The sequence below is a fragment of the Oreochromis aureus genome, linkage group 16, assembly GCF_013358895.1.
Source record: "Oreochromis aureus strain Israel breed Guangdong linkage group 16, ZZ_aureus, whole genome shotgun sequence".
Lineage (NCBI taxonomy): Eukaryota > Metazoa > Chordata > Actinopteri > Cichliformes > Cichlidae > Oreochromis > Oreochromis aureus.
In genome coordinates this window covers 19,930,814-20,071,423 of record NC_052957.1, presented here as the reverse complement: position 1 = coordinate 20,071,423, position 140,610 = coordinate 19,930,814, and the positions used below count along the sequence as shown (strand labels likewise).

The 140,610-nt window shown below is 38.3% G+C and overlaps 11 protein-coding genes across 16 annotated transcripts in view; 6 read left to right on the top strand and 5 right to left on the bottom strand.

Moving 5' to 3' along the window:
• The first annotated feature begins 2,977 nt into the window (after positions 1-2,977).
• LOC120433652 (integumentary mucin A.1-like) lies at positions 2,978-5,299 on the top strand. The gene is made up of 2 exons (XM_039600304.1): positions 2,978-3,793; positions 5,170-5,299. The coding sequence occupies exons 1-2, from the start codon at positions 3,109-3,111 to the stop codon at positions 5,295-5,297; spliced, it is 813 nt and encodes a 270-aa protein (XP_039456238.1). The 5' UTR covers positions 2,978-3,108; the 3' UTR covers positions 5,298-5,299.
• Positions 5,300-21,529: 16,230 nt separating this feature from the next.
• On the bottom strand, positions 21,530-55,122 carry LOC116316146 (cholecystokinin receptor). Of its 2 annotated transcripts, none has more exons than XM_039599733.1 (5): positions 55,082-55,122; positions 35,681-35,932; positions 32,191-32,452; positions 27,836-27,963; positions 21,530-25,261 (listed from the first exon to the last, which is right to left on the bottom strand). In XM_039599733.1, exons 2-5 carry the CDS (start codon positions 35,829-35,831, stop codon positions 24,723-24,725), a joined length of 1,080 nt encoding a protein of 359 aa, XP_039455667.1. In that variant the 5' UTR covers positions 35,832-35,932; positions 55,082-55,122; the 3' UTR covers positions 21,530-24,722. The 2 variants fall into 2 exon arrangements, with proteins under 2 accessions (XP_039455667.1, XP_031590512.1); XM_031734652.2 differs by lacking the exon at positions 55,082-55,122 and adding an exon at positions 47,430-47,902.
• A 782-nt stretch (positions 55,123-55,904) lies between these two features.
• Positions 55,905-60,881, top strand: pdzk1 (PDZ domain containing 1). Its single transcript, XM_031734474.2, has 8 exons — positions 55,905-55,998; positions 56,917-57,126; positions 57,242-57,455; positions 58,236-58,568; positions 58,653-58,849; positions 58,930-59,154; positions 59,238-59,567; positions 60,309-60,881. The coding sequence occupies exons 2-8, from the start codon at positions 56,920-56,922 to the stop codon at positions 60,360-60,362; spliced, it is 1,560 nt and encodes a 519-aa protein (XP_031590334.1). The 5' UTR covers positions 55,905-55,998; positions 56,917-56,919; the 3' UTR covers positions 60,363-60,881.
• A 1,659-nt stretch (positions 60,882-62,540) lies between these two features.
• On the bottom strand, positions 62,541-69,403 carry si:ch73-390b10.2 (Golgi pH regulator). Its single transcript, XM_031734633.2, has 14 exons — positions 69,168-69,403; positions 67,774-67,833; positions 67,553-67,656; positions 67,363-67,469; positions 67,169-67,270; positions 66,854-66,974; positions 65,745-65,825; positions 65,539-65,648; positions 65,263-65,351; positions 64,123-64,215; positions 63,883-63,978; positions 63,471-63,560; positions 63,314-63,379; positions 62,541-62,992 (listed from the first exon to the last, which is right to left on the bottom strand). The coding sequence occupies exons 1-14, from the start codon at positions 69,207-69,209 to the stop codon at positions 62,786-62,788; spliced, it is 1,368 nt and encodes a 455-aa protein (XP_031590493.1). The 5' UTR covers positions 69,210-69,403; the 3' UTR covers positions 62,541-62,785.
• A 944-nt stretch (positions 69,404-70,347) lies between these two features.
• On the top strand, positions 70,348-83,220 carry zgc:113337 (uncharacterized protein LOC503741 homolog). Its single transcript, XM_031734444.2, has 7 exons — positions 70,348-70,520; positions 71,069-71,140; positions 71,236-71,559; positions 72,589-72,918; positions 76,801-77,085; positions 78,953-79,054; positions 81,603-83,220. The coding sequence occupies exons 2-7, from the start codon at positions 71,077-71,079 to the stop codon at positions 81,608-81,610; spliced, it is 1,113 nt and encodes a 370-aa protein (XP_031590304.1). The 5' UTR covers positions 70,348-70,520; positions 71,069-71,076; the 3' UTR covers positions 81,611-83,220.
• A 14,151-nt stretch (positions 83,221-97,371) lies between these two features.
• Positions 97,372-102,267, bottom strand: si:ch211-214p13.8 (B- and T-lymphocyte attenuator). The gene is made up of 6 exons (XM_039599697.1): positions 102,129-102,267; positions 100,343-100,684; positions 100,201-100,248; positions 99,984-100,112; positions 99,858-99,889; positions 97,372-99,373 (listed from the first exon to the last, which is right to left on the bottom strand). Exons 1-6 carry the CDS (start codon positions 102,208-102,210, stop codon positions 98,897-98,899), a joined length of 1,110 nt encoding a protein of 369 aa, XP_039455631.1. The 5' UTR covers positions 102,211-102,267; the 3' UTR covers positions 97,372-98,896.
• A 4,145-nt stretch (positions 102,268-106,412) lies between these two features.
• On the top strand, positions 106,413-109,308 carry si:ch211-214p13.7. The gene is made up of 4 exons (XM_039600492.1): positions 106,413-106,521; positions 107,218-107,234; positions 107,364-107,401; positions 107,690-109,308. Exons 1-4 carry the CDS (start codon positions 106,502-106,504, stop codon positions 107,888-107,890), a joined length of 276 nt encoding a protein of 91 aa, XP_039456426.1. The 5' UTR covers positions 106,413-106,501; the 3' UTR covers positions 107,891-109,308.
• A 1,057-nt stretch (positions 109,309-110,365) lies between these two features.
• On the bottom strand, positions 110,366-115,094 carry si:ch211-214p13.9 (cell surface glycoprotein CD200 receptor 1-A). 2 transcript variants are annotated; one of them, XM_031734446.2, is made up of 7 exons: positions 114,764-115,093; positions 113,672-113,719; positions 112,717-113,025; positions 111,484-111,750; positions 111,310-111,397; positions 111,171-111,213; positions 110,366-111,047 (listed from the first exon to the last, which is right to left on the bottom strand). In XM_031734446.2, the coding sequence occupies exons 1-7, from the start codon at positions 114,828-114,830 to the stop codon at positions 110,979-110,981; spliced, it is 891 nt and encodes a 296-aa protein (XP_031590306.1). In that variant the 5' UTR covers positions 114,831-115,093; the 3' UTR covers positions 110,366-110,978. The 2 variants fall into 2 exon arrangements, with proteins under 2 accessions (XP_031590306.1, XP_031590307.1); XM_031734447.2 differs by lacking the exon at positions 113,672-113,719 and having other exon boundaries at positions 114,764-115,094.
• A 3,378-nt stretch (positions 115,095-118,472) lies between these two features.
• Positions 118,473-127,616, top strand: cfap91 (cilia and flagella associated protein 91). Of its 2 annotated transcripts, none has more exons than XM_031734657.2 (17): positions 118,473-118,642; positions 118,744-118,820; positions 119,052-119,200; positions 119,384-119,464; positions 119,603-119,659; positions 119,747-119,916; positions 123,549-123,726; positions 123,958-124,115; positions 124,216-124,377; positions 124,491-124,624; positions 125,097-125,210; positions 125,292-125,363; positions 125,455-125,601; positions 125,684-125,905; positions 126,131-126,279; positions 126,360-126,454; positions 126,625-127,616. In XM_031734657.2, exons 1-17 carry the CDS (start codon positions 118,555-118,557, stop codon positions 126,828-126,830), a joined length of 2,259 nt encoding a protein of 752 aa, XP_031590517.1. In that variant the 5' UTR covers positions 118,473-118,554; the 3' UTR covers positions 126,831-127,616. The 2 variants fall into 2 exon arrangements, with proteins under 2 accessions (XP_031590517.1, XP_031590518.1); XM_031734658.2 differs by having other exon boundaries at positions 126,363-126,454; positions 126,625-127,615.
• Positions 127,617-127,797: 181 nt separating this feature from the next.
• Positions 127,798-137,407, top strand: nr1i2 (nuclear receptor subfamily 1, group I, member 2). Its single transcript, XM_031734669.2, has 9 exons — positions 127,798-128,142; positions 128,964-129,193; positions 132,323-132,453; positions 132,669-132,838; positions 132,922-133,238; positions 133,316-133,461; positions 136,299-136,415; positions 136,611-136,716; positions 136,806-137,407. The coding sequence occupies exons 2-9, from the start codon at positions 129,012-129,014 to the stop codon at positions 136,960-136,962; spliced, it is 1,326 nt and encodes a 441-aa protein (XP_031590529.1). The 5' UTR covers positions 127,798-128,142; positions 128,964-129,011; the 3' UTR covers positions 136,963-137,407.
• Positions 137,408-138,587: 1,180 nt separating this feature from the next.
• The window catches only part of gsk3ba (glycogen synthase kinase 3 beta, genome duplicate a), a 34,217-nt gene continuing 32,194 nt past the window's right edge, over positions 138,588-140,610 (bottom strand). For all 3 annotated transcript variants that reach the window (XM_039600038.1, XM_031734563.2, XM_031734564.2), the window contains exon 11: positions 138,588-140,610. This exon is cut by the window's right edge. The gene's annotated coding sequence lies outside the window, so the exon portion shown is untranslated.

Here is a 140,610-nt window from a genome sequence, read left to right as displayed (position 1 = left end):
CTTTTCAAAATTTTGCAAGTTAGTTTTGGCCAACCTTTCGTAGGCCTACTTGACTCGACATTGTCAAATTTTTCCAAAATCTCTGGTCACGTGGGTTTTCCTCATCAATTATGCAAATTAGCTCACGTTGTGCGCACGAACCGAAAAACAGAGTGGCTCTGAACTAACTAGAAGATTACTTTACAATTTGTTTTCGAAAATAACAAACACCACAAGAGAATGGAACCAGACGAGTACAAGATTTTGGTTGCATATAAACTGAAAAGGCGAGTATCCAGCGCTTTTCACGAAGAAAGAGAAGTTTCTTCTCCGAAGAAAAGCTGCTATTTACGACATTGAAGGTAATAACAGCAACTTCGTAGCGTTTATAAATGTCATCAATACATATATATTAACACATATACAAAGGCATAATGTGTAGTCTTAATTTGCACTAACCGATTTAATTAGCTTGACCTTTCTTTGACCTAGTTAACCCCGGTTAATAGGCACATGGGCGTTTATTAAAGTAAAAGTTTTAAGGTTTGCTATTAAGAAGACAGCGTTAACTAAGAACTGTTTTTGTCCTTTTATAGCTTAACTACAATATATTACGTCGTAATTACTTTTGGAGTGGTATGTGCCACACCCTTTTACGCAGGTGTACCCACTGTTATGTCTTTATGTCTTTAAATTACATATGTGGAAAATTACGGACAGCAGGAAATTTGGAATTAAACTACTTTGAATTGATATTTGTACAAAAGATAACTCCATGATATCTGAAGGCCATTAGTTATAATGACTTTACACATCCATCACTTTGTTTAGTATCACTAATACAGTCTTGTGAGTGGCATAATCTTTTTGGCTTCTGAAGTAGTCATACTGTCATAACTATAGAGAACCAGTCCAATAGTCACCCCAAATTATATCACATACATAATTGATTCATTACATTGAAGATGTATTGTCATGACTTTTACCACATATAGACCTGTCATGGTTTAAACAGCTATAATAAACTTTTCTATTTTCTTGTTTATGTTTAGGGGAGCAGCTGTTTTACTGGCGCTACAAAGGCACAGACAAAACCATAAAGACAACGGTAGTCTGTGGGGCTGATGAGGCAAACACAATTTTTCAGATTTTCATGCCAGTCCTACTGGGGCCCATTATGAGCAAACAAAAACAAGAGAAGCCATTTCAAAGCGGTTCTACTGGCCAGGGATGTCAGTGGACATCAATAATTGGGTGGGTACTCCAAAACAAACTCTATGTAATTCGACTACAGCTAATTTATTTTAAGAGGAACACAGCAATGTTTCTGTATCTCTCATAATAAGTTATGTAAACCTTGATCATCAACTCTTGTGTTTCTTATTGAATTGCTTTTATTTTTGATTAGGTTTCCCAATGTGCACTTTGCCAGGCAAGTGCTGCAACAATTAAAAACCAGCGGAATACATTCCGATAAAGGTTAGTCATCGACCACAGCAAATAATCACATTTAATCACACAATGTTTTCATTGCTTAGAAACCTACTGATTATATACTTGAAAAATTATAACAGTAGACTAGCATTCTGTGTAATTTCAGTATTATTAACTTAACTATGATTTTGTTTTTAAGGTCTCTCAGCCATTTGAACTGGTTGGGATGGACCTTATTGGAAAACTTACTGAAACCAACAATGGACATCAATACATATGTGTTTTTATTGATTATTTTACAAAATGGCCACAAGCATACCCTTTAAAGTCAAAATCAGCCGGGGAAGTGACAAACTGTCTCATAAAATTTGTCCACCAGTTCGAAGCCCCAAAAGGATTCTTACTGACCAAGGCAAAGAATTTGTCAATTCTGTAAGTACTTTAGTCTTTGGCAAAAATATGTGAACTCATATTTGAATAATTTTTGAAAATGGTTAATTTTCTGGTCTTTATAAATCTGTTTTGAGATATTAGTATGACAGCTGTTTATTTAAATTCTTATTGTAATGTGCTTATAGTCAGTGTATATAACTTTCTTTTGCAGCTCAACAAAAGGGTTTATGGATTGTTAAAAATTAAAAGAAGCCTCTGCTCCCCTATCACCCACAAACAAATGGGCTGGTGGAGAAAATGAATGGCACCATCCAGAGGTAAATTCTTGGAGTACATGTTATACATTTATGGGGTTCCCTTCAACCAAAACATGAATGCATGACATTAAACTATTAAAAATGTAAATGATCTTTCATATGAATGTCTTCTATGTGCTTTCATTGTCAGAGCCCTGTGTAAAGTCGTTGGCGACCAACCAGAAATGTGGGATGAGTATCTGGATGCTGTAATGTTTGGACTCAGAACTAAAAACAAGTGACCACCAAATACTCACCTTATTACCTAATGTTTGGCAGAGAGGCTCGCTATCCTTCCGAAATCCCAGAAGAGTTCATGGTATGTCTTTCTGTCTGTGACAAACTACACGGAAATCCCACACAACGAAACTTTTTTAGTTTTTGAGGCACAGGCAGATCAGTTTCAATGGATGCTATGTCACCGCCATAAAAGCACTACACCACTGAATATTTTTATGGATTGTTCAAACCCTCAATAACAGTTTTCTTCATGTCCAATCAATCCCAAGATACACTGAAGCTTTGCCAGAAATACATTGTGTCTTAAAACCTTACCAAAGACACTTAATGTAAATTTTCACTGTATTTCTCAGTTCTTTTATGTATTATCTGTGTATCTTACACAAATTATAGTAATGATAGACATGTCTTTTGATTCAAAGGTTGATGAGAGTGTGGAAGACATTGTGGGGCAGGAGGAGCTGTCGGGAAGACATTCAAAAGCATCAAAAGCTGTTGGAACTGGTGAAGGACAATGTGGTCAAAGCTCAGGAAAAACAAAGGGCAAAATAAAAATGATGACGAGAGATGTCGTCTTCAAAGTTGGTGACAAAGTTTTAAGAGCTAACATAAGAAGTCAGCAGAGGAAAGGGGAAAACTTGAAGCAAACTTTTTAGGCCCTTACATTATTACAGCAATCCAAGGTAAAAGTGCAGATCTTCAGGATTCCAATGGGACAATCATTCCAAAAGTAAATATTGACCAACTAAAGTTAAGCAAAGACAGCATGCCAAGAGTGCCACACCGGGGTTCAAAGAAAACAGCAGCCACATTACCAACAGCACAACCAGGTCCAGCAGCACCACAAGCTGCAGCAGCACCAGCATCTGCTCTAGCTTCACAGGCTACAGCAGCACCAGTGGCGGTAGCACCACCACCACCTCCTCCTAGAGCTACACAGCCTACAGCACCAATGGCATCACTTACATCACTATCGGTTCAAACACAACATCCATCTCCAGTTCCACAAGGTATAGCAATAACGGTATCAGATCCAGAGTCAGGAGCAACAGCACAGAAAGAGAACGAACCAGCCACAAGTGCTACAGCACCAGAATATGCTACAGCTGTACAAACCGAATCCCAAACAGCAGCAGACCCAGCCTCAAAGACCATAACAGCAGACCAGGCCTCACAAACCACAACAGCAGACCCAGCCTCACAAACCACAACAGCAGACCAGGCCTCACAAACCACAACGGCAGCAGACCCATCCTCACAGACCACAGCTCCAAATGCTACAACCACACAAGCCTCAGCTCCACAGATTACAGCCCAGCAATCTACAGCACAAACCATGGAAGCAACAGTTCCACTTGTGACACCAGCCCCAGCAACAGCCACACAAGCTAGCCCTGCACCACCTCCAGCATCACCCTCTCAGAGATACACTGAACCTGTTGCAGAGAAATGTAAATAAATATAATATTTTTTTATTTTTTAAAAAAGGACTTTTGTTCCTATGACAGTGTTTGTTTCAGTACTCTGTAGATCATGGCATAGCAAATTTTACACCTTTAAAAGATTTTTTAGGTATATTTCCTAACAGAATATTTAAATTTAACAATATGTTAATGCTTTAAAAAAAAAAAACCTTCATGGGGCAAAACATTATAGAAAACTTGTAAAAGGATGTAAGCCACATGTGTAAAATTACACAAATGAAAAGTGAGTCCTTCAAAACTGTGAATCTTTCTTTTGTTGTTGTGGAACCCAGAATGTTAATGATTGATATTGTACATCTGATGTACACTAAGAGTGAAAAGTTTGGACACACCTTCATTTTAATGTTGCTTCTTAATTTCCTTGTCTATTTTGTAGATTCATTGTTGATTAGAACTCGAGGCATCAAAACTATGAATGGACACATATGGAGCACTAACCCTAACACAAATGATGTAGTAAACCAAAAAAATATGAAAGAACCAAAAATATTTTTTATATCTTAGATTCTTCAAATTAGCCACCCTTTGCTTTGATCACTGCTTTGCACACTCTAGGCCTTCTGTCAGTGAGCTTCATGGGGTAGTCACATAAGATGATTGTCACTGCATGAAAAGCATGAACACACAGAAAAACACTGAATGGGAAGGTGTGTCCCTAATTTTGACTAGTAGTGTATGTTCTTCATTTTCTTCTTTTCTGAAATTGCTGTCATATATGCTGTTAGTGACATAGAATGCCCACTACAAGCAGTATATTAATGTTGTGATGATGACTGCCTGCCAGCAATAGTTCGAAGATCAAATACTCTTTAAGAAGCTGCTTTTAACAGCCCAGAAATTGACACTCTATTTTAAAGACAATAAAACTAGTTTTGGAGGAGAAAAATAACATTTTTCCAGAAATGGTTATGTAATAGTAAAGGCCACAGGTGCAAGCCTTGAGCCTGAGTATTTTAAAACATATTCATGTAGCTTCAACTAAACATAATTTTAAAAATTGTTGTAATAGGTGTTTCTGCTGGAAAAAAAAAAAAATTTGATAGGGGCAAGAGCATTTCTATTGCTATGTATTTAAATTCCTTTTCTTTTATTAATATGAATTTATTTAAATTTCTTTAGAGGACATTGTAAGTGTAACTTTACCCCCAAATAAAAGCAAATTTAAGTGCTCTTTTTTTCTACAAAATACAATGTTAAACCATGTGCCCATTTTATCAGCGTCTTAAAAGTATTTACCCTGAAACACGCCTTTTGTCAGAAAACTACATAAGAAATTATGCATTTTAAATTTTGATTTACATTTAGTCCTGATGACTTGTCTCTTTTTCTCATTACTTTTGTAGATATAATGGATGCCTGGGCTGGAAAGAGTCCTCACGTTCTACTCTCCAAAATTGGTGCTTACAAATTATTCTACTGGGATATCCAACAAATTGGTCCGGACATGGAGTTGGAAAGTGAGGTACAGTGATCTTTACTGACAACAATGCAACTATCAGTGTTTTATTGCTTGACAACAGTTAAAAAATGTTTACATTTTGTATTCATGATCTATTAATGCATATCTTGCGATCATGGTGAGACAATGCAATCGCCATAATTCAGCCAAAGCAGCATTCATTGATTCATTTTCAATGACTGCCATTTGGAAGAGAAAAGCTCCAAGACTCAAGGTAGGTATCTCTAGAAAGAATCTTGTGTGTATTGTTTAAGTACCTCTGATCATATCCACATCCAGATTTAGATTGGATAACAGCTTATGGAGAAAGAACGAATTGAGACTGGGGTTAGTAGATGTGGATAGTTTATTAGACTTGCCAGTTCTCTTTTGTTCTCTGCTTGTCTGGTTTCCTCCTTTTTGTACACACTCCAATCAATGCTTGATTTGAGATTTGCAAACATTTGGGCTAATATCTCTTTTGAAATCATCAACACTGCTTCATCTCTTTAATAGGTACCTTTTTATTCTCAAGTGATTCATACGTCACTGTTAAAGAGGCTTAATAAAGCATTACACATTATTTTGCAGATGGCACAATGATCGCATTGAAAATGAGTGAAAATGAACTCCATGTCCAAAGAAAATCCTTAGAAAGAGCTTTATTAGTCTTGGAGGAAGTAATGTGCAAAACCACTTATAAAAATATAAGATAGTCCAGCTTCTTGCACAGTTTAAAGAAATGAGGATGAATCATGGCTGTCACAGAGTACTTTATAAGTGGATGATATATAATATATCATAAATTGCTTTAATAAAAAGGACTCTAAACAACATGTTATTGCATTTCTTTTTTATGTCTGAAGTTAATATTTTTATTCTTTTGTTTCAATTTAAGATCAAACCCATGGAGCATGAAGTGATTCTGGGAATTGTAAATGAACATCATCACTGGACATTAGTGGTAAACAAAATAATTGCATTTACAATATTCATCAAATCAGTTTTATAAGAAAAATGCATGGCATGCAGATAATCTTAAGTCTTGAATTATTACATGTAATTCTCCACATAATTTTACTGTAGGTCATTTACCCACAAGAAAAGAAGTCGCTGTATCTTGATCCACTCGGAGAAACTAAACAAGGTATCCAAAATTGTTTGGAATCAACAAGGTAAGGATAACTGCTCAAATTTATTTCGACCCTTTATTAAACTCTTTGTTGCTTTTGTTATTTTTGTGTTTATTATGACAATTACAAGTATGATGTCAATCAAAAATAAATGGTACTCAGAATTAAAAAACTAGCAGCAACAGGTTTAAATTTTGTGTTCGTCTTCTGATATTGTGGTGTTATGGGTTAATTTTGCCTTTAAAGAGAAGTCTCCCCATGTTTCAATGTTTATTTGAGGACCTGATGTCTGTATGAGATGATGTTTTACATTAGAAAATATAGCAGGGGATATTAATGTTTAGTAGTTGCATAAAGTGTTGCGGAGGTTTAGCACTAAAACATCAGACAAATGTCTAAAATAATTCCACATAGGTTATACATGTGTGAATTTCATCTTTGCTTCTCCTCCACATCTCTTCAAAGTGTACTGTGTAAGTGATTGATTTCTATATCATGGGAGGAAACAGGAAAATAAAAGCACAAGTAATTGTCCACGAAAATGCGTTGTAGACTTTTAAAAAGTAATGATTTTAACAAAACAGTGTGGTCAGTGTTCTTAACTTGATGTTCAACAGACACTTAAGCTCTCCATACTGTTCATCTTTTTGTGTCACCAAAATTTTAAAACATGTTATTTGTTTTATTGTACTTGTCTTTCAGGGCATTCATGCGAAAAAAAGGATGCAACGTCTCAAGATGGACTTGTGACACAGTCAAACACCAAAACAATTGGGACGCTACCTCATGTGGAGTCTTTGCATTGAAAATCTGAGTCTTAACCGTAATACATACATATATACAACAATATTGGAAATGTTGTGTTGTAATAAATGTTAATGACAGGAAAAGGAATATAAGATAATTACACAAAAAAGAAAGAAATTGATTCACAGCAAACAAATTTCTATAAAATAACATTTACGATATTAGCCTATTTAGTCATCTTAGAATCTCTTTTCAGTTTGCTGAAAAGATCTTGCAAAAGAGTCAATAGACTTTCCGTCTACAAAAAGGCCATAAACACACACAGGCTGCAAATTGCCACCACTCTCCTCCTAGAGACAGGTAACTCATTTTCCACAATTCAGTGTTCTGAAATCATGAATATTTTCATCATGATAGCTGTAGAAACAAACCATATAGTTGTTTGAATGAAGTAATAAGTGCAGTAGGTAGTATACTCTGTGCTATTTTTCACTTTTTAAAACAGATGACTTGACAAACATCTGTCTTTTCTGCGGTGAAGAAGAGCATGAAACTGACAACAAATGGGTAATGTCATCATGAAAGACTGCTAAATGTTATGATCAATTCCGTAAATGAAATTTTAACATTGGGATTTATAATTATTTATTTTTTTTACAGATTCAGTGTGAGATGTGTTTGCGGTGGTTCCACCAGCTCTGCGTGAAAAGCCCACCACCAGAAGACGTGTTTATTTGTTTCGCTTGTACATAGTTGACACTAAAGGTGCACAGCTAGTGTTCTTATGGCACACATTGTTGAGAACACACATATCGACATATATATATATGTAGATGTTAAATTAAGAAGTCTAAAAAAAAGAAAATGGTCTCCAAAGTTACTGTAGTTATTAGTTATACTGTGATTTATTTTGCAAATAAACTCTTTTCGTGATAGCAACGCCAATGTGCATTATTGATGGGGGGGGGGCACACATTTTGGCAGCCGATGCCACACAGCCTGATAAATTTTGTATCCCTCCATAACTTTTGCTTTGAAGGAGAAATCCTCTCCAAAGTTACTGTACTTATTGGTTATACTGTGACTTATTTTGCAAATAAACCCTTTGTGATAGCAAAGCCAATATGGATTACAGATAGGGGGGGCACACATTTTGGCAGCCGAGGCCACACAGCCTGATAAATTTTGTATCCCTCCATAACTTTTGCTGTGAAGAAGAAATCGTCTCCAAAGTTACTGTACTTATTGGTTATACTGTGACTTATTTTGCAAATATACCCTTTGTGATAGCAAAGCCAATATGGATTAAAGATAGGGGGGGCACACATTTTGGCAGCCGAGGCCACACAGCCTGATAAATTTTGTACCCCTCCATAACTTTTGCTGTGAAGAAGAAATCCTCTCCAAAGTTACTGTACTTATTGGTTATACTGTGACTTATTTTGCAAATATACCCTTTGTGATAGCAAAGCCAATATGGATTAAAGATAGGGGGGCACACATTTTGGCAGCCGAGGCCACACAGCCTGATAAATTTTGTATCCCTCTATAACTTTTGCTGTGAAGAAGAAATCCTCTCCAAAGTTACTGTACTTATTGGTTATACTGTGACTTATTTTGCAAATAAACCCTTTGTGATAGCAAAGCCAATATGGATTACAGATAGGGGGGCACACATTTTGGCAGCCGAGGCCACACAGCCTGATAAATTTTGTATCCCTCCATAACTTTTGCTGTGAAGAAGAAATCGTCTCCAAAGTTACTGTACTTATTGGTTATACTGTGACTTATTTTGCAAATATACCCTTTGTGATAGCAAAGCCAATATGGATTAAAGATAGGGGGCACACATTTTGGCAGCCGAGGCCACACAGCCTGATAAATTTTGTACCCCTCCATAACTTTTGCTGTGAAGAAGAAATCCTCTCCAAAGTTACTGTACTTATTGGTTATACTGTGACTTATTTTGCAAATATACCCTTTGTGATAGCAAAGCCAATATGGATTAAAGATAGGGGGCACACATTTTGGCAGCCGAGGCCACACAGCCTGATAAATTTTGTATCCCTCCATAACTTTTGCTGTGAAGAAGAAATCGTCTCCAAAGTTACTGTACTTATTGGTTATACTGTGACTTATTTTGCAAATAAACCCTTTGTGATAGCAAAGCCAATATGGATTACAGATAGGGGGGGCACACATTTTGGCAGCCGATGCCACACAGCCTGATAAATTTTGTACCCCTCCATAACTTTTGCTGTGAAGAAGAAATCCTCTCCAAAGTTACTGTACTTATTGGTTATACTGTGACTTATTTTGCAAATATACCCTTTGTGATAGCAAAGCCAATATGGATTAAAGATAGGGGGGGGCACACATTTTGGCAGCCGATGCCACACAGCCTGATAAATTTTGTATCCCTCTATAACTTTTGCTGTGAAGAAGAAATCCTCTCCAAAGTTACTGTACTTATTGGTTATACTGTGACTTATTTTGCAAATAAACCCTTTGTGATAGCAAAGCCAATATGGATTACAGATAGGGGGGGCACACATTTTGGCAGCCGAGGCCACACAGCCTGATAAATTTTGTACCCCTCCATAACTTTTGCTGTGAAGAAGAAATCCTCTCCAAAGTTACTGTACTTATTGGTTATACTGTGACTTATTTTGCAAATATACCCTTTGTGATAGCAAAGCCAATATGGATTAAAGATAGGGGGGGCACACATTTTGGCAGCCGATGCCACACAGCCTGATAAATTTTGTACCCCTCCATAACTTTTGCTGTGAAGAAACCCTCTCCAACGTTACTGTAGTTATTGGTTATACTGTGATTGATTTCGCAAATAAACTCCTTCGTGATAGCTTCGCTACAAAATGTAAACCGAGTGTAAATTCACCGGAGAGCGACGTGTTTCCATGATCGCGTCTGGTTTTACAGTATTATAGTATCAAAGTATTTTTCTAGACAAAGTATTCCCAGCAGGTTATTTCAGTGTACAGTTTAATGTAAATTGTCTTCCACACGGCACATTACAATGTCACGAAACTAATATTAAATTAATCGAGCCTGCCGTTTTCCAGCTTTTACTCTTTATTGCGTCGACTGCAGATCAGTGACAAGTAGCGTACAGAACGGAGCTGGGCAAGTGGCTCCTCCTACTTTGCGCGCTCTCGTGGATGGGGAAACAATTTTTGACGGGGGTAACTACTTTGGCACAACACCGGCCCCCTGAACTTTTTTTTTTGGCACTGTCGTGTGCCTGGTTTTGTTTGGTTGTTTTCTGGGCTCCGGTGTTTTCTGTTTTTGGTCTCTGGGTTGTGTTTGGTTTGTTTCGAGCCCTCCGTCCTGGACCCCCACCGCCCGCCCTGGTTGGGTTGTTTTTTGTTTTGGTGTTTTGGTTTGGGCTGTCTGGGAGCCAGCCCTTTAGGGGGTACTGTTAGGATGCCTGGGTCGTTGACCCAGGGCTTTTGAGTTTATTATATTATTTATCATTTCTAGTCTTTGGGTTTCTTAGAGTTCTGTCTTATGGTTTATGTCTCTGTGTTCTATAGTTGCTGTCTCCCCTGTCGGCTGTATCCCCTTGTTAAGTTTGCGTCTCTGTGTTATGTTTCCTGTTTTACTTTGAAAGTCTGTGTTTCATGTTAGTGTATCTGGTTTTGCTTTCTTTGTCTCGTTAGCCCTGATTTGCCCCGGCTGTGTTTCCCTCCTGTTGCCCATTCCCTGATTGCTCCCTCTGTATTTAAGCCCTGTGTTTCAGTTTGTCATTGTCGCGATCTACTCTTATCTACCCTCACTCATGCTGTGTGTTTTGTTTTCCGGCCTGTGTTAATGTTTGTACTTTGGAAGTTTCGTTACCCTTTTTTGAGTTCAGCATTAAAGCTGTTTAAGTTCACGTTTGTCTCCGGAGTCTGCACTTTGGGTCCTTTTCCTGCCTGCACATAGCCGTCACACAACAAAATACAGTTGAATTTGATTCTATTATCTAATCTCCCTGCTCTCCATTTCATTCAGATCCAATAAGTTCTGTTAATCTTCTTCTGGTAAGCTTTTTCTTCTTCTTCCTTTTTGGGGGGTTTCCAAAAAAGTGATTTAGGAGATTGACAACTAAAAGCTTAATTTAAGGAGGTGAAAAATTCATTTTTGTCACTGGTTTTGTACTATACTGTTGAGTCACTTTGTATTTGTCCCAGCACTGTTCTTTTTGGAAAAGAAGTTGTCAAATTCTTTCATTTCACAAATTAAAGTAGCTGGAACACATCTATAGTCTAGATGCAACATGCAAAGGCTCCTTAATGGATTTTAAAGTAGAGGTTAGGAAAATAAGCCCCTTCTCTCCTGCGGCTCGCTTTTAGCTATGTGGTAATACTATCTACACTGAGTTCCATCATGTCGATGGAATTGCTGTACTCTACATTAAACCTCACTCTTGTCTCTATCTCCGTGGCTCTCAGTGCTCTGTCAATTTTTCCATCCTCCCTTTAATGTTGCAGTTAGGTAAGAGGAGATGGGAGTCCCTAGCCAACAGCATGAATCTTTCTTCCTTCTAACAGGGGTCCTCTCCCTTAAATCCTGAAAATTCCAGAGACAGTGATGTAATTTACATGCAATTTTAAGACTGCACTATCCATTACATTATTTTACCCATTTTTTCCTTATTTTTTTTAAGGGACAACTGAGTTTTCTTTAATTTACCAGCAGCATATCAAGTAAATCAGGTGGACATAATATGGAGAAACAAACCTGCTAGAACTAAGACAATGAAGATTGTAGACAATTTTCAGTAAAGCATCCACTGCACAACAGTCTTTCTCTTTATACCTTACTGTCTGTGCGACAGGGTCATCTAATCTTAATGCACTCAAAGTGGTCAGATAAAAGTCTCAAAAACATTTTTCTTTGTGCCTAAAATTATGGATGCAATTTCCACATCCATAAGCAGGATCTAAGCTAGGGTCTAAGTAGAGGTCTGTTCAGACGTCCATGCAGTCTCAAATTCTGTTTGCTTCATATGATGCTAGTACTCATATTCAAAAAATATCCTGAAAAGCATTTAAAGAGATCCTGTGTGAAGAAGTCCTTTTCTACCTGCATCTACCATTTGCCTTTCAATAAATATAAGGATCATCAAAAATGTGCAACGAAAGTTGTGAAGGAAAATTGCCCAGACTTTGGGAAAGCAAAACTTCATCTCCTTCTAGACACAATCTATTACAGCTGATACATTTCCATCAAGTGGAATCCAAGTGTGCGAGAAAGAGATACAATCATGGTGTCATTGCTTGTCTGTGGAGGATGGCCAAAAATATAGAACAAAACAAACTAACCGTATCATTTTTTAAATATTTTTTTATATTGATTATTTTATTATTATTTTATCTATCTGTCTATCTGTCTATCTGTCTATCTATCTATCTGTCTATCTATCTATCTATCTATCTATCTATCTATCTATCTATCTATCTATCTATCTATCTATCTATCTGTCTATCTGTCTGTCTGTCTGTCTGTCTGTCTGTCTGTCTGTCTAAAGCACAGTGTGTGTGCAATTGTTGGTTAGGGTTATTCAGTAATTTGGAAAAAAGTAATATTGTGCAGTGTACAATCCCTTTGATATGACTGGCAGACATAATACACATTCGCTATTATTTGTTCAAGCTGCCAAATCATTTTCCATGTCTGGCAGGATGCTTGCGTCCCACCACAGTGACATAAACAAAGGATGTCATTTCCACTTTTTATCACAGAGTTTGTTGCTATGTTACTGAAATAAACTAATGAAATGTTACATTGAAAGAAAGTCTTCTGAAAGAAAGACTCCCCCAAATGCTGTGTTTCTCTTTCTTTTATGTTTTTCTCTGGGGTGGGGTGTCAGGGTCTTGTTTTTTTTGGGGGGGGGGTTGTACATCTGTAAACTGCAGGCTGCACTGCAAGTGATGCAAGTCACATTTCTTTTTATTTATTTCCTGCCTGTATCCATCACTTTATGATTTTTAGATTTCTGTCAGTTTGTCAAATCTCATGGTTGTTTTTCTGTTTGTACCTCAAACAGTGACAATATATATAAACTGCACTGTATGCACTAACCTTTTCGATTTAGATAGACAAAAACACGTACAGTGGGGTCAGCATGAGCAGTGTGTGAGAAACATTACTTCATTTTCTCCTTCATAAGAAGCTTTTGTACAAATTCAGTTTCTGAGTGGTTAACAAACTGAGACATGCAAAATTTGTACATAAAGTCTTATTTTTACATTTCTTATTATTATTTGCTATATAAATTTGATGATTAACAGTTTGAAAGAAAGTCTGGTAGTAGACCATAAATAACTAATAAGTGGCCCAAGATGGATTTTTGCACTGTCAGCCAACAAAGCAAATACTCTGAGGTGCCCAGAACAATTAGTCCCAACGAGTGGTCAAAACACTTTTCAAAGGATCCCAACTGATTTTTTCTGCTAAAATGTCACTTCACAGCAAGATAAGCAAACCTGCCACATTTTCCTCCTCTGCTTATAAATTTATTTCCTTTTTGAAATTTTATGTTTTATAACTTTCTGAATTGGTTCAGGGGGCAGTTCTGTTCTATGACCGCTAACGAAAATCCCCAAATCATTAGGATTCATTGTGATTGTAAAACATAAGCATCTGTAAACAGTTTAGCTGAAATCCATCTAGTATTTGAGCAGATAGGTAGGTGCAGTCGCGGAGGTCAGTCTTCTTTTTGGTTCATGAAGACATCCCACCTTTCATCCAAGAGGTTTCTTCAGTTTGATCTCTTCAAAGGGACAACCCCAACAGGAATCAAATACCTGGTTCTCTTCATCAGTTAAACTGAAGGAGCCTCTTGAATAAGAAGTGAAACATCTTCACGAAAAAAAGAAGTCCAGTGTCCTTCTTTTCTTCATTCTTCCTTTTTCCCCCCCAAGTGCTCAAGACTAATATTTATACGCACTCAGAAGTGATAGACCCGAAGGTACAAGTGGGAATGACACACAGAAGCTCCACTCCAGTGTGGACGAATAAATAAATAAATAAAATTAAAAGCTTTTCCAGCTTGTTAGCCAGAACCATTACTGTGCTACATGAGTGGTATTTAAATGAACGAGGAGGACTGTATTTTGTCATCTGTCTGTCTATGATTATGTAATCACAGAGTCACCTAATGATGTCATTGGAAAGGAGGTGTCAAGGGCCAACTAGGAAGAAAGAAAGAAAGACGTGTGCAGTGGAGGTCTTTAACCACATTTTGGTGATTCTCTTTTCATGGAAGCTGTGCATGCTAGGTTGCAAGGTTTTATCCACTGAAATCACTAATATTAAAAGAAAATATCAATTGTAGTACCTAATGCATATTTTGAGTCTTCACACTCTCACTTTTTAAAATCCTTTTGTTAATATCATATAATCTGGACTTAAATCAAACGAAGCAATGTTCTGTAGCAACACGAAACACTCTAAACAAATCCTGTAGCATTATGAGTCTTCTGGGAACTAGAGGGAGGGAGTTTCTATATAGTTGATTTGAATTTTTGATTTGAGCAAATAAGCACTAATGTATCATTATGACATTTGGACCAGTGTGGAGAGAACAAACAGGCAGTCCAGTTGTTTGCATGATTAGATTATTCTGTGTCCAAAGCATTAAAATCCGTATCCATCTGATCATACCTTATTTGGCTGCACGTCTTTGGATTCAGTTCTCAACTACACAGAAAGCCGCTAAACACAGCACCCGCATTATGGATCTGTCCGTGTTTTATTTACAGTAGTAGCAGACGGCACTCCTGGGAGATCATTTATGCATGAAACACAAAGCCGCGTTATCGCTTTGTTTTGACATCTTATTTTGGCACTGTGTTGTGTTACAACAGGTCAGACATAATTTATACAATATGTGATGCTGTGATGAAACAATTCAATACTGATAAATGTCCTCATTCTCAAGCAGTCTGCAGGCACAATGACCTTAGAGTGATATTTTTGATTTGATTTTTTGGTAATATTGTGAGATATTGATGGGTAGAACTGAGCTAAACCAGCGTTATACAGATGTAGAAAAAAAAAGGGTTTTCTACAATATGTTGGTATCTAAAAGCACCTGACTGTGTATGTATACCATAGGCACATTATATCATAAGGGAGAACAAAATAATCTAATATTGTACAGGAATAAAAAAGTAAGAAAAAAAGTGAATAAAGACAAAACATCACCCAAATGTACAAATGTGCCAGAACACATGGGATTATGCCAGCCTAATGGCTCCAAGTACTCAAGACATACAGGCCCAGTAGTCACACTACTTGTGGTTATTGTGGGAGGTGTTGTTTCAGCTTTAAAGCTGCCCTAAGGGATGAGGCTGACCTTTAAGAGTAAGCATCTGATGACTCCCTATGGACAAGCCCATACTCGTTTAGATGGAGTCTTTACATTTTCTTTAGTTAGTTATTCATGCAGGCCACCTTGGGGCAGTCAGGCAATCTGTGACAAATGTGACCTTTTATACCTGAACTGCATTAAGGTGATGACTGGAGGAAGAAGAAGGCTGTCTGTTGTTGAAACCATGTCCCTGTAATGCAGTTGCTTAAAGCCACTAAATGAGCTTCCATCATTTTGAAAATAGGATTAGTTCATTATCCAAGGACACATCATTATTTATGTATTTATTTGTCTTTTTACATAAATAAGCCAAGTACTGCTCAGGAACCCTTAAATCCCACCTAACAAAGATGTGCCTTTCCCTTTTTGTGTCTTTTTTTTATCCCACTAGAATAATATTTGTACAAAAACTCTCACAGAGTCTGCAGCACATGAGAAAAGACTGGATAGATGAAATCTCTCCAACTGATTTGTGGCCTAAATGCTTACTCATTTCTAAATTAGCCAGAGGTGCTTATTCTTGTCAGGGCACCAATATCCCTAACAAGCACTTGCTTAATAAATAGTCATCCAGGGCACTAAACTTTAGGATGACACTATTTTGGAGTGAGTACCTCTTCATGTACTCAGTTATTTAAAATGCTGTCAAGAGGCTGCAGATCATCACTGAGAGTGCTGTCTATTAAAGGTGCTAAATGAGGACGTCTCTGCTTGGCTTTCATGTACAGAGTCTATTTTTATACAGAAGTCATAGAAGGTTTTTGTAACACTTTAAAAAAACAAATATAAGTGGATTTCAACCATTCTGTACCCAAGGCACCTCCAACAGTCATGCAACAATTTTAAGGCATACCTCCATGCCATCTGACACATCATCAGTTGTTCTTTTTAACCGTATATTGTCACAGAAAGGTGGCATCTGGATGAAGCATTAATGAGACATAAGAAAACAACCTTTATTACCCTTTTCACTCAATCAGATCAGTGCATTTAAATTTCATTCTTTTATGGAGTTGCAGTAATAATGTATGGTTGACACCAAATACCCAGCCACACCAGTGTGCCTCACCACACCATTTGGGAACCACTGTTTTTTAATGCATGAAGATTTATTTATATCCCATGTGCTGGTTGTGTTGTGAGAGAGGCTATACAGGTAGGTAAAACAGCCACCATTAAGCTTTCCATTAAGACCACTCTGAGCAGAATTACCAAGGAGGCAAATAATTGAGGTGGGCAAACGCCTGTGCACTTTACCTTCTCAAATTTCAGTGCGACTTCAGACCTAAAAGTTAAAACCAACCAAACCTGCACGGTGAGGCCTAGAATGACTCAGATGGAGCCTTCCTCTTATGCTCCTTTAAAATGTCTGTTGATGTGTAGAATATGTCATTTGCAATTGTCATACAACACCAAATTCATTCAAGAATGAACAAGACGATATTATCTGACATATAACCTTTATTTGGATTATTAGACATTGCACATAAAAATCTAAAGCAATTTACAACCATTAACATGACCCAGTTGTACATGCACATTTAACACTGTGTGTACATTAGAAACAGAGACAAACCAGGAGAGACAAAGCCCCGTTCAAACATGCACTCCGTTTTACCTGCCAGGATCTAAGTGTGAATGAGCGTCCCAGCTGCTTTTTCCATTAAGTTAGAGCAACAATATCAAAGCTAGTGACAGAGCAAAGTACAATGCAGCATGTTTGAATTGGAGGAATGATGGCATGCCCTCACCTTAGCAGATTAATGAAGCCAGTAATATCACATGTCTGAAAAGGGCTGTATTTTGGATCTGCCAGACATGAGGATCATGATTTTACTGAGCCGCTGCAGCAGACAGCCTGAAAACATTACATATTTAAAATATACTAATGCCGATCGGATGATCCTCAAGCCGAGAGAGCACATCTGTTGTGTCTGACAAGTCAAAAACAATGAACCGCAGCTGCAATGATAATCAGAGAATCTGCACTGTCATAAGGGAGGTACCGAGGGAACCTCCTCCATCTAGAGCAGAAACAAGAACATTAAAAAAAATTACACATTTGCAAACTGCAGTGTCACAGCGGCAGATATTTGTTAAGACAGCATCACAAACAGTAGCCAAGAAACCCAAATTAAATATTCGTCATAACTGTTTCCACAAGGTTGTCACTGATTCAGCAAAGAGTCACAAAAAGTTATCTTTCATCACCATTTACCACAAACAGAAGAGGATTTTGAGCCAACACCTACATTTCTCCGTATAAACAACGTTCACCATTATCCATATTATTTTCCAACACTGCCAAATGCTTTCATCTTCAGCTCTCATCTTGCCTCAAACAATAGTGACTCACATGTACACACAGCAAATGTATGAATTACTCATACGCACACACACACATGCACACACACACACATGCACACACACACAGCTACTGTATTCTCCAAATGCTCTTAAGGCAATGGTGGCCTGGCAACTGTGACTATTCAAGTAAATCTAAATGCATCTTCGTATGCATCTCTAACCCTTCATCTCTGTTCACCCCATAGACGCCTACGGCCTGAACGAGTTGCTCAGAAGCATGGGACACGACTATTTATCACCGAGAGACACGGTCAGCAGTTTCCCTTACAAAAACATCACAAAACAAAGAACAGTTCATTGTTATATGTAAACACTTGACAATTGAGAATAGCGTACAAGCTAACTCTGCTAACAACGCTTGTATTTGCGTGACGCTAAAAGGGTTTTTTTATGCCTTCACATGTTGCCGCTGACATTCACGTCAAAATAGCTGCACTAATTCAAAATCTGCCCCCAAGACAGTAAACATCAACACTAATGAAACAATTCCCAGAATACTTAACTTTCACACAGCACAACCTTTAATCATATTCTACAGCTTGATTTCTATGCTCCACATAAATCATACTGATAGCAAAAATCACTAATACATATTTAATACATTGTAACAGTGAAGACTATATTAAAACATAACTCATTTTGCAGCTTGCTGTGCACGTGCATGACGACTGTCTGTTCATGTTGATGTTTTCCACAACAAAGATGCTTGTGACAGCTTTAAAAAGGGCAGCAGTGTGTTTTTTCTTTTTTTTTGTTTCAGTTTTTTTCTTTTTTTCCCCTTAAAGATGTTAAACTGTTTGTTATGTCATAAATGAGCTCCTTGCTTTATAAGATAATGCAATTAAAATGGCAAATCTGGTTAAGCAGTCTGGCAAAGATGATAATGTTTCCTGGCGCTCCAGACCTTCTGAGGCACCAAATGGCCCCAAATTTACGGTATAAATCCTGTAATTCAACTGATTATGATTTACAATCAAATATGACCAGTCAGGGAATGTCCTTCATGATTAGGGCGACAACATTAGTTCGTTGTTATTATTTCTTATTTTTCTCGGGCAAAATTGTATGTATAAATAATCTTTACACACAAACACACAAATGAAGTAAAATGCAAACCCTCATTATAATTTCAAAGAAATCCTTTGAAGAATGATTTTCTCTGGCATGTTGCAAACACATTTATTTGAATGAATGATTAAAATCTCATTTAACACTTGTAGTTCAATTGTGCCGCTATTTCCTTAACCTTGTTAAACTTTGTAAAGACAATGCACAAGACAGTTAGGAAAGGGTTAGGGGACAGATGCTTGTCTGGCTTCATGATGAAAATATAGTTCATTTATAGTTACTTCAGACAAAACATGCTTAGATACATGTATGAAAAATATCAGTATTTTGCTACCCTTAAATCTCACAGCTCTGCTGTCATTCTACACCTCATCCTGCCAAGATACAGTTTCTTGTTCAAGTCTCCACCTGCTTCATCTTTGCCACAACCAGCGCCAAGACTGAAGTCCTACCTCCTCCCATCATCCATCACCAGACACAGCTTTGCTATCTAACCTCACCTGAGTGTAACTGCCGAATAATTTATAACTGAAACTTTGTATTTCAATAAATAATTTCCAATTCATCCAAATAGTCATTTATCACTGAAATTCCAGACTATGGCTGCTGCTGCTACTGCTGGTGGTCATTTATATTTATTGAGCTATTTAAAATAGAAACAAAAACTATATTAAAATGCCTTATTGTGTCATTAATTTAAAAAAAAAGAATTAGTTATCCTAATGCTGAATGTGATATTAATCATAGCAAAGCTAAGATTTACATATCAGTTGGGAATCTGGACAGACGTTTATTTAACATTCAGATAACCGAGACTGAATTTTTACATTTATTTTCTTATCAGCATTTTACGGCTGGAGAGCAGATTTGCCATGAATGCCCCTGCCTCCGCTGCCCACTCAGGCAAATTTACTTCTCAGGCAGCTTTGCTTGCACTAAACAATTACAGCACTGTTCAAACTGTCAACCCCGTGCACCAGAGAGTCCCTGTGCAACACCTGTGGACAGTATTCTTATCATTCTTCAGCAGGATTTCCCCTGAGCACAACTGCACCATGCGTCAGCTACACTAGTGTCAGTATCCCAACATTTATTGTAACAAATGGCTACACCTTTATATAAGGGAACCACTCTAAAATGCAAGCAGCAGCTAGAGTCATTGGAGAATTACCCAGTGTCACGTATCGCAGAGACATGTGGTGAGTAAGGCTGAAAAAAAAAGCTATTGTCATGCATGGAGCAGGGTATGTGCCATCGTCATGCATGTTAATAAGAAGCTGAAGCAAGAGGAGGCGAGGATGGTAGAGAAGTCAATCAATGCAACCACTTACAGGTTTGTATAGCCTTTAAGGAGAAGAGGGGGATGTGTATCTGGCATGATAATTAAAGAATGTGTCACATTATAAAGGCCAACCCATTGACTGAACATGATTGATTACTCAATCAAATACAAGTCTGTGGTAGTGCATGAAACAAGAACAATATTTCTGCTGTATGAACAGTGCTGAGGCTGGATGAACAGACCATAAAAAACACATTTTTCACACTTACTCTTCTTCACATTGACATTTACATTATGTGTAAGTGAAATATACTAATGAGCGGTCCAACCACAAACTATTCGTTATCACAGTTATTTTTAGAATGAGATTCATTTTCCTGGCCAGTTTTAATTCCTGTGAAGGGAGAAAGCAGTATTTATTGGCATCTGTCTGTAATTGGCTGCGAGAAAATTCATAATTGAGCCTGAGTGTGTGTTTGTAGCTGGTGGATGAGATGCGGTGGGCTGGGGAGTGAGGCATAACAACCTCTTTGACACTGCAGGGAAATAAGTCTGTTATAATTCTCTAGAACAAAAGTGTTCCTCTAATGTGGGAAACACCACCAGCAGACGCATAAATATCTCCCGTCTGCTGTTCAGTGCAGCGGCAGATCTGTGTTCACAAAGCAGGAATGTCTGCTTTTCAAAGATTTAACAATGAGTTTGTCAGATCGGACTGAAAAACATAATTCATTTTCCATGACATCACTTTCATGTGCATACTTAAGATCAGAGATATACATACAAAAGCTGAATGTCCCTGTGGAAATCAGTAGAGCCCAAACACTGTCAGAGAGGTAGATGAATGTCTGCCTCTTGAGCTTCAATGATGATGGGGCCTGAGCGTGCACAGTGACACATGGAGGATCTCTGTAATGTTCTGTTTGTCACTTTGTCCATGTGAGATCAGAGTTGTCTCAGCAAGATTTACTAGGCTAGTCTGGGTGTGTCAACAATATTGTCATTTGCTATATTTTCCATTATACATGCTGAGATTTCAGCTGATAAAATTCTGTGCCCTAAAGTAGCTCTCCCACTGTACCCACTGTAGGACATACATAAAAGGAAGTGTGCTGTTGCTCTCTCTCTCTCTCTCTCTCTCCTGTATATATATATATATATATATATATATATATATATATATATATATATATATATATATATATATATACAGGGAGAGATCTCTCTATATATATGTATAGATATATATCTATATATCAGAATTAGTGTGAGGGGAGTCATGTGTGTAAGAAAGACATGACAAAGACACAAACTTTGAATCCTGGTTTCCAAACTTTAACCTACTGACGAGTTCAACAGGGACACAGAAAAATGAGCTTATGAGGGTTCTGGGAAGTACCTGTACATTGCACTTAACAGACTGGTTTACAAATGCAGTTCAGCAATAGGAGCAATATCTGGTGCTATAGCTACTATGTCATTTTAAGCATTAGTTGCAATGATACTGATAAACCATATTTACATCAAGCAGCAAACTCCAGGGCTAAAAAATTAAGCCATTGCAGAAGTTCAAAAAAATCCCAGTCCCTACAATAGCCACTCACACCATCTCTAAAAGTGAATCAGTCATTATGTTCTTTTGCTGTTTTTTATTATATCTGTGGTAATATTCAGTAATTTCAGATGAACACAGGAGAGTTAATAAAGTTTTTATAATATGATATGTAGAATTTATTACCTTAGAAAGATAAAATTCCATTTAAAATGCTTTCCATAAAGAGCAGAATAGAGGCCCAGGCACATAAAAGATGTTGGCTTACATCTTTTCTTTTTCTTTTGATTATTTTTTTTTTATGTCATGACATGAATATCACATAACAACCTACTCATTTATCAGTTGCCATGTAGCAATTTATAACATCTTGTGAATATTTGCAGCTTAAGAGTGTTTCAGAACTTTTAAACTACACTTCTAACTCCAATAATTAGAGGAAAATTAACATTAGGTAAATATAATATTTAGTTTTCAGTGGTGATAGTCACTGTTGTCTTCATCCCACCAGATGCTAATGCCATCATTATCAAACAGCAGCGCATCCATTCAGTCACCCACATGTGGGCGACTTTAACCACTGGTGTCTTAAAACAGTACTCCCCAACTTCTACCAGCATGTGACATTTGCAACATTTTCTGCTAGAAGTACAAAGTCAAGAATGAAGACGATCACAGCCTGAAGAGGCTCAATCACAGCTACAGGACTGCTTTGATCACACAACCTGGGATTAATTCAACCAAGCTGGAGGAATGCACAGAAGCTGTGCTTTTTTATATCACAAACTGTGGATGACAAGCAACGTCCAAACACTCTTCAAAAACCACAACACTTTCTTCAGAACAAGTGACAAAGCCTGTTACAGCATAGCAAGAGCCAATCTAAAAGAGCGGAATAAAGGTGATGAAAAGGGCCTTCAAGAGCAGGACTGAGGACCACCTGATACATAACGGCTCCTGGAGGGTTTGGCAAGAGTTACAGCATATAATCACTGTGAATGTGAATCATTGTGAATCACTGTTGAGGAGCTAGGTGGTTTCTTCATCCAGTTTAAGGCCACAACAGACTCACTGCAGGAACAGGATGTGGGATTTTTGCTAAGGTCAGACATGTGCTAAGGAGAGTACTCCAAGCATGTGCTAACCAGCTCACTGGGGTATTAGAAAAAGTCAGGTCAGGCACTATAATTCCTTTTCCCAAAAAGCCAGTCTCTGCGGACTTGAATGATTATAGATCCATTGCACTTACTATATGCCTGTGATTAAGAAGTGCTTCAAGAAACTTGCCAAGCATCACATTAAAAGCAGGCTCTCTGCCACACCTGATCCACATGAGCTTGCTTACAGAGCTAAGAGATACTCAGAAGAGGCAATTGCCATAGCAATCCACACAGCAATAAACCACCAAGAACACCGAGGGAGCTATGCGACTATAGCTCTGCATTTGATATCATAATTACAGACTTTCTAGTCAGCAAACTATAAACACTTAGGCCTCTCATCTGCACCTGGATCAAAGTCTTCCTCATTAACCGCTCACAGAGAATCAAACTAGGACCCCACCGCTCTTCCTCCATCACTCTAAACATCGATGTAAGGTTGTGTCGCGAGCCTGGCCCTCTGCTCCCTTTGCACTCATGACTGAATGCCAGTTTACTTGACCAACTCCTTAGCTGACAACACAACCGTCATTGGGTTTATCACAGGAGAATCTGTGACAGCATACAGGGACAAGATAAAAAGACACGACAAAGTCATGGTGATGCTCAGTGAATAACCTGACACCGAGACAGCACAAAGACAAAGGAATTCGGACTGTACTTCAGGAGGAAATTAGACACTGATCTGACCCCTCTCTTCATGTGGAAAGGGCACAAACATTCAAGTTCCTGGAGGTCTTCATATCTGAGGACCGTAAGGAGTAAAGACAGGAGATAAAACACAGACAGCATGCTGATGGTGGCCTTCTACTGGGAAACAAATGAGAGGCTGGTAACATACTGCATGTCGGTGTGGTATGCAGGCTGAAGATAAGAAAGTACTCCAGAGAAAATCACTGGGTGCCCCCTCTCCTGTCTGGAGGCCATTGCCCATTCATGCTACCTGAGCAGAGCTACCAACATCATCAAGGACTTCACTCACGCAGGCTTTTAGCTCAGTTTCTTCTCTCATGCAATAAAAATCAAATGAGGAAAAACACTAAAAGTGTGCCACCCATCTGGCTGCTGTGCGCCCGCACTTTATTTATTAATGTACATACAGATTTGTATATTTTATACAGGTTTTTATATCTTTATTTATCCTAGATTTTATTGTACGTCTTAGTTATCATCCTGTGTTTTAGTGAGCGTCCGTTTTTTTACGTTGCACCATCTCAGTTTCCTTGTATATATTTACAGTGACAATAAAGGCCATTCAATTTAGAAGCAGGCACTTTGTCCACAAGGCAAATGTATTATCATCATTAACACAGACAACCAGTAACTGACTGCAAAACATCAAACACAGTTTTAAAGTTACATAGCAAATCATGGGTTTGTTGTTATAGCTACATAATTACTATTTAGTTATAAAGACTGTCTCACATATCATGTAGCCAACCACTACTAACATCCACACCGCAAATATCTAAGCCAACAATTTGCCTCTGTCTACAAGAGATAACTGTATACTCTGGTGTTGTGCTTTTTCATAAAAGCCATGGAGGTATTTACACTTAAGACTGGGTTTCTTAAGATAATCGATATATAATTTTATTCACAGTCATAAATGAAGCTTCTATACTGCTACATCACATGGCATATTTTTTCACTTCACATGAATGTCCCTATGAGCACGTGTTAAACAAAACAAAAAGCTGGGGGGATGTTGGGTCTCGTGTTGCCTCTGTAACTGTCTTTTTTTAATTGTTGTGAATCCATTTCCCTCAACAGGTTCCCATAGTGCTGACAGTAGTGTAACTAAACTTGGACATGGACGCACCTGTCGCCATAGCGTCCTCCTCATTGTCCCGAAGCCCACGATGACGACGCCGATGGCAAGGCGCGATGCAACATGAGAACGTGGCGAGCAGAGCTTTGCGGAAGCGTGTGTTCATGAAGCAGTAAATAATCGGGTTGACGCAGGCGGAGGTGTAGCACAACAAATGGATAAAAGCGATGGGGGCCCCTGAGAGCGTCTGTGTGGCAGAGCTTTCATCAAAAGCCCGCCAGGTGTTGACACAGTACAGTGGCATCCAACAGACAAAGAACAGGACAACAATCACCACCAACATGCGAATGACTCGTTTTTTGGCCTCTAGCTTGGCTTCCGATGTGTTGCTGCGTGGCCTCTCTGCCTTGATCGCCCTGCCTGATGCAGCCATGGCAGACATCTCCATCGTGTGCGGCCGCTGGACCGCAGTCACGTAGCAACCATCTCCATCATCACTGCCAGCAGACACGGTAGAGGTCAGGCCATTTACATCTGAAATGACAAGCAGGGTGAAAGAGAGAGTATTTTGGTGTTAATTAAATTCAATAAAAACAAATTCTCAGCCAAGTTATTTAAAGCCTCATCCTCTAATGTTTGAGCAGTGCTCCTGCTTCGTGATACTTTATGCCTTTTCTGCCCTTTGGGGATGGGTCTGGATTATATCAGAAGCAAATTAAAATTCAAAACACAAAGACATAAAGGACAGACACTACTTGAAGGTTTAAGTGAACTGATACCAAACCAATGGAACAAAACAAAAATGCAGAACATAATTAACACAATAAAAATACTGGATATAGGTATTATTCCAAATGATTGCACACTCAGTAGCAATGAAAATATAGACTTAAAACTGTGTATTACTTTAAGAATCCATTTGTCTGTACTTCATGTCGGGGCCTTCTTCTGGCATATTTTAAATCATTTAACGACACCTCTGCACCTTATAATTGTCTATCCTATGCAACTAAATTGCCACGTCGTTGGAAGGAAATTACATCAACATAATGAAAAAAGCAATAAAGTCACAAACATCCTATAATGGAGTGCTGTATCCACTTCTGATGCCTTCGGCATTATTAAACTTTTAGACATTTACAGCACTTGATTAATGTTAGGGAAAAATGTTGTCTCTGTTTAGAGAAGAACGAGTTTGTAATGACCTGAAATAAAAAGTGCTTGTTTACATTTTTAAAAAAATCATTTAATAACCTCAACCAAACAGGTTTTTTTTCTGGATACAAACTCATGCCTTCGTGTGTCCAAATCATTCCAATCACCGACTGCATTAAAACTAAAATTTTAGAATCAATTTAATTGTGAAGGAATACATTATCCCAGGGGCGTAATTTCCAGGGGGGTTAGGGGGGTTGTGACCCTCCCAATAATCAAACCCAACCAATATAACCCCCCAATAACATTATGAATTATCTTGCATAAATAGTCTGTTGATTTTCTTTACTCATTTCAGGTATTACCAGCAAAATAGTTGCTTGTTTAATCATCTGGGAATTTACCCAGATTTATTTATTTATTTAGACAGAGATCTTGACCCCCCCCAATGTTCAGCACAAAGTTACGCCGATGCATTTTCTACAAGTCAGCGTTGTTAAACATAAATGGTGTTGATATCAGAGTGATTCTGCCATTGCATTAAAAATAGTTTATTCTGGGAAATCATCTTTTATCCTGCAGCCAGCTGACTAACTCCTGTGTAAGGTTATTTTGGAGAAATTTAAAGAGCAACTTCTTGCCTTCATAGATGGAATATTAGCAAGTAATTCTTACTAGCCTATGGGGGTATTACAATTCAATAAAGCAATTCGAAAACCTTGCTTTTCCTCTATAAAGATAGAATAAAAAAGGATTCACAAATAAGAGCCTCAAGGTACCCCATACAAACAAGATCTGGTATTGTAAAGCTACCGAAGCACCTGCTGGAATATTAAACATATTTCATAGAGGCAGTTTTGCAATCTGTGGGTTAAGATGCAATTTTTCAATCTCTTCTCCTTCCGTTTGTTTTTAATCCATATTGTTTTCCTCCAAAAACTCTTTATATATTTGTACAATCCCTTTCTCTCTGAGAGCAAACAGATGGTAATGTCCATGCCTGCAGCTGCCAGCCAATCCATCCTCTAATGGAGCATCAGCAAGGACAGTCAGTGCTGCTATCACCCCAGACACGAGTTCATATTCCGATAAAAGGTTATGTTTCACTTAGCCTGCGCACACTATACAGCAATTGTAGCACTAATGAAATTCTTGTACTTAAAAAAATTCCTCATAATTCACACAAACCTGTAGAAAAAAATGTAAGGTTAGAACTTGTTTGGTATGAGCTGATAAGTGTTGTGGCATTCAGTAACACACAGTTTCACTCAAGAGTAAAGTCAATTAGAGAGCACTGACTGATCTGACTCATTTATATTATGGTATGAAAAACTCAGTTGAATTACTCATTACTCAGACTATTTTGTGCTTTTAACTGTTTAGTGAAAATACTAAGTATACTGTCTGTATACTGGGGCTACACACACAGATGAACTGACCAACAATGATTGTTTTTATTAATAAGGTTCAGAAGTTCTACATAAACATTTAATATGAAGACGTTCTTTACTTCCTTTATCAAATCATTTAGATAAATATTTTTGCTATTCAGTTTAAAAGTATAAAAAGCACGACTACAGTTAAAATTATTGTTATGGCACATTTATTCACCTGTCCATTTTTTTAATTACTGCTGTTTTTCTCCGAAACACAAGTGTTAATATGCGTGTCCGTTTTATATTTATGTATTTATATTTATATATATTTGCCTCATTTTATATGACAGCTTTGCTGTATGTTGTATGCATGCTGTTATGACAACTCGATTTCCCTCTGGGTTTAATAAACTTTCTCTGTTTCTGATTCTGATTTAAACGTTGCTGTAGTTTTCTGTGTTTTTTATTGTTGTTTTCTAGGAACCAGATGGCTTTCTGGAACATTAATTCAAAATTACTATTTTCTTTATGTTTTCTTTTATGTTTTCTATAAGTACCGTAGTTTAAATGGCCTCACCTGAAGAATCTTTTTTATGGCCCATTTCAAACTGGATGCCTCGATAAAGTTCTCTCGAGATCAAACCGTAGGCCACGATCATCATCACGCCTGGAATGGCGAACAGTACAAGCAACAGCAGGATGTACCTAAAAGAGAGATGAGAAGTTTAAAAATCCAAGCAGAGCGGACAAAAAAACAATAACACGTGAACTCCGTGCACTGAGTTGCAGTCTGTACATATCTTATGAGTAATGCATTCATCACATGCTTTGTATGTTTGCCTGTTGGTTTGTTGGGTCATTGCATTTGAACATTTTAACATCCAACAAGCTTGTTGCCTGGATCAGAAATAAAAACACAACTTGGGTTAAAATGAAAACAAGTAAAGAGAGTTCTTCTGGAACAAAATTCATAGCAGTTGTAAATATAAAACATTATTACATGAGCGGTGTGTGCTAATGGGTCGCACAACACTCACGTTGAAGGCGGCTCTCAATTACACACCTGCAAATGTTACAGTGAGTGAATTTAACAAAACAGTGATGTTTTCCTGTTGGCAAAATCTGAACACTGACGGAAAAAAATCCTTCTTTCCAAGGATTTTTTTAAGTGGTGTTGAGGATTAGTTCTCTGGGCTTTCTGAAGGTCTTTCAGAGTTTGTCTTTGGTACTTAATGAATCTCTTTTCTTTTCTTTCTTTCTTCCGTTCTTTCTTTTTGTTAAGCCAGCAAACACCTACCTATGAATAATTCAAGCATAGAAAAGCAATGTAACTCAAAGAATGAACGAATGTTGTGGCTACGCATAACAGACCACGAGCAAAAAAAACATTTTAAATCATATCTTTGGGCCCTTTGTTACTAGCAGCCGTGTTGCAAAAGCATATAATTTGTTTCCATTTATTTGGTTGAATGTATGAAAAATGCCAAAGTTAGCACAGTTTGACGGGCATAAATTAGTAGTTTGGCACCAACAAGGTGATTCCCAAAGATATTAGTTGAAAACTTGCACAGTTTTGGAATGTCCTTCACAAAGCCTGGAGACTGAACACTACTTATAGAAATGAAAACAAAGCAAAATGTTTGTTTCTAAGCTCATTAGAATTGTGTAAACTCTGTTTTTTCCTTATGTGCTGTATTCCCATGTATGTTTGGTCATATTTCAATAAATCACTGAACCTATTTCTCATTTCCCCAGCAAAATATAAAGAAATCAGGCTTGAGACACACAGTATTGTGTGTCTAAATAAAAAAATAATAATAATAATAAAAAAAGTCTTGCAGGGAGACTGATGAGATAATGTCTCAAGTGGAGATTAGACCAATGACCTTTCCATTTTTAACAATTCCCAAGGTACTCATCTAATCAGCCATTTCATGAAGAAACACACACCGCCGAGGGACGATTGCACATTGATATTCCAGAGGTTCATACAAATACGTTCACAATTGTAGACACACACAGTGAGACAGGATTATAGTTTTCATTGAGACACACAAAAAGGCATAGATATGCTTTAAAATGTATAATCTTTTTATGTGGACTGGATGTTTTGAGGCCATTTGCTACATGAATTGAAAATCAAATGAAATGGGATCCAGCGCTCAGTGAAAGATTCACAAGGTGAAAACAATACCAGCTCTGCTGCTGCAGCTGCTTCGCTCTATGGGTCAAATGTTATGATAATACATCAGAGACAGTGGGAACAGAATTTATACCCAGAAGAGAAAATCAAATACAAACATGGCAAATCAGACACAAACACAAAAACAAAAATAATGAGCACACAGAGATAATCACATGGTCGCCTGAAATTACATCCAAAGCCTGTTTTATCATAATTCATAACAAAAACACACTGAAACACGCTCTGTTGTCTTCACCTGTCCTAATGTTTCCACATAAACATTGAACAGACATAGTTAAAACAGGCTCCAGGTCCAAACATGGAAGTGAATGAGATATTTCAACACAGAGTGGCTTACTGAAAGGACACAGAGACACACACACCACTCATAAACAGACACAGTTCATCTAAAGTTTATTACAATAAAAATCACTTTGTGATTGCAAGCGTTGTGAAAGTAAAGAAGGAAGCATGGCCCGACAGCGGGTTTGATGATGAAGTAAAAATATAGCTGGAAATGTGTGTTTATAATACGAGTAAAATGTTCTAACATATTTCCTATGAAGAAATAGGAACTTTTAATCTTCAGTCTTATAGTTGCCAAAAATATTGTTGCATGGAGTTAATTTAATGCCTGACTAAATAAAGGCTATGTAGCATGACTGAAATTTCATGGTATATTAGACCATCCTGAGTTAAAACAACTTCCACTGTGTGACTGCGTACCTTATCCACTCATGGTGTCTATGTTCGTTAATCCAGGAGACATCCTTCTCTAATTTTCAGAGCATTAATGACTTTTCAGATATTTTAGACAATTTTTTGTTGTTGTTTTTCTTATATTTTTATCAAATATGCATACAATAAATATATTACCTCACCACAATGTTAAAGAAATGAAAAAGTATAACAAATAAAATGGTCTACATAAGAGATACTGATTTTCCATCTATCTCTTTGTAGTCTCTTCTTATTTTTCTCCCACACTAGCTCATTAGGTAAGATTTAGAATTTGTAATAAAAACAACTTAAAACAAAGTAAAAGAAGACATCGACTTCCACAATTACCCTATAGCAAGTAAAATCTTGTAATAATCAGTAAACCAGAACTTTTCAGAAAACACTGCAATGATGGGTCTTGGTGCTGCAGGTGTACTTGGTGTGGTATGTAATTCCCTTATTACAAGGTGTTGCTTCACATAATTGATTTGGCAGAGTTTTATGTCCCTCCTGTCACAATCCCAAAGGGGATTTGTATCTCCAGCTGGAATCAAACTTGGCAAGAGAATGTGTGGATACTATGGATACTTGATACATAGCTCATATACACATATATATGCACATGGATACAAAGGCTTTATTGTTATGAGGAGAAATAAATAAGTCGCCAGAAGAAAAAAAAATGTTGCAAACTGACAAAACAGAACATTTTCCAGTTTGCTGTTCTGGAGCATTCAGATGTGTGTTAACACAATGCCATAATGGACTTATTATGGTCCATCCTAGGTTAGACTTTAGAACGCTCAAAAATATGGTGGCATGGTTTAAGTCTGCAAGGTTATACGTGAGCAAGACTTCTGGAGCAATGCCCTTTGGACAGACAAGATTAACGTGAAGATTTTTGCCACATTTGGCAAAAACCAAACGCAACATATCAGCACAAACATCTCAGTGTTGTGCTGCACAGCCACGGGAACTGGGTATCTCGCGGTCATTGAATTGACCATGAACTGCTCTCTATACTAAAGTATTCTAGAGTCAAATATGAGGCCATCTGTCTGACAGCTAAAGCTTGGTTGAAATTGGGTCATGCAACATGACCTTGATCCCAAGCTCACCAGCAAATCTATAACAGCCTGTCTGGGGGGAAAAAGAACCTTTTTGCGTCACGTTACAGAGTTATGCGAAAGTAATGTAACAAGGATTGGAACAGAAACTGATAAAGTCGTGCAGAAATTAATTACAAGTTTTTGCTGTTAAAACTGGTTTTTCAAGGTGTGTACTAAGTTTCATAGAACTGAAGATTTGTGTGAAAAACTTTCTTTACTGAGTTTACCCAGTTGATAAGGGTTGAGGGTAAGGGGTAAGCTGCATCCACATTGGAAGCGATTCATTCGTCATGTTTCACTTTGAAGCTTAAAGGTGGTTGCTTGCAGACATTCCAGGTTACTGTTGCCTAGGTAACCCTTCTAATGTATTTACTATCAGGTCATATGTCAATCAGATCTTACTCTCTTGTTTGCTTATCTGGAAGTTCAGAGAACTTTATCTCAGATCTCACTCACTTTGCACTGGCAGTGCACGTTACAGATTATGGGCCATTAAAGTAAATTTCTGCCAATTTTTTTTCTCATAATTTTAGAATGAGAAAAAAGTTATTCCGAGAAGAACTGTTTATTTTGTGTAATGTAATTATCTAATAATCTTTTTTAATTCATTGTAATTTCATTTAGTTTGAAAATGTTTAGTTTTAGTTTAGTTTTTAATAGTGCCAGTGCTAGTTTCAGTCTTTTTAATTATATTTGAGCTATTTTGTATTGCATAGTGTACATACCTCTGTGTTAAGATTTGCAAAAATTAGTACAGGTACTTCAATAAATACAGACTCACAGTGTTGTAACACATCTATCAATGCCTCATCAGGCAAGTTGCAATGCAAACTATAATAACCCTGGTGATGGGTGTAGAGTATTATTTTGGACATAGCACTCATGATTTATGTTACCAAAGTGAACCAAGACACGTACCAGGTCTGCTCTGCAGTTGCGACAGGCCACTTGTGGCGACACCGGTGTGCTGTAGTGTTGTCACGCCGCGGAAACGACTCCAGGTGACTGATGATCGGATAGGGGATCATAATAATCAAGGCCAGCACCCATGTGGCAGCAATCACCCGATAGGCATGCGAACGGGTCTGCCATACCCGTGACTTCAGGGGGTTACAGATGGCGCTATAGCGCTCAATTGCTATGGCAACCAGGCTAAAAGTGGAGATGCTCACGGATATGCCTGTTGGAAAACAAAACAAAAAAGTAAGCAGGTAAAATACTGTGTGCTTGCTATCTTGTATCTAATGCCATCTTTTATTGCACTGTATAAACATTTATTACTGCTCAGTGCCAAAAAAGAGTTTGGACCCATAATAAAAAAATAACACAAAGCAAGTAGGCTATTATCTGCAATCATAACAAAAAGCTGCCGTCGGTGGAGACGTGTTTGCAAATGAATATAGTGTGAGGTGGAGACAGTTATCTGAATCCTGTGGTGGAGGAAATCATGCTGGCCTGAGCCACAGATTTGATCTGCCATCCCTGTAGTGACAGGGCAAGACGGGAAATTACTCTTCACCTCTCTTATCCATGTCTTCAGTGAGAATACACAATACAGACTGAGTGTGTGTGTGTGTGTGTGTGTCGGAGAGAGGGAGCAAGAGACCCTTAGGTGCACTATGGTTATATACGAAGGAAGCTTTAGAGCATCCCCCAAGGAAGCAGGAGACAATCCACCAATAGTCCCCCCTTAGGGTCTCTGTCCTTTTCTTCAGTGCACCTTAATGATGGCTGCCTTCATTCATAAGCCCTGTGCTTTACATGAGCCTTCTTTTCTCTTCAGTTCTCAAATAATTCTGGGCACAAAAGCCCTCCTGTTCTTGTTTGTTTTATTTTTTTTGACATATTTTAATATTAATAATTGTATTGAAATTTCCCATGTTGTTAATTTAAATGAGGACATAAAAAATGTTATGTCCTCTCTTTTTCCAGGTATCTGCGTTACAGTACATTAATGAACTACTTAAATGAAATAAGCAACTGTATTACACACTGAATTAAAGACTAAAGCTTACCTCCATCTCATTCCCCCTTCAAGCTATTTTAAGAGGCCATTCTGTAGAAAATATATACTTAAATATTATGCTTAACTCTTTCCACTCCCTGGACAAATATGTTTCAGCTATTTGTGCAAACGCAATTTTTCAATGGTTGCCAAGGGCGGCACATTCACTCATTAAATTGTGCTTCATTTACTCTGTGTAGCAACCAATTTGGTGGAGATGCAGTTGAGAATTCAGGTTCAATAGCCCCAGTCTAATGTTGATATTTCATCATCACATTTTATCTTTAAAGATGTAAAATTGCCCGTTTGTACTCTAGGTTTTTTTTTTTCAGTCTGGGTTTATGAAGACTTGTTTTTTGTGTTTTTTTAAAGATGCTCTCAAGTGTCTCTTGTCTGTAGAAAGCTCTAGCCTCACAGTTGTGGAGCTGTTTATGAAGTGGGGGATGGTGCAAAGGTGGGAATGTCAAAAAAAGGCTTCAGACTTAGAGGGTTAGAGGCACATCATCCTTGTTATAAGCAAGACTGAGAATATGTACCACTTGTATAAGCTGAAGGTCAAAAGGTGAGAGATCCTAACCCTGACTGCTATTGCTTTCCATTGTTTTCACAGATTTTATTAAGATTAAGTGAAGTACAGGATTAGAAAGCAACAGGAACACTATAGTCACTGCATCTGAACGGTGTCTTCATTTAGTGTGAAACCACCAGCTGCCACTGGTGATTGTTTCATTTTCTAATAATCCAAGTCAATTGTTTTCCAGGTAAAATTGACTTAGCTTTGCAGTAAAACTTAAAATGTAATTGCTTAGATTTAAAATAGCAGGTGATGCCAAATGAGCTTGCATCAGACAAATAGATTTTTGCTTTTGAAAAATGATATATAATCAATGATTACATGATACATGATTATAGATTTTCTTTTGTTTAAGCCATAATTTTGCCTTTGCGTTAAAATTTTTAAGTTAATTTGTGTGTTTGTTTGTTTGTTTTTTCTATTTCTGGTTGCAAAGTATTCCAAATCTGTGGGCCTTTAACTGTAAATGATGACTGACCAAATATCCTTTATAGATAACTCAATCACCATTAATAACTCCCCTCAGAGCCCAACTAATTTACCAAAAGCTGGAAAAGTAATTCCCTAGTGAGCTGAACAATTTGTCTCTTTATAATCTGCAGACAAATGTCTGATGAGGAAGGAATTAAGAAAAGTGTCCAGGCAAGCATGGATGTTGCCTATAGTAAATGCTAGAATTGGAGAAAATGATGTGCTTTTATCCATCCTCATCCTTTATTCAGCAGATGGCCGCCCCTCCCTGAGCCTGGTTCTGCTCCAGTATTCTTCCTGTTAAAAGGGAGTTTTTCCTTCCCACTGTCATCAATGTACTTGCTCATAGGGATCGTCTGATTGTTGTGGTTTTTCCTTTTCATTTTTCATTATTATAAGGTCTTTACCTTACATTATTAAATGCCTTGAGGTGACTGTATTGTGATTTGGTGCCATACAAATAGATTTGAATTGAATTGAAATTTAATATTTACACACTGCTTGCTAACAAATGACACCATCAGCTTTTAGCACTGTAATTATCTGTAACCTACTGTCGCTGATTTAGATTTCATATATTATTAATACATATATCATATATTAATTTATATAATTCATATATTAGTAATACTGATTTTAAATGCTATATGTTCTTGTACATATGAGATGGAAAGTAACTGCCATTAGTCTTTAGTGAACTCTAAATTTGCAGATATATTTGCAAAAGTTTGGAGCAAAGTTACTGAAAGTGTCTTCACATTCTTTAGTTTCATGGCATTAAAATGGCTTTTGATGATTTGCTATCCTTACCACAAGCTTGAACTTTAACACTGTTCACTGAAAAGTATTCCCATACAGGCTCCCTGAAGGAATTCCCATTGGTAGAGACACTTTTAACCTCCATCAGAAGGTGTCTGACCTCTCATCTTATTGCCAACCACTGATGTGCGACTGTGCTGCTTAAAATTCAGCTGAATCAGATTTATACAGCATTTCATAGCAGTTCTTCTGTATCAGCTAAAAAGATTATCACCAACATTGTACCAAAGACATTTGTACATACATGATCGTTCTGTAAAACACAGCTATATATACAGTGTATGTCTTTGTGTCTTTACCATAAGGTAACCTAAAATTTATGCTACAAATAGATTAAAATGAAATAAATTTTATCTCTCCAATAAGCTTAGCTAAGAAATGTTCCTAAAATGTAAAGATAGCCTCTAAATATCTGAAATCTGAGGCTTACTCTGGATTTATTCACATCTTTTACAGTATAGAAAAAACTGTGAAAAGAGAAATAAATAACAAATAAGTGATTTGGGACCCCGTCCTTCACCACACCCCTTTTCTCTCACCCATGAGGTAGGTGACTATCTTGCACATGGCAGCTCCAAAAATGAAGTCCTTGAGGATGCTGGGGATGAGGTTGAAGGGCATGCAGAAGATGGCCATCATCAGGTCACTGACGGCGAGGGACAGCAAGAAGGTGTTGGTCACGGTGCGCATGCGCTTGTTGACCGTTAGAACAACAATGATCAACAGGTTTCCGAATACACTCAGGAAGAAGATCAGCGAATAGAGCAGGATCCGAAGTGTGTGGTCTTCATCTGGTAACGAAAAGAAGAAGAACAGATGGAATATTAGCGTGCTAAAGTGTTCATCTGTTTTCATTCAGTGGTGTACTCTTCACTTTTTAGCTTCATAAAGCTGTCTAAGTCTAGGTGTGTTTATTAAGTTGTAAAAGCCAACGAGTGAGCAGGGTCTTATCCGCTTAGATTTGTCTCTAAAAGGTGGAATGTCTGATTGTCCAGCCAACAGCAGTACAGTTAGGAGCTGTTACTGTTAAAATATTATGTAATGCATTGCACAGTTTTTATTAGCTTTAAACTGCGCTGGTTTGTTCGTAAAATGTTAGATGCTATTAAGCGACAACATGCCATGGCCACAATGAAGGACATTACAGCGTCGGTGACTCGCTGTCCAAATTGTTATGGTGTGAAAAGTGTCCTAACAGTTCAATTCATCCCCAGCTGAAAATTTGCAGAGTGGCACTGCTCTGTTTCCTGTCTATAAACACTGTGTTGGCCAAAGATTGTTGTGGTCCAAGAGCATCAGCAGCAACAGAGGGACCTTGTTTTCACATCCAGTAATGGTCTCTTAAAAATCATAAAATATTGATCAAATCATCGATCACAAAATATAAGACACACTATTCGTCATCATCTCTTGTATTTTGTTTTGAGATTTACTTTGTGTCTGTTTATTGCCTTGGTTATGTTCTTGTGTTTTCTGTTCTCCTCTTGTTCACATTTCACCAATTTGCCCTCAGCATATAGTTCCTGTTCTACCTTTGTCAGTGTGTCTGTTTGGCCTCATTTGTGTGCTTCCTGTTGTTCCTAGAGCTTGTGAATTTTGCTTATTTTGTTTTGTGGACTGTGGACTCTGACCTAATCAAAGGTTAGCTCTTGTTTAGCTCGTCTTCCCTGGTTTCTTTTGGCCCATTTTTGGCATAACCTTAAAAATTATTGCAATGAAACAAAAAGTTAAATGGGTTTAACCTTAAGTTTTAATCAATAGAAGACAATTGTGTATCTACAGAGTGAGGCTGGCTGAGCAGGATAATACTGAAGAGAATCAGAGCCACTGGGGGAAAAAAAGTGGGCATGTCTTTTTTTTTCTTCTTATCCAGAATTCTGATATTAAAGTGACTTTATTATCAGAATTCTGGAAAAGAAGAAAAAAAGACGTGCCCACATTTTTTTTCCCAGTGGCCCCAATCCTCTTCTGTAGGATAATATAGTGTTTCAATAATAAGGTTGTGGGTATGGTTCAAGCTTGCAGGATCTGGACATTTGATTGGTTTTCCTCATACCTTTGGAAAGTTTTTGTCATTCTACTTAATCATACAAAATATTCAACCAAACAAGTCTCCACTTTGGACTTCGGACGGACTTCAAATGGTGCAACTGCATAAAAATTATAGAGTTATACTAGGAAAAAGGACTAGAGGTGGATACACCTTCTTATTAGTTTAAATATTTCAACTTTGCTGTAAAAATTCACTTCACGCTGCCTCATGAAAAATCCTGTGAGCTGGGATTCTCCCATAAGGCAGTGGACTCTCCTGATACCACTGGCAAGATAAATGACCCTTTTTAAGCCGAGAGGAGCTGACTGTGTTAAACTTGGCTTTTAGATAGACAGAGAGAAAAAAGGAAGAGCTTAGAGAAGAGAAAGTGAAATCATAAGCTCTGAAGATGCTATTGTAATTTGATTCCAGCTGCCGGTTGTCCCGACGGCTGTACAGGACAAATATCTGTGGAGTCATAGGTGTAACACAACCTTTATTTTGGAACCTCTTTTTTTTTAATCCACGATTTTGATGATGATATTGTGGCGGGGTGTGGTTAGCGGTGCCACTGCAGAAGAGGAGTGGCGCAGTGGGTTCAGGGCGTGGTGGTAGGGGAGGCTGGCTTGGCACAGCCGGTGAACATCTTCTAATCACACCTTCCCTATTTCAGTTGCGGCCGAGACCGGAGAGGAGAGCAGCTGCTTGTGGAGTATCAGAGCCGAGGCAGCGAACACTGAAAAGTGCTATCAAAGTGTGTGTGTAAAAAGTAACAAAATAAAAGCCATACAATGAGCCACAGAGTCGTGTCGGGTCTGGTCCACAGATATCTTGATGGGACACTGAAATGCAAAATGCTTGTTGGGTAATCACTCCTGCCAAATCCTAACAAGGACTTAAACCATGTTTTAAATCTCGATTGTATTTATTTGAATGGGACTTGATTTGTATTCCCAAAAGAGGGATTTAGATCCCACAAAATGACAGGTCCCTACAAAATAAATAATGCAAATACAAAAAACACATACAAAGAGTCATAACAGATAACACACGCTAGGTTTTTCCAGGTCTCTCACCTACTATAGGTAGGTTTAAACATTCCCAAAGTAGATTTTTAAAATACTTTCACTGATTCATTACTTCCTGTAACAGCTGCATCCCAAATAGCCAACAAATCTCTTCCCCTCTTTATCTGGAGAACATCTGGATAGCCCTAAAACCCATGTTATAAAACCCATGATACGAGTTCATACACCTTAAAATGATGTCATCCTTTTAAATGATAAACCCTGACAGGCAGATAGTTACATTTTTTTCAAGTTAGCAGGTAAAAGTCAGTATGAAATAATATTTACAGGATTACAACGACACTAAAACTATCGAGCGCATCCTTTGAAATGATTTTTGTAAATTGAATAGCAATCTTCAGGCTGCAGGAGCTCAGCGACAACCTCTGAAAAATATTCCATTTACGTGTGATACAGTTAATATCATTTGCTTTTCATTCCTTCTGAGCCATTTCAACCAAGTTCCTCTAACACATTTGGAAGTTTGTATTTTCCTACCCCAAAGTTGCAGTCTCAATCTTGCATAAAAATACTGTTAAATGTAAAAGATTACCTAAAGCCTCTCTGTGCCCTCAGCCATTGGCAGCTTCACTGGATCATATCCTGTAAAGTCCATGTTAACGGCATTCTCTCTTATCTTCACTTCGCCTCCCTTCTTAGACACAACACTCTTTTAAACAGGTTAGCTACTGTGTCTGTATCCTGGGGATTAGAGGTACCCATGTGTGCTGAATCTTGAGGACACAAATCACATTGCACACATAAACCCGAACTTCACTGACACAGTTGTGGAGGCATGTGCAGTCAAACACACTCAAGCCTTTAATCCCCTGAAAATATACCACCGCAGTTCCTCAAAGGCACTGGTAAATTAGATTAACTAAAATCTGCAAATATATATCAAGAGTGTCTGTGTCCTTGAAATCACCAAATTTATTGCTCTCTCTTTCCGTATTCTTCTTTTTTGCTGTTTTCATTTGTTTTTAATTATTCTTTTTTTGACTCATTGCAGTGCCCTTTTTTAATGAGGCTTTGGTCATTGTGTTTTTGTCTTTAATTTAAATCGCCTTGACTTTTAAATGTTTCAGTTTCAGAAGTCTTTTGCTGCTTTATTACTCCATTGATTCCTTTCCCCTCTGCTCTCAGTTAAAGTAGAAAGCTTTTACTGTTAAAAAAAAATTAAAAATCAGCATCCAGATGCATGACAATGTGGCTCCCACCTAATTTGCCAAAGTGCATGGGAAAAAAAGGTAGCCTAGTGGTTGTGTTTTGAGCACTGAGTGTTTTATTTAAGAATCAGGAGATGATGCCAGCATTGATTAACATTTTCGTTGCTTTAAGGATATTCCTTAAGGATCACATCAGTGACTTCCAATATAAAAAGTGGGATTAACAACGCAACATAAAAAACTACCCAGAACCACATTTATTTGAAGTAATCCCAAACCTAACTCTTATTGACTTTTAGTAATCCACCTGGGATGTAAACATGTGCATTGTGCACAGCTGGCTGGGATAATCCGAGCTCCACTTATCTGCCTGCTTAACAGAAGGCGACGTAATGTTCAGGTCGAGCTGCAAAATCTGAACATGGATACACAAGAGCTGACATGAAGTTAAAGAGGTACATTATTGGAATTGCTTTGGTACTCCTAATGCATACGAGCATATTTATAGTTCATAGATAAAAATAGCATCATGTCTTACCAAATTGATTTGGTGCTCTTGAATCTGCCCATTCACTCAAATGTTATTGTATCACTTAGCTTGGTCAGCAAAAAGTCAGTAAGCCAGTGAGTCATATGCTCTCTCTCTCTCTCTCTCTCTCTCACACACACACACACACACACACACACACACACACACACACACACACACACACACACACACACACATCTAATGACATGTGCCTCCACCATCTGTCTCACAAACTCCTATGCAAATAAAAAGCATTAAGCTCTAATATGGTGGGTGTGCTAATAACAGACATGCAAACTGCAGCCACTGAAATTGTTACATTTGCATTGTGGGCGCAAAAGCAGAATGGAAATACGGAGACACATGATTGGCAAGAAAGAGGAAGCAACACTCTCCTTCATTACTGTCTTATCTCTCTTTCACCCTCTCTTGCTTAATGAAATATGTTACACTGGCTTCTGCCTAATCAAAGCCAATTAGCTTTCCTGTGTGCTCGCTGATAACTCCCTGAGCACATTTACCAGTTCCTTCAGGACAGTCTTCGCAGTAGCTGCTACTTGGCTCGTCAGTGTAGAATGGAGGCATTCTTAATATTTTACCTTTCTCTCACACGGGCCAATAACATGTCTGCAAAGGGAGCACTCTAATACTGCGGTCTTCTGATTCACAGTCTCGCTGGGCTGATTAGTGCCGCAAAATGAAAATGCGGTGCTCAACAAGTCTGTTTAAATGCTAAAATTAATATTGTTGTTACTTGAACTTCTGATAATAACTTCTTTTTAAGGTGGTGAAGATATTGCAAAACAGACTCATATATAGCCACAAAGGGTTGATTCTGTTCATCTGGACGTAGCGTTTTCAGTGGGAGAAACGTTTCGTCACTCATCCAAGTGACTTCTTCAGTCTAAGCTGACTGTAGGTTTCCCCAAACCTTATAAACAGTAGATTTGGACAATGACTGAAACCAGCACCACTGAAGGAACAATGGGGTGGGGAGTCAGTTCCTGATCTCACATCAACTGATGATGATCAATTCCGTGACCATCATCATTGATATTCAAGGAACTGACCTCCCAGCCCATTGTTCCTTCAGTGGGCTGGTTTCAGTCATTATGCAAATGTACTGTTTATAAGATTGGGGAAACCTGCAGTCAGCTGAGACTGAAGAAGTCACTTGGATGAGTGACGAAACGTTTCTCCCACTGAAAACGCTACGTCCAGATGAACAGAATCAACCCTTCGGAATTTACTTACCTGGATGAATGAGCATGCTTCAAGACAGACTCATATCTACACATCCGGACTGACTGAGTAACGCTATCATTCATTACATGTTTTTTTTCACTGTCTTTCAAATCTGTATTTGCTCTCCACTAACTCTTAAATGCAAATCAGCTGCAGCTCAATTATTCAAGGTGTGTCTTTAGAGTAGTTTTACCAGCTACCTGATGGTATTTTATGAACACGGTATGCTGAACCAAAGCTACTTATTTGCCATTTATTTATGATTCATTGGGTAATGATTACTATGTAATCTGATCAATTAAGCAGATGAACATCATGAGGTATGAAGGGAAAGTAAATGACAAAGGAAATATAAGCATTGTTGAGCTTTTGCAAAACTAAAGAAAAATCACATAATGAACTCCTCAAATCAGTAAACCTTCCCTGTAGAGGTGCTATAGGTATATTATACGTGGCCAGATGTAATTTATGACTGTAATTAAAAAAAATGGGGGTGGATGATTCAGAATTTGATGACTAGTGCTTACTTCAACAAACTGAACCAACGGGCTCTACGGTCTGTGCATTTTTCATACAGTGAAATCTTCTCTTGTGAAAATGGGCCCATCTCTTGATTTAACACATTTAGTCTATATGGTTAAAATATCTTAAATAAAGGTAAGAAACAAAATAGTAGTTGACAAGATATGATGAAAGAACAATCTTTTAACCTGTTGTATTGTAGTTGAGATGGTGCAGGGTAACCCCCAAAGCACATTTTATTCATCCTTTTCCTTCTGGTTACTTTTGCCTTCTTTCTCATCACTGTATCTTCCAGAAAATAGATCCAACATGAAACTAACATCTTAATGTAATTTTATACTAGCCTTAGTCACTAGTGCTAATTAGTCATTTCTAAAGAATTAGTGCTTAAGAAAGATTAAAGCACTAAAGCTTTATGTTGCAATTTACATCTGCAGTTATGTGTCCACGGTCTTTTCGGATGCACAGTGCTTCCTCATTCCTTACTTTTTTGCACTTGTCACTTACATGTTTCAGCTTGTCAACCAAATTTTGACTTTAGACAAGAATTTAAAAATGCATTGTTTAAATGATGATTTCATTTATTAAGGGTAAAAGTTACCCAGAACTGTTTGGCCCTGTGTGAAAAAGTAATTGCCTTCTAAACTTGATAACTTGTGCCACTCTTGGGAGAAAGTGCAACCGGCACCGAGTCTTTCACAACAATGTGGAGGAATTTTTGCTCACGTTTTTTCCCGAATTGTTTTAATTCAGTCACACTGGATTTTCTGGTAGCGAGTAAAATTCCTGGTTACAGCTGTCCGGAAGCAGCAAAGGAGCCCCAGAACATCACACTACCACCACCATGTTTGACAATTGTTATCATGTTCATTTTATGAAATGCTTTATTAGTTTTCCACCAGATGTAACGGGACTCAAACCTTCCAAAAAATCTACCTTCATCAATCCACAAAATATTTTTCCAAAAGTCTTGTGGGTCATCAAGATGGTTTATAGCAAATCTGAGACGAACCTTTGTGTTCTTTTTGGTCAGCAGTAGTTTTCTCCTTGAACTCTCCTATTTTTGCCAAGTCTCTTTCTTATTGTTGAATCATGAACTTTGACCTTAGCTGGACCAAGTGAGGCCTGCAGTTCTTTAAAAGATGTTCTGGGTTCTTTTCTGATCTCCTGGATGAGTCATCAATATAGTCTTGGAGTAGTTTGGCACACCACTCCTGGGAAGGTTCCTACTGTTCCATGTTTTCTCCATTTGTGGATAATGGCTCTCACTGTGTTTGACTGGAGTTTCAAAGCCTTAGAAATGGCATTGTAATCCTTTCCAGACAGATAGATGTCAACAATTTTTTTCTTAGCTGTTCTTGAGTTTCTCGTGATCATGGAATAATATGCTGATTTTTATTTGGTTGCTTTTAAAAAATTTTTTTAGATACACTAGCCCCTCCATAGCATCAAGTTAGCAATCATGACCAAGACATCCGCTATACCCTTCAAAATAAGGCAGTAACCTCCAGTTTACTTCATACCGGCCAAGTCGGTATAATAGCTTTTTCCCGTAATAAATGAAATCATGCATTAAAAACGGTATTTTTGTAATATTAAAATTTGTTTGACCATCTGAATCTAAGTGTGAAATATATGCAAACAAAAAAGAGAAAGAAATCAGGAAGGGGCAAATACTTCTTTACACTGTAAAATGTCATCACTTCATCACTGTATACTGAGCTTTGAGCCAAGCTAACATTACCACGCCATTACGCTATATTTTAGAGAAAGGCAAAATGGTTGGGGTGGAAATTTTTTTTTTTTTCGTGGAATGATTGTTTTCTTTTTACCCTTGGGAGACTTAAGAAAACAATTTTATAAAATGAGAAATGACAACTTAGACCTCAGGAAGTTACATATTAGTCTGAATTTTTGTAATTATCAGCATATTTGAATTCTGGCCTGAAAATCTGGCCTGAAAATTTGCGTCTGGTTTTCCTGTTATACAGCACAATGGGCCAGATAGGAAAAAACATCAAATCAGACACATACGGACAGACACAAACATAACGCAGAGGCCAGAGCTGCCAGTGAGGCAGAGAAATATCATGTAATGGTTAATGTTGCAGGAAATTACTCTATAGATAGGAAGTTATTACTGAAACCAACACTGACCATTTGGCAAGGCTTTGTTTGTACCCAGCTAAACCAAAAGTCTTTTCAGTTTAAAGAGCCAAATGACAGAAGGGAAGCCTGTAGCACATCCACGTCTGGCCACTGACGCTGACACACAGTCTGCTCTCTGTTTACAGACTGCAGGAAAAATCACTTTGTTTTAACTGCTGGGGGTTTTCTGCTTGCAATTATTCGAAAGAGGCCAGATATGCTACTTTAGATCATGTGTCATTTATTTCTTGTTCGGCTCCATTACCAGTACATATTGTTTCACTATGTCATAGAGAGATACGTCTCTGAATTTGGGTAGATCACACAGAGTGCACGCAAGATGTGGGCTGTATTGGACACCATTGATTGTTACACTTTTTTTTTTTAATGCAGAACAAATGTGCAAATAATGTGCGACAGCATATCTAACATGTCATTAATAACAACTTACCAGCCATTAAAGTGCTGTTTAAACGCTGCAGAGCAGATGTTAACAACAACACCTGTAACAATTCAAGTGAATAGTAAAGTAAGCCTGTTATTTAATATGTTAAAGTTTGTATTTCGTTAATGACTATTAAAGGTTTCATATGTTTCTCGCAACCAGTATCTATACAAGATATTATAGATTAACCCCACACTTCATCAGTCTCTTAAACATATGCAACACCCATCGTTTTAAATCCCAGTATGCCCTCGTGTCGCTGCGCCTGTGAGAGGAAAGCTGGCTCGTCTCCTGTTAGACCTAGGTATTGGTAAATGTCACAGCTAGTGGCTAATCCAGCAGGGTAAATGCCACCTAAGCCTTGTCACTAAGTCAACAACCCCCAACCCACCCCCACCGCCAACCGAACAGTTGATCGTGGCAACGAGCAAACCCATTTACTGCTGACTGACAGACTACAGCATGCAATCCACAGAGTCTCCCATCACAGCGGTCAGCATGCAGAACATTAGGTTTGCTGCTTGTCCCACAGCGCAGGCATGTATTAAACACCTCAGCTCTCACAGGCAGAGTGAGAAGCGAGGGTGTGAGCGACAGTAGATGGAGCGCTGAGAGAAGTGGTGGGAGAAAAAGAAGAAATGGAAGGAAAAATGGTTACATTTTTGTACATTTTACCTTGGGTTTTTTTTTGTTTACTAGACACCTTTTGTTTTGCATAAACTGCTTTCTGAAAACAGATTTGAAATGGTGGTTTGCTCCTGGCACTGACAACAGACCCCTCTTTCATTATTTTTCATCATCCTCTCCAGAAATTGCCTCCCGCCGCTTGAGTGACAAATTATGCGCCGGTTTTCCAGTATCCTAGATAAAGTATAAACATTTTTATTGATTCTATTAATGAAAACCAAGCAACGTGTAACAAGCTTCCTGTGAAGCCACAGTAACTGAAGTCTACAGCGATGATGTAAATCCATGTGCTGTGAAGCCCTTAGAGAATACGAAGGTGTCTTTTTGTTTTTTTACCTTTTTTTTCTCGCTTTTTGTTTTGTTATTTTTTTCTTTCAAATCTGAAACAACACCTGGACTGTGTTGAGTGTGAAACCATTTTGAAAGGTGTCTGCAGTCGAGCAACATGTTTCCACCTGGAGCTTGCACAGGTTTGGCCTTACTTTGACATGCGCTCGCTCCCACTTTGTGCCTCACTCAGGGGTGAATGCCAGTATCCATGGTGAAATGCTCACAAAGCGGCGGATGTACATAGACATTTTGCAGAGGTACCCTTTTTTTGTTACCAGGTTATTCCAACAATTTTGTGTCATATTTCTGTCTTCAAAAAATGTGCATTAAATTCTCCCATTTAATACTTACAGCAATTTCCCTTTGTGTTTTCCATTTTTATGGCAAATATCAATCGCAACCTACTGTAAATCATGCAGTATCATAGCTTGACTTTTAGTGTACCTTCTCCTCTTATCCACCTATCAAATGCCTTATATTAAAAACACTCTTTGGCAAACAGGAGGATCCTGGACTGGAGATATCTCACTGATCAAAATAAATGTCATCCATTGAGGAAGGATAAATTTACTAAATCCCTGCAGACTACATGTGGTCCACGGCACGCTCCTTGAGGTCACCAATCTGCATAAAACATACGTAACTCTTTCAAAGTCTGACAGTGATGCAACTCAATCTGCCTGATAAACACAGAAGGGCAGAAAGAGGAGATGAATGAAGAATGATTGACAGAGGTGGAGAAGCAATCAATTTGGGAGTGACGGAGTGAGAAATGACGGTGACAGCAGCTGCACTGGGTCCGACACTTTAATTTCATCTATTTATATGATCATCTGAGATCAGTATGAAGTGCAGTTAGGAGATACAGTGAGAATATTAACCAGAGAGAAAGAACGGCCTGATTTGAAGGAGTGATTGACATGTTGTGAGGGAAAGAAAATATCTTAGTTTGCTGCATATAATATATCAAACACATCTGCTGCCAGGCTCGGGAGACACAAACCACCTTGCATTGATCTGTACTTGTTAGATGTGCCCTCAGTGGGCTTGTAATTTGCAGTGTTCTAATTCAGCCTCAGTTTGAAATTACTTACCACTGGGAGGTGTAAAAGATCGCGTGTAATGATGGGAATGATTGAGAGAGAGGCAAATCAATCATCATCGCCTACAATGTACTACAGTTTAAAGTCTTATAAAAGGGGTACAGGTATCTGTCATTTATATAAAAGAATACTGACACAATGATGCTCACATACACACACAAGCATAGGCACATGTGGCAAAACCACCTCATCCAAACACAGAAACACTGACAAATTCTGAGGAGTGAAGATTGATTGATAATGTAGCAGCTGGAAACAGGGCACAGGAAATTGCAAGTGTGATGATGCACTCAAATGTCCCTTTTTTCCTCCAAAATTTATAGATTTACATGGGGGGTGGGGGCAGTCTATGCATAAGAGGTGCTCTGTTCTCATCACAATTTGGATGAAGTGCATTAAAATGCTTTAGGAACAGAGATGGCACATTGGACTGGGATGACCGTGAGGCACAGCCCTGATGTGACTTTTTTTTTATGAATAAATCCCCTGTGTGGCCAGGATTAGATGTGCCTCTCTGTCTGTGTGCATCCTCTTTGATCTGTAATTCACTGCTGCTCTGTACACTTTTTTTGCTTTAAATAAATAGAATCTAAAAAACCAGCCTTACTGTAAAAAAAAAGTATTAACAGACCTCCATATACTTCCAATAAACTGCTAAATCCTAAAGACTGAAATGGTATCACACAGAAAGTGAGTTTGTCACCTCCAAATGTTAAGCACAAAATGTTTTACCTTAAGTTGTTAAAAGCACAGATTCTTATTTTATCTGTTGTCATTTCAAGGACTTGAAAATCAAAAACAATCAGTTTTAGTTTCTCTGAACTCAGAGCTCACCAGTCCCATCACATCCCAATGAAGTCAATACTACAAATTAAACTTAAGTTGGACATTGCATACAGTCTGCGAATGTATGCAATGCTTCAGTACAGATAATAGCACGTTAAAATTAAATAAAGAGACATTATGGTGGCACATTTCATTAAAAGATGAGCTATATGCGTGCGCGCTCACCTCTCTGCCTCGCACGCTGAGGTATGAGGAGTGTGGACGCGTTGCCGCAGGCGATGTTTGTTGCCTCCAAGCTCCCGTTACCCGCTCCGTTCTTCAGCGCGTCGACCTGCGCTACGACGCACTCGGGGTTGATGGATGTCTCATTTCTCACATAGTCAGCCATGATTCTGTTTTAATGTTCGCAGCGTAAGTTGATGCCGTCTAATATTAGAAAAAAAATAAAGGGAATTCGAGCCTTTAAAGTGTCAAATAACACTACCCTGCATCCACTGTCCATCACACTGACTGAATGAGGTATAAGTTGTCTTTTTCCCAATTTGCAAAAGAAAATAAAAATGTAAAAATAAAAAAAAAAACGTAGATTAATTTCCTTTCTTTTATTTTTTCACTCCTTCTCGGTTACTGTAGATGTGTCTCAGTGGGCATCGCGCGTTAATCGAGGGCTGGTGCGCACCAGGAGAGGTGAGCGCGGCGCGCTGCTGCGCTTTTGCCAAATGAACTGCCAGAGTCGCGGACTGCTGTCATAAAGGGCGTGTGGTTTGTGTGCGTCTGTGTGTGAGCAGTGGGAATAAGAAAAGCCTGATTCGTTTTTTATGTGTGTAACTCATACACGAACATATTTATAATAGCCTCACAGCTTCTCAAGAGGCAGCATTGTTTGTCTCGATTAAAAGAAAGAAAAAAAGTCGGGGTGAACCATAAAATGAAAACCATTCATCATTTTCTCGCAGCACCATGAGCCTGAAGCAATGAGTACTGAAACATTGTGTTAGGGGAAAAGCACTCAGTTCCCTTTCAATATCTAAATAGTGATAGTCCTAAAACGCTTAAGACCTCTTGAACTTTACAAAATAGTCAAGGATTTAATATGGAAGCAGCAGGGGAGATTCAAATGAATGAGACCTGGGTGAATAGAGAGAAGAGAAGAAAGAAAAACATGACTCATTGCGTTCAGGTTTTTGATTATTATTACTTTACTGCCGTCACTTACACTCATATTTGACTATTTGTTCCATAGTGTGAAGGTGCTTGTGGTAATTCAATTAAGAGCGAGGACGTTTTCACCTTATTTAAGGGTTGACGGACTGTAGGCGGTTTTGTGGTTTTTACATGCACGCCACCGCCCCCATGTGGCAGGTCTGAGCGGATTTCCGGTCATCTTGTTGCAAATCTCTCTTGACTAACAAAGGTTTGAGCTGCAGAATACATCAGTGCAGTTTCTAAACGCGTGTGTGATAGACTTCCTCCCTATAATATCTGGTGCATGATTATCAAAATCATCATCATTACCTCTTTAACCCCTTCACTTGAACTAATTAGATCTTATGTTATTAAGAAATGCCAAATGGGTTTTCTGCATACTTATTTTGCATTTTTTGCCATGCCGCCTGCCCTCTGGCTGTGTGTGTTGTAATATTTTCATCTGCACTCATTTGATTACTCTCTTAATTGCTCCTCATCAGCATTTATGGTTGATGTAGAACTCTCTCTGTGTGTGACTTGATTTATTTGCTACCAGCAGTTTCGTTTAACCATTTCAGCTTCAAGCCTTCCCCCAGCAGAAGCAGTTTTATTCGTCTGACTTGAACATTTGAAAAACACTAAGATCTATTCTGTTAACAGTCATCTGTGGAAAGAAGTGACAAAACACCCACACTGGTTATTCTGGCAGAACTGATAGTACAGTTGAAATCTCAGTAAAGGCTTTTGTTTGGTCCTGATCCTGGTTATTCTGTTGAATTTGCTGTGCCACTATTTTTTTGTAACCATTTCCTCATCATCTCTGTCTGTTGGTTTATTGTTTCAGTATTGGGTGATCGTGTTTTGGTTCCCGCTTGTGTTATTTCACCCATCTTTGTTTCATTGTCTGTTGATGCTTCCCGTGTTCTCTTAAGAACTCCTTTGTGTTATGAATGTGCATTTCTTTTGGAAGTTTTTAGCCACCAAGAATCGCCATCACTTAGATTCTTTCTCTGGCTGAGTTTAATCCTCTGAATGTAAAACTGAATGGGACTTGTGAGTGGTTACTTTTCCGTGTGTTGAGATGTTATGTAACAAATAACCACTTTTATGAAAGAATGAACATGTGGGAGGAAACTAGATTACCTGGGGAGAACTCATGCAGACACAGGAAGAACATACAGTCTCCACACAGAAAGGCATTGGCCTGGAACCCACGATCTTCTTGCTGTGAGGCAACAGTGCTGACCACCATAACACCCTGCCGCCCTTAGAGGATTCTGGAAAAACTAAATGCCTTAAATGTCTTGGCCTTTACCTCTTTTATTGCCTGTACACTCATCCTACCCACACTGGAAGTTGCCTAACGCTTCAGGAGAATGGTTTTGGCAGACCGACCTAATGTCACACCTGAAACTGAACTTTGGGCTCATGAATTCACTGTCACATGGCGGTCTTGCCCTCTTTTTTTTTTCTTTTTTTTTTGAAAGGTACTTGTAGCTCCCATGGCTTGGAAATGCTTGTTCCCATTACTACTGTATACCTAGCTGTACTTCTGCAGTAACATCGTGTATCGAGTGCTCTTCATCATTTCTGAAAAGAACAAATTGGAGAGTGGGAGAGTGTGTGGTTTTCATTCTTATTTTTACCATCTTTTGATTCTACTTTGGTCTCTTTTGGGCTCTCTTCTTTTATTCTTTTGTGTGCAGATTCATATCTTTGTTAAAAAAAAAAAAGCTAAAGTGCATGTGTCTGTGCTCTCAGGCAGTGTGTCAATATGATTTGATGTCTTTAAATAACAATATTGTTAAATGACAGAATGTTTTTGGTGCTCTGCTAGCAAATCCTCGATAGTCTGGATTATAGCTCTGATTATGGGAACTCTTTCTTGTCATTTTATTGGGGTCTCATACATTAAAGATACTATTTTTAAGTCAGGTTCTTCGGTTTCATCATTATATTTTCCTGAACTAGGGATGAAATATGGATATACAGTAGTATCTGCCTTGAGTCTGGACACATTACATGTCTCCTTTTTTTCCCTAAAAGGCAACAGACACTGTGTCTTCAGCGCCACTTGCACATTTGTTAAGTTAAAATGTCACTGCTCTCTGAAGGGTGTTATTACTGGGAAGCCACTGTTTGCCCCCTGAACACTCAAATGATTTCCAGAATAAATGGAGGGGGATATTATTACAAGCAGCCCATCTCTAATCTTTCTCCTGGTCTAATTAGCTGGCTCGGGCAGGTCATGTGCACAGCCACTTAGCCCAGATAAACAAGCCATGTGAGGATGCCAATCAGAATGAAGAGAGAGAATAGTGCTCCCCGTTGGGCATCGTAATCGCATACTGGCATGACATGTTGATTACCGACGCGTCCCTGCTGATTAGGACAGGTTGGAGGCAACCACTTCTTGGGTGGCACTTTGAGGCTGATGTCTATGACTTTTGTTTAAATAATAAATGCATATTTTGTATATTCTTGTATAGCTATATTTTATATATATGACATTATGTTCCATATTCAATAATCAACAGCTTCTTTGGAAAATCCATCAATCATCACAAAAAGACAAAGTTTGTGTGTTTTTTTTCTGGCAAATTCAAGGTGATGACAAGAGGTGATGGATAGTGAACGCATCAGCAATAAGCCAAGCTGAAACGGATTTCTGCCTCTTTCCACTCATCTCCCCTCAGGTTGTGGCTCCTAAACCCTTGAGATCAATTGTTCAAACCTGGCTCCAAACTGGTATTGTGTGTGTGTGTGTGTGTGTGTGTGTGTGTGTGTGTGTGTGTGTGTGTGTGTGTGTGTGTGTGTGTGTGTGTGTGTGTGTGTGAGTTATAATCGGAAAGCTCAGTGTGCCAACCCATCAACAGTAATAAGTGCCTGGTCAGGAGGTACGTACACCCCTATTGGGTATCTGAGTGTTCAGGTGCACAGGCAGAAAGATTGAAGTCTCCGGCGCACAAATTCTGCCATTTCCTGTTGTCGGTCTCACCATGTTGTCACAAACAGACCTCGTCATACTTTTTACATCAGTATAGTATTTACTAAAGCACTGGCTCTCAAAATTGGTTCCAGGAACCCCCAGGGACAATGACCTAGTCTAACAGAGGCTTCTTCAAAATAACTTGCTTAAATCAGAAATATTGCAGACATACAAACGAGAAGCATTAGATCAGTAATGCAAACCTCACTAATATGACACTAATATGATCTTTCATTTGCTTCTCACGGGTGCAGTGAGACATTGATCCTAAGTGATGTTAGGACCAAACCAGCTAAAACAATGTTAGTGCCATGAGGGGAATCCTTGGAATAGTTTATTCCCAGTAAAAGGAGCTTTCAACAGTAGATGAAAACAAAACAGCAACAATGTCTACTTTGTCACAGTTTACTGTAGAAGAGGTGGAAGGTATTGAATACACATAATTCAGTTTATTGTTAAAGGTAAGTGCTCTAGAGTAACATTCAACGGGATGGCTCTAGCATTGCACCAACAATTATATCCATACAGTAAAAGCGTGGAGTGATGTGATTCACATTTCTGTGGACTGCTGAAGGATGGTAATGGATATCCATACATCTTTCCACCAGCAGGTCTGCACATCAGTCAATATACATTACTGTTGTTGGTGGTAATGCGCTATAAAAGGTAGCAGTGTGCCAAAAAAAGGAGGAAAATTATACTGGGGGGAGGGAGACTAATGCAAGTTCAAAGCAGTGACGAAAAGGGTTTTCAACCAGATGTGCTTGATAGATGTTGGATGCATAGGTTATGTTATAGTAAAGATGTAAGCTGGAAATGAGACCTTGTATTTTCTTTTCTTTTTTTTTAAAGGGATACACACCTTTGTGGATGTTACCTGGCGAGATATTTGGATCTCATACATGTGTGGAAGTTTTAATATCACCTTGCAAGTGTGACTCAGGATTTCTTTCTGCATTTATGCAAAATCAATAAATATATCTAGAGATTTTTTTCGAAGATGAACTTGCCAGAGGCAGTTTGGTTCTGTGCATACAAATTAATGTAATTTTGGGACTCTAAAGTAATTATTTCCTTTCAGCATGACATACACAAGGTAACTCTCAGTGTGTATGCACATAGTAATAAAATAAAAACAAAATTATACATAGATAATAAGTCAAATAAAATAATACATTGTTAAGTATCACTAAAAATCTGAACATGTCAGGACATCATTTGCATAAAGCGCTGCTATAAAAGTTCCTGTGTTATATTGCGCAGTCTCATCATTGGCAGTCCACAGCATTCATATTTGTTTTGACCGTCTACTCAGTGCAGAAATAATTTCTGTTCAAAGACATGGAGAGGAACTGCAAATTAAAATCTACTTTGTGGCCTCCTCAGAGGCCTTGAGAAAGAGAGGACACTACCAGAACCGAATTCTGAGTAGCAGTAACAATAAAACATTTAAAAAGATATTGACAACAAAATCTTGCTGCAGACACCAGTTTGGTAATGAATAAAACTTTTCTTTTGCAGATTTTGCCTTGGTTGTCACCTTTGTGCCATTGTATAACTGCTTTTTACATCCAGAGTTACGACCAGGTTAACAACAAACATTAAAACTTAACTGCGACCAATCCTATCTTGAATTTTTTTACACCACGAAGATCTTTACTAAAAAAATAAATGACCCCCTTCAGTCCACTTTGTTAGAAAACTAGTCAAGTCAACATTTAATCCTTACCATTTTAAGTAATGACATGGAAAAGAGGTACAGAGGGGAATTTTTAACCAGTGGTGACACTAAGGTGGAATTTGTGAAGCTGTTTTTTGGAAAACGAGACCAATTAACCCCTGGGTCTCAGACTCTTAAAGAATCAATGAATGCTAGTGAGAGCAAACTTCCTGGACACATTATTTTATACATGTATCTATGCTGACAGAATGGATAGCTAGTCCAGTGTTGTTCTGTCCCTTCATTAAGGTACTGTGCAACAGTCTTGGCCCATAATTTCTTAATATTTTGCTTCCAGTGAGCCGGATGTATTAAAAAGATTTTATAGTGGCTTGATCAACAGTTGTCCAAGTTTTTCTTTGGACATTGGCTGCTTTCCATTTCTTTCATTGAATCTATGAAAAAAAATGCTGTTTGATAGGCATAAAATACCATTTTTGCACCAACAAGGTAATTCCCATAGAGGTATTACCTAAAAACTTGGTATATTTCAGTATGGTGTGCAGTGTGTCCTCAAAAAAATTGAGGAAATTGGACACTGGGCTAAAAAACTATCTGCAGCAGATAACAATATTTGAAAGTCATGTGGCTATGAAACAGAAAACCATCAAAGCAAAGACCTAACAAAGGACTTGAGACATGATTCTGGACCTTCAGTTGATCCACATACTGTTCAATGAAGCCTCACCAAAAATTATCTCAGTGGCTGTCAAGAAGGAATTATTGAGGAAAAAGCTGAGGTATGCCAAATTACATAAGAAATGAACTGTAAACAGCTCGAATAAGGGTTAATGGAGTGATGACTCCAAATTTTAAATTCTTGATTTTTAATCACCATCAGTATTTACAGAAGAGGTCAGGAGAGAGGAACAAAGGCGAGTGACTACTGTAAAAACACATTAGAGGCCCATAGTGTTGGGGATGTTGTCAAAATTGATGGAGTTACGAACACAGAAAAATACCTTTAGATTTTGATTCACCATGCAATAACATTTGAATAACAACAGCCACATTTTTCAATATGACAGTGATCCCAAACACACTAACCCTGTCTGTTTAGCATTATGTACTGTATTTTCTTTTGTGATTCATTAAATCACTAGATCTAGTTTACATTTCCTAGAAAAAAAAGGAAGTGTTGCTCAAGACATTTGTGCAGTACTGCATGTCTCAAGAGACACCATATCATCACAATAAAACCATTAGAATTAGATTTGAACATTATGACCTTGAGGGTGGAGTTTATGACACATTTGTTGAATGAGACTGGATTGAATGTGCCATAATGCAAACACTGCAGCTTTGAGGTGTGTAACTGTAAGAGAAACACCCACATGGGTAATTATCAGGGACGTGTATTGATAAGAACTTAGCAATTCCGATTTCATTGTCCATATTTATATATTCTGTTCCTTATCAGTTCTTTTATTGATTCTCATTGGCTTCTCATTTGCTCCACTTTGAGAGTCACTGCCATCCCTAAGCACCATATCAAAGACATTACATTCATGCAAATTAATTGCATACAAGTGTCTGTGCCTGTTGTAGGTATTTCCCCTATTTGTTGTGATCAGTGTTGGGATCATTACTCATAAAAAGTAATGTATTGCACAAATTACACATAACACAGTAATTAAAAGTAATGCAGTACGCTACTTAATTACTCCCAGGGGAAAGTAATTTTTACACTATTAAGTAACTTTCATGTTACTCATTAAAATGACCTGAAACTCATTGTTTCATAAATACTATTTAACAAAATATAATCCTGTAGGCTGCAGTCCCAACCTTTCCTAATGAGGACACACGTGAGGTCTTTCGCTTTCTTAATATTTAGGTATGAACACAAAGCTGACAGCATAAAGCAAGGATGAAAATCAGCACAAAAAGACTTTAAAGCGATCATCATAGTGATTCTACGTTAGAAACATGAACAGAAAGGTAAGCTTCAGCCTGATTGCTCATCACTGGCTTTGTTACCTGTTGAAGTTCAAGGTCTGGCTGCTGGGATGGGGTCGGCATTCACTCAGCTTTAACATCACTCTGGGTTCTTGGCTAACTTAGTGTTAGCATACTGTTTGCGCAGGTGCTTGCAAAGAGCAGAAGTTGTATTCTGTCCTGGATGCAGTTTGCACTTAAACACTGGGCTCTCCTCCTTTTGTCCAATAAACTATAAACAAAATGTTCATATCCACACTGTAGAAACTGTAAAAACGAATTTCCTCCTCCGGCACACAAACTGAAATTAGCTGATTAGCACAAGTGCAAATGAAACCAATAAGTGGGCTCGATAGGCGGGCAAACTCAGAAATCAAAGTAACTGAACAACTGGGAACAGGTTCTCCACAAGAACCAGCTCCTGATCCTCATCTCTAATGATTATATTTACATTACATGAACTGGCTTTTTAAGTACTACTGCATGCAAATTTATTGACCTTTTTGCTAGAATAACACAATTTAGGTCATTCTTTGTCAAGTTTTAATAAGTACGCCATCATTTTTTTCATTCAAGTAAAAATTAAATTATGCAATTAAATTGTGCATTTTTGTAGTCATTTCACAATACTGTGTTAGTGATTAAAACTCGAATTTCACAATGCTGTAATAACTGTGTGCTGCAAGGATTGTACATTGTTTTTTTTGCCACCTGCATTTTATACCTTTGACCACTAAACAGCTGACTGCCCACCTTGTAATGCCTCTGCAGATATTTGCGAGCCTAGAAACTGTTAAATAACTCAGCCTTTAGGCTAACCTTTGGCATGTCAAAGTCCCTGAAGGGGAAGGAAAAGGGGCGGGAAGGAGGAGGTAGACAGGTTAAAGATACATAGATAACAGCTAGACAGTAACAGGTGAGCTCTCCTTTGAGATTCAGACGCCAGGAGAGACAGGCTGGTGAGTATATTATAAACAACTACGCTGTATGTAATTTTGTGTAGTTAGTTAAAATTTTTCAATGTCACATTCAAAACTAGATCTATGCTATCTTATAAATTCATTTTAAGAATAATGGAAAATGTTGTCTTGTCTTGAGGATGAGTGTTTCTTCGGGGTGAGCTGTGTTGCTTGTGTTATAGTAAACTGTTATAAGTCATTATTGAGATTATAGACATAAATTTGTTATTATTTGGATACCGGATCTATAAACAGTGTAATCTTTAAGATGCTAAACTCATATGGTTCGAATATTGCATTCAGTGAAAACATAAATTCTATACACTTAAATTTAGGACAGGTAAAAACTTTTTTTTTTTAAAGTAAAGGTATAAGGAATACAAACAAAAAAATTATTCTAACCTGCCTGCTTAAATAAAGTCGTTGTTTTTAGCCATTTTTCGTTTATTCAGCCATACAAAAGGCTGAATAACTCAGCCAGTACATGTGCACACACAGAGTGACAAGAACTTTATGACCTTCCTGTATAGGAATAACAATCCAGCAAGAATTGCAGCAGAAGTTCTTATTGTGCATTCAAAGTCCAAGCTGCTTTTTTATGGAGAGTCATCACCACTGTCAGCTATGTCTTCTATTAACCATTAACTTCTGTTGCAGACCCAGCATGAAAGGTTAACTGTAAGATTATTGATCTGAAGCAACTCTCCTACTGGTCCTTGAGGTCCAGTAGTAGTTTCTACTCTACTTATATATTTAAAAGACCAGCGGCAGTAACAACGGGGAGGGTGGCGGGGGGCGGGAGGTGTTAAAAAAAAAAAGATATGCCTGTAAGTTAAGCATTAGTAGTGACAGGTGTATTTAATGTTATGACTTTACCACTGTGATTGCCATGTGTGTGCTTTTCACCTTTTTTGTTAGGACATGGCTGGGTACAAGCCACGGGTGATTACCCTATCCAAGAAACCAAAACAGACATTTGGCTTCTATCTGAGGGTGGAGAATGGCGAGGAGGGTCACCTGATCCGCTGCTTGGAAATGGGAGGTCCAGCTGAGCTGGCTGGCATGAAAGACGGAGACCGCATCCTCCGGGTCAATGGAACATTTGTCGATGAACGTTCGCATTCTGAAGTGAGCAGGATGTAGAAATACTGCAGTGCATTAATCAAATCAATAACAACTCTTAGACCAGTTCTGCTGTGACAAGCATCTTTTCTTAGAGTCTTCTTCTTTTTTTCCTGGACAGGTGGTGGACCTGGTGAAAAACAGTGGAACCTCTGTCACGTTCCACATTCTAGATGAATCCTCCTACAAGCAAGCAAAAGCCCAGGGAGTAAACCTTTCCAGCCCTGGAAGCAAGCCAGTTGCCAATGGAGTGGAAAAACATCGTCCAAAACCCAAACTCTGCTACCTGGTTAAGTCCAGCTCAAGCTTTGGGTTTTCTATTCGCTCAGTTGAAGGTAAGGAGAGGATGCAGGGACTCCCAATTCTGAGTAAGTGTTAGAATAAAAAAGGCCATAGGAGTACAACTTATAGTGATAAAAGCCATTTGACGCTGGACAGTGGAAGTTTAGATTTGCTAAACTGGAATGGCTTAACTTTGGAAGTACCCATTTATATGACACTTACAGTGGTTCATAAGTTCCAGCTAAAAGCGTATTTATTTGCTAATAGAGCATTTCCTAATGCCTCATATGTATAGTCGCCAATAAGGCTTGAAGATAGTGGCTAAAACCAGAAATAATCATGATAGTGTTGAAGGGAGCTTAAGTATCATTACAGACTTCTGTCCAGCTATCCATTTTGTTCCACTTATCCCATTCAGACTGTGCATGAGCCTATCCCTGCTGTCATCAGGCAAGAGGATTCACCCTGGTGCGGACAACAGTCTGTTATATTCCAGTCACAGAAATAGTTAGACAACCATGCTCATTCAATATAGACTTTTATGTGATTTGCTTTTGGAGTCACCTTCCAGCATGAAGATTTAAAGACCTTTGCAAAGATTTCACTTGTCAGACCTGGACGTTATGTCTAACTTGTTGCAGTGTTTTCTTTGCACTTATCTTTGAAAGGTATTTCAGTAGTAATAGATACAAAAAGATATTATCACAAATTAAAATTAGGATTTTGGTTAAACTTCAAAAGGGATGACTTTTTTCTTTTTAGTCTGTAGAGAACTATCGAGAAAACTGTCCAATTATGTTTAAAAAATGTCCTTTTTTTATCATCATGTCTAGGTGAGCATGGACTTTTCATGACAGAAGTGACCCCAGGAGGCACAGCTGAAAGGGCAGGGGTCAGACTCAATGACCGTCTGGTGGAGATCAACGGGGAAAACGTAGAAAACATCACACACGATGGAGCAGTGGACAAAATTAGACGGGCAGGCAGCCATATCATGTTCCTACTGGTCGACAAAGAAACAGACAAGTTCTATCAGAAGACTCATGCAAAGATTGGCTCGTGGTTAGCCACAACAAAGTACCTCCCTCGAGAACCACGCGTCATCAACATAACCAAAGGATCTGATGGATACGGCTTCACCCTTAGAGAGGAGGCCAGTCAAGCAGGCATGGTTATAATGACTATATTTTGTAGATTACACTGTCCAAAGAAGGCTGCATTTTAATAATGTGCTCCATGACTCCATGCAGGACACTTCATCAGGGACATAGAGAGAGGCAGTTCAGCAGAAAAAGCGCGTCTGAAGGAAAAGGACAGGCTGGTGGCTGTGGATGGCAGGGATGTGGAGAGCTGCAGCCACGAGGAGGTGGTAGACAGGATCAAGCAGAGTGGCAACAAATGTTGCCTCCTAGTAGTGGACAAAGACACAGACCAAGTGTATAAGCTGGTGAGCCAGGGCGCCAACATCTTGTCTGTTAAGTAATCCCTGCAGGTGGTCTAAATTATATCATGTTGTATCATTCACAGGGGAAAGTTTCTCCTCTGCTTTACATGGAGGAGATGAATGATTCCAACTCACCACCCAGTTACACAGAAGCTGTTAACTTACCCATTCCTACACGATCAAGCACGCCTGCTCCAGAGAGGAAAGAGGAACTCAGGCCTAAACTGTGTAAACTGGAGAAGACCTCAGATGGCTTTGGCTTTCATCTAAATAGCATCCTGGGAGTGTGCGGCCATTACCTCCAAAATGTAAGGCTTCTAAATAATGTCCACAATTTGACCATTGCCACTTTAAGCACAACTGATAAGTGATAAGACACACTGTGTTCCAGGTGGTGAAGGGTGGAGTAGCTGACAAGGTAGGCATGGAGAATGATGACATTGTGGTTGAGGTGAACGGGGTGAATGTAGAGCAGAGCCATCATGATGACGTGGTGAAGATTATCCAAGGCAGTGGGAATTATCTGGAGATGTTGGTGGCTAAAAGGAGCGTCTATGATAAGCTCAAAGCTCAAGGAGTGCCTATCACACGCCAGCTCCTCGAGGAAACATCTTACGCTCAAGTCCACAGTGCAAAAACTCCAGAAGCCAGCAAGAGGGAGAGACTGGAGGAAGAGGAGGAAGCAAGACCTACAACCCCGACTGAACCAGAAAGACAGAGGGTGAGAAGTGGTTTTTAATTGTTTCAAAAACATTATAGCATATGCTGGTGTGTCAAAAACATTCATATTCCCCAGAGAATAAATTATAATGACTCTGAGGAGCCCCTGGGTTTCCTTTTAGTGCCACAGTGAAGTTTACAAGGTTTGGTGTAAATAACTCGATGACTGGATGAGAGGAAACTTGTTCAGACATCCATCTTTTCCTCAGAATTCAATTCAGTTTTATTTATAAAGCACTAAACAACAGTCGCCTCGAGGCACTGTAAGGTAAAGACTCTACAATAATACAAAGAAATGCCCAACAATAAAACAAACCCCTATGAACAAGCATTTGGCAAAGATGTGAAGAAAAAAATCTTCCTTTTAACAGGAAGAAACATCTAGCAGAACCAGGCTCGGGGAATGGCAGCCATCTGCTGCAAGGAAGACAAGACAAAGAATGAACTGTAACATTTATCTGACACTGCTGATGACCAAATGCCTTTAAAAAACATCATTCCCATCATCGTCAGCTGTACTCTGCGGCTGCTGTTTGCATGCTAACACACCAAACTAAGATCAGGAGCGTAGTAAACATTAAATCTGCTCGTACTACAACCGTAGAATTTTGGCCTTGGTTACAGTATTTTCATTTGCTTGATAAAATACCTCTCATCACCTTTTCTCAATCATCCCTGAACTAAAAACATACAGGAAAAAAGCTCATTGTCCTTAATAATGTCTGTGTTTTCTCTTATTTAGAACTCATCCGTGTCATCATCTTCGTCTGCAGAAAGCATTGATGAGAGAATGTGAGGAGCGACCTGAAGGACCCCTCTCCTGATTTGGCCTAATTTGATGTTGATCTGTTTCTTTTTCTTCTGTTTATTTTAACCAGTCAGCTTGGCTTCTCACAAAGACTTAATATCAAAAGATTTTTTTTTAAGTTGACAGAAACAATAGAACAAGGACAGTGAAGACTTCAAACTTACTGTCAAAATCTGATTCATCGCAGAGTAGCTGCTTCAACTGTATGACATGACTGAGAACAAAAGCATCTTTTGTGAATATTGAGAAATTTCAGGAACGTTTGCCCAACGTTTTGATGATTGTGTTTGCGGAGATGAGTAATATCCTTCCTACTATGACTAGCACAGCACCGAGAATGAACGCAATATTAATACTGCCAGTAAACACTGCGACCTTTTATGTATTCTTTTTTTCTCCTGCTTTTAATAAATGTTCGAAATGTTTAAAATTTAATTTGCTGTATGATTTATAAATAAATGAAAAGGTTTTGAAACATGAATAAACAAACGTCTCATCTAAAAAAAAGACCAACTTCATGAATATCTTTTTGTTGGCAGCTAAAAACGGCATATCTGTCAAAACTTACAGCCACTTCAGAATGTGGATCACAAGTGGCATTTTCATCTTTTCTTAAAAACAAAAAAAGATCCAAGGACGGAGGCAGCTTGTGTCATCTGAGAAGATTGTGGCCTCACATGGTTATTAACAGTGGATGTATACTGATAAAAGAAAATGATTTGTGCACACTCTGTGATTAGAGGAATGGGAGACCATAGAGTCTGACCCCAGTGGAGCAAGAGGTTCTGGTAGATGACCATAAAAGCAGCAAAAACAACAAGTGAGGGATCTAAAATTATATGTCATAAAAAAATCCTTCTACTGCTGAAATGTGCTTTGATACTAAAATATGAGGAAAAAACAAACCCAAGTTAAAGCGCAGTATAAAGGTAAAGATATTTAAGTGTCAAATATATATTTGACAGTGTGTGTCCACTCTCCGGTTAATGAGCTTTTCAAATATTCCCTAATATTCTGATCAGGTAAGCTGCACACCAAGGAGCTGAAACAAAAAAAGGAAAAAACAAAAATTCAAATGGGTAAATGCTAACCTACTTTCAAAGTAAATGTGAAAAGGCTAAATTAATAAAATATATATATTCAACCGAGAGAAGATCAGCTGGGTCTGACTTGAACCCAGCTGGAAAAGTCAGCCTGTCCACCAAAATATTTATCAGCTGATTTTCAAGAGTATAGCAGGTGGCCTTCTCTTCTTTGAAACACTGGCACGTTCCATCAGTGATTTTTATTTTTAAAAGTTAACTCACTGGATATTCTTGTTATTGCATATTCAAAAATATTTTCTTCATAATTATCTAAAAGCAAGGACAAGAAATCACACCTCTGTTTGCAAAATATGTAGTAGTAATACATTATATTTATTAATTATTCCCTCCCAACCAAAGTGGTATCTCCCTAACAGCAACGACTCCGAGTACACTCGAGGATCGTGACAATCACGCACCTTTCTCCCCACTTTTAATGCTCCTGGTATCATCAGTGTACCATGCAGCCAGGGTTGTGGGCTGATCTGCAGTTTGAAATTTAATCTTTATGTCATTTATAATTAACAGAAAGCATGGTGGTGCAACGGTAAGCACTTTTCCCTTACAGCAAGGAGGTCAAATCCACCAGGTCGCCGAGGCCTTGCTGAGTGGAGCGTGCATGATTTCCCTGGTTGCGTGGGTTTCTCAAGGTACTGACAGCTAACTGACAGTTCTAACTTGGGTGTGAATGGGAGCGTGAATGGCTGTTTGTCCCTTTGCGTTAGCCCTGTGATAGGCTGGCCACCTGTCTAGCATGTACTCTGCCTCTCACCTAAGACAGCTGGCATAGGCTCCAGGCCTGCAGCGACCCTGAAATTGGATAATCGATGGATGGTAATTTACAATAAAGTTAAAGGAGTAGGTGTTGTCTTAGTATGCTGCTGTGGCAAATAATCCAAGATGGTGAAAAATGTGGCCTTAAACCAAACCATTTACAATTTCATCCAGCGGAAACGTTCACTGACATATGGTGAACAGGCTCCAGGTCAGCTCCAGTCATGACAGTGAAGAAAGAAAAGAATGTAGCAAACAAATGAAACAGTGTTTGTATTTGTAAATACAAAATCAAAAAACCTAATAATAATGTTCTGTAAATACTTTAATTTCAAGAGAGGAGAGAATTCAAAGTTGTTCTGTGTGCCCCAAAATGTCCCCAAAACTTATTCCCCCAAATCCACCATTCCTGATTCAGGAAAAGGCAGTCCAGGTAAATATGTCCAACATATACATATAAAAAAAAATGTAATTTTGGATATCTCTAAATTCCAAATTTAAAAGTTAGCCCATGCATCATGAGTCCAAAGAGAGGCGATGTACTTCAGGAGATCAGAGTGCCATGTGTTTTTCTGGTGCCTGCTTGTGGGCCAGATAAAGGAAGAGGATGCTGGACAAAGCGCTGACCAGGAAGATGACATCAAACCAGCGGTGATAGAAGTTGAACTGCAGCTCTCCCAGAACCTCTGTCACAATGGAGCGATACTCCAGTGGCATGCTCATGCGCATCAGCAGCACAGACGACACGAAATACATCCCCTATTGGATTGAGATGCATAGAAACTTCTGATTGCCAAATTACAGTTACAGACAATTTGATTCAGTATAACTCGTTATGCAATGTTTACAATCTTACAACTCAGTCTCATGTTTACAACTGCAGGTTATTGCTGGTATTTAAATCAACACCGGCAAGTGGAGGCTAGTGCAATATGGAAACAACTGTGTTTGATGTTTACAGACATATTTCTACATATTTTTTTTTGCACTGAGAGAATTGCACCTCAGTTTCATTGCTACAACGACAATAAAGATTCACGGTCATTTGTAGGCTGCAAGTTTTCTCAAAAACACACTCACCATGATCTGAGCGAGGACGAGCACGATGACATTGGAAGACTTGCTGCTTGATATTGCGTAGAAGAACTAAAAATAAGCAGCAGAAAATGTTTCATTAAACTGATCATGAGGATCAACATGAACTGCCTAAAAAGACCTTATGAAGTGACAGTTTTACCTTGGTGAGGGTGATGAGTAAGCCACGTATCGATGTGACGATGATTATTCCCACCAAGATGAAAGAAATGTGTTGGGACCAAAACTTAACCTGAAAAAGTGAGAAAGACAAAAAAAAATCTATAAGAAAAACAGTGGCGTGAAAAACAGATTTTATTTTGTAGCCATTTATTCATTTAAATTCAAAAGTGATTCCAAGGATCTTTAATTGTGAACTGTGAGAACTCAAAAAAAACAAAAAAATGAGCATGACCAGAGTTCTTGCAGAAAACAACTTTACAAGAAGTCTGCATGACACATGCTGCAAATTTTAAACATTAAGGTTAGACAAATAGAAATTATGTTTGGGTTGAGTCTTATAAACTAATCGAAACACAGCTTTGTGCTTGTGTGTGCATGGGTGTGTGTCTCACATCAAACTGAATGCCCAGGTAGTTCACCGTAATTTCAATGCCCCTCGTCACTGGATCCGTCTTTCCCACTCTATCAAACACTATGTTTATAGTGGCCTAGGATTACAAGAAGAACATAATTTTATTACATCTAGTGCAATAAAGATACACAGTGACACGTTATTATGTAACCAAAACTCTGTATGTGATTATGAATGGAAAAAACAACAAAGCCAGAATACATTATGTGAATATTCTCACCATGAAGATTTTCCACACACAGTAGATGGAAAAGAAGTAGCCAAGGAAGTTAAAGTATTTTCCCTGGAATGTCTTTGAGTACTCAATTCGCTCCTGCAGATAAAGAAAGGTGGTGTTAAAAAATTTGCAAATCATTTACCCTACATACAAGAAAAGGGCGTAGTGTGTATAAATAAATGTGTCTATAAAGGCAGGACGTGCTGTTATGGTGTCAGAGTCCTCTTGGATTTAATCAAAACATTCAATTAAACAATGGTTTCTATGGAAAACACAGGCACGCAGGTCGCTTTGTGCTTCAAACTAAATCTTACCTGCTTAAATCACAAAAATAACAACCACACTTGCCACGTTATTAACATTTTAGAATCAGCATTTTACAAGTAATCCTCTATATAGTGGATTACAATGTAAATGGTTCACATCATGCTAGGGGACTCATGCTAGTGCATATGTTATAGGGACCCTGATCAATAACTAAGCTTAACAGAGTGATGATGATGAAAGCTGAACAGTTATTAAGTCATAACATGACCTGAATTCTTTACTCGGTACTTACTGAAGAATAAGCAAGAGTGGAAAGGGACCTGGTTTCAGTCCCTTTTCAGTCCAGCTGATTTTTCAGACACATATTTGCTGATTTAAAAAAATCAGATATTCCAATATATTGGAAGGCTTTTCCCCCCCATTCAGACACACTTATTCCATTTGTTATGCGTAGTTATTAATTTACTTGCTCAAGCTTTGCCCAACTCTGCTCAGATCAGTTGATTGATCCCAATATGCATGTTCCCAGCAGGGTGGTTGGAGAGTGCCCTCTGCTGGGCAAACTATGCAGCATCAACACTTGCACCAAGATTGAAGGGTGTTTCTCCTCTCTTTTCTTTACTTTAATAGTCATTTAATCAGCTGTTGCTAGTGCCAATACAGATAGATCAGCAAGTAGCTAGTATCAGATCATACTAGTGGCCCACTGATAAATCAGTTGGGTTCTAATCAAAAGAACAGAAATCACAACTGAGATGGGATGTTCAACTTGTTATAGATGAGGAATTTTAAAAATCTATACAATAAATTAGAGATGGTCTCCGATGGTCTCCTCCAAAGTGTGTGAGTGTGAGATCACACATGCACATGTGTTACCTTGGTGGCTTGGAGGTCTACAGTCTCAAGAAAAAGCTGCCGACTCAACTCCTCAAGAGCATCAACCTCCTGCTGGACCAGCGAGAGGTCTGGAGAAAGAAGTCAAGGATGACTACAAATATTTACGCCTACTTAAAGTAGAGATATCCAGTAACAGCTGAAAAATCACAGAAATTAGTCTTCAAATAAGACACAAATCCCGTCCCGTTGTGCCACATAAAACTGCTGTGGCAACCTTGTGTGACAGGCTTTATTCATTATAAGCATAAAGGATACTTTCACTGCCCGTTTGTGTAGAGGTGACACTCTTGATCATGCCCCAGAATCCTGTCTGTTTGTTCTGGTCTTCCCCACGCTGGTACATCTGCCTCCGGGTCATAGCAATTCTTTAAAAATTGTTAAAAAAAAAAAAAAAAAAAAGTATGAAGTGCGACACAAATATGTTTTTGTAGTTTAAGAAAAAACAAAAAGTCTTTTCTTACCGTTTCTTTTTGCTGACAATCATGTCCATAGTCTGAAGCAGCCGTCTCTCCAGAGCAAGGATGTCACTGTCTGTTACATTTCTATGAACGCAACAAAAGCACAAAGCATAAAGGCAGTGTCAGCTTTTGTTTGAACTCTGCCATGAAAAAAAGACACAACTGAGTATGATAATTAGTGAGACTTGGATTAATATAATGCATGATTACAGTCATGGTAAAAAGAATGTACAGCCTCTTTCAATTATCACGATATTATAATAATAAAGTCATCTGGCTTATTTAAGAACAAACCATGATGTGACATGTTACACTGTGTCACTATTTCACAAAACTAAGACAAAAACATAGAAGCAGTGTGAAAAACATATAGTATACGCCATGACACTTGTGAAACCACTTTAACAGCAATAATTTCAGTTAACCGTTTCCCAGTTTATCAGTCCCACACATTTGTGAAAGTGATAGATGGGGAGTGGGTCTCCCATGCTGACAATTACTATGAGGCATTTGTGCTAATATGCTCTGTTTCGTTTCTGCTAAACATGACACTGTTCAATATGACCAAACATCTCCACTCCAAAGATGTCTTGTGGTTTCTTCAGATACAAACCTAACTCATGCTGTCACGTTCCTTTTAAAGCAAAGAGGCTTTCTGAAAACCCTCCAAACCAACCACAATTCTTCAGTAGAAACTAAGATATAGCTCTCGGTGTTTTTACAGTTTCTCTGAGCATTGCAGGGTCTGACCTTGAGGTGACTTTGTTGGGATTTTCACTCCTGAAACGATTGGCAGCTGTCTTGAACATCTTCCATTTATGAATAATCTTTCTTGCGGTAAATGACAGATATACAACCCTTTCCCGATTGACAGGCAGTGACAGTTGTTTCTATAAGATCACTTCAGTAAGGGTGGGCTTAGTTTTTCACATGCTGCTTCTGGATTCAGGCTCCATCTTTGTTAAATAAATCATGACACGGTGTAATGTATCACATGCTGTTGTTTATCAGAGGTTGTATTTACCTCATTTGAAGCCCTGCTAAGAATATACTTTCTGTTTCAGATAGCATAGCTGAATGTGATGTCAGAGAAAACCCACAGTGGAGCTTACCTGAGGAAGTAGGACATGTAGGTGTAGGGACAGTTGACGGCACCAAACCCAGACAGCAGAGCCATGAGAGTGACTCCGATCACACCAACACGACTGATTAGCTGCTCAATGGATAAAATCCCTAAAACAAAAACCCCCCACAAAGCATCAGACTGAAGCATCACAACTCTTCGCTTGCCCTTCAACACTCTTTCCAAAGTACAATATAATAGATCGGACCTCCATATTTTAAAAAATATAATGTTTGAAATATTCTACGCAGTGTGAGAACATAAAGGTGACTGGTGGAAAATAAAGTGAGCTATGTGCACTCACCATGTTTCGGGCTCAAGATTGGGAATGGGTCTCCCAACTTCCAGAAGAAATACATGAAGGTAAACCACACCATACAGGCAAAAAGAAGCCGCTGTCTCTGCACTGCTCAGAGAGACATCAAAAGTTAAAGTTTAGAAAAGTTTAACTTTAAGTGATAATATCTGACTTTTAGTGGGCAAAAGTGGCGAACTTACATAGGCGGATGTTGCTGACAACAAAATAACCAATGTAGAAAGGCACCACAAAGATTAGAACCAGCAGAATCACATAGAGATTCAGCTTCCAGTGGAAATACCTGGAACTGTTGCAAACACATAAAGGCTGATGTCTTTCATTGGCTGTAAGCAACAAAACACACTTAAATCTCACAGAAAATACACCAACCTGCTGCTTAAGGCACCCAGAATCTCAAAGATAATGAGCTCAAACATGGTGCATGAAAATGCAAAAGTGACAGAGAAAACCACCTGGACAACATAGTGCCGCACCTGCACACAAACAAAAACACATTTAATTAATTACAATGCAACCTAAACACCTTAATTGTTCTTATTGGATTTATTATTATCCATCCTGGTGATAATTTGTAAATAAAAACACTGTACCTCATAGTCTTTGAACAGCTGCCGCATAAAGAACAACCAGCCAAAACCAAAGAACAGAACCTGTTTGGAATAAAGTGGGAGGTATGTGGAGGACAAAGAAGTGCATACCATCAAATTTCAGTTAATCAGAGCTAGAGACAGTTTGATGGATTTGTTCGAATAAATATGTGCTTAAGTTAAATACGAAAGCATGTCTTCAGCTTCAGGTTTTTGGTATAGGTGCTTGTTAACTGGCTAATTCTCACATTATCACAGCTTACTGGCTATGAAAATGTCCAGTAAGCTGTAGGATCACTGGGATCAATGGCAGTTCCAGTTCTCTTACCCAATTTGCAGCCCTGCACCAAAAACAGTTATCACCTATTTGCAATCAGGTGTTGTGCCAAAAAGTGATCGTCTGCCAAAAACTGTTTTTCGGTATTTGCCAAGTAATCCTGAGCCACAAACAACATTCCACAATTGTCACAAGGTAAAAGCCACAATCTGTTTTTGGCAGTGAGTTTTATAAATCTTTTTATTTACCAAGTTAAAAAAGCAAAACACTTTTTTAAAAAGAGTAATCTGACCAAGAGGACAGCAGAAATTACAACATATATAACAATAGTTCTGTAAACATATTTCAAGTGTCCGAAAAGGACCGGATTGGTTATAATGTAGGTACAATAACACAGAGTTATGAAGATACTTGAAAAACTGGTAAATTTTACATTTTATATATAGCCTTCTTTCCTGTTCAATAAAGTTAATTTACAAATATAAGTAAAGACATTACACTTAAAAAACACATGGAAACATTGGAAATCAGTTTTTGGCACAACACCGGTCATGAGTTTTCACCCACCTTACAAAACAAGCATGCATTCTGCAACAAGGAAATCTAACATCCACAAGTGAAGCTGACGAAACTTAGCTTAACCTACTTCTAGTTTGTGAAACTACATAATCCACAAGTTCGCCTGCACAGCAAACCTACTATATGTCTATCCTCGCAATTCACTAGGAAACAGCCTGAATGTTCTTTTGTTAAAATCACCATGTAGAGCAAATACACATTAAAGTACTCAAGAGATGTAAACATTCTCAAAATGTACTCTCAAAGCTTACATTTTAGTGGAGGCGCTTGTGCTTAGGTAAGAAAACAACTTGTAACTCCTAACAGTTGTTGTTATTCTTCTGTTGAATGAAGTTATTTACAACCACAACTCGACTTCGATATTTAGCAAGGGCTGTAACATCTGTAAACTAGCACCAAGCTAACAGTCTTTAAAAGGCGTTTTCGATGTGATATTGGGAGGATATACTTGAGAGTCAAAGCTTAGACCTGTCGCTGCATGTCCATGTGTACAACGTTAAACACGAGTTACAACCAGTCGACTCATCCAGCTCAGCATTACCTGTGAGGTGAACATAATGACTGAGTCCACTAGAAACGACATGATGACAGTTTAGTGCGTCGAAAACTAACTGAGCATGTGTAACTGGATCGAGCACAGCTTCCGTTCACCCTGACATGATAGAAACTCTCCGATCTGAATGCAAATTATTCGTTATGTCGTTAAGAAGCTCATATTAACTGTCATGTTAAAGCAACTGCCCGCGAAGGGACGTCACCGAGATGACTCCTGCAAATACACTTCCGTCTCACAGTTATGACGTCAAAAACAAAAAATAAATATCCCCAAGAGCACCTGGCAATATGGCTTTAATTCTATAGCAAACCGTGAACGTGGCTATATTATTTACATATATCAGACATTTAATTTATTTGACAATTGTTGTATTTTCCACATGTAAAAACGTAGACGTAAAAAAAAGCGCAACAAAAACGCAATATTTTTCTTTACTTCAATAAAGTTAATAAAAACTGTATTCAACCATAGCGTTAATTTTTTTAATCTTTTCAAATAAATTGTGAGTTATTTATAAATATAATTTATTTAATTATTTATTCACTTTTTAATACCTGGGGACAAGAGAGGCAAGACTGCGATGGTGTGCAATGGAGGGATAGTGGAAATACTGGGAAAAGTATGCTAACTGTAGATGGAGTTGACAGGCAGGACACAAAGAAGAAGATCTCAGAGAAGTCAATAGAAGTAGTGAAGGAGGATATGCAGAGGGGTGTGACACAGGAGGATGCTAGGGATAGGGTGAGATGGAGGACACTGGAAACCCCTAAAGGAAGCAGCTTAATGAAGAAGACTTGTGTATTTAGTATTTATATATGTATTCCTTCATTCATTCGTCTCAGCTTTAGAGTAGTTTGAAAAACAGTGATTTTTTTCTGACGTCACCCTATGAAGTTTTACCCAAAGTCCCAATGAAAGGGATTTTTGAGCGTTAAACCTTAAATTAATATGTTTTACTCAAACTTCTAATTTATTATAATGTGTATTTGACATAAAAATGAAACACTTGTCAGCTGCGTCCTGTAGTCCATGGTTGACTGCAGGCTCCCTGAAACCAGAAATTCACACAAGTCCCTCCAGAGGGCGTTGTGAGCGCAAAGTATGAGCTATGTGGTTCAGCCTGTTGCTACTTGCAGGCGCCTCACCGCAGTCCATTGTTGGCCGGCTGGTGTTCACGGCGGAGTTTCATGTGCGCACAGTGGAAAAGAGTTGGATGAGTAAAAAAGGTCTCTATCTTTTTCTGGAGTGAAGTTTCCCGAGACTGACAAATCATAAGGATGAGCGAGATGTTGCAGAGGTAGAAGATTTTAAACTGTTTGGCTTTTTGGTATACAAGCGGTGAGTGTCTGTCTCATGGGTCTATTTGTATATAATAGGGCTTTTATTTTATTTATTTTTTTTTAAATGAATTTTGTTTCATTCACTTGATTAACTACAGCTTATCTGATTTCAGCAAAATAGTACAACATTTATGTAATCACTAATTTCTTTCATGTGCAGTTATCTACAGTTGTATTTAATTTGGGGTTTGAACCGTTAATCCAACCCTGAATCGGTTTAATCATCTCTGCTGTGATAACTTTGCGACCTACTCAGGCTTTGCAAACTTAATTTTTAGATGTATGGAAATATTTTGCACTACATCCCACTAAATAGTTTTGTTGGAGTAAAAGTTCTGTAAAAAAAAAATATTGTACATCGTTGAATACAGCAGTTTAACTGGCTTTCTGAGTAAGAAAAGTGAGTTTACCTTTTCAGCCTTTATTCTGCATCACTGGATCATCAACTGTTTTAAATTATAGGAGAGGGTATATTCACACAGGAGCAGATCATCATCATTTGTTAAATCTCAGTAACTCTCATTTTCCTCTCTGTTGAATGAGCAGCGAAGAAGATGATGATCCAGGCCTCCTGTCTGCAGCTGTGTACACTCTTGCTTATGGCAGGACGCCTACAAGGTGAGTGTGCCAAACCACGCTTATAGCATAAGGAAAAAGCCAAAGTGAGGGTGTTCTATACATCAGCTTATGATTTTCTCTGGTGGCTGTTCCAGCCAGAGTAACAGCACCCCAGCATCTGGTAGCACCGGTGGAGAAGCCTTTCACTTTGACCTGCAGTCTTTCAAAGGAGCGAGGTGAATCCCTGAGAGAGGTGCGTTGGCTAGATGTCCAGAACCAGACCCTGCTGACCTACAAGCCTGGCAACAGGGAGAGCGTGAGCGGGCAGCAGCATGTGGAACTCGCCCCGTCGTCCACGAAGGACACCTCGGCTATCACCATTCGCAGGGTGGGCTTCCGTGATGAAGGCTGCTACACTTGCATATTTGACCTGCACCCTACTGGTTTAAAGCAGGGATCGACGTGTCTCACAGTGACCTGTGAGTAAGCCCATTAATGATAACATTGACATTAACATTAATGATCTTGGAGCAACAGCAGTATGTTATAGTTTAGATAAAGCCTGTGCGCTTGTGCACATTTCTGAAACTGTACCAATCTGTTACAGGACAGAATGAGTAGCTTGCCTGTATGGATTAAGGTACTGATCCTTTACAGCAGTGTTTCTGGCTCAGTTAAGTCAGAGACCCCTGGTGGATTTCAGTTCATTCTTCTCAGATTCCTGTAATCAACATTATGTCGTGTAGTCCATAAAACGGCTTTGCAGGGGTGAAAGTTCAAAATGAATTTTTTTTTCAAACAGCTAGAGTGAAAAAAAACACACTTGCTCACTTGGGAAGACTTGCTCTTGCAGCCAGTTAAAGTAATGATCCCCTTGACACAAGGAAGGAGACAGACGTCATTCACAGGGTCAAACTGAAGAGTTCAATTGTTCTGAAGTGGAAGCAAGATGGCCTGTCAACCAGTTGATTAATATCATCATTAATATCATCAGTGTCGTCTGTTTTTGAATGTGAAAATGTGAGACGTGCTAAAATAGCTGTTGGTATATTTGAGAAATAACAAAGATTAAAATTGAGACGCCACATGAGAATCATAAAAGCCACTCAGCTAAATGGAGTTTCCATCGTTTCTGTCCTCAGTGGTGCACCATTTCTTAACTGATTTTGGATGCCTGCCCTTTGCACCCGACCGTTAACACTGCAAATATGTGAATACAGATGTCCCTAACCACCGCTCACCTCTGAACAAGAGTTGATGAGTATGTTGAAGCTCAGCCAGTCATGTTAATAAAGAGCCGTGGAGCAGTGGGAGGAGGGCTCATTTCACTAACCAAAAACAGCTGGTATGGATTCCAGTGACTGGTTTCTGTTTGGGCGTCTCATATTTCTGAATATTAACATTGTCCTGTTTGCACCCTTTATCTGCCTTTTTCTTTTCTTTATCTTTTCTTCTCATCCATCATTCTTTCACTGACTAGTGTTTTTCTTTTCTTTTTAAATCTCCAGCTCAAGTCACCGTTGATGGTAACAAAACAGCAGTGAGCGGCAAAAGGGTTTCCCTTTTATGCTCCTATGGTTTGCCAGAAAAAGTTCGACAGATAACGTGGAGGCGCATTTCTGCTCAAGGAGAATCCACGGATGTAGCCTCCTTTGCAAAACGGAGCGACCCCATGATCGAGCCACCCTACCAGGGGAGATTCTGGCTCACTCCCTCCCTGTCTGACAGTCAGCTTACCATCCAGCCTGTTGCCATCCAGGACGAAGGCTGTTACACTTGCATGTATGAAACACATTCTGATGGGCTGAAGACCTCCACAATTTGTCTCTCCACCTACGGTAAACACCTGTTTTTCCCAGTGGGCTATTACTTGTGATGCTGTTATGGTTCAGTATTGTAAAAGGATAATCCACACAAGAACACATTATTTGTACAAACCCTGAGACAGCTTATGTACAATAAACTTACTATGTATCAGAAATGAAGCACAGTTTAAAAGTTTTCAGTATGATCTTAAAATAAAAATTAATATTTTGCTAATTGCTATAATCATTAATTATGTAATCTGCTTATACAAAGTGGCTGGTGAGCACAAATCAGAGGAAGTAAAAGAACAGGCTCTGTACTGTTGAAAAAATATTTTTTTAACAATATGCAAGAAAAAGCAAGTCTGTGTAATGTTTGTAAAGTTATCTTACAAAATTAGTATTTAACTCATTTTTAACTAGCTCACCAGATAAACTGGAAACAGAAACATCTAGCGTGTTTCTGCACAAAGGTAATAAACACTGCTGGTGAAATTGCAGTATTGTTTTGTCATGCAAAAAATAAATTTTTCACATGATTCTGTGCAAAACTAATTAATAAGAACTCGTAGCACCAACTTTACGAGCAATAACATGAATTTATCAGATTCTTACATCATTGTCCAGCCTTACCAAGCGTTAGTTTTTAGACAGATGGTCTCACATTTGATTGAAGATTACTTTGGCATACAGAGGAGTTCGTGGTCAACTTAGTGACTACAAGGTGCTCAGCCCAAATCATCACCCCTCCACCACCGTGCTCGGCAGTTACATTAGGCATTTGTGCTGATATGCCGTGTTTGGTTCTCTCCAGGCAGGGCGCTGTACATTACAGCTCCGCTAAATTATCATCAAACCAAACGTCAGTCTATCCAGAAGTGTTGTGGCTTGTTTGGATGTAACTCTGCAAACCTAATTTTGTTATAATAAACATTTATATGTGTCTTTGGGGCTAAACTAATCAGCATTTCTGGAAGCTGTGTTCCCAGTTTGAGGCACTTCTTCCTTCTTCGACCTTCTTTGAGGTCATAGTCGTAACAATGAACAGTTGTCCTTAGCAGTAAAACCTTATAACTACACTTAAATTGAATAACTGTTGCTGTTAACACTGGGCGGTCTCTGTCACTGTCTGCCATTGTTGATGAAGTCACTATTGCAGTGCAATGTAAGATATTTGTCTTGAAGTAGTATATCCCATATCTGGTAAATCGTTTGGGTACTGTTATAAAAGTATTCCCGTTACATTTTACTGTTCACATTAATTATGTTAGTATAAAAAGCAAAATTCTTGTTTGGCTGAAGTGAAACTGGGGCTTTAACATAGTGTGCAATAATAAATTGCTGTGTGGGAATCGTCCAGTTTCACTCATGGTGTTTTGTCCTGACAAGTCTACTTGTCAGCAGATCCCTCTGCAAACTCAGCAAGGAAACACACTGTACCAAATAGACTGTGATTGGTAAGATACTCACTTGATTTAGTTAATTCAGACTATTACAGTCTCATATTTGCTTTGTAAAATGCTTAAACCAACCCTTTGCCCCCAGAATTTAACTGGAAGTGATTGATCTGTTCTGAGATTAAATTAAGCCCTGGACAAGTGGAAGATTTGGCTTGTTGGTGGCACTAGATGAAATGTCAGGCGACCAATAAAGTCATTAAGAGTCTTAATCGAGGCACCCTGAACCAAATTACGCACAGAATTTCACGCCAAATTTCCAAAGCAGTACATCAAATTGACATAGTTTGCTCTGGACCAACGGACCTAATCAAGGTTCCCTACCTCCCACAGAGCTATGATTTTATTTGTTGTTAGTGCGACTGATACTTCAGCAATCTTCAGTTTTTTTGAGGCTGTGTTTTTGTAAAATAGTGTCACTAGTGCATGGAACAAAGAAAATAGTTGGAGCTGGAAAGCCAGGAGAAAAATAAAGGAGGCAGGCTTTAGTGCAAGTAGGAGACAATTTAACTTAGACATTGTTGGCAGGATAGACAGGTACCCCCTGGGATTCAGATAGGAATGTGCATCTTTTCTCCCAGATTTTGCCCTCTGAACAATTTTATGATATCGGCAGAGTAGGCTGTTGTTAACACACAAACTCAGAACAGAACAGGAGTGTGTCCGTGCAAAGAATGGACCATTCGGTAGAATGATGGAGGCAGGGAACGAGGTCCTGATGCATGACTCCGTCAGTGTTTGCGGCAGACAGTGATTCCCTCTGTGCTTTGTTTCTCTCTCTCTCTTTATGCTCATTTGCTTTTGCACTTTTCTCCCATTCCCTTGCTCTCACAGTTATCTCAAGAAACACACGTGCTTTTGTCTGAAGCTGAACTGTACAGTACAGTAGGCGTTCTGGGTGCTGAAGCAAGATTAGCATTAATGTTTTATTCTTGCTGCTTATTGCCGCCAACAGGCTTCTAACTTCATTCCACTTTGGGTGTGACATAATACGCCCTCTTTTCTCCCACTTTCAGACATACTGTTCAAGCCCAGTTATAGCCCATGCAGACACATTTACATTATCTTTGCTATTACAAGTATTATTGATTACATTAATAAAAAAAATTGTACTAAGCCAGACCCCCTTCACCTTTAGATCTGCCTTTGTGGTAATTCTTCATGGCATATATTTAACAAGGTGCTGCAAACATTTCTCTAAGATACTGGTCCATGTTGACATGGCAGTATCACACAGTTGCTGCAGATTTGTCATCTGAACATCCATGATGTGAATCTCCTGTTCCACCACATCTCAGTGGTGCTCTTTTGGATTGAAATCTGGTGACTGTGGAGGCCTTTTCAGTACAGTGAACTCACTGCCATGTTAAAAAAATGATTTGAGCTTTGTGCGTTATCCTGCTGAAAGCAGACCACGCTCAAAGTAAATCTGTTTATCTATATTCACTTTTTCAGTGTGAAAAACATGGAATGGAGAAATGTGTAATGTGATTTAAAAGCTCTAAAAAGATTTTTCATACTACAAGTGAAGCAGTCACTGGGTTCACATCTGCATGGCTGCATTAAATTTCTGCATGAAATTATACATTTTCAGCTTTTTTATGTCACAGTTTGTGGTGAAAGAAATGCTTAAGTTCTGTATTTAAGTTGTAACACCAGACTTGACATAGTATACATAAGGTAATATATAAATGTCTTAACTTACTACAAATCTCAAAAGTAATCGCCAGCATGAGAGAAAAAGCAATCACAGTACTTTGATTGTTTTTGTGCCATTGTAATAGGTAACATCATAGTCATGAATGGGGAGAAAAATGTACTTCCTTATAATACATTTGCTCTTTAGGACACACAAGTATTACATTTTAAATAAAAGCCACAGTCCTTCCAAGCTATGCAACACTAAGGCATTATTATGGTTTGGATTGGTGTCAGATTGATCTCAGATTTGACCCACCCTCTAAGGCTGTTGATGGGTGAAGTTTATCACGTAGAATTCGCAGAAAATGCTGAAACTATGAATGCCAGATATCTGTGGCTAAATGTTTTCTTGCCAACAGAAATGTTCTGAGTTCCAGTGTATCACATTCCTTTCTCAGCCCAGAGAACAGAGAATTGAAAACAGCCAGATATTTACTTATGGATCTAAGGAGTGCAGGAATTCGCATATCTTAGCTGAACCGAAAGGCTTTAAGGGTTTTATTAGATATGATTTTAGAAACTTAAATAAGCACACTTAGATGATGCAAACTAAAACAATGGGCCAATTTATAGATTAAAGTAATCTGACACATGCTTGCTTTACCACAGCATGGTTTTCATATTTCACTGACTGCTTTTATTATTATTGAAGTAACAGAAATAGAAGCAACAGAAAGGTTTACTGCAATAAACTTGCATTTGTGTAAATTTAAATGCAGATAACAAAGCGTTTACTGTTCCTGATTATTTTTCGCAGTGCTACCAAAACCTCAGGTGAGCTACAAAACCACTTCTCCAGGGGTGATCGAGGCAAACTGCACCTCTGTTTCAAGGCCGCCAGCAGAGATTGTGTGGAATGTGGAGAGAGACAACCGCACCATGGGCCCACCTGTGACAAAACAGCTATCGCAAGATGATGGGACCACTCTGGTGATCAGTACGCTGACTGTCCAGTCTGGGTTGCTGAAAGACGTGTCGGTCAAGTGCTTGGTGCACCACAAAGGGCTTGAGTCACCAATTGCTGTATCAATGAACACTAAGAGTAAGTTAGTGTTACTAATCCTTCTTCTTTGAAGATCTCAGCGACTGAGCTTTTTTGCCCTGCGCTACGTTACGTTACAAACTTACTTTCTGCAGGCAATACTACAACCCAGAATGAAAAAGAAAGTAGAAATAGTTTTTAAATGTTCTCTAAAAGACACCGATAAACTGCATTACACTAGTTCTCATACTTGCAGACTAATCTTTGTCTTATGTAGGTCTGTGGAGCCTTTTCAATTTTTTGCATAAAGGCAATCTTCACTTCATAACATAGTGAAATGAACATTTGAATACCACTCTTACCTTCATGAAAATGAAACTACAGTCAGCTGGATACCTTACTTTAGCACAAAATCCAAGAATTCAATACTGCATTAAAAGATGGAACCTCAAGGGTCAAATCAAAATTGCTTTTTTAAGCTTCCTCATGGATCTTCTGAGCAGTGTTTCAATTTTGGACCCATGGACCCTGTGTATTAATATTATGCTCTGCTGAGCACAGAGGCAGTGTCCTTGGCTGATGCGGTGTAGCTTGTTAGTAGATAGTCATATAGACCACTGCTTTTTCTCGCTTGACCACGATTGATAACACAGCTGGCCTGGTTTCTGATCCACTAGCCAGCACCGCCTCCTCCAGTCACCACAGGAGTCTCTGCACGATGCCTTGAAACTCATCAAAGCAGAGCCATGAATATGAGGTGCCCATAAAAAGTTAAAATGCATTCAAATATAGCTCATTGTGGAGTGCTGTTAGCCCTCCAGGACCACCGCTGTGTTTGGATTGTTCACCCTGTTCTGACCATGTGCAAATTTGCAATGACTACTGAATCTCTTTTGCTGTGTTGGGGGATTTAAATTTAGGGAAGAGTACAAAATAAGGAGGTAAAGTATCAGATTTTTCTCTAGAGAAGCCTGAATTATGATACTATAAATATTTAAATATACATAACATTAAACAGTAACTTACTTCCTATCCAGAATTCACTTAATGTTCAGAATTACCATAATGGCCTTACGGTCTCTCTATTTTAAAAGTCTCAATAAAAGGAAGAAATTTGGAAGTGAAAGCTCAGATCTGATGAGCAGGGGTAATGTAGAGCAATGGCTGTATAAGCCCCCCAAAACCCCCCAAAACTCTACAATGCATGTCATCTGTTTCAAGTGCTGGATTAAGGTATGATTTTTGTCTTTTTTTAAAGACAATATTGCACAAGCAACCTATAAAATGATCATTTGCTGTACCTACATGTCTGTTTTCATGCAGACCGAACACAGAACATGTTAAATAGAAAGTTACAGATGCTCATAGATGATTCGTTGATGCCAGCCATGCAACTCTCCCTTATTCCAGTGTTTATGCTAAGCTAACAGGCTGTCCTAGGAGCCTCTTAGTTTACTCAGCACCTCATGTTAACTGATAAGCATGAGAGTGGGAGTCATCGTCTGTTTAAGCTGTTGGCAGGAAAGTGAATCAGCAAAGTTGCTGAGTGAATTAGTGTTTTCTCATTCTTCACCGGTATGGTTAAAAAATCTTTGTTGTTGTTTTAATTAATAATGGTCTGGAGGCTTTGGCATATGTAAACTGTGTGCTATTGTCAGGTATTTGGTTTTATGATGACCTGTGGTTGATCTTGGTTTAATGGGTCAAGAGTGCAGACATCTGTGAAATCAGACAGTAACTAAATTAAATCTGAGATTTAATCAGGGCTGGTCTATAGCTGCAAGAGGGAGCTTCAGTTTAGCACAGCCCTTCGGTACACACAGTCACCGAAATACTAACAGCAAAATTAAATTGAAGAATTATATGTTTATCTATTTATGGGAGATATTAAAACTGCTGATCAGATTTCTGTATTTTTCCCTTCCAGTCGGGACGGCGCTCACCATCCTGATCTCGGTCACTACAGTAGCAGCTCTGTTAGTTCTGTCTCTCTGCTTCTGCCTTTGGAAGTGTTTTTTGCGTAAAGAAGGTGAGTATCCCCACTGTATAACTCCAAAAATGTCTCACTGTCATTATTTGAGGGTTGTATCAGGAATACATATGAAAAATCTCATGTTAATGTCAACACTCCTGTCGTTTTAGCCAACTGTCCACAGGTTTTATGTAACTAGTGGTGTGAGCTGGTCACCTGAAGTTAACTAGATTGCTTTATGTTCAAAAATGCTACAAAAAATGCAGTATCATTAAAAATGAAAGCTTTAAAATACTTTTGTTAAAACATTAGCCTAAAAAGTGGAAGATCCCTAATTTGATTCCAGGAGAAGAAACAAATGGGCTCCATGTCTGCCAAATCAAACATGCAGAGCTACACATGGTTCCCGCCCTTTGGAAACATGTGACTTAAACAGTGAACAAGCTAAATTAATATTGAAATAAAACAGTGTTTTTTTATTTCAATGTTAAAGAACTGCTTGTGCACCAATGCACTGTACTCTTGATACTGTCAGTCTCTTGGCTTGAATTGTTTTAAAGTTATTACACTTTTTCCACTCACTCCATCGTAATTCTCTTAAAGCCAAGAGATCATTTGAAGGTCAAGGAAATCTAATATTTGGGGCTCCTTCTCTTATTGTGGGTTTAGGCAAACTGCCTGGGTGCTTCAAAAACAATGAAGAAGCAGTTGCCAGGTGTGGTGTTCTTCAACAATAGTGTTATAATATTGAAATAATGGTCAGAAAGGCATTTCCCAGAGGTCAGATATTGTGAAATGTACTCACAGTATCCACTGACGTACATATTGTGGTATACACTGTCAAGTAAATTTACTGATTTAGTTCCAAATTTGTGAGTTGTGTAATTACCCCAATTGTGAGATTCCAATGAGATTTGTCAGTGTGTTATAATCTGCAAATATGTATTGAGTTTCTGTGTGCATGATTAGATTAGTAAATGTTTTGAAAATAAAAAAATCATCTCTTTCAGTCTGAATACAGATTTGGAGATATGTGTACACATTTGCAAATCTTACTATGCACACACCTCCACTTTACTGCACACATTCACAGGTCAAAAGGACTTTTTAAGATATTCTTTTGCACATTTTGCAAATCTTATTATGCACACATAGATTGTAATGCATTGTAAACATGTACATTTTAATTACAATAACATCCCCATCGATAGGCTACTCAGTTATCACCAACTTACATTAATATTTAGTAGCATGGAGGAGCAGGAATTTATATTGTATGTTGTTGTAAACTGGTTTTATTCATATCTATAAAATTACCAGATCTCTCTTCTTAGTTAGTTTTCAATCTATAAACTCTGAAACCAGCTTTTGCTCCTATACAGTATCTGACTGGTCTTTAGTCAACTTGTGACATAAATGCTACATTTACAATATTGAATAAATGAATGAAAAAATGGGTGCTGAAGCTGTTGCACTCATTATTTGAGATTCCAGTTGTATTTAATACTATCATTAGCCACACGGCCTAAGGGTAACTGCAGATTCACTTGGTGATGGTGGAGAGGAAAAACCCCCCTGTAGCAGGAAGTGCCTTCTGGCAGAGACAAGCTCAGAGAGGAGAAGATATCTGCCTCAGTTGATCAGTGGAGAGGCAAAAAGAGAGAAAAGAGAAGCACAAAAGCACAGTTAGAACATTAACAAAGGCACAAAAGCAACAAAAAAAAACTATGAGAGAGTTTAGACAAAAATGAAGACTGAGATTCAAAGACTTTTAATTTTGAGACTAGAAACTTCTAAAAGTCTCCGGTTTTCTCAGTTTTTTGTATTATTTCACGTTTTATCAGTTAGTTTTTATATATTGATTCAATCTATCCATCTGGAAATGTGTTTCATAATGTCCTCGAAGTTTAGTTAATATTTACAGTTAGGATTGAACATCGATGGTATGATATTCCTGCTTCATTGTCCTGTACCTGCACTCCATCTGCACTTTACTGACAAATTTAAGAGCTGTTTTCTGTCTGAGCAAGAAGAAAGTCCAAGTATAGCAGTTCTGACTGAATAAGGAAATCAGCCAAAGCCAACCAAAGTCAAAGAAAACTTTACAGACAAGACTTTTGCAAAGAAAGATCTGATGGAAACAGTTACATTTATACACTGAACAAAATGAAGAGTTGGACAAAGACTAGGTTCTGCAGTTGGATGCTTTTCCCACTTACCTCATCTTATTCTGATAGGAATGGTTTATGGTAACGAATTTTCTTGGAACTTGATTTTAAAAAGTCTGATTGCAATAAAACTATATTATTTAATTGAATCATTTGTGATCCAGGTATTATTACATATACTGTAAAATCAGTGTGATTGTCATTTTATGTTTTTTTAAAACCTGCATGATCAACCACATTTTGTCTTTTGACTTTGTATCTAGCTTTTAAATGTGCCTCTGTGTTTTCTCACATGTAGTACCTTCTTACAGTTAAACTGTTTCAGACTTTTTTTCCACAATGTAAATGTTAAATATTAGAAAAAACATGATTTTTACACTTTATAATGCATTTTTAGATGTTCTTGTCATACTCTCTCCCCGTACTTTTGTTTTCAGCTGATTAATCGTAAACAAACCAGACCAGAGGCTGACAAGAAGACCTGCTGGGAGCCAGCCTTGCAGAATTATTTCCCTGCATTATCGTCGTCTTCATCATCATTATCTCGGTACAAAGGGAAGATATTCTGACACACCTCTGTAGGATGTTCAGTACAATCCTATTTATGAGCACCAAATGGACAACACTTAACTCTGCTCTGCTGCCTCTGATATAATCTCCCAGACTGTCCTCACATGGTGTCAGTGAGAAACTCTTAAGCAGATCTCGCTGTCGTTCTCTGTGTGACTCTGTAATTGAATGAATCGATGCCCACGCATTCCTGAACCAACAGCAACGTCTCTGTGCGGCAAATTGAAGTACTTGTTTGGTAGCACGTCGCCTGTCCTCAAAACACTTTCCTCTCTTAGACTCTTAGTCTTTTACCTGGTCTTTAAAGAAAGAGTGCACTGCTATTTTATATTTTTCATATTCAGCAAGTTAGCAGAAACCAAATGTGTATTTGTATGTATCCATGCTGAAATTATAGGCAGTAAACTCTTTATGTTTTGAAAAAACATAAATATATATAATTGTATTTTAAAACAGTGAAATTATATTAAATATTCCAAGATTTAGCTGCTCAGCCACGCCTGCACTGCAGAGATGTACTAACATTTTGGATGATTTTTGGACAGTAGGAAAGAAAATGCCATCCCTATCCTTTAAATAACCAGATAACTGTCACTATGAGCTGATACTTATTCTTCCTCTTGTACCTCAGCTGAAGAGCCCGTCGCTTCAGTGTATTGTGAAAGCTGGGTGGGGTCATCGGTAGTGTTAGATGAACTAAAAGGGCTGCATACTGATTCCTTGTTTATGTAATATCTATTACAACCTTTTCTACACGTTTCAAAGTCTGCTTGTGTTTGATTTGTGTGTGCATGTGTGTGTGTGTCCATGTGTGTTCGTTAGAGGTTGAATTCCACGGTCAGATGGCTTGAATCAATTGCCTGAGGGAGCAACAGTAAAACCTTTTTGGTGCCCCAGAAAGGAATGCGTGTCTTGTTCGATGCCTCCATCGTACAGTCATGGTTAGTGGTTTGAAAAATTGCTTGAGAACTTCACGTTAAACACCCAAAGAGAGACTCCACTCCTCTAAATATTTTTGCTCTGGATCAAAGTGGTACCTGCGTGCTTATATGATCAGCAATGAATTGCAATGGCGCTTCTGGGTATTACTGTGTTTGTATGTGTAAAGCGGTGCTTTTAAAATGTTATTTCCCTGTTGAAATAATATTTCATTTCAAAGCATATGACTTGCATCTGTCAGTTATTTTCTTTGTAAACAGACGAACAGCACGAAAGTTATTAGAGTTTAAGATCAGCACTTCATTCAAAAGCTACAAAAGCATTTAAGTAGTACTTACCTGTATGTGGAGTTTGAGCACACACAGTGCTCAGGAACACATCATTTACATCAGCATAATTCTGAAAGTGGGTTCAGATTTGTTTAATAGGAATGCAACGTAGCATCCAACAGGAAAAAAATCAAAGGATGCATGAATGACTATTTACATATGTAAAGTTAATGTAATAAATGCAACAAACAGAATAATAAAAGTGTTTAAAAATGCATCTCTTTGTCTTTAGTTTTCAGACTCTCACTGTCATCCTTTCAGCCTTTAATCTCAACTTTGTGCATTTCCAACTATATTTAGAAAAGCATCACATTCCTTTGGGCTGTGCCAAACCTGGTGGCCAGATGCCTTTTTTTTAATCCCAAGCCAAGTTGTGGTGGACATTGCTGAGCAAATAATCACACACATATTGTGCACACTTTTACACAGAGAGTCTGCTAGGCATGTCAACTGAAAGATAACATTTACTATTTATGCTTTCTATTAGATATATGTTTGTGTATTTAACTCAGCACCTGTATAAATCTAAACAGCATAAATTCAGATCCGACTGCATCTGGATTTATGTGAGAAGTGTGACTAAAACAGTGCTTTAATTTAGCAGATATCCAAATTGAACCAAGCTAAAAGATTATGTTATTTCTTTTGCTATGATGAATAAAAATGCTTAACATCAGAGTGAAATCATTCAAATATAATAGTTTTACACTCTTAATTGATCCCTGCTCCTGTTTAATCCCCTTGGAGACATCTGTATTTTTAGCAAAACCACATGCCTTAAGCATTCATAGCATTTTTTTTACCCTGTCAAAAGGTTTGTTGCACTGCTGCAGACATGTCCCAGACACTGATTAAAATTGCACAGTTTCTAAACCTGTGGTTGTCTATTTGCATGTGTTTGAATCTGCATGTGAAGGTTTATAAGGTGTTTCTCAGGTCATTTGTTTATGTAAAATGTAAGCAGGTCTAGGTGCATGTGTATATGTTAGGATTAAGTGAGTTTGTATGTGTAAAGTATGTGGTATGCACGTTGTGCTTTAGTGAAGTGGTAGGGTGGGGTGATGGAGTGGTTTAGGATTATAAATCTGCACATACTGCTGAAAAAAAATTAAACAAATACTAATTTTATCCGCCCCCCCTCTCGGGAAGGCCGTGATATTCCTCTCAAGAATACTATTTTTTTTTTTAAATTAAAAAATCCCCGTCTCACTTGTCATTTTTCCAGATCAGTTTCGAAAGTTTAAACATAATGTAAAAGCTTCTTGTGTTATTTCACTTCACTAATATTCACTACGTATTAGAAAATGTTTTGCGGATATGCTCGGACGTCACAGATGTTACTCTCGATCATGATTTTGGAGGAAGATGACACACACTCTGCGTTTCTGTGCACCTTGTGGGAGTTTTTTTTAGCTGCTTTGATGCAGAAGCGTCCACAAACTCGCTTTGTGACCTCAGAGGCACCTTCTAATCTGGCCTGTTGCAAGCGCTGCCTTCGCACAGCCTCCGTGTGCTCTGTCACTTCGCAGGGGCTTCGTGAATCAGGGCTTTGTCTAACCGAGAGAAAATACAATCACCAATGTGTGTGTGTGAGAGAGAGAGAGAGAGAGAGAAAGAGCATGCACAGAAGGCCTGTGTGGGTTGTGACAGCCAGACACCGATGGTGAGAAGAGAAAAATTCCATTCACAGACAGAAACGTAGTTTCCTGACTCATCTCACATATTGATTAAGAGTCACATAGATCATGTAGGCTATATTTCAACTTCTCTGGGTCCTCCCCCAAGTACTTCCACTGAGAATAATGGAAGAAAAATGGGGCACATTTTTCAATAGAGATTTTTTAGAGAACGGTGGATTAGAGCATCAGGATTTACAACAGAAGGAACATAATAATATAATAATCCATAAGTTTGGGGTTTTTTCTTGTGTGACATGCTGTGTGTGTTGAGCAAGATCGTGAGTGATCAGTGATTTAAGGTCTCAGAGTTATCACTTTGGTGTAGATTTTCCAAAGAAGCGAGCAACAGCAGTGAATTCGCTTTAAAAGGTGGGGAAGCAGTTTCCTGTTTCCAGTCCTTCAACTGAAAAGTGGTGACCTTAGAGAAACTTGCTCTACAAATTCGGATTTTCTTCTTGATTTGTTGCTCAGAACCTGTTTTTCCATGTAAAATGTGACAGTAATGACAGTGTCGTTACGCACTTTGATTAGTGTTACAAAATGTAGGTTTTTATTTTGAAGAAGTCTCCGCACATGTCAGCAACTTTAGCAGACTTGTTTATTAGGACGTTAATAGCCTAAGTTTTAATTATAGAAGAAAACAGCTTCATATATCACACTTCTAACCAGGCTTAAGAAAATAAAAATATGAAGGCCTGTGTGAAAGAAAAAAAGAAACTATTTTATTGCATGTTTTTTAAATATTTCTGTAAAAATTGATATATTGTTTTTTGGGTTTCTTTAAGAATTTTCCTTTTTAGTAAAATGCTCCAAACTAACATACCCTCATAAAATGATCCCAAGTGGCAAAACCCCTCTTATGTGGAATTACTCCCGGTTAATGTCTTAAGAAAAGCCAAACCTGTAACAAGAGGAGGTGAGTCACAGTAGATGAGTCTACTATTACATATAATCGACATTCCTTAAATCTTAAGTTGGTTTCCTCTAATTTTTGAACTCTTTGTTGCTCTAAATAGCTAACTTTTATTTGACCAATTATAAGGCAAACGCCCAACCTGCTGTATTACGTAAACAATGTGATGTTGAGGTGGAGCAACTTTTACCACGAGGTGTCATTGTCAGAAATCTTTCTATCTTTGACTTCCTGCACACTTGAACTAAACCGCACTGATGCGGTTGGCAGACAAAGTGCCCCGTTTCTGACGGTGGCAGTGACAAAAAGAATGAGCCCTGTGTGTGGGACAGATGTGAGATGACCTGGTAAAGGTGCTTGCTCATATCTCTCTTCACGCTCACAGACCTGTCTGTCTGGTAGTTCTGTTTCACAACAAGTAATGAATGGACAGGTAAGTAAGTCAAATAATAAGCTCAAGTAAGAGGAATGTAAAAACGTGCAATAAAACCACTGCATTTATTAACGTTTCAAACAAAGTTAATGGTTCCAAAGTCACAGATGAGCCAGTGATTACACTGAGAAACTGATTTCTCTTTTTCACATGATTGCAAGCCTTCGATAACAAATCAGCCCGATGACTGAACAACACATTTTCCCTGAGTCTGTGCAGAACAAATCTATTTACCCACTGGATTTTCTACGAAATCATTGTTTTTAGTTTGTTTTCCGTATTGCTCACTGCAAATGAAGAATATAAAAAGTAATATTAAAATATAATAAAAAGCGACGTTGGAACAAACCTGAGCGTGAGAGTTGCTGCTTCTGGTCTACTCAGAATAACTTCAGATGTCCAAAAGCACACCTACACAACCACAAGCTTCCTCTGTTCACCTCTTCTGCAGCGTGGTTGATCGCTTATCATCTGCTCAACAGCGCGACACAGCCACACGCCAGTGCACTTTTTTTAAATTTACACTTGTGCATTTCAAATTATAAACATTTGACAATATTATTATTACAGCATATGCTGGGTTTAACTTGGTTAGTAAACCTGCTGTTTTCCAGCAGGTTTACTGCAGTGTTGATGCTTGATGAAGCACTACACAGCAGTCTTGATTTGTTTGGGGTTTTTTTCGGTTTGAAGCAGAAGGCTGGTTACCAGCGGGCAGGAAAGCTTGTGGTTTTGGTGATTATGCAGTTCCTTCCAAGTCTTTTTGCTATACTAAACAATATTTGTTACCCAACTAAAAATAAAGCCAGTATGGAAGTGCAAAATACTTCCCTTCCTTTAATGGCTGCTAGAGGCTCCTGTGTTAAAATACCCAGATTAAGAGCATAAATACAACCAGACACAACAAATGGGATTTTGACCTCTGGCTTCTTCTACCTCTGAGTCTGAGTGTGTCTTTGTGATCTTGGGCAGATGCTCTTCGTTTTTGCTTGTTAAACTTATGATCAGAGTGAATTACAGATTCCCATTGCCAAGATATCTCTAGAGCTCTCTCCTCCAGATATGGTTGCATCAGGTGACAATAGAGGTAATTTTTGCTTTGGAGTTCTTTGATATTTAAGAATGCTTGTTTTGTGCATGAAATAAGCCACAATGCAAAATTAGGTAGTGAATTTTGAATTTTGCATATTTTGATATTGTAGGAGAATAAAAATACATAAAAATAAGGCAAAGCATACCTGATATTGACATCTTGATGGCATGGGCAATTATGCTATGATGGTATCCTATTAAACCAAATCTGTGCAGCTCATCATCATTAATGGAAATCTGCTTAAAACTTAAATATGAGATCAACCTGTCCTTAACATGTTTGTGTGTTATTTCCACGTTTTCTCTTTTACTAATCTGTTCACAGTTGTTTGAGTCGAAGTTTTTACACCAGATGAAATTGAGTGATTCTCCACAGTGTTTGGGTGGTTTTCAATGGACTTGGCTCTCCAGACTATAATCACAGCTTCACATTAGGCATTTTCTAACAGTAGATTCCTTTACTATGTGCTGTGCCCTGATATTTTACTATCTTTCATAACAGATGTAAGTGGGTTTTTTTTTAGTATTCTTTAGATCTCATTTAAAGTTTTCCAGGTACAACACCATGTATAGCACTGAGAAAAATGCAATTTTTGAACATAGTGCTTTCAGTGAGAGAAACGCTTTGTCACTCACAGAGACAAAGTCAACTGGGTGAGTGACAAAACATTTCTCCCACTGCTAGGGCCAGATGAACAGAACCAACCTGCTGGAACATCTGCTTGTCAGTTTTTTTTTTCGAAAAGGGAATTAATCATTTTTTGTGATATGCCACTGGCCAACAGTCCAAACAGATTGCAGTTTTGGCTGTGGCTGAAGCTTCAAGGGGATTCTGTTCAGCTCTCATGAGACTCAGCAGGGGATAGCATTTCCCTGCCCACACTATATATGGTGGGGATGGGGCACTGCTGACTTCAAGTAAGGGTATAGACAGGCAGACTTCCTGTTTGCCTTTCTATGCAGGCAGACATCCTGCCTGTATAGAAAGGCAGGTCTTTCACTTCATGACTGAACTGCTGGGGCTCCTAAGCATTTTCACTTTGCATTAATACTGTGGAATATTTGATTGTGGAAAATCTATCAGGGAAGAAATTTCACAGACTTCACCTATAGTGAGCTCTTTAGAGCGCCCCATTCTTTCACAAATGTTTAGCATTGAATATTGATCAGTCTATGTTCCTACTCTGCATTATGGCTATAATCTGTGGGTAGCAACCACTGAGTAAGTCTGTGACACTTTCACACAATCGTATGAAATTGATTTGGTAGCAATTGTTTACAGAACTTAAATGTGTTTTTCACTGCTTAAAGTTTCATGTGGCGCCATTAAAAAATGTAACTTTTGTCTATTGTGAAAACTGTGTTAAATAATGTCTTTGTTTTGCTTTGTTTGCTTGTTTGTGAATGCCTCTTTCTTTCCAGGAAGTTGCTTCAGACCCACACATACAATGACTCAGAGAAATCTGAGATGCAAAAATCAGGGAAAGAAGGCCATGGTGTTAAGGACTCCAACCTCCAGCAGTTATAAAACATGGAGTTTAAGCTGGGAAATAATGGTATTTGTTTGTATCATAAGCTGGCTTTCTCTAATTCTTCCATTCTCATCTGCTTGTAGTTTCTGGTACCTTTAAATAGCTAATCATTGCTACCCTTACTTGAATAAGTGGCAACAACAGTAAGGCCATGACCCAAACTGCAATGCTAAGTATATAAACATGTGGTTGAGGTGGGGCACCACTTGCCACATGATCTCATTGAAACCTTAAATCTGTCCATCTTTAATTTCCTGCACATTTAAGTTTAACCCCACTGCTGTGGTCAACAGACACGGCGTTGTATTTCTGACACTAGTGGTGACAAAAACAACGAGGGCTGTTTGTAGGACAGAAAAAGGTATGAGATGAAATCGGCTTATTTAAATATTAAATATTTGTTCGTATCTTCAAGCATCTCTGGTGCTATTACTACATTTTGCAACGAGCCACGAGTGGACATGATCATTGTTTCTCTGCATAATATATGAAAATAATGAGCTCAGCTAAGAGAAATAAAAAATATGTAATACAGTGAGTACATTTATTAACATTATAAACAAAATAATCTTTCAAAAGCTGTACATGAGTTACTCATTAGTTTACATTACAAAACTTTTTTTTTCACGTTTGTCATCCTGTAACAAATCAGAAGACTGCATTACAAATATCAGCAAATCTATACAGAACAAATCTATTCAATTAATGAATTTTATGACGTTGTCAAAGTTGAATACGTTAATTTTTTTTTAAAAATTTCCAACTCAAGTCATTACATGGATTTGAATGGGGGAACAAAGTCATATCAGAAAATAAAAAGAGATTAAAAATAAAATAAAAGCATTGTCTGGATTAAACCTGAGCGTGAGAGAATAAAGTTGCTGCTGCTTTTGGTCTATTCATGGTAGCTTAATAGGACATACAGTGCGTCTACACAACCACAAGCTTCCTCCATTCACCTCGTTTGCAGTCTGGTGATTGACTTATTTCTCATCACATTATGTTTTTACACACACCCATTGATTCATCAGATTGTGGAATAATATCTAGTTGCAATAATGTTTCAGTCCTTTGAGTTTTGCATAATTTGTTTTTGCACAGCTGTCTTGAGCATTTGTCAATTTGGGTTGAAGTCTGACTCGGTCATGGAAACACTTTGATTCTTTTGTTTTTCAGCCATTCTGTCATAGAGTTGCTGTTGTAGCTGTGCTTGGGATCATGGTAGTGTTGCATGCCCCAGTTTTGGCCTAGCTTTAGTCATTGGACAGACGGCCTCACATTTGACTCGAGAATACTCTGGTATACTGAGGAATTTGTGGTCGACTCGATGACTGTAAGGTCCCCAGCTGCATCACAAACCAAAAACATCCCCCTTCCACCACCTTGACTGAAAGTTAGTTTGAGTTGTTTGTGCTGATACACTTTGTTTGGTTTTTGGGAACATTTCGACTTTGGTCTCATCTGTCCAAAATATATTGTTGCAGAAGTTCTGTGTTTTTTTCAGATGCAACTTTGCAAACCTAATCTATGATTCAACATTTTTTTTGTTTGTTTTCCTGGAGTCTTTGTCCTGGTAACCCTTCCAAACAAGCCATAATGTCCAATGTTTTTTTAATTGTACTGTCACAAACTTTAACAGGCCTATAGAACCTAATCTAACCTCTGAGCATTGCACTGTCAGACCCTGCAGGGAATATGTGGTGTTTTGTTGCTCTAGATCAGCCAACTTGGTGAAGATCTCTCAGTCAGGTGTATCTGATTAGCTGCATTTGACTGCTATGTACCTTCTTTATTCCTATGGAAGCAATGGAGATTTTGGATTTTTAACTTGATTGTGCCAGGGTGTGCTGCTCTCCAGCAGGTTTTCTAGGTTGTCTGTGGTTGATGACAGCATACGTTGCATGATTTCTTACTGCTGGATCTGAAGCTGAAATCTGGGCTGGTGAGCTGGTGATTCTGGTCTTTCAGCACTAAAAGAAGACTCTGGGTTTTTAACTTGGTTAGTCACTGTGTGATATTTTAAACCATGTTTAGTACCATGTCTTTGGTTGATGATACCATATATTACACATTGTTGATATTTAAGTGCTGGATTTGAAGCTGAGATCTGGTACTCATGGGGCTGGCAAGTTAGTGATTCTGGTCTTTCAGCAGTAAAAGAAGACTCTGGGTTTTTAACTTGGTTAGTCATGTTGTGATATTTTCCACCCTGTTTGGTAGCGTGTCTACGGTTGATGATACCATATACTGCACATTGTTGATATTTCAGTGCTGGATTTGAAGCTGAAATCTGGTTCGAACAGGGCTGGACAGCTGGGGAGGTCAACACTGCTGTAGAAAAAGCCAATAAATAAATTACCCATTTTTAGACGGTAAATTCAATAATTTCAGTTTCAACTATCCAAAATAAAAATTTATGCTCTTACATTTCCAGTCATAAGAACTCAGGAGGATGAGCGCATTCAGTATGAGAATCAGAAGCACTATGCCAAAACAAACGTACAAGTACGGCCTCCAGTTCTTATCCTCATTGTGATCAGTGCTCAGTGTTGTACCTACAAAAGCAGAATCACCAGATCAGTCATACTAAACTGCATTCACAAAATGTTGGCTGTGATATTCTGACAAACACAGCTTCTCACCTGCATTTTTATCGTTATTTTCAGAGTTTCCAACCCCCTGGTACATGTCTTTAGGGAATGATAGACAGAATTAACACTTCATATTTTATTATTTCATATTTTAATGCCGATGAAGAATAAAATATATCTGAAAGCATACCTGAAACTGAGATGTTGATGAAATGGCTGATTGAGGTGCTATTATATCCTAGGAAACGACATCTGTACTGACCATCATCATGAATGGAAATCTCCTTGAAATGTAAATATGAGATCAGCTTATCCTTATCAGGATTCTGTGTTATTTCCACATTATTTGTTTCATGAATCCGTTCACAGTTGTTTGAGTCGAGGAGTTTACACCAGGTGACCTCCAGCGTTTCTCCACAGTGTATGACCGGACAGCTGACCCTCAGACTTTGTCGTGGAGGAGTCTTCCAGGTGCTGCCTCTTGGGACCATAATCGCAACTTCACACGGAGCATGTAAACCTAAAAAGGTAAAGAAGAGAGATTTAGAGATGATAATGGTTTAAAACTGTTTTTCTTTGTTTTTTAATTGTTTTGAACATTGTCTTATTTATTTCTGATTGTTGTATAATTTAATTATTGAGTTGATACAAACAGTCACTGTATGTAGGAACTATTGCATTTTTTTGACACCAATCACAGTTCTTAGCTTGATGGTGCTTGTTTTACAAACTTAAGCATCAAACTGTTATTCCTATCTTACACTACTGATGTAACTAGTAGTAGTAGAAGTAAGACATATATTATTAGCATCAAATTCAAAATAATGTAATAATACCATTTATAGACCAATAATACCAATAATACTAATACCATTTATAAATTACATCATTAATTTCAAACATTTTACATGTTTTCTTTGTTCTACTGTAAATAAAATCTGATTTTATAATATATGCAGATTTCTTGCATCGTGTTTTCATTTACATTTTACACAGCATCCCAACTTTTTGGGAATTACACAAATTGTCATTTTCATACTAAAATTGTCATTTTTGTATGTTGAAGATTAAATCTGAATTTATGTGGTTAACATGTCATTTTGTGATTTAATATCAGTATCACACATCTTAAATTTGTATCAATTCTACATGCTATGTTTATGTTCAGCAACACACATGAAAATAAAATAGAATTAAATAAAAAATAAACATCAAAACAAGATAGGAACCAAACGTAGGGAATTTGTGAAAGCACTGATTCTATGGCGGTGCTCATTTTGTCTGAGGCACTCCTTGGAAGGAATACAAAGATTAAACTTTAGAATCAAATAAATCAAGAGCTTTCTCTTTAAAATATATTTAAATACTTTTACTGTCATGACACGGTGTCATGTTTAACCTAAAAAAAAGCCCAAAACACAAACTTTGAACTTGTTTTAGTTAATGCACTTTCATCAGGAAGTTACACAGAATTCAAAGAAGCAGGAAATACTGCAATTGTTTCAGCGTACCCAAATATTATATCTGTGTCTCTTATATTCTACATTCCAGTATTGTGCTCTCAGTCTTCACTTTTCAGTCTCAGCCAACAAATATCTTATTTGTTTAAGTTGTTTTTCCATCGTCTTTTTACAATTAGTTTATATTAAATAACTAATCATTAATAAAAGAGCTTTAATAAAAAGCATTAATAAAGTTTTACCTTTACTGCTTCCATCTACAGACACAAACACAAAGCAGCAAAAAATCATCAGAGAGTTAAATCCGTCCATCAGGCTCATCATGCTCAAACCTTAAACTTTCAAATAATCTGTTGAAGGTACTGCAGGGGCTACTTAGACTTGTGACAAACTCACCACTTCCTTGGTTGTGCACACAGGTGCTTTTCAGGTTGTGACATGATGAAGTTTCCAGTTTCAGTATTAAAGAAGAATCAAGAAAATGTAATAAAAATTCTCTCACGAAGTGAGACACATACAGTTCAAATGCATTTATTTTACTTGCAAGGAAGCAGCAGTATACACAGCGAATGTCTATGCGAGTGCTCACAGGGGCAATCCAGCAAGTTTCATTTATACACTTCTTCCAATGTTATCCTGGGAACAGATATGTGCGTGAATCTCTTGCAGAGAAAAAGTAGTTTCAATCATGTACTTAATCATGATTGAAACTACTTTGGATAACAGAAAGCAGAGGAGCCACAACAAGGCCTGAGAAGATAGAGAGAAACATTCCTTCAGCTTATTGGAAAGAGTGTTGTATAGCTTTAAAATTTCTATCTATTGAAGCGAGATCGATCAACTGGAGACAAGAACAACAAACGACGGAGGCACCAGACAAATGCAATCAAACGATGAGTTTATTAACACAGGAGAGGAAACATCAGCATGTGTCTTCCTCTGACAAAAATACATTGAATGCTGGTTTTATAGCATAGAAAATTAACGCCCACACATACACGTCAATACAGGTCAAAAATACATTGTTTACAGACATGAGCACATCTCGTACATCTTAATAACTATAAACAGACATCTAACTTCTCTTTTCTATATCACTTGACTTTTAAGGTAATAAACTTCAAGCTTCAGGGTCTCTGAGAGCTAATAATGGACCCTCGTCATCAATCACTAAGTAGACTGAATTGCAGCAAGTCTCAAAAAGAAGCAGAAGACACTTGGGCCTTCGCTCAGGCCTGCTGGTAGATTAATAAGTGTATTGTAAGCATGCATGCAATTAACCTGCTATGTTCTCATCTTCCCTCAACATGTATCACCTGGACACTCTCACCAGTGAAGCTTAAAACCCTCTTGGATGGAACATCAACTCTAAACAAGCACAGTTATGCATTGTGTATAGAATGAACTCAACCTGTGAATAGAAAGGTCAATGTGATGACAAACATATTCAATGCAATATGAACCCTGTAAGGAATATTACTGATAAAATAATACTGTAAACCATGTTATTAATGCATTCATCATAAGGCAGATTATATCGTAGCAATAAAAGAATCTCTGAATCCCAACATTATCAAATTAGTTAGTGTAATAATCTACAGTGAAATCTGATTCCAGTGTTGTTCCCAGTTTTTGATTTCTAGTTGAGTTTTGATTCCTGTTGGTTTTATTAATGTTCATTTAACTCAATTGGAATTTAAATTCTTGTTTATTATTAGTTACTCAATTTGTTTCTTACTTTGTTTATTGTTTATATTTGAATTTTTATGTTCCTTCTTAGCATCTAGGGCCTTTTGCAGTTAGTTCCACTCCCTGTTTATTTCCATTAGCAGTCTGGTTGTCATGTGTGAACATGAGGAAGGAAAGGACCTAAACGCAGGACTCACAGGTAGGTGAGGACTGGTGATTTATTGCAGAGAACCGAGGAATGAACAGAACATGAGATGGCTGACTGACTAGCTGGCTGAACTGGACAGAACACACGGGAACGACAACATTAATGACAAGACAATGAACAGGTGGAAATTGATGACTTAAATACACAGACTGATGAGGATGATAATGAGAGACCGGTGAGAAACACAGCTGAACATAATGAAACAGGAAATGGAACATGTAGAAAATAAACAATGAACATGAACTGAAAACGCTGGGTCAACAACCCAGGAACCCTGACACTGGTTTGAAGAGTTTAGTTCCTTGTGTTATTTTCCTTAGCCTTTGCCTGTGTGCCTCTGTGTTGTATTATATAGTGTTAGCGTCTTATCTCTGTTTTTGTGACTTCTTGTTTTACTTTGTTTTTACTATCATGTGTCTCTTGTGTCGTGTTCAGCTGTGTTTATTTTCCTTTCGGTTTTCACTTTACAAATTAGTGAAGAGAATTTAACATTATTAATAAGGTATTGGAAAATTTACCTTTATACCATGAATGAACCAGTAGACTTGTTCCAGAGTGGGAGTCCGTGTCCTTCGTGGAGTCCATGGTGGGATGCTAGATAGTGCCCTATTTAGGGACTCCATTTTTCCTGCTGGGCAACATCAGCACTTATGTGAGCAATGACAGTGAAGTCTGAAAGGCTTATGTTGTCTGTAACGGACACCTAGTTCAAATATAAGAGTGTTCGTAAGCACACTAGGCGCCAGGTCACCTTAAGTGCCAAGTCTATGATTGTTTTTCTAAAAGGCCATCAGACCTATGGCCGTATGTCTTGGACACTCAGGTGAACAGAGATGTTGAACCGTTAATAGATCACCAATGTAGTGAGGTTGGGCTGGGAATGTCTGGTGGAGGGCCCTTTCTGGGAGATCGTCACTGTGGACACTGAGTCCAAGTGGACCATATTCCACTTTCCTGTCTTGCTTTACTGCTCCAGTATCTAATAAAGGTAAAAATACCATAAATCTATATTTAAAAACAAATAAATAAAAGAGCAGCATCTGGGGAGAAGTGGGACAACTCATCCACCACTGTAGCTGAGGTCATAGGGTTAAAAAATTCCACCCTTGGGAGGTGGATTAAAATTCCCCATATCTTTATTGTTGTAGGGCTGTCTTCATTAAACTGGGATAGTGTTTCCCCTCTTTAACAAGGGAGCTCTCTGGGAAGGTCAGTGTCATCAGTACTAGAGATGAGACTCTACCCTTTAGTCAAACCTTAGATTTAAGAGGAACAGCGTAGCTTTCATCCTAGTTGTGGATCAGCTGGATCAACTCTTCATTGTCTCAAGAATAATAAAGGTTGTGTGAGATTGGACAAAATCTCACACAACCTTGTCTTTTAGAACAACTCGTCTATCTCTGTGGTTGCTCATAGAATTAAAGAAAAAAGCTCTCCAATGGCCAGGCCACTTGGGCATGGGAACTGCTCTAAGTCTGGATACTTCTGGGTTTTCTTGGTCGACCTGCAATATCATGTGGAAGTGAACAGTAATTTTGAATCGGCAAACTGCGGTGAAAGTCCTAAATAAGTTTTTGAAAAGGGGACTCTCTGGGAAACTTTGTCCCAGCTCTATATAGTTTTTGTCCTGTACTACAAATCAGCATATGTTCTGTAGTCACAGAGGGGTCATTCATTGCTTCCCTTGGCATGTTTTGTGGAGGTTGCTTCAGGAATATGGTGTATCAGGCTGAAGGTTAAAGGTTATTTAGTCCCAGTAAAACTATAGCAAGAGATTGGTTCACATTGCCAGTGGACTGGACTGTATGGACAGAATTTCTATGTGCATGCAATGGGCAGGTGGTGTAAGATCAAAGTCAGTTGATTTGTTGGCCTTAAAATCTCATTTCTGATTTCTTTAGATGATGTAGTGTAAGTTTAAGGTGATCAGAGTGATCATCTCCAGGTTGTAAGTGGCCAAGTGTGAAACAACTGTGGATAACAATTAGCACCAAGTCTATGACCATGATTCTCAGTCGCAAAAAGTTAAAGTACCCATTTCAGGTTGGGGAGGAGCTGCTGCCCTTTGCTCATGCGTGAGGGACATACTGAGCAAGAAATTGACACATGGATTTGTGCAGCATCTGCAGAGGATGTCTGAAAGACTGAGATTACACAAACAGGTGCTGGAAATGTGCTTGATCCGAAGGTTGTCTGAGTTCTCACTTAGAGATATGGTGAGGAACATGAAATAGGCTCACAGCAGAGCCACTCTTCTGCACTGAAAGGAGCCAGGTTGTTTCAGGTCTATTCAAGAGACCCAAGAACCAGACATAATACACATTATACAGACCTCTTCTTACCTCTGAATACCTCCACAGACACAGATGGGCAGCATATAACTATCTAGAATACATATATATCCCATTATATTGATGATCAAAGTTATAGAGAAAAGCATATTGTAAATAAAGAAAGAGTCTTGGCTTTGAATTGTGAGACTTGGAGTAGATGTAAAATAGATTTTGTTGGCAGTTTTTAGCAGAGCTTAAATGTGTTTTTCAGTGTTTAAGATTTCATGTGGCTATTGTATTTCAGAAGTAATGTGGGTTCAAAACACTTGAAATATTAAATATTAAACATATTAAAAGCGCTCACTATTCCACGGTATGAGCTTAGGCACACTGCTCACCAGCTTCTAAATCACAGCAAACCTTTCCACAAGCATAATGTAGTAAATGGGTTTATTTTCTGCAGATTTCTGTTTGTGACACTTGACAAGAAAATTATGATCATGTGCTACTGTTTTATTGACCTGTTAGCTGATATCACACACTGCACATACAGTAAACGATGGGCACAGCTCGAAATTATTAAAAGTGAAGGCAGTTCACAAGTACCTTAAATCTGAATTATTTCTAAGAACGAGGGGAAACCTCTGTGATTTAAAAAAAAAAAAAAATGATTAGTTGTATAGATATGGAAAAACCTTCCCTGGTCCCCCCACCACATATACCTCAGTAAAAACTTATGGGCAGAATCACTGGTTTGAACTGAATGCAACATAAAAAAAAATCATACCCATAGAGTCTGTAGTCTATTGTCTATGGTATTATTTAAAAAGCAAAACAAATAATCAAACATGTATATATACAAATACATATATACTAATGTAGATCAATTGAGTGTAAGTATTAAAGAGGCAGGATTAATGCTGACATTTGAAATTATTCTAAACAGTTAAATTGCAGCTTTACCATAATTGTTTTAATATTTTGATAAACACCTGTTTTTTTCCAGGAAAATGCTCTAACTTCAGACTCACTTATAAAATGATTCAGAGAAATTTTAAAGGTGAAAATCCCCCTTAAACGGAATTGCACACAGTGTATGTCCACAAAAAGGCCCTAACATTTTACAAGGGGAGATTTCTTTAAGGTTTCCAACCTCAAATGGTTAACAAACATAGAGTCTACAATAACAACTACTATGTTGTCTTTATTTAATATTTCCTCTAATTCCTCCATTCTCCGCTGCTTGTAGTCTCTGGTACCTTTGCATAGCTAACCAATACTACTCTTACTTGTTTTTCTTTTAAGTATAGAATATGTGAAAAGACGGACCAAAAATAAGGCCATCACCCAAACTGCAGTATTAACAATGCAAACATGTGGTTGAGGCAGAGCGTCCCTTTTCACAAAATGTCATTGTCAGAAATGTTTCCATCTTTAACTTCCTGCACATTTGAGCTAAACCACACTTCTGTGGTCAACAGGCAAGGTGTTGTCTCTGACAGTAGTGGTGACAAAAACAACAAGCACTGTATGTGGGACAGGTATGAGAAGCTGTTCATATCTCTCAAATCTCTCTGGTACTGATTAACATTTCTTTTTAATGACTGCCATCCTTCTATAACAAATCAGTCAGAAAACTGCATTTAAGTGTTATTCGTCTGTGAAGAAGAAATCTGTTTATGACCTTTTTTGAAAGTACGACAGTTACTACAGTCAGTCAATACAAGGACTAGAATCAGATGACACCACAAGTACAATACAAAGTACAATAAATTATTAATTGAAAAAGAAGCAGTGCTGGGAACAAACCCGAGGCCTAGAGAATGAAGTCACTGCTGCTTCCGGTTTAGTCATGATAACTGTAGAGGACATACGGTTCACTTAGAGAACCACAAGCTTCCTCCATTCATCTCTTCTGCAGTATGGCTGTACAGCTGTACGTTTCATCATGTGACTCCACCACATATTGCAAAACATTTTTCCATTTTTTCATCTGCAAGTGTCCCTTTCAAATCAACAACACTCAGGAAAATTTGATGACAGCATACTCTGGGTTTTTAACTTGGTTAGGCACAGTGTGCTGTTTTCCAGCAGGTTTGCCGTGGTTGATGACAGCATACGTTGCATAGTCTTCATTTCTGACTGCTAGATTTGAAGCTGAAATCTGGTACTCATGGGGCTGGTGAGGTGGTGATTCTGGTCTTTCAGCAGTGATAGAAGACTCTGGGTTTTTAACTTGGTTAGTCATGGTGTGATATTTTCCACCCTGTTTGGTAGCGTGTCTATGTTTGATGATACCATATACTTCACAGTCTTGATATTTATCTGCTGGATTTGAAGCTGAAATCTGGTTCGAACAGGGCTGGGAAGCTGGTGATACTGATCTGTCTGGAGTATATGATGAATAGATGTCATTCAAAACAGACAAGCTGGTCAGTGGGACAGGAGTGGAAGGAGGGCTCCATTTAGGGAGGTCTGGTATCATATGAGTGGGCATTTCCTACGGCACAAAACACCAAAATGAGAATATATTAGACAGTAAAAAAATTCTTGACACTCCCATGACGCTAAATCCTAAGTTAGTTGGAAGACAATTAGCTTAGAAAACAAGTAAAATCGGCCTGCCAGGTTGTCAGAGGCTCACAAAATGTTATATAATTTATTACTTGTTTATTTTATGGGCTATAAAAACATTCAAACTGAAACAAAAAGAAAGAATGAGTTCATCAGTGAGTGAAACTACGGGTTCTCCTGTTTTCAAGCCTTTTGTTAGACCAAAGGTAGGCTCAAAAAAAAGTCAAAAATTACACTTCTCCAAGGTGCCATTAGACGCTGGCTCCAAAAGTGAGTAAGTAAAATTTTACTTATATAGCACCTTTCAAGACAAGGATAAAAAAAGTGCTTCACAACAAAATAACAGCGCATAAATAATACTTTTTGTTCCACAAATATCCCAAAACTATATCTTTAAAAGCCAACATTACCTCTCCCTTTACGTAGTTTAAGGTCAGCACTCCTGTAGAAAAGTCAATAAATAAATTACCCATTTTTAGACGGTAAATTCAATAAATTCAGTTTCAACTATCCAAAATAAAAATTAATGCTCTTACGTTTCCAGTCATAAGAACTCAGGAAGATGAACGCAGTCAGTATGAGAATCAGAAGCACTATGCCAAAACAAATGTAGAAGTATGGCCTCCAGTTCTTATCCTCACTGTGATAAGGGCTCGGTGTTGTACCTACAAAAGCAGAATCACCAGATCAGTCGGGCTAAACTGCATCCACTAAAATGTTGGCAGTGATTTTCAGATAAACGCAGCTTCTTACCTGCATTTTTATTGTTATTATCAGTGTTTTCAACCCCCTGGTACATGTCTTTAGGGAATGATAGTAGACAGAATTAACACTTCATATTTTATTATTTCACATTTTAATGCCGATGAAGAATAAAATATATCTGAAAGCATACCTGATACTGAGATGTTGATGGAATGGCTGATTAGGCTGATATTATATCCTAGTAAACGACATCTGTACTGACCATCATCATGAATGGAAATCTCCTTGAAATGTAAATATGAGATCAGCTTATCCTCATCAGGATTCTGTGTTATTTCCACATTTTTTGTTTCATGAATCCGTTCACAGTTGTTTGAGTCGAGGAATTTACACCAGGTGATCTCCAGCGTTTCTCCACAGTGTTTGACCGGACAGCTGACCTTCAGACTTTGTCGTGGAAGAGTCTTCCAGGTGCTGCCTCTTCGGACCATAATCTCAACTTCACACGGAGCATGTAAACCTGCAATTTTTTCTTTTAAAAAGTAATGAGTAATTCTTATCAGAAAAGAATTAAAGCCTGTTTACATGAAGCATTTTTTCGTCTTTTGTGATCGCAGCAATGAAATACATTTTTATCTTAATACTCTATGTAAATTGTCCCATCCCATACATGTCTTCCATCTTATTTATTTGTCTATCTGTCATTTTCCTAGTGGTTTTATTAATCTAATTAAGTCTCAAACTCTCTGGAGCACTAACATTTCAAAGACAGAGAGAATATAGACATAATAGTAATTAACGCAATGGATGCTGTGTATTAAAAAAACAACATGTTTTATATTCACATGTATATTTACATAAGGCAAATTATTTTATAATGTTTGTTTTTCACTCTAACAGTATTGTTTTCTCAGTAACCGGAGGACTTACTGGCCATTTATTTGTGCAAGATAAGATCAAGATTCATGTTTGTAAAGATTTGTTTTAAGTTTTAAGTCTGGTACGTATGTAATGTTTACATATTTTAATTAATGCTTAATTAATGTTTTTACAATAAACTTTATGATAATATACACTGTATAAAGGAACTGTACTGTATTGTGTGGCTTCTGTGTGGCATGGTTGAGATTTAGTGCCGTGAGGCTGCATGCCACAGAGGGAAACGTAGTTGCAGATTTTACCTTTACTCTGGTTTACACTGACAGAGAACGCACCTCCTGAGCTGAATCAAAAGCCCTTTAGTCTCACTCACCCATAACTCAGTGCTCAGTCAAATAATAGACACCTCCAGCATTAAACCTAATATTAATGATTAGAGGTGTAACAAATCTACAGATAGACAAGAAGCCAATAATACTTTGAGGGAGTGCCCACATGCCCTAGTCATAAAAGGTAATAATAATCTTCACATATTTTCTAAGATTTTCCCTCATCATCTATAATATCATAGTGGCTGTAACACACACACACGCCATGTTCAAATATTTCATATCAGCGCATTTTTCCAAGAACAACATCTGATTATTTGGTTAATTAGGTATGCCTTTATGATTTGACGTTACGTAAAATATCATCTCTCTATATTTTTTTCACAAAACTCAATCGCGTGCCCCAGAAGTATATCATCATTATAAAATCGTATGTATCCTCAAATGGCCAAACACTCTCTTTATTTAGTCCAGCAACCACACGATGTATACAACAGTAACAATAAAGTGTGCTACATTGTTTGTTTTCTGTACAACTTTAAAGCAAGTTGAATTCATCATTTTAATCCCTGTCATGTTTTTTTCACACTCTTTATGTTAAATATTTAATAAATAGTTTTAAACATTAATCTTTGTTCCTCAGTAATGATTACTCTGTATCTCTTATAGTCTATGTTCTAGCTGTGTGCTCTAAAGTGTTACTACCCTCAACCAACCATGACGCATCTATTACAGCTATTTCATCAATAAAATAATATTTATGTTTACCTTTGCCGCTTCCATGGATAGAGACAAACACACAGCAGCAAAATATTATCAGATAATTCAGCTTGTCCTTTAGGCTCAACATGCTCACAGCCTGAAAGGTTTCAAATAATTGACTGTAGGTACGTCAGGGGCTTTTTTTCACATGTGACAAGCTCACCACTTCCTGACGTCCCACACGCATGCCACGACCATTCTGCACATTTTGTGTAATTCAGTATGCTGTTACTTAACAAAGTTTCCAGCAATGTTAAGGAGGAGTGGACTTTATGTAATCAAACAAGTACTTTTCCACTAGCTCGCTGGTAGTTCGGTACTTTGACTCAAGCAGTTCCATGAACTTTTTGGCCATGTTTGTTTGGTTTATGACTGGAGGTTCAGGGGAGTATGAAATGTTTTGTCATTGATTCTCTACTATAATTAAACCCCTATTTTCAAGTCCCCCATTGTGATCCTTAGTGCTGGAAGCATGTCAGCATTATTCACAGTTGTTTAGTTCTTTTACAGAAGTTGTTTCATTCACCTTTACATGGACCCCGAGCTTCTAAAGGTGGCTATTTGACCTGCTTGAAATTGTACACTAAAAAGCTCGCTTTCCAGTGCAGAGTAGAGACTGTTAGGAAGAAATTCAATGGGGCCCCTCTAACCAGCGTTCATCACCATTATCTCATAAATAATCTGGGACCAGTCAAACAACTGCTTGTCTGACTGGTGTACTTGTATCAGGTGTCTCTCCTCTACAGTTAAGATTATATTAACTGTGCATTATATTTAATGTGATCATAGCTCCTTTTTATAGTCATTAAGTAGCTTTCATTGTTGTCCATAGCTTCGTTTAAACAGGAGTGAGAGGAGGAAGGCGGGGCCCCCTTAGGGAGGTCAGGTGTCTTCTACTTTTATGGCAAGCTTTAAGCATTGATTCAACGTTTCAAAGTTTTTCAGCCCACAGGGCACTCCACTTGCCTGCAGCCTGCTTCGCCTCGTGGCAAGCAGCACTTCTGTGTATTACTTTTTTTTTTACTAACTATTTTCTTGTTTGGTAGTTTTGTCATTTGTTAGTTTCTAAAATAAATGATGTTAAAATTTGTTTTCTTTTATGGATATGTAAAAACAAACAAAAAAAATCTAAAAAGTAGTAATAAATTTGTAAGAAAATTCCACAATACAGTTCTAGAGCACTGCAATTTTTTTAAATGAAGATGCACTAGTTTTTTTTTTTAAACAAAACTCAACCATGCTGTTATTTTTGTTTTATTTTGTTTTATTAACTGTGGATCTAAGTGCTAACATGCACAAATTCACTATCTAAAGAAGAACACTTTAGCTTTGCCCCAGGAGTCTAACAGTAAATGAGGGATTTGTGATAGTTTTCTTCAGACTTAAAGTGGAAAATTGGATCAATTTTTACACAAAATAATCATCTTTCCTTCACACTCGGGTTACCAGTATACTTATATGAACAACTAATAATACCGAGCATGCTTCAGGCTTCAATATGCTGCAACTTGTGTACATACTTGTGTGCTAGAAATCTGAAGTATACACCAAAAGTGACTTTTGTTTTTCCTTTTTTTGCCCTGTGCAGCCAGCAGGCGGTGTAAGTTCACATTCACCTTCCATTGTAGTTTATAGACAATGCTTCTCAGTGTCATGTGAATCAGAGCATACTTTTCCAACAGCACCATCTGGTGGAACACTGTGTGTTACTTCATGTTGATATACCAGTATGTGTGTGTCTCTGTGCAAAAATAATATAACCATGTATTTCTCTTTTAGCTTTTGGTAGTTATCTATAGATAAAGATTTTGGACCACAGTGTCAAGAGAGTATCACACGTCTTTCAGATATGTCAGTTGCACACCCATGATACAAATCTCGTGTTCCACCACATCCTAAAGCTGCTCTACTGGGTTGAGATCTGCTGAGTACAGTGAACTCACTGTCATGGTCATAAACTGGCTGCAGATCCTTTTTAGATTTGTAACATTTTGTTATCGTGTTCAAAATGGCCTTCAAAATGTCATCATAATGGGATAGACATGGTCCGCAACAATATTCAGGTAGGCTGCGGTATTTAAAATTTGCTACTAAAGGGCCCAAAGTGTGCCACAAAAATATATACTACACCATTCCACCCACAAAAGTAGTGTGAATACAAAGTACTGATACAAAGTAGGATGGAGCCTTGCTTTTATTTTGTTTACACTGAATTCTGAATTTGCCATTTGAATATTGCAGTAGAAGTTAAGACCGGGAAACATTTTCCAATGTCCTCATGTGAATTGTAGGTTGTTTTTTGTTCCAAGCTGGCAGAAGTGGCACCCAGTGTGCTCTTCTGTTGCTGTAGCCCATCTGCTTCAAGGTTCAATGTGTTGTGCATTCAAAGATGCTCTTCAGCATACACTGGTGCAAACAATTGGTTTTTTTGAACTATTTGTTTTTTTACTATTATTATAAGAAGACTGAACATTCTCCTCTGACTTCTGGCATCAACAAGACATTTTCAGCCAGAGAACTGCTGCTCACTAAATGTTTTCCCTTTTTCAGTTCATTCTCTGCAAACCCTGGAGATAAATATGGGGAGACAGACAGTTTTTAAAATGCTCAGGTCAAGTTCAAAGTCATTTAAATCACCATCTTCCTCAGTCTGATGTTAGTTTGAAATTCAGCAGGTTGTCTTGACCTTGCCTATCTATGCAGCTGGCTAGCTATCAAGCTAGCTATCTGGCTAACAATAGCTAGCTAGCTTGTATTTTCTTAAATACACAAACGTTCATAAGGCTGGCATTGTGAAGTGTACCGTTGTTGCAAACTAAGAAGTTAAGGTCCAAACCCATCAGTATGGATTCTGTCCACGTACTCCTGCTTCATCCCAACGACATGTTAGGTTCACTGTTTCTGCTAAATTGGTTTTAGGTGTGGACGTGAACGGTTGTCTGTCTCTCTCTGTGCCTGCTCAGGGAGAGCTCACCTCTCACCTGATGAAAACTAGTGTTCAGTGCACCCAACCCATCTCACTGAACTGTGGAAGAAAATGAATGGATGAAGCATATGCCCCCTTTTCAGCAAACAGTATTGTGTAATTCGATACTCTCTCTGAATACATTATCATACCATAAAAGATAAGGAATACTCACAATAGGATTTGGGTTTTTTTTAAAAAGAACATATTAATGCGTCAGTGTACCAGGGATTTTCTTAATCTAAGGATGATTTCTTATCCTTGTTTACAATCAACTGGGGGGGGGCTAGAGCCTGTTCCAGCTGTCACAGGGCAAAAGGGTACAGCCTGGACCGGTTGCCAGTTTTACATTTGCTCTTAAGGCTGACACATAGATCATTCACACTCGGATTCACACTTAAAGTCAGTTTAGAATCATCAATTAATCTAAACCCATGAACATGCAAACATGATCCAGGCCCCAGACTGGATTCAAACCCAGGATCTTCTTTGTGTATAACAACAGTTCCGTACCGTCACTAAATCAATATATTTCAAGCAAAAGTAAAGTCAATCAAACACAGAATTTACGGTGAAAACATATCAGTAAAGATGATTATCTGGTGTGATTATCTGATCATTTCTACATACATCTGCACAACGAAAATGATGTAAAAATCTTCAGTTTGTCCACTCTGACCTCATTCATTGAGCCTTTCCTGTACAGAGTGTTACTACGTGATGCATATCCAGACATTTCTCTGAATGAATATAAAGGTGTGGTTCTTTTTCCTGCTGACAATAAATAGTTTGTAAACCAAACCTGGACTTTCCATGTGGCAAAGATCACTGACTTCCTGTTGTTGCACATCAAAAAAATTTGCAAAATTATGCAAATGACAGCATACAGTGACAACAAAATACATTACAGTAACTGCTCACTGCTGTGGTATCTCGCAATGCAGATATTTCATGTTTGCTCAATGACAAATATTTTAAAATACAGCAAATACAGTAGGTGACGATGATGATGATGACCTTTTGTCTCACATAAAAAGCCAGCAAACCAATATATCCACATACATAGAAGTACATGCAAATTGAGTATTTCGAGTCAACAACGTGTTACAGCATTTCCACATTACTATCAATGTGTCAGATTATATTTTGTCTGCTGTTTGTTAGTACTGACTGTTTTCCTCTACATCAGTACAGTTATTTTCATATTGGTGTGATAGCACATTTGCTTCTCCCTCTCTCTCTCTCTCTCTCTCTCTCTCTCTCTCCCTCCTTCTCGCTCTGCCTCTCTTTTCTACCGCTTCCTCACTACTGTGGCCTTTATGCAGTTTGATGCAACGAAGCGATCAGCTCATATCTACTACAGCGTCAGGCCGAGGGGCCCTTCTCCAGCAACCGGGCACTCTGTGGGATCGTCATGGGAAACTGTGCTTCAGGGTAAGTCATCATACACACTCATACATTCATTCACATGTTCATATAAGTGGGGACTTTCATATATTACAAAGTTATTCATCAGAATGTGATGTATTCTAAAACACTCCTTTAACTGTTGTAAATGTAGAAAATAGATTTAATGCATTTGTGAATTAACTGCAGCGAAAATATTTAGAAGCAAAGACAAAGTTTAAATGAAATGATTGTGCAGTTTTTTACAAGAAGCTTCTGCATTTCCTCTAGCAAGGAAACAGTGGTTATGAGATAAAAATAGCCCTGGTTTCTGGTTGTGTTCTTACAAGAACTAAGTCAAATACAAAGAACATATTTTGCTGTTACATTACAGATTCAATATATTACCATGTGAGATGTTAAGTCTAGAAATATGCAAAGCTTGATGTCCTCTTTGGTTATTCACTGCCATATTCAGTTGGTTATAAACAGGTGTTGATTGTAGGTCTATGTAAAGTGTTTCCTGTTGCAGCACAGGCGCTTATTTGTTAAAGCTGTCAAGGAAACACTGCTGTTGACTAAAGCCCACACCTGATGCCACAGATAATATTTTTTACAGTCTATTGAAGTGAAAGACATATTACTGAATAAGCAGTATTATCCAAAGGTATGGGGGCTTTATTCTTCTGTGTGTGCTAACATTGTGGTCCTATAGCTTATCGTTTCAATTTGCTTTATTTTCAGAAAGAAGAAAGAGAAAGGTAAAAACTGTTTTGTATTACTATTTTTTATTGCTTTTGTGTTACTTTCTCCAGTATAAAATGTAATAAATATCATAAACAAATAAACTATTATAAGTTTATGATATATTTCCACATTTCCTCTTTCAGGGGATTCTGAACCAGATGATAAGACCGTGAATGACAAGGTAGACATCCCCGCATTAATCTTGGTTCTATTTCAGTTGACCATAAATCTTCACCGTTATCAGCTCATGATTTTCATAGGACATGGGTGTGTTCCGCTTTGGATTTACATACTTGGAGAAGATTAACATGAGGCTTCTGCCGTAAAACAAACTCCACAGGAACCCACGGCATCTAGACACATTTCAAAATGTGCCAGCTGTAGAAACGCAGTATAAAAGTTGACTAAATTATTTGATGGGCATGATACGAGTAGATGACCACCCATCTCACTCTCTCTCTCCCGACAGCCCAATGAAGATGTAACGTATGCTTCTATTAACCACGAGAACGCCAAAGGAGCAAGACAAGGCAGACCACCGACAAACCAGATCACCGACGACGACTGCGACTATGCTACAGTTAATATTCCTGAAGCACTTCAACCTCACTCTGAATCTGAGTGCTCATCTAAAGACGAATGTGCAGATGATTATGTACTTATGGGGTAAACAGACGGAAGTGGAAACATTTGTTCGGTCAAGTCAGTTACAGAAAAATGTCTGATGCCGGAAAAAAGGCATGCAAGAACTTGTTTGCACTTGAATTGTCACTTTACTTTTTATATTTTTAGCTTAATCAAGAGCAGATCTTGATCATCAAAGAAACTGCCAAAAAGAGAAGATTCACAGACAACAACAGCTGATTGCGGAAGCATGTACATTAACCAGAAAGAAGTTTCTCTCCACAAATGAAGAAACGTTGTAACCAGAACATGGTGGTGGTGTTCCTTCCTCAAGAAGACAAACTCACATTGCAGACGAACCCGTGAGAGACAATACGATTCTTGAGACATTGGGACATTACTAAAAGATTTGAAAACTAAGAAGAAAGCCAGTAAGCTTCCATCAATTCTGGACCTCTCTGAGAAGAGCGATGCAACCAAATCAGGAAATACAGAAGTTTGTGGCATGCACTTACTACTTACATGTGAATCGATGAAATCTTAAAGCCACCATGTGTGACATTTTAATGTGAATTTGAAAATGTTCCAAACAGAAGTTTTATTTTGTTTTGTATCTTTAGCTCTGTGTGTGGTTACGTGATTTATGTTTTGGCCCCAAATTCCTAAAACATCGAGGCATTAGCACAAATTCAAAACTTGCTCCTCTTTAAAGAGAAGTTTCGCTGAAGAAACTCAGCCACACCTTGGCACACCACAACTGAAAATCTGAAAATGTGCACCGCATTCTCAGACATTCTCACCAAACATTTTGCTTGCATAGGAAAGAAAAGTGGATCAAGAACTGGTATTTTGTGGTTTAATAGCGTGCATGTGCAACAATAATGGCAGAACTGTTTGGGGGTTTTTGAGAGACAAATTTGTTGATATGAATGCATCTGCTGTAAGGTGCTGTGCAGGAAGGTTTGATCATTATCTAGAGTCTGTTGCAGGTGGTTAGTGTTGATACAATGCCAACTCTTTGCTGCATCATTAACCAGTTTCACAACACCCCATATTGAGTTCCCTCAGAAAGCGTTTTAAAACTTAATACTGCCCAAATGTGCAACCAAATACCAAAACCGTTTGTAAAATTTGATGTATTGCCACATTATAGAACGATAGTCCAGACCACACATTTTAATACATAGTCAGAAGCATTTTACAGCATGTAAGAAGCAACCACGAGTCCCAATATACTACAAACACACCGAAAGGCTGAGAAGTTGTTGGTTTTTTTTAATTCCTTGTTTGTTTGTTTGTTCTTTGAGAGATTGTTGTTCTTTGAGAGATTGTTTTTATGTGCCTTTTTATTTGAATCTGTCTAATCAACAGAATTATTTATACATTTAACTTTATGGCAGAGTACTGTTATTTACCTTATCTGTTTTTATTATGCTGTATGAATAAACTGCATGTCTGAAAACTGAAAGAAGAGGAAGAAAAAATAATCTTTTCAATTTAAAACAAAAACCAGTTTTGCTATTTGCTTCTGCTTTTAAGAGGAAATCATGTTAATGTTCTAAGTCACTGAAAGAGTTCAAATAGTCAGACTGTGAAGATAGGGATATATTTGTGAGGCAAATGTTAGTTCTGTCATTATAACGGAAAGACATTTATAGTCACTGCAGCTCTTGCCTCTGATCTACTGTCTATTACTTACTAAGGCTACTGAAAAGAACAAGTGTGAAGCCACTGACATACAAATATATACATATATTTATATATATATATGGAGAGAGAGAGAAAGACTTTTCTTGGTTTAGATCATTGTTAGTGAGTATAGTGTTGGTGATCATGCCAGAATTGATGAATGAATGCAGAAATGTGCCATCAGGTTTTCACCCACCATGCAAAAGCATTTGGAATGAGGCGGAATGGGAACATATTCATTTTTCAGAATGACAATGATCCCAAACACACTGCCAATGGAAAACTGTCATGGCTTGGCCTCCCCAGAGCCTGGACCTCAACATTATTGATGCAGTGTGGGATCATCTTGAAAGAGAACAGAATAAAAGGCAGCCAACATCCAAATAAGAGCTTTCAATGTCCTTCAAGAAGCCCGGAGAATAATTCCCAAAGACCAAATAATGGCTTTCAAGCTCGGAGGGTAAGATTGACTGCTATCACTGAAATTATTCAGGCACCTTGCATCATTTAATCCTGTAGCAACATTAATTCTATTATTCACCAGTAGAGGGCAGAATAGTCCCTTTTTCTAGTTTCTTTTCTCGGAACTGTATTAGTCACTGTTATTGTACTGAGGTGAATCTTTATACAGTCACTATGAAAAAGGTGACAGTTAGTATTGATTGTATTTTTAGTGTGTGCCCTCAAACAATGAAAAAGTCACCTTGACAGATATCACTGTAAAAATGTTGAGAGCAACTGTTTTGACTCTTTTTGGTGTATCTTTCTGAGTTGCTCTGATGCAGCATTACTAGTGTTGTTCCTAAGTCTGAAGAATGTGGCTAAAATGAAGTCAGCATTTATACATGTACTTTAATACAAAGAATCATATCATCTCACATTAATACATAACATAAATACTTCACATGGCATTGTCCACATTACCTTGAGACAGCTGTGTGATTAAAATGCATGTTTTCGTTGCTTGGTGCTTGTACTGTACCCACTCCAGCATGATTCTATGTAAGAGATGATTATCTATTATCTATTTAACCGTTAATGTATAAATAAGTGTATTTGTACATAATTGTAGCCAATATATTTCATCAGCATTATCAAAATTCTGTAGTTCTGTAGTCTTACATGCTGCATGTGGCTCAAGAGCCTCCTCATTTCAGCAGTTCAGTGCAGTTTTTAGTTAATGTTCTCCTCGAGACCCACACAAAGTGGTGGGCAGACATCAGGTACATCCCCCGTTCCATTAGTTAAGTGTTTATTAGGATACATTTAAAGTGAGAAACTTTCCTCTTTCAGAGAAAATCTTTGATCTTTCCCTCTCTTTACTATTTCACCCTTTCTCAGTTTCACAGCCCTCAGTTTCTCACAAAGACTTGTTGCATTTAAGCTGTGATGCATGTGCATAGGCTTTTTTCTTTTTCTTTTGTCATTGTGAACATATCTGCAGATCAGTTATAGATAGAGTTCACACGTTGAACATAGCTGGCATAGGGCTCCACTTCCTCCACATCCTCTATCTACAAAAAAAAAAAGAAAAAAAGAAAAGACAAAAGAGATAGAACAGAGGGAGGCCTCTTTAACAAAACATGACAAAGTGCAGTCAACAACCAGAACTATAAAATACAGGCAGTTTTACCTACCGGTGGGGATTTGGAGGACGAGGTATCTGACTGTTGGTGTTGCCTGGCAAAAGTTACACAAACATGTTCAGTAACCTAGACACTCTCAGAACACAAGTTATTATTTTTGATTCAATTTCTGTTAAATTAAACCTGTTACCTCCGCTTCATGACCACAGAAAACAAGACTCCTGCTACAAATGAAATTATTATCCCAGCTATGAGTGCATACAGCCAGGGAGAATCAGCTGTAGGGAGACAAATGAAATGTTTGTTAATATTTTAAATGCACATGGTCGTGTAACTTTTGTGCCTCAGTTTGTAGAAGCCTGACCTTTGCCTTTTTGAAATTCTAGAAGTACCGTCTTGTTCAGGTTCTGGTGACTGATGATGCAGCTCAGGTTTTTTGGATCCATGTCTTCAGGAAGCTCCAAACGACTTTCTACTGTAAAAAGTCCATTTATCCCAGGCAATTGTTCCACAGAAGAATTTTGTGCATAATTCCAGCTGATGCTGGCTGCAGGATTTCCATTTTCAGCTCTACATACTGCTACCATTGTGTTGTCTTTGTGCTCTATCCAGGCTTTTATTTCAGGAGTAACTAAATCAAGACAGACAAAAAAAAGAAACAACAACAAAAACAAATCGTTTAAGCTTGCTTTAAGTTTAACCACATCACAAAATGGGATTTGCAAGGCATGGTGTGCTCTATTTAAAATTTTCTTTGTTTTTCGTTTTCAAATCAAATATCTAAATGTGCTAAATGAAGTATGTAAGTAAGTAAGTAAACTTTATTTATTAAGCGCTTTTCGCAGATAGACAATCACAAAGCGCTGTACATAAATATTAAAATAAACAATAAAATCGATAGACAATGTACACATGTTAACAGTGAAGTCAATGATCCATCTAGAGCAGGGTTGTCAAACATGAGGCCCGGGAGCCAGAACTGGCCCGGATTGACTCGCTCCCATTGGATAATTGACTGAAAATAAGTGTATTTTCATTCAAGGTTTAGATTTTTTCCAAGTGATAAGGGACCTCCCCTATTGTATTTCATACTACAACAATGTAATTAAGTAACAGGTAAACAATAACAAATCAATCGGAGGAAATGCCTGTTTTTTACGATCTACTATATAAATTTCAGATGTCTTTTATCTGCTGCAGCAGCATTTGAATGAATCATGACATGCTGCTGAAACCGCACTTGTTTTTTAGATTAAATTAAATGTGCAGTTAAAATTCTTTACGCTCACAGAAAGAGGCATTTTCCTGATTCAGAGGACTGCAGATCAAAGTGGGCTGCATGTGGCCCGTGATGTTAAATGAGTTTAACATCCCAGCTCTAGAGGACAAGGTGTTTGTGTCTAAAAAGGCAAACTGAAGATCACTTTTTAAAAATGTGCCACTGAAAAGACTTTGCAGAGCAACACAAATGCATATCCATTTTACTCCCTTATGAGGTATAAGCTGAATGGTAGAAGGCTGATATTTCAACTATCTACATTCTTATATATCAATGGAGGTACAAGGTGTGTGACGAATGTGACAACAGAAGTCCTACCTGTGATATTCACGTGGATTTCACAATTGGTAGATCCTCCTCTGTAAGCAAACTCACACGTGTAGATCCCCACATCATCTTCTGAGAACTTTGGGATATGTAGATATGGCTGAGCACTGGATGTGTTTCGGAGTGACTTTCCATCATTGCAGGTGTCTGAGTTTCGACCGTAACTGTCAAAGTTTATCTCACAAAGGGTTTTGTTAATCAATTTTATTTTCCAGATAACATAAAATGTCTCATTCCACATCTTATTGCTGCACGTGAGATTAGCATCACTCCCATTACTGAAATCTTTATTTCTGCGTTCTGGAAAAAGAAAAAAAAAAAAGGAAATGTGAATGCATCTTACATATCGTTCATATTAAATCATTTGGGTTTTTTGTGTCACAAAATAATAGGTTTTCTAGTATATACAAAAAAGGCAGAAAAGCAAAGAAAAAATAGAAAGTATTAGTTTATGTTATGCATATGTTAAATATATTCACTTCGCTTAGAATAAAGCTGCAGCATTAAACACAGATATAAAATAAATCATAACATTGTTTATTTTTTTGTAATAATTTGTGAGATTTGTCCAATTAGCACTCCAAAAGAAAATTATTTTATATATTACAAAAACTTTTTTTTTTTAAAAAGGAAAATAAAAAAAGGAAGAGGGGGGAAAGAACGAAAAGCGGTAAAGAATCAGACAAAGACTGATAAACAGCACCTTTCTTTTTCAAAACATATTGAAGTGCTTTAAAGCACTTTTTCTTTCACTTTAATACATTTTAAGTAAAGAAAAGTGTGCAATGGTTGAAAAGTGCGCAATGGTTGGAACACAATAAGCAGTAGAAAAGGAATTAAACATAATGTACTGACATTTTCACATTTTGCTGGTCACACTTTCTCACTTCATATTTTACTCATAGTGAACAGAAGCAGTATAGAAACACGGGGGAAAGACTTTTACCAATGATAGGAGGAGAAGTGGTGTTCACAGGGGTGCTTTCAGTAGTTCCTGAGAGAGACGAAGGTGAATTAAGGAAAAAGTTAGTAGAATGTTTCAGTAACTAAAGTAGCAAAAAATATTCATTCTGAAGTGCTCAGTCAGCAGAGCAGCAGTGATGGTCGTCTGTTAGTTGAAGTTTAATTGGTTAAGATGTAACATGAATTAAATGGCCATGCAGGACGGTTAAACAACAAAGAGCTGTGAGACACACTGCACTTTTTTAAGCTTTTGAAAAAAAAAAAACATGACAGTCACCAAATGTGGGGCAATAAAATGTCACAGTTAAAGTTCAGCTCCTTATAAAGCCCACAAATGTTAATCACAATCTTCCACGTTACCCAGAAGCTAGAGACACAATCGGTATTTCGTATAAGTGAAACGGAAAATTCAAGATGGATGTGTTCAGTGAGTTGTTTACATCTGACAGGTGTAAAACCAAGACCACGCAGAAAGTGAGTGAACAAAACCACAACTCTAAAACAGAGACCCCCTTACAATGCAGAAAGAGCTGCATCATAGTGTTACCCAGATGCGAAATCAAGATTTCCACTGCAGCTACAGGTTGGTACGAGGCAGTTTGATCATTCAGAAAAGACGGGGCTGACTTCTGTTACGGAACACTTTTTCCCCCTGCCAGTTTCTGCTCTGGCCCACTTTCATGCATAGTCTTTCCACACACTGTCTACACTGTGAATCAGAGTACAACCATTTCACTGAAATCTCAGGAGGCCCACAACCACTTACAGTTTACAACTCACCCACTTTATAGTAATAAGCCACAAATTTAACACTAATTACCTCTGTAATTATGCATGCTACATATATTTGACACTACATTCGCAGAGTGTAATGACGTGGACAGAAAAAGGGTAAAAAATTACATTTTCAAGGTTTAAAAATGTCTCTGTTAAATCACTTGTGTCGCAAACCACATGAACCCGCATGGAGTTTGTCATTGTGTATTATATTTGCGAAGGTTGCTCACTCTTAAGAAAATATAAGTAGTGAAAGCTCAAAAAACAAATGCAAGAAAAATGAGTTAACATGTCAAACCTGATTCCACGCTCCGCGTTTCAGACAAGAGCAGGATCAAGACATAAATCCACATAGTCTCCTTCATCGCTGCGTGTCTTCGAGTGCTCCTCTGTAAACTTGCTGCTCACACCGTAAAACCTCAAGTATGGCCTGACATAAACCGTCAGTGCTAGACTCTCTAAAGTAACATCAAACCAAGATGCACTTTCTTTCTCCTCCGTTATCTTGCCATTTCATTTCCTTGCTATTCCCAACAAGCTCTGGATTTAAGTGAAGCATGTCCTCCAACAAAGACTTCAGACAAACCTGAAGTCCTTTGTGACACAGTAATATATACATCGTGTGACTAACAAATCCCTCCCTTTTCTTTCTCATCCCCTCTCCAAACCGCTTTCCACTGAGACATCTTGCCTTTTTCTCCCACACAGGATGACGTTTGATAAGTCAAGACACCCATTTCCTTTCTTGTCAGACACATAGCTGTGCTCTCTAAAGTAGTATGTAGTGAAGTAGTACGCGTGAACATACACATAAAAAATAGTTGTATGGATGCTACAAAGAGCAACGTTATGAAATTGTTTCAACGTTCGTCTCCACATTCATAGTCACAGGTGATGATTCATCACGAGCTTACTGGAGTTTTGCAATTGTACTTTGTATGTTACACTCACATTTATCCATTCTTGTGACATAAATGAAGCATTCTACGTATTTGAGCTTAGTTCAGCTTAGTTTAGTCAGTATTTCGAAAGATTTGATGAGAGAAATGATTTCTGCTGAGTAGGACAAATGTTTGTCTTGCTGTGGTCTCATATTTGCTGGTGTAAGAACATTTTGCTGTATAAGGCTCATGCTATGCATGCTTGCCTACATGCAGCGTTAATGTGGGTGCAGGTGTTATTACTGACTCCATCTCCAGTTTGCACATTGCACACATTAACTGAAAACAAATGGTGCAATCATTCTGCTTGTATGCGGTTATGGTCTCCAAGCCGTATGTGGAGTTTGTGGTCCACAAATACATCGTGCAATGAGAAATCTTGATATTAGCTGTCCCATATAAGTTCAGATAGGGCAGATGAGCAACGATAGCTTGGCTTATCCTTTTCTTGTGGGTATTCTAAGTGTGACAAACAGTGAAAACTGTGAAACAAAGGCAAAAACGGTGAATAAATTTTCCTAGTATAAACTCATACATCGCATACCTTAACCAGCCAGAGTTTGATTCATCCTTTCCTAATTTCATCTAGGGCTGGGACCTTGAAAAAAGAGGGGTATTTAAATGAATAACTGCCGTTCTCCTTTTTCTTGGATCTAATATTAGACAGTGTTTATTTCATGTATAGACAGAAATTCAGCTGACTGTGAGTTGGCACACATGGGACAAGGAACTAGTTCTTCCAAAAAATTGCAAATCCTTCAGCTATTAACTATTGTTGCTTTGGTCAGCAGTATTGCACACATATCCCAAAAAAGGAGAGAAAAAAAAACAACAAGAGCTCACATTTTGGGCTTTAACGATAAGAAGCACAGACTGTGCATGTGTCTATGCATGGGTGCACACACTGCTTCCCTTTGATAAGTGACTTCCTGTTGATGTCAAAATCATGCTTTTTTGGCTACCCAAAAATATAACCCGGAGGGTAAGAAAAAAAACAGAAGTCAGACAATTTTGGTCTGCTCCACGTAATTCTTTGTGTTTTGTTTTTTTCTTCTTCTTTAGTTTTTTTTCTGAGGTTTGAGCAAGCAAAATTGCCTGGAAAGTTTAGGGGTTCAGAAGAAAACAACTTTATATATAATGTCATGCTGTGTCATCACTGAGAGCCTAAAGCCTTGTATCTACCCTGATAACCACTTGCTTGTTGTGAAGTCCCCCTGCCTTTCGTTTGGTCAGCTGAAAAGCTGTTGGTTGCTTTTATTACATTTTTCAGTTCAGTCTGACACCAAGTAAAGAGATTTGAAACATTAGACTTCATAGAAGAGTACAGCATGCTGCTGATACCTCTGTGTTCACTGTATGGTCCAGTAAAATCCTCAGTGAAGGTCAGTGTGCTAGTGCCTCGATCATATTTAAAAAGAAAGGCAGCGTGCTTCAGATTCCAGTGCTTTTTATTGGTTTTTGTGTCTTTTTTACATGAAGCAAATCCTCTTGATCGCTGACGAACAGTACGTGTGCTATCATACAGCTTTTTCGATTTGCTGTGACTGTGTAGTCATACAGAGACTTTTCATCAAGCATGGAAATAATTTTCTGGTCATCCGGTATATGTAGATGGGGATCAGATCACTCTTGTTTTTCATTTTCTTGTGTGCTACTGCTTCTTGCTACAAACACAGCTATTAAATCAGCTAAGTATTAACTATGTTGTTTATCTGACAGAACATAGAGGGTGTTTTTCTTTGGGTTTATTTTAGCTATATTATTTCCACTTCTTGTAGGGTCACCTTTTTAGTCTTCACACTGTCAGACAACTCCACCCTAGTCTAGATGGAAACTTTTATCATCTCTGACTCATATGTGAGGTCGTTTGTGCATGTTGATGTTAAAATGTCCTAAGTAAGAAGCTGACACTTTACTTTTGAATTCTTGCATTTTTGTCGTTATGGAATAAATATAGTTACATTTCATGACCAGGTATATTCTACATTCTTTCACACTGATGTAACCCTGGTGCCATACATATATATTTTTCTCTATGTTGTAGATATATTTTGATTAGATTTTTCATTTTTAGGAACTACGTTTTCATTCCTCCTTCCTTCTACTAATTCTTAAAGACTGCTGTCCTAAATTTTACGGTTGTTGCTGTCTTACTTGGTGGGGGGGGTTTAAATAAAAAGAGGTCAAATTCGTAACCTTTTATATCCTGCATTGTTTGTATATTGATTTGATGTACTGTTTGTGTATATGTATTTTTGCTTTATTGTATATTTTGATTATATTACTGCATTTTGTAGCATTTTTTTACTTTCTTTCTTTCTTTTTAAAAAAATAAGATAAAATAATTAATGTGGACACTTACTCGCCATTAGTTGATAAAGTTGATTCTTAAAGACTCCTATCCAAACTTTTAAGTCTTTGCTGTCTTACATGAACTGATACTAGGAAAAAAATACTGACCTAGTTAAGGAGTTTAACTTCTGTGATGTGCCCACGGCCTAAGGCATAATCATTTTAGCAGATGCAGCAGATTTTGGTATGTAGGCTATATTGCGGGTCATGTAGGTTGTGACTTTTGTGGTACTGTAGGAGGGTAAAAAAGTACAAAAATTAATTCTACTAATTTTGAAAGTTATTCAACTAGGCTTTCAAATCCTGCTGATTAAAAACAATAATATAACCCTTCATTATTTATTATTACTACAAATGAAAAAGAAGAGGAAATAATTTAAACTAAGTGGGAGTTGAGACATAAAAAACGATCACTTGTGGAAAGGTAGACCCTGAATCCTCTCCTAGATGAAATCACGAAGGAAGAAACGTCCTTTAAATCTTAAATTATGACATGTGGAGTTAAATTAATATTATATTATAACATTCTGATAAAAACCCAAAGTATGTTGCCCAAGAATTACTTCCAACTTCCACCCGGTGAGAGTAAACACGTAGACCGCGAAGGCCGGGTCCTCCGAAGGATGCGGCCGACGTTTTGGGACACGGCTACAGAAAGCTCGAGATTAATCCTCCCACTTCCGGATGGTCAGTTTATCGTCTCCATGGCTACAGTGTCGAAACGACGTCGTAGAAGCTGCCGCCGGCATGTGAAATTAGCTGTAAAAATACTCAAATGTTTGACTAAATACAGAAAATGTGCGCATCTGTGACTAACACGTTTACCAAGAAGAATGATGCTGGTGCAGCTGTTTTGCGTGAACGGGCTTATGATTACTTGTACGGTGAGTAAGCTTTAAACTAACTAGCACAGCTAACGAACATAGCCAATGAGCACGGCTAATAGCTGAACTTAGCTGCCATCACCTGAACTGTTTCTCCACAGATCCCGTTCACACACTGTCATCGGAGGCAGACCACACCAGGGCCAATTTCAAGGCCTTTGCGTCCAGGTCTCGAATAGTAAGTCGTATCTATACTTTATTTTAAATGTATTACATTTTAAATAAAAGATAAGTTGATTTAAAACGCTGTCATTATTATATTGTAGTTTATTTTCATTTTAATTTAAACCTGTAGTATACAGAGCATTTATCTTGTAATATAATATACAGGGTTTTTTGTCTCTTTTGTTTAACTAAAAATTAAATGTGAAATGCACTCTTTAACATTGTTTCCGTCTTCTTCGCTCAGAGGAGAGTACCAGAGTTTGCATCCATGTTTAGTGACAACCCACGCTATACTGTTAAACTAGACCCTGCAGTCCCGGAGCCAGCCTTTATTGATCTTCAGTGGCGAGGCCACACAGAACAGCACAAAGAGGCCCTGCAGCAGCTGGCTGGGTAACACAACATGCACAGTTTTAATAAGACGCCTTAGTTACTCAGTTGCTTCATTTTAAGATGTAGTCTTTCTCTCATTACAGACAAAATAAATATAATAAATAAAGTATTTTTTAATGTCTTTATTATATATTGTAAATGATAAAATATGTATATATTACATCCTGATTATCTTCTTGACAGGATTTCTCCAAATGCTCAAACATGGCTGAAAAGCAAGGAGTGCCGTGTAACCGGAGCGGATTTCTGCAAATACTTTAAACGGTCTGATTAGCCAGTCGAGAATCTGATTGTTTGTTCTTTTTTTCCTAACACAACAAACTAAAGATAACTGCCATACTGCTCCACTTATGCAGATGTCAGTATAGTCTATGACATAGTATTTCACTTTGTTCCCTTTAGCCCTCTCATTCCCTTTGGGCAGCAGATACCTCCTAGTGTGATTTATGCTTTGCCGAGGTGAGGTTCTTTGCATTACTTTGTTGTGCAGCTGTTTCTGCTGTGTCGTTTTTTCTGGAAGTATGTCTGTTTTTTGTGTCACCTTAGAGAAGACTTTATAACGTCTGATGCTGAGCAACAACCCACCCACTTCACTGTTGGGGTCCAGACAGACTACAGGGAAAGTGAAACACAGACAGACCCGTACAGCCCAGAGTATGTGATTCAGCCCGGGACTACTCCCTCAGAGCTCCTGCAGATGGCAGCTTTGACTTGGGGTATAGGCATGTTTATTGTGTTCTTTATCTGTTATATGAACCGTGATGGTACACTCATAAGCAACTTTATTGGGTCTTGGTAGTATAATTATCTTGCTCTCTTCTCTCCATCCTATTCTGAGCACTGATTTTTATTTAAACTTGCTAAACATAATTTATAATGCATCTGTGCTGGCTAACCTGTACATAAGAAACTCACTGAAAAACAAATTGTTGCAAAAACAAATAGTTGACATCAACAGGTTCATCATCCACAAGTCACAGTTAGTACAGGAAGAAAGTACAAGTAAAATACATACAACCCACGCTGATCTTGAGTGGGAGGGATGACTGAAACTCCACTTTCTATCAGTGTAAAGACGTTTAACTACACATTTAATCACTGAGATGTCTTAATATAAGATGAAGAAGTTCAATTTCAACAGCATGTCTCAGTTTTTCTAAATGATAAATGTGGAAATTACAGAAAGAAAAATTCTGGAAGCGCACTACCCACACTGCCCTGTATTTACAAAACAAGAAAAAGATTTTGTTCATTGATTAAAATCTATTTTTTTTAACTAAAATTGATATAGTAGACAGTAAAAAAACAGAAACTTTTCTGTTATTTAATTGTTAATCTGATTGATTACTTGGTTACTTGATTACTTGGGTACTTGAATACTTAGCTGTAGTATAAATAGCTGCGAGGGAGGTATTTATCAGCAGGAAAAGCTGTAAAACATGAATGAAAATACCCTTAAAAGTCCCAAAATTGATGCACTCCTTCATATTTTCCAAAGCGGGCTGGATTGGATCTTTGCCAGGCCAATACCGGCCCCCGGGCCTTATATTTGACACCCCTATCATAAGGCAAATGCATAAATAAAGTTGAGCTTTGCTTCACAAGATAGAACCATGGCTTAAACATATTCAGATCTGCATATTCACTGTGAATCCACTGTTTGTTAATTTTAGCTTGTGCTTTTGTTTTATTGTTCTTATTCTGCCATTGTTTTACTAAGTGTTTTATCCTATTGTAAAGTGTCCTTGGGTGACTTGAAAGGCGCTCATAAATAAAATTTATCATTACTATCATTATTATTATTATTATTATTATTATTATTATTAGTATTAGTATTATTATTATTACATTAGTGGAACCTTTTGCAGTCTGTCTGCTTTACCATAACACTGCTAATATTTGTCACTACACAACTGATCAATATGCCTTTAAGTGACTATATCATATTTTAAAACTGAGAAATTTTATTGTCTTGGTTCTCAACCTTGTGCCTTGGGTCCAGAATTCCTTTTATCCCCACAAAGTCCCCCTGACAAATTGGTGCAGTTTGTTTAAAATGTTTGTTATCAAGCTAGCATCCACAGTTTATCACTGCTAGTGCCCAAGGTCAAAGCTGACCTTGGAAAAAAATTAAAGAAGCTGTATCTAGTAATATATCAAGTAAAAGGGTTTGGAGAGAACTGTACAATGCACTTCTTGTTTTTTCAATACGATGCCCTACGACATCACAACTACGCCATAAAGTTTCACAAGATCTCACACTGCACGAATATATCTTAAATCTTAAGACAATTCTGCTCGAATCATATGGGTAAAGATAATAAAATACACAAGCATATAATGCTTCAAGGTCAAAGGTCAGGGTCACATAAATTAGAAAAAACTTTAGTTTTCATTGAGTCATCTCCAAACTTTAAAATAATATATTCTTCATTGGGGGTCATAAACACCTTCTTTGTCTATGCTCTTTAGAACATTATTTTTTCATTACATTATATGACTTCACAATGTCAAAAAAAGATGAACGTGCTACACTAGATTTCCATATTAACAATGGTGACATCAGCATAAAATATCAGTGTTAGTATAGCCCTTGCCGTGTGGGGGATGTTGCACTCTCTGACTCCTCTTAATCTTAAATCTTAATCTTGTTGCTCGCACTGTTTTTATAACCCATCATGTTACTGATTAGCTCAGTTGTGTGATTGTACAAAAGGGATTTTTTAAATAACTGAATTCCTTTTTAAGGGTGTTAGTTGTCCCAGCTATTTTAAAATGTTTTTCTAGTATCAAGTTATAAAGTAAGATACTTTTTTTAAGTATGAAGTGTCTCAGTGTCCATGCTTGATATTTTATCTTTTACTACACTTAGCACAAAAAGTACAAGTAGTTTGGTTGATTATTTCTTAGTTGTGGCTTCATGGCAATAAGTCTTACACACTTAAAGCCTGTTTATTTCCCCTTAAATGTTGCCACATTTGTAAGGAAAATGGATTTCTAGGTTGAGTAGCAGATTTGAGCATGTGGGTTGCACGCTTGAAAAACGTTCCAAATTGACTCTGCCAGTGGCGAGCAGCTTATTCTGCTACTGACTCAGTAGCACATGGAAGAACGTGTCTGTGTAGGTTCTTGGGTCATGGTAGTCCAAGGAGCTTGAAAGAAAGCGACTAGACATCTTTCATGAAGACGTTTCACCTCTCATCCAAGAGACTACTTCAGTTCTAAAACTAAAAGGTTTCGTATTGTGTCACTTTGTACGTCCCTCACGATTTCCCATCGTCACCCCCTCCCTTCCGCTGCACCCCTGCACTGTTCTGTTTTTAGTGGCTCCCATATGGCCACCCTTATGAAAAAATTCTTGAGTGCCCCTGGTCACAAGTATTGAAAGCCTAGTGGGGATTGTCCCTTAAGAGCATAATGTGTGTCATCACATGAGCCCGAGGTGTGATAAAAGGCATGGGTTGTTACCCCCAGAGGTTTCTGATGAAACCACTGTAAGAACCTGTCTCACCCTATCATGTGACCTATTGAGGTCAGCTGACGCACTATATGAGTTGGGGTTGAGGCGTCTGGGAAGGAAGTATCATAAGCCACGCCCTATGTTCAATGATGGTTGTTCATAGTAGATGGCCTCTTTTACTCCTCTTTCAAACAATCTATGTTCTCAGTCCAAAATATGAACATTGGCATCCTTGAAAGAGTGACCTTTAACCTTTAGGTGCAGATGTACAGCCGAGTGTTGTCCTTTCGAGGTGGCTCTTCTATGTTGTTTCTTGCTTTTATTTACTGAGTAGCCTCCTTAGAACCGCTTTAACTTTTTTTGTCATTTCCTGCGTCTTTGGCACTAGAAGAGGCCGCCCAAACACATGAGATATCATTGGAAAGACCAGGATGTCCTCTACTGAGCACATGAGAACTTCGTAGGGTAGCTCAAATTAGTCAAAAGACATAGACCACAAACAAATGTCGTGACAGAGAACATAAATGAATAGGGTGGGTCTCAGGAGGCTAGAGGTCCAACTATTGCTCACTGCACTGCACAGCATACACTTTATTGCTTAGCTTGTGTTTAGGAGTTTTGTCCTTGGGATGAACCAGTTTTTGTCTGAGGGTGCATCTGGGTTTGCAGTTCACTGGGATGTCATGCTTGGAGAAGATTCTTCTTTGTTCTTCTTTGTTACAAAAAACGCAAATTTTCCTTACTTTCGCGTCAAGTTTATTTTCAGGCAAATATAGGCTTTTAATGATTTTCAGATGATTGCAATGTGTATATATTTACATTTTAAGCCGTGTTGCTTTTTTGTGACAGGGTTGCATAATTATTTTTTTCTGAATGAAAATTCCTCAGGTCACGGTCTGCCTGCAGGCCTCGCAGAAGTGGAAATGATACAGCGAGCCCGTGCCAAGCGAGCTTGGGAGGCCAGTCTTCCTCCACTGAGTGACCTGAGCCAGCTCGACAAGAGGAGGCGTTTAATGGAAGAGATGGAGGCCAAAGAGTGGGCTTTCAGAGAAGGAGAAATCGAGAAGTGAGTGATAGTACACCTGAAATGTTAATCTAACTGGAAAACACACTAATAGGGACGCAACCTACTGCTTAAAGTGATGGTGATGCACTGTTTGGCACAGATTTAAACTTCATCATGTATTGATTGCTTCACACCTTCATTGTTTCAGTTCACTCCTGTCACTCTGATAAGGAGCATTCTGTGTTGAATGCTGATGTGTTTTGTGTTTTTATCGTACATTTTCTCTGCTAGGTTGCAAGAGGCTCGTTTAGAGGTGCTAAAGGGCCTTCTGAGGCAGAGAGATGAGGCTCAGAAAGATGTCACAAATGACAGACTGAACCAGATATATTCTAAGCACCAGGAAGACAGGGAGACCAAGCTAAACAAAATACACGCTGACTACAACAGGTGTAAGACGTCCACCCCTCTAATGTTAAGTATATTATTTAATATCTGGTCTCACTCCTTGGCAACTGCCTCGGGTTTTTTTTTTCCTTTTTTTGTCTGCAGCACTGAGAAAATTAGAAGCTAAGAGGAAAAATGTGGAGGGGAAGCTAGAGCGGTGTGTCATAGCTTCTCAGACATTTGTCCCCAGGATCCGCGTTGGCATTTTTCCCAGCAAGAACATCAACAGCATGCTGTCAACAAGACGCTACTTAGACACATATGAAGGTTTGAATCTGAATGCTGTTGCAGAAGTAAAATTTTTGTATGTAATTTCCAGTATAACACAGAGAGATAATTTCATAAATTCATTGTTAAGATCATTTTTAACTCTTTGTTAGGTTTAGAAGAACTAGAGACGCAACTCAGTGCTACAGTACTGAAGTCAAAGAGAGAAAGAACAAAACCCAAAGTCTCCGAGGATGTGATGAAGCCTCCTGAGAGCAGAGCTGTGCAGTTGCTGAAGAAATACAAGGTAAAGCAGAACAGAAAATATAGATGTTCATTAAAGGGGATCTACGTTGCTCAGGTCCAATGCAGTATGTATTACTACTGGAGTAGTTTTGCATGATTGACAGTTTAAAATAACTCTCCCTTATCATAAGCTGGGCTCTGTCGATTCACCCACTGGAACAAGCTCAAGTCAACACTCCTGATTGGCTGTCTCATGCAGACACAAGGTTTGAACTGCAGGTCAATGATGCTTCTGTGCACCTGAGATGACCACAGTAAAGATCTCTGCTCTCATTAACATCAGGCAGAGCCAAGAGCAGAAGAAACTGTGAGAAACCAGGCCTTTATAGGAATCTGAAGCCTAAGCTTTTGGCTCGTGTATATACAGCGACCTCATTATTTGACATTGTAGCCATTTTGTTTGATGCGAGATCCACTTGAAGTATATCTTTGAAGTTTTAGATACATACATACTGGCACTTCTGGCTCCACAGAATCTCAAGCAGAAGCAGGATGACCACGCATCTTTGAGGACTTTACGTTTTCTTCTCAGAAAGGAGACGCCTGTTCCTCATCCTGTCACTCCCACAGTGGAAACGCCACCTGAGGTCAGCTAATTATTCTGACTGTTACTGAGACTTCCTTTGTAAATATTACATTTATTGTATTAATATTTCTCCATTTTTTAGGGGGAAGAAGAGAAAGAACTTGCTGTAATCTTCTTGCAGAAACTACTGCGAGGACGAAGGATCCAATATGAGGTCCACCTGTGTTTCATTCCTACATAAATGTTTCAGTCTTACTCAGTTTTTAAGCACTTATCTTTTTACTTTTATCTCCGCTGTTCTAAAGATGTTTAAGGGCAAGGAGAAACATCAGGATCTCATCCGGGAACTGAGGACTATCCATGCCCTGAAGAGGGAAGAGCAGGAGCTACAGAAGGCTGACAAAGAGCACGTCATGATGCTGAATAAACAAAGAGACAAACGCAGACTTGAGGTGAAACACACAGACCTGACCATGCGGACAAAAATGTACTAAATCCAAACAACCTTTATACCCATTCTCTCCATCTTTTCAGATTTTTCAACAGGAAGCGCATCAAGCTGGAGTAGTAGGGGCAGAACTAGAACAAGTGTTTGACACATTGTCCAAGGAGCTGATTCGTCTCCAGGACGAGCGAAGGATCCACGCCTTTACACTGCTGGCTGAGAGAGACCGTCGAATGCGAGAGGCCGAGGAGAGTGGAAGGAGGCAGGTAGAGGAGCGAAGACGCAAAGAGGAAGACGAGATCTTCAGACAAGTATGTGCATATGTCATTGTTGTGTTGTAAGTGGGTAACAGAGATCAGAAACGAGGAGGTGACAAAGCATTTGCAGTTAGAGCGCCAACTCTTTGGAACAAGCTGAGTCAGTGAGGTCTAATCTCTTCTTAGTACATGCTTTCCTATTTTTTTGTCAATTATTGTTCTTATTATTACCACTTTAAGGTGTGTGAGTTTGTGGGTTCCCTTTACTTCTTGTCACAGGTGGTGCAGGTCCATCAGGAGACTGTGGACATGTATTTAGAAGAGATCATCTTGGGGACCATTGAGCACATAGCCGACCAGCAGGCGCGGGAGGAGATCCACAAGAGGGCAAAGGAGGTCAACGACATTGCTTATGCTGTTGAGGAAAGGTAACAAGCACCTTCGAATATCTGTCGCTGCTTGGTGTTGAGGAATTGTAACCCTAACAAACATCGCTTTTGTGTGCAAGTAGCCGGGATAATCTTCAGTCAGAGGAGATTGTGTCAGAGCTGGTGTACAGCTTCCTTATCCCGGAGGTAAAGAAGATCGGTGTCAGGGAAAGAGGTTTGTAGCAAGAATTAGAAACACACAAAAATGCATTAAATGACTTAGTAGTAAAAGATAAATGCCCCTTGTTTTTAAAATAGAAATCAAAATGACTTATTGGAGTGTTGATGGAGTGATTAACTTAAAGATAAATCCTTTGCTAATTTTTTCTGACCTTGCATTTTCAGTGCACCAGAAGCAGCATAGACACTTACAGGCAGCTCGGAACATCATTGAAGGGACTTCAGATGCTCCTGAGCTCCTGAACAGTACTCTGGAAGCGTCAAAATTTACCTGTCCTGGTATAAAAGCTTCCAGTCAAGTCCTGGAAGAGACAATGAGCCAACCGCTGCAGGGGAAGGAAGCAGAGCAGCACGATGCTCAAACTGAGTAAAAGAAAAGACTAGAATATTAAAAGTGTTCTGCATTGCAATCTATAATGTCTAAAAGTTGTTGTGATATTATTAAAGTGATGGTTTAATAATCATTCTGGGTTGTTTTATATTGAAGCCATTTTATTAGTGTTACTTAATTATTTAATGTTTTGACACCTTGTCTGTCTGTCCACGTAAAAGCAGCTCTTTCATGTCAGAGCTCGATGAGAGGCTTTTGTGAAAGCAAAGGGGGCATAGCATTGTAAAGATTAGCTAGGTCAGTGCTGGAGTTTCTCATGTTCCCCTTACACTACACCTCTAAGCAGTAATTAATTTAATTTAATTTGACATGAAATGTTTGAAGAAGTCTTTCTGCTTTTACTCCACCACGTTTTGGAAACAAATGTTGTGTTTTATGCGGTAAATGATCTATTTGAACCCTTTGAAGCATAGACATGAATTAATTGCCAGAAATTATATATTTTATTTATTTATTTTGAAAAAGGAGATTATTGAACCTTGTGATGAATTAAAAAAAATCTTTATTATTGTAGGTGTTTTAATTTATGTCATATTTGCTACATCTGTTTTGTAATTTATTTATATTTAGCTATGTATTTCTTTAAAATGCATTGTGCAATTTATGTAAGTTTTTTGGGGGAAAAACACTCTGATGATGAAGAAGCCTCAAAAACTAATTCAAACATGATAATCCAGGGTTAACCTTAGTTGTTTTTTGTTTGTTTTTGATTTGATTGGATTATTACAGATTAAGATACCCAGCAACACACAAGCAATTAAAATAATCGCAGCTCAACATTAAATGGTGTCATTTTCCATAATGACTTTTGGTACTTGTTATATATTTTGATTTTACAACGTGCAGCATGAAGGCTCTTAAACAGGATTATAACTTACATTAAAAGTTCATTTTTTTTCACGTTTCCACAATTATTCAACGAAAAATTATGTTTCATCACTTTTGCAAGAAAATCGTGTCCTTTTTTCTGTGCTGATTCCATTTCCGATTAAATATTTGGATTCGTCCTGTGCCACTCCATCCTGGAAACGCCCCTGCGTCCGTGATCCGCGTCTACGAAGTACGACATCAGTAGGCGGTGCTGGATTTTACTCCGCAGTTTCTTCGGCTGCAGCCGGTTGTACTTGTGGCAAACAGCCCAGTATTAAACATTAAGCTGGTTGAAAGCTTGCACGACGAGCTGTTAACGATTCTCTCACCTGTTGGTCATGCTCAAAATCCCCCCTGATTAAGCGAAGTGAGGCGGGCACCTGTGGACCACGCACAGCTGTTTAGACATCTGGAATCATCAGGTGAGTGATTTGAATGATCTAAGCCAGACATTTAACCAGGTAAAGCAAGGAAAAGAGTTTACTTTATGACAACCTGAATGGGTCTGTGTGGACGTGTGCACACCTGTTAGACAGGTCAGGCTGCAGTTACAAACCTGCCTGCCTGCAGGGTGGGAGTAAAGTAGGAGCACTCCCACACAAGCACTAGTGTTTTACACGCTGCTTCAGTGGAGTGTGTAGAGTTGTGTATGCTTTAAAGAAGCACAACGAATTACATTAAAGTTGTGATTTCAGTGTGTCAGTAATTTGGAGGGATTTGAGTGTTAAAATTAAAAAGTTGCATTAAGCATTGTTTACTGACAGAAAAATACCTGAAATGTATGTCGCTAAATCATTAATGAACAGTAGCCTGTGCTTGTTTTTTGTGCCACTTGCCTTTTTTTCCACTGGAAAGTATAAAAAAAGACCAAAAATTGAAGAGTCCACATTGTTCTTTGCACTTGAACATTGTGCGCTGTTCTGTGCACTTCAGAAAATTGCTCTTTGATGGAAATCAAGGTGATCTCCTACTGTGACCATTTAGCCACAATGAATAAAGGGTCGTAGTAGACGTTGTGCTTTAGTCATATCCAGGTATGCGTCACTACTGGAAGAAAATGGTTCAGCCACAGTATTGTGGTCATATCCTTTCATTTAAGAGTATCATAGCACAATAACGTAGAATATACAGAGTGTATCCTGTACAGTAACTGTGACGTAGTAGTGCTGATAGTAGTTAAACCTAAGCCTGATCTCACAGGGAACCTTTCCACTTCTTACTGAATCAATCTTGCCCAGAACAGATGTGAAGGCAGTGACGCCAGACTAATCTGATTATCTCTCGGGTGAGAATGAGCGAGAAAGCCACTGGAGTGCAGATCATCAGTGAAGTGCTCGCAAGGCAGAATAAAGGGGATGAGGAGGAGAAGCTGACAGATGATGAGGAGCCCAGAGTGTGTGGTGTCTGTGGAGATCTGGCAAATGGTTACCACTTCAATGCCTTGACCTGCGAAGGCTGCAAGGGCTTCTTCAGGTAACTTCCTCATCTTTTAATAACATCATGAATCAAGCAATAAATGGCTGTTTAAGAGCTTTTAGAAAACAAATAGTCCAGCTTTTATGTTTGCGGTATCTAGAGTTACTCTCATGTTTTTAATTATATTTAGAAATTTTTTTTTTGTCATGAAAAGAATCCCTTGTGAATGTGAATAGACAAACTAGAGATTTCCCTTCCAAGGAGCCAGACTTTCTTGTAATCTTTTAAAGTGGTCTTGAGCAATAGTTCTCCAGTCTTCCTGAAGGTCTTCCAAAATTTTTCTTTTGACATTTCCTCACTTTTTTCTCACTCATTTTCAGCCCAATTCTTGTACCTGATGAGTATAAAAGGCTCCCGGTTGAACTTCAGGGATAAACCAGTGTTTTGTCCATACATAGCTTAGCTAACTTAGTTCATCTAATAAGAGATATTAGATGAAAACTGAGCATATCTCAGCAGTGTGTCCTTAAAATTTTTGACGAAAGTAAAAGACAAAAGAAGAGGTGGTAGCCTTAGAAAAACTCCATCATGTCCAGCAAATGAACAGTTTTTAAAAGAAAGAAAGAGGAAAAATCCAGCAAAGACCTGACACAGAGAGACACAGAGAGATGCATCTGGCCCTTCAGTTCATCCATCTGCTTTTAAGGGAGGAAAACATGCAGAAAAGGTGGAGGTATGCCAAATTACACAAGAACTGGACCGAAAATTTGTTGTTTAAATCTCTGTTAATAGGTCAGGAGAGACCTTCATACTACAGCCATTAGTAAAACATGGTGTAGACTCTGTCACTGTTGGGCTGTCTCAGCCAGTGGTGTTAGGAATCTTGTCAAAATTAATGTAATTATAAACCAACAATTATCTACCATCAGATTTTGATCCAACACAACAATACCATCTGGAAAGCATCTGATTGGCATCCGCTTCATTTTTCAGCACAATGATTCCAATGATGAACACACTGCCAATGTAATAAAAGCATTCCCCAGAGCCCACACCTCAATGTTTTTGAAGCAGCGTGGGATCATCTTGACAGAAAAAAGAACAAAAGGCAGCCAACATCCAAAGAAGAGCTTTGAATGTCCTTCAAAAAGCCTGCTGAACTATTGCGAAGAAATTATTCCTTAAAGAAATTCTGAGAAAGCTTGCCTAAGAGGGTTCAGGGTGTGTGTTGAAAAGTACAGGCAGTCATTACAAACACTGACTTTCAAGATCATTAGTATTGGATAAACAGTTTTTCCCTTATACTTTTTTTTGTAAAATGTTCATGTCATTTTGTTGGCTGCTTCTTTTGTAAATTTGTAATATCATGTAAAGTGAAACCACATTTCAGATCACTTTTTTCATGCCAAAAAAGTACTTTTTAAAAAGTAGTATTTATAAATTAATTGGAATTCAGTTCAGCACCTCTGTACTTTTAGCACCCTGTCAACCAATTAAAGTAATCCACACACGATAGTGAGGACCGGATATACACACAAGCACATTCTCTATACTACATTTATACATATACTATATCTTGCATAGTATGTATATACATAGATATATACAGAGATACAGTGACTATCTTGCTTTCATAGGATCAAAATGTGAAATAAGCTTGACACCGTCTGCTCTGCAGTCTGAAGGCCATCTCAGTTCACTGTGACCTGAGTAATGATGAAGTTGTAGGAGGCTGTAGGATGTTGAATTGTATTCTTTCTGTGGCACATGCAGGTTTCAGAAGACTAGATCGTGATTTGTTGACCTAGTTAGGACTGGTGCAGTTGTGTTCTGAATAAGTTGAACTCTTTTACTAGGAAGGCTCACAAACAGGAAATGACAGTGGTCTAGTCTGCTCGTGATAAATGAAAACATGATTTACTCTGAGTCAGAAGCTTGTTATGTTTGAGATGAGTTTTAACTACGTAAAAGATATGACTATTAACTTTAACACTAATCACGTTTTCAGTTTTCCTCACATTCAGCGTTTAAGATTAACCGGCCTTTTAGTTAGAGAGTTTATACAACGAGAAGCTCAAAATGTCTGTCAGATAGGAAGCTGTGTGTCATCAATGTGTTATCATCATCAATCACTAGGAGCCCAAATACTAGAGTTTCATAGTATTGAAGTTAACCATTTATTTTAATGGCTTTTATTTTCAATTTTTAATTGAACATTATTGTACTGTTCACCATATATATGCTCTCTGAACTGTCTCATTTAGAAGTGTGCTCAGTTTTGTTTATTATTTGACTTCTTTAGGCCAAAGTATTCTTTATTTAAACCTTACTTTGCTGCCACTAAAGCTCTCTCTGTCCCTGTTATTCAGATGTGCTGCTGTCGGTGAGCTGTGTGGTCAGATAACATTCAATTTCTGGCATCAAAGGTGGTGTCAGTGTGATATTCTCATCTACTTTGGCTCTTAATTTGACCTTCTCTAATTTCAACACCTTCAAAAATTAAATCCACACAGTGCACACAGTACAGACAGTTCATTAGGTACAGCTTGCTAGTACCAGGGTGGTCTCCTTTTGCCTTCAGAACTGATTTATTTCTTGGTGGTATAGAGTTAACAAGGTGCTGGAAACATTCCCCAGAGGTTTTGGTCCATGTTGACATGATAGCATCACACAGTTACTGCACACCCAGACCACCTCATCCCAAAGGTGCTCTATTTTACTGAGAGCTTTTTATTGAGGGCATTTGATTACAGGGAACTTGTTCTCATGTTTAGGAAACCAGGTTGAGATGATTTGATGATTTGATATGGTGCATTGTCCTGTTGGAAGCAGCCATCAGAAGATGGGTGCACTGTGGACATGGTCAGGCACATTACTCAGGTAGGCTGTCATGTTTAAATGATGCTCAGTTGGTACTAAGGGCCCCAAAGTGTGCCAAGGATATATCTTCCACCCCATTACACCACCACTACCAGCCTGAACCGAGTGGAGATCCATGCATTCATGTTGTTTACACCAAATTCTGACCCTATCAAACAAATGTTGCGGTAGAACTTGAGACTGCACATTTTTTGTGTTATTTCAGTAAACTTGTGCAAATTGTGACTCATTAGATATTTGCATTAACAAGCAGTTAAACCTAAGGCATGAAGCTGTTATTTTGTGAGTGGATGTTTTTCATTTCAGACGTACCATAAAGAGGTCAAACCAACTCCGCTGTCCATTCCTGAATAAATGTGTTATAACGAAAAACAGCCGCCGGTCTTGTCAAGCCTGCCGCATGCGCAAGTGTCAGGCCATTGGCATGTGCAAAGACAGTGAGTAACATCTAAAGGCTTTTATACCTTATGTTTTTACACTAAGTCACTGTAGGAAGTATGTGATATTATAAAAGGTGCACCTATCAGTTTCTAGAATGCTTGTTATCGTTTTGCATGTTTACATCATGTCATACAATAAATTGATGCACATAATTTTTTTTTATGCTGACATGCTTGACATAGTCCATGCTTGTATTTTTGTGCCTGTTCAGTGGTCATGTCTGATGAAAAGGTGCTGGAGAGAAGGGTCAAAATCAAGAAAAAGAAGATACTTAACACCCCAGTTCAGCTTTCATCCCAACAAGAAAAACTTATTCAGGAACTGCTCTTTGGTCACCGCAGCACATTCGACTCGGCATTTTCCCGCTTCAGCGGCTTCAGGGTGTGTGAGTGAATGCATGCAGTTTCAGGTCTTCATCATCATCTTTGTTTTAACTTGTGTAACTGATCTTTGATTTTTTTCAGCCTATGGACCGAAACATCCTTCCTGTGAATACGCACAAGCAGACGGCAAGCAAGCTCTTTAACCCTCTGACCGAGTGCCCTAGAAACGCCTGCAGCACTGCGAGTAAATCTACCACCGAGCCCACATCATCGCCATCGGCCACCTCATGCTGTTTATCCTCCTCCCGTTTCCACAGTTCCATTAAAAAACAAGAACACCACATACGGAACGATGTCGAAAACAGATGTGTTTTCACCGCTCTTCCGCATGTGGCCGACCTCACGACTTACATGATCCAGGACGTCATTAGCTTTTCCAAAAGTCTCCAGGACTTCCAGTAAATGTGTACATCAACGAATATTTATATTCAGTCGGCACGTTTTTGATGCTTACTGTCAAACTGGTGTCTTACAGGTCTCTTACCATGGGAGACCAAATATCTCTGCTGAAGGGAGCCACGTTTGAAATAATGCAGATCCGTTTTAACATGGTGTTCAACTCAAAAACAAGCACATGGGAATGTGGCCATATTACATACTGCATAGATGACGCCGTACGAGGTAAGGCTTCTTACAGTTGGATGGATTAGATTAGATTAGATTAGGTGAAGTCAGGCTGTCACTTAGAGTGGCCACTTTCCTGAACACTTGTGACAAAGCATCATTTAAAGAGAGATTTTAATCTTTTTTCTGAACAGGCTTTAAAACATGGATATTTTAACAAGTCAGTCAGTGGGACTTGACCAATGAGCTGACCTCCAAACCTGAAAAATGAGACCCATGCACAAGTGGGAAAAACTGCATTTCCTCTAGGTGCCACTTGAGGCTGGCTCAAAAAGCGTTAAAACTGCCAACAAGTTCAGCAAGTTTACAACCTGGTACAAAATACAGTTTTGGCTTCTGTGGATAGTTTCCTGCTTCATATGTTCTGAGTTTTAACCACTCACTCACCTTAATAGTTGAGTTTGTTGAGTTGATTGATCCCCGTCCTGGCAGCGGTAGGTGTCTGCTAGGCTTGATACTACTTGCAGTAACTTGTGATGTTGTATCATCTGGAGCATTTTTAATGGCTTATCTGACAATTATTATGGCTTGCTGTGTGTTTCAAACCATCCCAGAAGAGAAGAGCATGTCCTGGATAATCCTTCTTTCTGACATGTAAATTAGAAAAGTTGAACTTCATGTTTTATACAATATGGCCTAAAATGAGCAACTGACACTACACACTCAGGGAAATGTTAGGCTAATTGGTGAATCTAAATAGATGTGAATGGTTGTTTCTCTCTGTCTGTTAGCCTTGCGATGTTTTTGGTGTAACCGTCCACTATTTCATTGGCACCTGGCATAGGCTGCAGCCCCCGGGGCCTGAGTTGAATAAGCATGATGAATGAATGAAGCCTCAAGTGGTCCTTAGAGGAACTGCAGTTTAGTTTTTGGCACTTATTTTCTTCATTTGTCTCTACATTTGACGCTGCTTACCGGAGGATAGTGGAGGATTAGGCCTAATTAGCTTCCTAATCATCTGCTGTGTTAGCAATCTCGAGCTGCTCTTTGGTGCTGGCAAAGACTGCAGCGGTGTATGAAAGCTTTTGCTGAAAAAAGTGTGACAGTGAGTGGCTGTGCAGTTTAAAATAGTGAGATACTCCAAAGAGTGTGAGAAACTGCAAATGTTGGTGCTAATTCTTTGAGTTCTCACTCTGTTCCACTGTGCACAGTGATGGACTTAGTGCATGCTTATAATCAAGTCGGTATACAAAAATACAAAATGCATTCAGTAATGGACACAATTATGGTCTGTCGTTGATTAAATTGGAGTAACTCTGAGGTGTGTGTTGTCTGAGGACTCAAAGTAACATCCCTGATCACAAATTCTGCACACCTGATTAAAAAACATGTAACGTGTACTGACATTTTGTCGACTGAATGACCTTTGCCCCCACAAAATATTTTTTCACTTGATGAACACGTTGAGTTATTATTCACTGATCTCACTAGTTTTTTTTTGCTTTTAAACTACATGTAAAGTTGCCAACTATTAATAAACAGGAGTAAAACTGACACAGAGAAGTTTGACGCTCCTAACATGCATGCACATGTTGTACTTTTATTTTTGAAGCAGTCAGAAAACAGCCAGTCAGTAACATGTCCAGTCTCTTATCACTCTTGTCACATGTTCTCACATGGTGGTGTAACATGACTCCTCAAGAAACACTCACTGCAATGTTGTCAAACTGGTATTTACTTCTTTCAATCCAAAGTGCTTCACAAACACGCTGTCTGAAGGTTTCCTTTCACTATTAGACAAACAGCTCTTAGGAATAAGGAATTCACACCGAGCACTAAGTGAAAGTTGAGATTACAGGGAATACAGCTTTGCTTAAATTTCAAGGTGCTGACCTGCAGTTTTCACACTGGATAAGGTGTGCAGTTACAAATATCCATCACAAAGGTGTTTGCTCTTCATGCTACTTTACTTGTGAGTTAACTGCTTAGACTGACCTAAAAGTAGGTCACACCGAGAACAAACTCTAAAAATAGCACTTCCTTGTTTTTTTTTTTTGTTTTTTTTTAAGGAATGAAAATGAACATAAACCATAAATAAAAATTGAACCACAGGGGTTTTTGGTATTTCTTTGGCATAAATGCTTTTAGAAATACTTTGTGTTTTGTTTATAATCTGTTAGATATTAATTTTTTTGGGACTGGTGCAATCTGTCTGACAAAGCCAGGTGGAATAATTGTACCTTTATTTTATCCACAACAACAGAAATCAGTATAAACTGATGTCAGACTGATTCCAGTCAACACACCAAGGATACCCCGACTATTTCGCTGGCTTTCAGTTATCTTTATTGGTGCAAATTCCTGTCACCGTTTCAGTGCTCCTATGCTAACAACATGTCAGTTACATTTATAAGCCTTGTGTGTTGGAAAAACTGAAGGGGTTGTGACAAACCACCACCCCTGCTTTTTTTAGAACTTGTGCAAAAATATTTTTGCAAGAATGTCTGGAAAATCCTGCAGCATGTTCTTGGAGCGCATATCTGACTGGCATACGTGTTTTGTGTATTTGGTGAATATTTACTGTGTAGCTGGTAGTTTTGAGCTCATCGTTCTCCCTGATTTTTCTTTTCCTTCCTAATTGTGGATAATTCTGCATGAATGAGTTTGTAGATTGTGGTTTGCCTGGTACATATGTTGCACATTTTCACACATAAATCTCTGCCAGAATCACCTTGATGGTAGCTCACTCGAAAGTGGGAACTAAACATATCCATTTGAATCTGTGTCTGGGAGTGTGGAGAAAAGAGGGAACAGATCAGACCTCAGTAGCCCTCAGACTGTCACTGTCCTTCCGTATCTGTCCTGCTCCTGACCCGTTTTCCTGTGTTTTCCAGCGGGATTTCAGCCACTCCTGCTGGAGCCCCTGTTCAGATTTCACCACACCCTGCGCACACTGGGCCTACAGGAGGAAGAATACGTTCTCATGCAAGCCATGTCTCTGTTTTCTCCAGGTGATGGTTGTTCTTCAGCAGTTCATCCCAGTCCTTGCCAGGACCAAATCAATAATTAACCAACCCTGTAAATATTTAAGCCCTACAAACAGTGTGCATTTGTACCCAGTCCAAAATAAAAATGCATTCTCAGATTTTCCTCAGGGCGAAGTGGCTTCCAATTAAAAGAAATGTGTTTTTTACTTGATTTGCCAGATCGTCCAGGCGTGCAGCAACACAGCTTGATTGACAAGGTTCATGAAAACTTGGCACTGACGCTAAAAACCTGGATTGACTGCAAGAGATCAGGTCCAGAGAAACAGTGAGTGAAAAGTGAAATTCCTGTCCTTTTCCAGTCTGTGTGAAACGTTTTTACATACTGCAGTTATCGACCTGTCTCTTGTATTTCAGCCTGCTGTATCCCAAAGTGATAGCCTGCTTTACGGAGATGAGAACAATGACTGAGGAGTACAGCAAACAAATTCTACAGATCCAGGACATCCAGCCTGACACCATCACTCCTCTCATAATGGAGGTGATCGGTAAAAGCTCCTCTAATGACTTATGAAGTATCTGCTGTACATGAGCAGCACAAGCACTGTTATTAATGGGGACGCTTAAATGAATGTATCCTATTGTTATTTTACATGTGTCAAAAGAGTAAAGACTGTCTTAAACACCGACAGGAAAAAAACTGTTAACAGGAGAATAAAGGGGAGAGGGAGTGAACGGGTCAGTGTTGTGACTCTTAAAGTGAGTCAGAAAAAGCTGCTTTTTATATAGAGAGTTTTGTTCGTTGGTCTAGTTTTGTGCTTTTGTGCTTTTTTATTGTAAACCGTGATGAATGTAGCGTTTCTGATGGAATAAAAAGACAAACACTGCCCCCCTGTGGCCACACACAGAAAAACAGATTCTCTGTGAGGCTGATCTGCACTGCAAACATCTGGACTGTCAAAAGTTTTGTTGATCACTTTTGATCTACTGGTTTAAATAAACACGTGTAAAGGGAGGAACTTGCTTTTTGTTTTGTCAGTTCTTTGTCCACCTTAATTTGTAATGGCAGACTCAACCCTTCTCTTTGCACTAAGGAGACCTTTTTTCATTCTTGTGACTTTGAGAGTTGAGAGTTTAGGTTCTTCAAGATTTCTGTTTACAGTACCCGACAGTTGTTCTATTTGATTCAGGTTAAACAAAAAGACACCATTTTTTACTATTTTTCTTTCAAGGACTAAGAAAAATCCAAAGAGATTTTCAGCTATTGCCTTCATCATTAAGGGTTAACCTAATTGGGTTGAATTGGGTCCTAATTGGGTCCTGTCTTCCTTCTCTCACCCCAACCGGTCGCAGCAGATGGCCCCGTCCCTCCCTGAGCCTGGTTCTGCTGGAGGTCTCTTCCTGTTAAAAGGGAGTTTTTCCTTCCCACTGTCGCCAAAGTGCTTCCATTCTGATGCTCTGTTTGAAGTTCATCAGGTCATCTCGACCACGTCTACACACCTAAATGCACCAAGCTAGAGCCATGTGATCAGCCGAATACACATTTGCATTAATGATTAGTTGAGCAGGTCTACCTAATAAAGTGTCTTTGACAATATATAATGTATGTCCCTGCGACTTCAGCAATGTCGCAGGGACATACATCTGAACCTTCCAGATCCCTCAGGTCATCTGGATCCGGTCTGTTATCAGTCCCCAGAGTCAGAACCAGACACGGAGAAGCTGCATTCAGCTTTTATGCTCCTTATATCTGGAACAAACTCCCAGAAAGCCTCAGATCAGCTGAAACACTCAGTTTATTTAAATCCAGGTTGAAGACTCACCTATTCTCAGCTGCATTTGAATAAAGCACCAAATCCACACTTAAGTTTAAATTTCAAAACCTACTTTTTAACTACTGATTTTATCTACTGTTCTGATATTTGATTTTATATACTGTTTTGTTTGTTTGTTTGTTTGCTTGTTTTAATCAAATTTAAATCATGCTTTTTATTTGTTTTTGTTTTTAATGTCTCTGTAAAGCACTTTGAATCACCTTGTTGTTGAATTGTGCTATATAAATAAACTTGCCTTGCCTAAATGTCAGGTATATTTAAGCTGCTACCACTTTGGTTTGAATTTTTTTTTTTTTAACAAAATCGATCTGATGTCTATGAAGAGACGGGAACAAACACAGTAAAAGAATCTCAAACAGACAAATTTTATGATCATTTCCAGGCTATCCTACTCTTTATTTAATGCAAATTACAGTACCAGGGAACTATTCCTCGGAGCACGCAGAGGGAATATTTACAGAGGCGCACATTTAGCATACCTTCACAGAACAAAAGGAAAAAACAAAAACAAACAAACAAACAAACAAACAAAAAGAAATAGAAATTTCAGTCACAAACAGAGGCATTCAAGTAGTAGTACTGTTATACAGGATGTTTTTGTAGTATTTTCTTAAGATTCTTCTTTTCTATTACCCCAGTTTAACCCAGTCAGCATATGACACTAGTGTATATGTCAGTATAAGAGATTATACTAGCTTATACACTTTTCTTCTTTTTTTTTTGGTAGCCATTGTGGTGCTTTTATTGAACTGGAGTAAGAGAGTAGGGGTGAAGTGGTCAAACCTTCTGGTGGAGGGTAGCAACACGTTCATGAATGCAAAATTACAGCAAGCGGGAGAGACAGGAGAAAGGCTACATGACTTGACCCCTTAGGTGCTACTGAATTTCACCCCCCTGAATACTCAAGAGCAGGAGGAGAAACAAGCGAAGAGGACAGAGAAACAACGAAACATCCAAAGAGAAGAGAAGAAGAAGAGTTATTGCCTCTGAGGATGGCTCATCACAACTACATCATGGTTTGGCTTTGGTAACAGAACCAACACTGTGAGTAATACAGAAACTGCACTGTATCGTATATAATATATGAGGCCTTTTTTTGTTTGTTTTTTTTGTTTAAAACCCTGCTGCCATCCACAACACACCACCCACCCAGTTCATACCCCGAATCTGTGCCAGGACTGCAGTACATGTGTATGAGTGTGTGTGTGTGTGCCCCCCAAGATAAAACATCTATTAAAATAAACACCTGTCTACTATATCTTCAGTTCAAGAAAAAAATTACAATTAACAATGTCTGTATATTACATTTAGTGTGCAATGAAAAGAGCAGGGGGGGAGGATGTGCATCGGGTGGAAGAGGGGGCGCGTGAGTGAGCGCGCGGATAGCAGGACATTCAACAGCACCAAAAGGGAGAGTCACAATATCAGAGGGGGGCGGTGACAGTGGGGGTGGGGGGTTGATGGCGTGGGCTGGGTGAGGGTGGAAACAAGGCGAAGGTGTATGAAAGCAAAGGCACTCCAAACTATAGTTACACTATACATGACTAGTTCTTGTTACAATAATACAGCTGTAATCTACTGTACTGTACAGGTAAGATTGAACATATGGCTGGATAAAGCTGATCATCGTCGTCGTCATCTACAATATCCATAAACAACATCGGTTTTGCCCTGATTCGTTTTTTTTTGTTTGTTTTTTGTTTCGTTTTTTTGTTTGTTTTTGAATCTTTTTCATTCCGTTCCCTCACCCTTTGTCATCTTTGTTTTTGCTCATAAACAGTACATGGGTCTGCATATATACATACCTTGAACACAACATGGAAGAAAAAAAAATCAACATAACATAAAAAAACCAACATACAAGTCATACAAGTCAGAATTTGGTGAGGAGCATTTATACTGTATGTACAAATTCAGTTTTTATTTCCACTTTTCGTGTGTGTGTGTGTGTGTGTGTGTGTGTGTGTGTGTGTGTGTGTGTGTGTGTGTGAGTTTTTTGTTTTCTTGTTTTTTTTGTTGGTTTTATCTTTTTAATTTTTTCGTGTAAATGTAGTGAGTATTCTCCGTAAATAAGACGATTCGTCAGACTGTACCGAGTGGCTCTATGTGCTGCGGGGGTGGAGGCGGCCAAAAAGAAAAGGACGCTCCGGTCGGTGGTCGCAGCGCACGAGTCAGCCAGTGGTGCGCCAAAGACCGCGGGCCCAGAGTCGAGCGTCAAAAAACGAATCTCGAATTCTTCACAGAAACGGCAAGAGAAAGAGAGAGGGAGAGAGATTCAGACGGGGAAAGGGTGGGGGACACGTTTGTCTAGACGCTGCACTGTCGCAGAAACACTGTTACAGACAGAGCCGGTACAAAGACGGGGAATAGAGCGATGCCCTAAATCC

Bases quoted from the DNA above. Each gene is read 5' to 3' on its own strand.
- LOC120433652 (XM_039600304.1), top strand. From the start codon at position 3,109: ATGCCAAGAGTGCCACACCGGGGTTCAAAGAAAACAGCAGCCACATTA. The intron at 3,794-5,169 runs GTAAATAAATAT...TTACTTTTGTAG, and splicing joins TGAACCTGTTGCAGAGAAAT to ATATAATGGATGCCTGGGCT.
- LOC116316146 (XM_031734652.2), bottom strand. From the start codon at position 47,592: ATGGCTGACTATGTGAGAAATGAGACATCCATCAACCCCGAGTGCGTC. The intron at 35,933-47,429 runs GTGAGCGCGCAC...TTTCGTTACCAG, and splicing joins TCAGCGTGCGAGGCAGAGAG to ATGAAGACCACACACTTCGG. The intron at 25,262-27,835 runs GTGAGGCCATTT...TTGTCATTTCAG, and splicing joins CCATAAAAAAGATTCTTCAG to ATGTAAATGGCCTGACCTCT.
- pdzk1 (XM_031734474.2), top strand. From the start codon at position 56,920: ATGGCTGGGTACAAGCCACGGGTGATTACCCTATCCAAGAAACCAAAA. The intron at 58,569-58,652 runs GCATGGTTATAA...GACTCCATGCAG, and splicing joins AGAGGAGGCCAGTCAAGCAG to GACACTTCATCAGGGACATA. The intron at 59,155-59,237 runs GTAAGGCTTCTA...ACTGTGTTCCAG, and splicing joins GCGGCCATTACCTCCAAAAT to GTGGTGAAGGGTGGAGTAGC.
- si:ch73-390b10.2 (XM_031734633.2), bottom strand. From the start codon at position 69,209: ATGTCGTTTCTAGTGGACTCAGTCATTATGTTCACCTCACAG. The intron at 67,271-67,362 runs GTAAGTTCGCCA...CTCTCTGAGCAG, and splicing joins TGTCAGCAACATCCGCCTAT to TGCAGAGACAGCGGCTTCTT. The intron at 62,993-63,313 runs GTGAGTGTGTTT...TCAATCCAATAG, and splicing joins TCGTCCTCGCTCAGATCATG to GGGATGTATTTCGTGTCGTC.
- zgc:113337 (XM_031734444.2), top strand. From the start codon at position 71,077: ATGATGATCCAGGCCTCCTGTCTGCAGCTGTGTACACTCTTGCTTATG. The intron at 71,141-71,235 runs GTGAGTGTGCCA...TGGCTGTTCCAG, and splicing joins TATGGCAGGACGCCTACAAG to CCAGAGTAACAGCACCCCAG. The intron at 77,086-78,952 runs GTAAGTTAGTGT...TTTCCCTTCCAG, and splicing joins TGTATCAATGAACACTAAGA to TCGGGACGGCGCTCACCATC.
- si:ch211-214p13.8 (XM_039599697.1), bottom strand. From the start codon at position 102,210: ATGTTGAGCCTAAAGGACAAGCTGAATTATCTGATAATATTTTGCTGC. The intron at 99,890-99,983 runs GTAAGAGCATTA...ACTTTTCTACAG, and splicing joins GAGTTCTTATGACTGGAAAC to GAGTGCTGACCTTAAACTAC. The intron at 99,374-99,857 runs GTAATGTTGGCT...TTTGTGCCGTAG, and splicing joins TAAACTACGTAAAGGGAGAG to GAAATGCCCACTCATATGAT.
- si:ch211-214p13.7 (XM_039600492.1), top strand. From the start codon at position 106,502: ATGGGAAACTGTGCTTCAGG. The intron at 107,402-107,689 runs GTAGACATCCCC...CTCTCCCGACAG, and splicing joins ATAAGACCGTGAATGACAAG to CCCAATGAAGATGTAACGTA.
- si:ch211-214p13.9 (XM_031734446.2), bottom strand. From the start codon at position 114,830: ATGAAGGAGACTATGTGGATTTATGTCTTGATCCTGCTCTTGTCTGAA. The intron at 111,398-111,483 runs GTCAGGCTTCTA...GTCTCCCTACAG, and splicing joins AGAATTTCAAAAAGGCAAAG to CTGATTCTCCCTGGCTGTAT. The intron at 111,048-111,170 runs GTAGGTAAAACT...TTTTTTTTGTAG, and splicing joins CGTCCTCCAAATCCCCACCG to ATAGAGGATGTGGAGGAAGT.
- cfap91 (XM_031734657.2), top strand. From the start codon at position 118,555: ATGTGCGCATCTGTGACTAACACGTTTACCAAGAAGAATGATGCTGGT. The intron at 124,378-124,490 runs GTTTGAATCTGA...ACTCTTTGTTAG, and splicing joins CTACTTAGACACATATGAAG to GTTTAGAAGAACTAGAGACG. The intron at 126,455-126,624 runs GTTTGTAGCAAG...TTGCATTTTCAG, and splicing joins GATCGGTGTCAGGGAAAGAG to TGCACCAGAAGCAGCATAGA.
- nr1i2 (XM_031734669.2), top strand. From the start codon at position 129,012: ATGAGCGAGAAAGCCACTGGAGTGCAGATCATCAGTGAAGTGCTCGCA. The intron at 132,454-132,668 runs GTGAGTAACATC...GTGCCTGTTCAG, and splicing joins CATTGGCATGTGCAAAGACA to TGGTCATGTCTGATGAAAAG. The intron at 136,717-136,805 runs GTGAGTGAAAAG...CTTGTATTTCAG, and splicing joins AGATCAGGTCCAGAGAAACA to CCTGCTGTATCCCAAAGTGA.